This window comes from Panthera onca, chromosome F2 (genome assembly GCF_046562875.1).
Source record: "Panthera onca isolate mPanOnc1 chromosome F2, mPanOnc1 haplotype 2, whole genome shotgun sequence".
NCBI lineage: Eukaryota > Metazoa > Chordata > Mammalia > Carnivora > Felidae > Panthera > Panthera onca.
In genome coordinates, this window is record NC_138356.1 from 73,054,175 (window position 1) to 73,198,353 (window position 144,179).

The 144,179-nt window shown below is 43.8% G+C and overlaps 1 protein-coding gene across 1 annotated transcript; it reads right to left on the reverse strand.

Annotated features, from left to right (window-relative positions):
* Window positions 1-35,315: 35,315 nt before the first annotated feature.
* Window positions 35,316-74,956, reverse strand: LOC132664682 (uncharacterized). The gene is given in 7 exon segments (XM_060611542.3): window positions 35,316-35,683; window positions 35,686-36,004; window positions 67,595-67,659; window positions 69,369-69,472; window positions 69,664-69,766; window positions 69,810-69,878; window positions 74,908-74,956. Coding segments are annotated over 7 exon segments (990 nt in total). The 3' UTR covers window positions 35,316-35,402.
* Between the last annotated feature and the right edge of the window lie 69,223 nt (window positions 74,957-144,179).

Below are 144,179 nucleotides of genomic sequence, written 5' to 3' on the forward strand. Positions count from 1 at the left end.
GATCTTGGAGTCTAACAGGGGACACGCGTGTACAGGGACTCTCGCGATGCACCACCGGGATACATGCACTTGGTGTACAAATGCACTCATTGAGATCACGCACTCATTGCGATACACGTGGTTAAATCCACCTGTCGTAAGGTGGTAGTGGTGAGTCTGATGGGGTGAGGGCTATCCCATCGACACGTTTAGTGTCCCTGCCTGTCCCTTCCCTACTCTGTCATTCTTTCGTTTCTGCCTTGAGTTTTCATCTCTTAGTGCCTCCAGCTCCTCTTTTCCTAAGTCCTCATTTTGGGTTCAATACTTTCAAGGGTCTCCTGATGGTTGTCTGTCCTGCCCAGGTTGTTAGGAGGGAGGCAGGACCTACACAGCCCTTTCTAGGTCCACCCCTCTACGATTCTATATTGAATTTAACATAAATGGAGTCACAGGGGTAAAACCAAAAGAAACAAAGGGAGCAGAAAAAGGGAACTGATTTCTCTTGAATGCTAAGCTCGCAAAGATCACGGGCTTTGGAGAGGCAGCCACGAAATCAAATGTCCATTTAATTTCTCCTTACTTGTGTGATCTTGGCTAAATCACGACCACTTTGGAACGAAGCAGAGGGAATACAACCTACCTTGAAGGGTTGTGAGGAGGAATGAATGAAGCCAGCAAGCAAAGAAAATTTATGGTTCTGTCCCAGAAACTTCCCTCAAACCCTAAGCTTAGAGAAACAACGGACTACTTGAGATCTCTACTTGAACATCTAAGATTAATCTCAAAACGTGTCTAAAATCGATCTTCCGATCTCCCCCAAGCCATCCCACACACATTCTTTTCTTTTTTTTTTTTTAATGTTTATTTATTTTTGAGAGAGACAGAGACAGAATGCGAGTGGGTTAGGAGCAGAGAGAGAGGGAGACACAGAATCCGAAGCAGGCTCCAGGCTCCGAGCTGTCAGCACAGAGCCTGATGTGGGGCTCGAACTCACGAGCTGTGAGATCATGACCTGAGCCGAAGTCGGACGCTCAACCTACTGAGCCACCCAGGCGCCCCTATCCCACGCACATTCTTACCTACATTATTTGTTGACCACTCCATCCCTTCTACTGTTCAGGCCGAGTCCTTGGGGCCTTCTTTGGCTCCTTTCTTTCACACATCACATTTTATATATGAGCAAACCTCACGTCCACCTTCCATGTACAACCAGAGTTCCACCATTCTTTCTGACTCCACTGCTGTCACCATGGCCCAAGCCACCACACTCTCTGACCTCGGCTGTTGCAATAACCTCTGTGCAAGTCTCCCCACTTCTGTGTGTGTGTGTGTGTGTGTGTGTGTGTGTGGCCCCACAAAGCAGAGAAAACAGTGTGGTCCTTCAAAACCTTCAGTTAGATCACATCGTTTCTCAAAACTCTGCAATGGCTCTCCATTGTCACTCAGAGTAAAAGCCGAAGCCTTTGCAATGGCCGAGAAGGCCCTGCCTGAAAAGGCCTCTCCCGGGGACGCCTGGGTGGCTCAGTCAGTCAAACGTCTGACTTTGGATTTCAGCTCAGGCCATGATCTCATGGTTTATGAGTTTGAGCCCCACGTTGGGCTCCACTTTGAGAGTGTGGAGCCTGCCTGGAATTCTCTCTCTCCCTCACTTTCTGCCCCTCCCCTGCTCTCTCTGTCTCTCAAAAATAAATAAACTTAAAAAAAATTTTAATTAAAAAAATAAATAAATAAAAGAAAAGGCCCCTCGTTTCTCCTCTGACCCTCCTGCCCCCTCTCCCCCGTGCCCCTGCTCTCTCTGATCTGACTTCACCGGCCTCCTCACTGTTGCTTGAATATCTCCGACATGTGGCAGCCACGGGGCCCTTGCACGAGATGTTCCCTCTGCCTGGCATCCTCTTTTCCACGTAGTCTTTTGGCTCATTTTTCCACCTTTTAAAGCCTTTGCTCAGATGTCACCTTCTCAATGAAACCTAACGTGACCACCAAATCTGATGCCACACTTCCCTGCCCGAGTACTCCCTCTCCTCCTCGCCTGCTTTAGTTGTTCTTTTTGGGCAGATATCACCTGCTTCTTTCTAATAAGTTGGAGGCTGTACTGGTCTATTGTAGGTCATGGTTAATTGTATATTTCCCCTCTTCTAACTGAAGCTCCTCTTAGGGCAGAGATCTTTCTCTGTTTTGCGAATGGACCTGCCTGCATCTGTGTCTAGAAACACGGTGGGAAGTCCACAAATATTTGCGAAGCGACGGGATCACCTGCCCGAACGCAAATGTTCCAGTTGTAACACGTTTTCTCTTCCTTGACATCAGCTGAAACGCTGCGCCCAGTCGGAAGGTAAATAGGACTAGGGATGTAAAGTACAACACGGGAAAGCTGATTCACATGGTTCACGCTGCTGGGTGGCAAACTGGGAAGTTGTTAACAGAGTAGATGCTGAGAGCTGTCACCGCAAGAGGAATATTTCTTGTTGATGTTGTGTCCACGAGGTGGTGGTTGCTTGTTTTGTTTTTTAAAACCGTATTTTTTTTAATTTTAGAGAGAGAGAGAGAGAGAGCACAAGCAGGGGAGAGGGTAGGGGGGAGAGAGAGAGAGAGAGAGAGAGAGAGAAGGAATCTAGAGCTGGGCGTGGAGGGTGCGACACGGGGATCGATCCCAAAGCCCTGGGATCATGACCTGAGCCGAAATCAAGAGTCGGACGCTCACCCAAGTGAGCCGCCCTGGGGCTCCGAGGTGACGGGTGCTAACTAAACTCACTGTGGCCATCATCTCGCAATATACGTGCGTCAAACCATCACGCTCCCGCCTTAAACCTATACGGCGATGGGTGTCCGTTACTTCTCCGTAAAACTGGACAAAAATGAAAAGCGACAGAGTGTTTGTTAGGGTCAGAGAAAGAAATGGCCCCCAGCCACCCTCCCTCTCTGCCCTTGCTGTGACAGGGCCCCGTTCTGTCTGGATTATCACTGCTCCTCAGGGGACACTTTCCAGCAGGGGAGGGCTTGTGTTTGGCCTGGGTTCATCTCTCCGTGGGTCAAGTGCCACGTGTCTGCCTCTTCTTCCTACAGGTTCCACGCCCCACTGCGCCTTATGAATGCAGGGCCTGTGCTCCCGCCAGGAAGCACTGAGCCTCTGCTCTGTCCCCTCTGCTCCGTGGCAGACACTGTCCTTCAGCCTCAGTCTCAGCTCTTCTTTGCTGAAGGGATGGTGCTCTGCCTGCGTGTAAGAAAGTGTCTTCCTTCCCGGTCACGCCTGTTGTGGCTTCTCAGCCTATGCCGGGCTATCTCTTCTACGACTTATTCCCCCAACCCCCGGGCTGGGGAAGGAGGACAGGACCGGGGGGGGGCAGATTATGGACCGGAGCACGTTGCCCGAGCGACGCACGCCGCCTCGCAGATCACAGAGCGCCTTCTTGCTCGTTGACGTCTTCATCCCTGCCAAGGGTCGGGCCCGCTTGTGACGGTTCCACGACGATGGCACTTAGAATACGACAGCCCTGCATTCACTCACAGCTGGTCCACTTAGCGGCTGGGTGACCTGGGAAGGCCCACGTGGTGTCCCAAGCCTTGGATCCGGGCTGATGACATCGTGATCCTAAAGGCTGCCATCCAAACCCAGATACCTTTGAGCTTAAGAGTGAGTCCTTTTTCCGTATTTCAGCTATTGAAAATGGGGCCGGAATAAACGTCGGCGTGCGAACATGTGGAACCTAAAAAACCGAATGAATGAACCCCGATCGGAATCAGACCTACAGATACAGAGAACGAACGGTTGCCAGAGGCGAGGGGGTGCGGGTTGGGCCAAATGGGTTAAGAGGAGAGGGAGGGGCAGGCTTTTAGTTACAGAATAAGTAAGTCGAGGGAATAGAAGGCACAGGGTAAGGAATGTGGTCAGTGATCTCCTAGTCGTGTTTGCAGGGTGGCAAATGGTAGTCACACTTGTGAGCACCGCGTAAGGTACAAACCTGTCTCACCCCTGCGCTCTGCACCCGAAGCTAATGCGACACTGGGTGTCAGCTCTCCTCAAAATAAAAGTCCTTTTCAAAAAAAATTTTCCAAGAAGCACTTTGAATTTTTTATTTGTTTTTGAGCTGAGTTTTATTTATTTTGAGAGAGAGATCGCACATGTGGGAGGGGCAGAGAGAGAGGGAGAGACAGAATCCCAAGCAGAATCTGTCAGCGGGGCTCGAACTCACAAACCGTTGAGATTGTGACCTGAGCCGAAACCAAGAGGCAGATGCCTAACTGAATTACCCAGGTGCCCCTCAGATAAATACTTTTTTTTTTTTTAATGTTTTTATTTATTTTTGAGACAGAGAGAGACAGAGCATGAATGGGGGAGGGTCAGAGAGAGGGAGACACAGACTCTGAAACAGGCTCCAGGCTCTGAGCTGTCAGCACAGAGCCCGACGCGGGGCTCGAACTCACAGACCGCGAGATCATGACCTGAGCCGAAGTCGGCCGCTTAACCGACTGAGCCACCCAGGTGCCCCGATAAATACTTTTAATAGCTGTATGAGGCTGCAAGCTTTGTTGGCTTTATGGCAGGGTTGTTAGGTACATGATCGCCCCTGCTAATGATGACCCTCCTCACTTACAATCCTAATGCTAACACCAAACACTCAGGTGACAATAATAATACTTAGAAGTATTGATATCTAATAATACTGGTGATAGCACTTATTAAGTGATTGGGAAGATTAAAAATATGTATTAGGGGCACCAGATTGGCTCAGCTGGTTAAGGTGACTTCGGCTCAGGTCATGATCTCGTGGTCTGTGAGTTCGAGCCCCGCGTCGGGCTCTGTGCTGATGGCTCGGAGCCTGGAGCCTGCTTCGGATTCTGTGTCTCCCTCTCTCTCTGCCCCTCCCCTGCCCGTGCTCTGTCTCTCTCTCTCTCTCTTTCAAAAATAAATAAACATTAAAAAAATATATATATATGTTAAAAGCCCTTACATACTGTTACATGTTATATAAATGTCCATTGTTTAATTAAAAACTGGCAAGACAGACCAGGTGGGTCATTCCTAAATAGGTAGTGACTGAGTTACAGAGGGTCTAGTGGGATTCTTCATAGTTCCCCAGGTGGGAAATGGCCAAGCAGGGTTTCTAACTTTCAGTTTAAGATGAATGCCTGCTTGTTTGTTTTTTCAACAGCCAGAGGCATGTTCGTGTCATCCACCTGGAGGTGAGCCAGGCCTCTCTGCTCAGCGGTGAAGGCCTTGAAGGCAGGGCCTGTGTCTTGCTAATCTAATCCGTGTGTTCTCGGTACCTGTTAGAGAACCCGGCAGCGTGCACAGCCCTGATGGACGTGATGATGATGGGATGCACACGTTGTTACAGAAGAAAGTTCTGAAGGAACGGTGTGCATGACGGGTACTGTCTTTTGCCCAGAAGTCAGGTGCAAGGAAAACCTCAGGAGGTGGGCTGGAATCAGTGAGAGATGCTGGGTAAGCTGCAAGTGTCAGAAGCCCAGAACGGGGCCCTTAACGTCCATCTGTCTAGGCTGGTGATATTTACACGGCAAGTAAAATGCTTGCACTTTGCAGGGTCTTAACAAGTGTTGTGGAATCAATCAACATCCACAGGGGCGGTCTCTTTGACATGAGGAGGGACACGGGATTCTTCTAGAAAACAATCATTATGAACTTTTGGCCAAGAGAACCAAGCACTTGGAAAAGGCATGGGCAGATGGCAGCGGGCAGGAGCAGCAGCTTGGATGTGTTCTCCTACGTGCTGCAGGGCTGAAGTTTCATGGCTGGTCTCATGCACCGCGGCTCTTCCCCAGCGGGAGATAGCAGATGGTTGTCCTTTTGCGCTGGGTTGACCTGAGCCTTCTCCCAGGTGTGACACCAGCTCTCTCTGAGCCACACATCTAATGGCTGTGTAGCTAGGACTCTAATCCTTGTGCATTCCACTAAGCGATCTTGTCTTCTGCTATTTACCTCTTCTTTCTGCAAAATTTCCATGAAAGTAATCTCTAGAAAATTCTGTACACCAGGCACATGCAACTGTTTGCACATCAAAGTGTCTTGCTTGTGTAAAGTAAGACTAGCCAAGTATTTCCCAAATTAGTATACCACAGAACACGAGTCCAGCAAGGGGTCCCATGACAAATGGTCCCATGGATAACGTCAGATCTTACATCCAATTTTTCCCCGTGTAGAGTCCCAGTGGACCTTAGAGACCCTAGAAGACCTTCCCTAAGAAACTTGTCTAACTTCGTGAGACGTAGCATTCTCTGCGTTTAAAAAAATGTCCCTAGCCCCCCTTTCTTTCCTAGAACATCTCAAGGTTCCAGTGCTTAGTAAAACACACGTTGGGAGATGCCGGGTTGGAGATTTCTGATCTACTGATCTCTTTTAAGAGAGCAGCCAGTGGCCTCTCGGGAGGAGCCTAAGTAAACACTGTGGGTTCCTAACCCATATCTGGGGGATTTGTATTACTTTTGACATCTGTGCTTAGGGTGCTGGCATAGATTACTTAGAAAAGGTGAAGCAAAGTGTCTCTAAGAAGCTGAGTCCTGTGTCTGCCCACCCTGAGGAAAATGAGGAAAATGAGGAAAATAAGGGCAATTATATATCACGGCGGTCTTGAGATGCAGGAACGTTCCTACTTACAACATTTCAGTGGCGGGTTTCAGGCTGCGGAAAAGGTTACGTTTGTGGTCTTGCCTTGCAGAGATCCTTGGAGAGTAAGAATCGGTACCTTTTAGGAAAGAGACTTTGGGTAACTCAGAGCAGGCAGTCTGTGTGTCTTCTCTCTTTATTTTTTCACTTTGTTAGGTCATCCGGATCGGCCTTCTTCTTAGTTTTTTAAGACCTCTCTCGGCTTCTCCAGGCCATTGCAGTGGGGGTGGCAGCGGTGACACAGGCCAGGTCTGAGGAGGAAAAAGGCAAGTCCAGCTGTGGCTCTTCCCCGAGGCAGTACGCTCACGGTCGCCAAACCCGCTGTTCATCCCACGGGGTGTCAGGGACAAAGATCCCTTTTGGGCATGTGTAGTAGCCTCTGGTCTTCCCCCAAACCGGGCCTCTGTTGAGATGACCCTCTGAGATTGGATTCGAAACTGTTTTGTGGCAAGAAGATGGGAGGGAGAAGCGCACAGTGAAGGCACAGGGCACAGAAGATCTGCTTCCGAGAGGGGCCCCGGAAACTACCAACTCGGACTTTGAGGCGAGCTCTGGGCCTCCGGAGGTTCCCATAAGACCTTGCCTTCGTGGAACTTCTATTGTGGTGGTGAGGAGGCGGTCAATGGACACACAAAAAGCAAATCGATGAGTAAGAGAATTTCCAGTGGTTACAAGTGTTGGTAACACGGTACTTCACAACGCTGTGAAGAAGCAAAATACAAAGAAAAGCAAGAAAAGGAAAGGAGGAGTGGGAGGGGGGTGGCTGATAGGTGATGGCAGACAGTCCCCTGAAGCTGAATGACAAGGTGGGGCTCCCATGGAAAGATCCAGGGGCAGCGCCCTCCATGCAGAAGGCGCATTAACAGCTGCCCTAACTTGGAGATGAGCGCAGCTGGTTCAAGAACAAAAAGATGTCCAGCGTGGACATTCATGGAATTTTTGGAATGGCTGAGCGGTAGGACATTTCCCCCCCCTAAATGGAGTCTGAAGCCATTGAGAATTTTAGACAAGGTTATCATGCAATGTTATTTATGGCTTGCAAGGCTGGTTCTGGCTGTTTGGAGACAGGAAACGGGGGGAGGGCAGGCCGCGGGGTGGGGATGGGGTGTGTGGAAAGCAGGAGCAGTGAGACCAGGTTGATAAAGTGGCCCAGGCTGGAGAAGGGGTGTCCTAGATTATGGCATCTTGGTGTCATAATCCCAAATAGGTGATGTAGTATTTGTCACGCAAGTCGTCAATAAACGTTAGCTAGCTATCATCGTAATTATTATCTGATGTCTCTTAAGCTCTATGTCCCACGGAGTTCCAAGTTGCTTTCCTAGCCCTTGGGTCAAAAAGGATAAGGTGCTGCCCAGTTTCTGGACGGTGGCTCTTTTCTAGGTCCATGGGACTGGCAGTGTCCAGCCGAAAGGGTCAGGGACGCTACGAGGGAGGAAAGGGTGGGTCAGAAAAGGCCTGGAGACCTTAGTGTCCACCTGTCCACTCATCGTGCACACAGACCTAACCTAGAAGAAGAGCAGGGAACACACGGGAACCAGCGGACCCGTGTGGGACATGTTCTCTCACAGGCTATTATTGGCTCTGCTGTGGATGTGGATGTGTATAATTGTCTATAAATAAACACCTTCCAGGGCTGCTGCTGTACGAGAAATCACTTTAATCTCCACTAAATCTTGAATCCTTTTGCATTTTAAATGAAAGCCTGTATTTTTAAAACACCTCTTTTATATAGCTCGAAATCACATGGGCAAAATCAGCTGTGTTCCCCCTTGATTTTTCTGCAATTGGTGGGGTCCAAGACTTCCTTTAATCATAGATGTTATTCTCCCACTGGGAGAATCACTGTCATCCCTGATGACCATGGACCTTCGCTCTTGTGCCCCCTTTCACGTCCCTCTCCCTGTTTATCTTCCTATAGAGAAAGATGAGGAAAAAAATAGATTCCTCTAACCAACGGGGCATTGGTCCCGTTCTTCTAACCAATGGTCCTTTCCTCCAAGAACATTTTAGCCCTATTTCCACCCCAAAATATATCTCTTCCTTTGGCATAGTATTGTTTTCAGCCTGGTTACTTTTAGGAAGCAGCAGACACGGGAAAAACTGAATACTGAGTGGAAGTCGCCTCTTTCGTAAGACATTTACATTTGTAAGAGAAATCTCTTTCCTCAGGGTGTCTCCCTCTGTGTATCAGAAAGTGAGGCATGACTAAATCTCTAGAAACTTTTTAAAACCTTGTTCTCCTTTATTTATTTATTAACTTATTTATTTAGAGTGCTCGAGTGGGGGAGGGGCAGAGAGAAAGAGAGAGAGAGAGAGAGAGAGAGAGAGAGAGAATCCCAAGCGGGCTGCACTATCCGCATAGAGCCCGACTCAGGGGTCAATCTCACGAACCGTAAGATTATGAACTGAGCCAAAATGAAGAGTTGGGCACTTAATCAATTGAGCCACCCAAGCACCACTAAATCTCTGGAAACTCTTATCAGTGGGGATGGCAATGACCTAAATCTGCACAAAAACTTTCCCTGATAGCCTCTCATCCCTGACTTCCCAAACCACCCCCCCCTGCCCCCACAAAACATCTTCTTTTGCCTTTAGCTGAAAATGGTATTTAAGGTGGTAGCTTGGGCCATCTGGGGAGTTACTCAGTTTTCCTGGGACCCTCCCATGTATACAGGAAGTATACATGTCTTTGGGGAGCAAGAATTCCTGTCCCCTCAAAGGTCTTTCTACCTGGACTCAGAATCAAATTGACAGGTGGCAGACTAACCGGAGACAATCAAATTTAATAGACGTACATCCAGGGAATCCACACAGACGTGGAAATTCCAAAGACAGTCAGGCAACATGGGGTCTATATGTCATTCTGAACTAAGGAGAAGGGGGCAGGGACCTGGCACTAAAAGGGAAATTGTGGTGTCTAAATGTCGTGTCTTTCCTGATTGGATGGGGGTCCCCAAATGTGGGGCGACGGTGGGGTGAAAGCTGGTGACAGGAGCCAGTGAAAGGAGCTACCAGAGGCAGGATAAAGGAGACAGAAGTGTATTGAATTCACCGCAAGGGAGAGGCGGGCAGGACTACAGAGGAAAGGCTATCTGCAATGAGGCAGTGGTTGGGGGCTGTTTTTAAAGGGGGAAGACGAGAAGGTATGGCGATGAGTAGAATTTTCCCCTATTTTGGCAACTGTGCCTGGTTGGAAGAAGCCCATGGGTTGGTTAGGGCCTCTGGATATTTTGGGGTGGTTCGCCCAATGGGGCTGTCTGTTTTCAGCCAGGGGGCGGCTAGGGGACCCCTTTGGCCTTGACCAAGTTTCCATTGCTCAAGTCTGTTGTCTAAAAGTGGTCTCTTCACAGTGATCAGAAGAGCAGGTGTTTGGTAATCAGAGGCCTGTCCTACCATACAGATGGGTCGCTCAGACAGAATTGATCTCTGTTAGTAATTCTTATGCGGACAAAGACCCCCCAGTTTAGATTCTTCTGTGTGGTTAAGGGAGGAACCAAAAGTCTCTCTGGAGCCCACAGGGTCTCAAGTGCCTTCACCTCGAAATAATCCACATGCGAAAGTGGCACATTCAGGGGCCAGGCGGGTGGCGCGGTCAGGAACCCCTTCATCTTTAGACGTCGGTTTTTTTTTTCCAGTGAGGTGTAGCAGACGGAAGGAAGGATCGGGAGGCAGAAGACGCCACCGTCAGCTCTGGATCTGACGCACCGCGGGGCCTCGGGCAGGTGAGATTAACTCCCTGATTTCACCCTTTTTTATTTGAGACGACTGAAGTGTGATGTCTAAGTCTCCGTCTGATGCTGAGGCTGCAGGACTCTGGGCTTGCGCAGTTGGCTTATTAGAGGGCTGGTCATAAAGGGCCTCAACTTCTGTGGTCCATTAAGACGTGTGCCTCTGGAATTTGGCCTTTCGTTTCGTAAGAACACTCAGAGCATTTTGAAGAGGAACAAGAAGGTCACTTTAACCCTTCTCCAAACCGAGTAGGTCAGGTGACTGGATTAGGATAATTCGGGCAAGGCCAGGGAGAAAATAATGGGCATTTATGAATTACATCAGAGAAAGGGGTCCCAAAGGGGCTGCTGGGCACTCTTTGGAGAGTGGGATGGCTAGGACAGGAGTTAGTAAGCGTCTGCCTCTCTCGGGAGATGTGTTTTCCCAGCCCCACCCAGCGGAGGTAGAAGCCATGGGGCAGGAAAGGGGGGCGGTGGCAGGGGTGGGTGGGCAGAAGCTGGTATTCCTGAGGCTTTCTTAAAGACGAGCTAATGTAGCCTCCTACTGGCTCTGGAATCCCCAGTTCCCTCCCTGTGGTGCCGAGCCGACCATCAGGGACGCTCTGTGAGGCCCCCTGACTGCAGGCACGGGGAGATAGATCACGGTAATCAAACCACACACGTAACCGTTTGACTTGCTGATGGGGCATGTCTGGCGACCTGGCCGTTGCCAGCTGCCCGTCAGGTCTGTCACCACCTGTAACCTCTCCATGACTCTGTGAAAACCTATCTCTAGACTGATTTTACAGATGACAGGGAGAGTGAGTGGCTTGGTACTTGGCCCAGCCTCACCCATCGGGGACCATGGTCTGAACCCGCGTCTGCCTAAACCCAAGCCCACGTTCTGTCCACTGAGCGGCCCGGCTTCTGGAGTCAGTGCTTCTGCCCAGAGGTGCCTCCCCTTACAACCTGTCTATGTGCCTTTCCCCTGGAAATAGTTTCCCTTCTTTATCAGCGTCCCAAGGACCCTTCTGGGAGCTCTCGATGAGCACCGTAGTGTCTTCATTAAGAGTAGAAAGATCTACAGGATTCTATTGTAGCAGAATGTGGGGGAGACCCTTGGACTGAGAATCAGGAGCGGGTGCCTGTGGATCAACGATTTTGAAGGACAGTGTGATGTCTGATTCCAGAGTGTCTTGTTGGACTTTGCTGAACTAGAATTGAAGAAGCAGAGGGAAGCTTAATCTAAGCAACATGTCCGTGCGGTTGGGGAAAGCTTATGGGTCAGCCTCCATGTGGCTAAGGAATGTCACTGACTCTAGGAAGAAGCCTAGAATTCATGGAATACACCCATTTTTATTTTTTATGGGGAGGGAAGCGGAGGCTAGCGTTGAGCCAAACCGCAGCCTGGGCTGACATGCGCGGAAAGCGCAACCTGCGCTCCAGGTTTCAAATACCTAGTGAGAGAACAAATGCAAAATTTCTCATTGATAATTATTAACCGATCGCCGAATCATCGTACCGCGGATGTATCGGGTTAAATGACATATATTTAAAATGAATTTCACCTGTTTCTTTTTACTTTTGCCACGTGGCTGCTAGAAAGTTTTAAATTACGGACGTGGCTTGCATGATATTTTGGACTGGATTGCTTCAGAAGAAGAGAACAAGTTGCCTTGAGGCACAGAACCAACGAAAGTTGGGGCCAGAAACCAGGGGTCCTGACGTGGGCTCTCAGTAAGAGGTGGTTTTCTTTCCCTTATTTCCACTCTTGAACACTATTTCATGGGTGGGAGTGGAGCAAATGTAATTTTCTCCAATTCTATAGGTTCTGGGTGAAAATTTGAGCTAACTGGCATCTGTGTGGATTTATTTCAGTCCTGTTTTCGTGCCCTTGGGGATTAACGTGCCAGTGACAGCCTCCTTTCCCAGCTCGGTTTGTGCTTAGCTGTTCCCATCGACTTGACTATCCTCCTGAACTTTAGACTCCTGCAGTAGCCAATTTCTTATGATTTCCCAACACTGTTCTTTCGTGCCACAGGGCAATGGCAGTCATTAAGGAGCTTTAATCAACAGGGCGACGCAGTCACATTTGCATTTTTGAGAGGTGCCTCTAGCCACCTATGGCGGATCCTTTGGAAGGGCAGCAAAGCAGCTCCACACGGGGAGAACAGTTCAGCGGACCAGTGAGTTACTCCGCGGGACAGGAGATGGTGGTCTGAGCAAAGACAGTAGCAGTAAATGGAGAGCTGACATTTTTTTAAGCTTTATCTTTGAGACACAGAGAGGGGGCGGGGGATAGAAGATCTGAAGCGGGCTCCACGCTGACAGCAGCAAGCGGGATGCGGGGTGATTGAGTACATGTAAGGGACTCAAAGATCAACCTGGCATCCAGGTTGATGGCATCTTCCTTCACTAAGATGGGATATACAGGGGAGAAACGTGTTAGGGTAGAAAATAGTACATTCATTTAGCCCGAGTTTCATGTGCACGAACAACATCGAAGAGGTGCTTCTAAGAGGCACAGAGCTGGCAGATGTATACATAAGCCATAACCCAGCAGCAAGGTTTTGGTCACATGTAAGTTTGTCAGTATCCAGGGTGTTTATGGTGGCAATCAGCATATTTGTGATTCACACACGTGGGAGACGTATCGGGGACTGAGGTTTGAGAGAAGAGCAGAATAACAGGAAATCGTGAAAAAGGCGGAGAAGGGTTAGCCAGAAAGCTTGGAGAAACCACTGGAGGGATGTGGTGGCAGGGAAGCCAATGGAAAAAGTTGTTTCAAGCGGGAGGCCCAGGTCCATGTAAAGGAAGGCAAAGAATGAAAGCGGTCATTGGATTCATGGCAAGGAGGTCAGTGGGGACCTTGGTTAGGACAGTGTAAACAGAGGGTGGTCTAGATGCTCGATTTCAATGGACTGGGGAATTTCAGCGAGGTGAGCAAGTGGTGAGATAGTAAATATAGGTTAGTTGGCTATACCCTCAGCAGTTGGAGGATTATATGGAGTAAAATGAAATTATTTGTGAGTTGGGAGAAAATGCCCACAGCATCCTATATTGGCCTCTGTCATTGAACTTGCCTCATTGTATTTGTGTCCATTTCTGCAGCGTTTATCTGTGAACTTCTTAAGAACAGGACACTGTTTTGTCCTTCTGAGCATCCCCAGGCCCTGACATACCACTGACGTATTCTGTAACAACAAGATTGTTAACAGTTTAACAAGATTTTGTTAAAGGCTGCTTAATAACGGAACGAACAGGAGGGAAATAGCTAGGGTGTTCTTATGCCAGGATATGCCTTTTAGTTTAAAAGAAGTAGCTATGAAAAAGCAAAGGAGGTCGCCCAAGATTTTCTTTGCTGGAATCTGATGTCTTTATAGCAAGAGCAATGAGTTTTCATTTCTGGATGTTCAGGGCCTAGCACAATGCCCAGGGCATAGCAGGTGCTGCCTAAAGGCTTCTCACTGTAAATAGCAGTCAAATGACAGAACAGACGATGGGGGGAGAGTATATGTGTAGCCTGAATCAGACCTGGGGAAGAGAAGATTCAGAGGCTCACAGTCGCTTTGTGCAAACATTGGAGGGCCAGTCAGGGATGGTGAAGCATAGGTATCTTTTCCATGGCCCCAAGGAATGGGTCTAGAACAAAGAGAGGAAGTCAGCAAAGTATCAGCCAGCAACTGAATTCGATTATGACTGCTCTTGTCTAGGTAGCCTGCTGATTGATCACCAATGTTCGGATTCCTAATGTATAAGTAAGTGTATGTTTAGTCCATAAAATTTATTTTCTTTGACTTCATTTCTTTATGTTTCTATAATAAAACTTTTCATGTCATTTGTGTTCTGTTGAAAAAAATGCTTTATAAGATTAAAGTGTAAAATAGAGTTCTATTCAAAGTATACAAAATTAGAGTATATTTCCATGAAACGTAGGCTAAATGCAAGCTAAAATGTAAATTACATTTCCTTAAGATGAAAACATTTGAGAAGTTAAAATTATTTTGCATATGTTTCTGAAATGTGGTTTTTTTAACAAAAATATTCCTTATTGCTTTTAATAATTAAAATGGAGGGGAGCCTGGGTGGCTCAGTCGGTTCGGCGTCTGACCCTTGATCTCGGCTGAGGTCATGACCCCAGGGCCGTGGGACTGAGTCTTGCGTTGGGCTCTGCACTGAGTGTGGAGCCTGCTTGGGGCTGTCTCTCCTTCTGCCCCTCTCTCCACTCAGGCTCTCTCTCTCTCTCTCAAAGAAAAATTAAAACATTAAAAAAAAATTAGGTTAAAATGGAAAAGATAATTAAAATTAGTATCGAAACTTTTTGGCAAAATTATTCAAGTAAAATTATTGACTTTGATTTTTAAAGTGATTTTTAATGAAAACATTTTTGATGTGATTACCTTCTTTTATATATGGGTATGAAAATAGAATATTCACATTTCTTGCTTTCAGTGCCCGTCGAGTTGCCAACGTAAAGTATTAGGCTAACACTGCACTCTGTTACATCTAAGCTTAAGAGTATACAATTTTAAGCAGAGAGGTGCACTGTTTAATATCGCAAGGTGTTTCTCGGCTGATGTGTGCCATGATTCTGAATCCTCGGCCAATTCTGAGTACCTCTAAAACCATAAATTGGAGGACAAAGAGATTCCCTCAAAATGGAGGTTGGCTTTCCTGGGAAACTGATGCCGGCTGATAACCAAGGACTATTGCATTTGTGAGGGCAACATTGAGTTGCTTATTTTTTCTTTTGCCTTCCTGAACGCTTTCGCCGCTCGGGTCCTTCTTGCAAAGTTGCATCCGCCTCCATTCACACATCTTCCTAACATTTGCACTTGGCCATCGTTCATTTCAAGAATATATGGTAAGAGAAACGTTCCCTTGAGGCCTGAGCCGTGTTAGACACGGGAGCTGATGTGTAGGTTTATGGGTTGTGCTGTGTAATCGCCGAGTATCAGATCCCAAGAGACAAGGGTGTGTGTATGCGCTTTAATACATTTCCTTTTTGGGGTGCCTGGGTGGCTCAGTCGGTTGGGCATCTGACTTCGGCTCAGGTCATGATCTCACCACTTGTGAGTTCGAGCCCTGCGTCGGGCTCTGTGCTGTCAGCACAGAGCCTGGAACCTGCTGCGGATTCTGTATCTCCCTCTCGCTCTGCCCCTCCCTTGCTCGTGCTCTGTCTCTCTCTGTCTCTCAAAAATGAATTAGGAAAAAAAACGTTAAAAAATTGTTTATTGATGTTTTTTTTTTTTTTTTTGCTTCTTGTGAAGTGGTACTCATGAAATTTATTTGAAATAATTTGGACAGTGCATGCAAGCATGAGAAAGAGCGTAACAGTCTGACTCCCGCTTCCCCCGACGACCTCTGTGTCCACTTAGCTGTGCGTCCGTCCTTCCAGGCTTCTATTTTCTCTGTGTAAATGAACGTATGCCATCATGGTTATGCAGCTCACGCTCCTTAATAACCTACTCATTTTGCTGAACAAGGGCCCGTAACGATTTCTTGCATCATTAGTTTTTCCTAGATCATCCATCTAATAGCTACCTGGCTTTCCATCGCATTGATATGCCTTCGTTTATTTCGCTGGTCTTGCGTTTCTGACCATTTCTTTTCCCACCGGTTTTTGGCAGTCACATCCAAGGCCATTTTGATCATACACGCTGATATGTCTTCACATGCTTAATTATTTATTTAGAAATAGGATTTAGGGAGGGCCATAAATATTATGACTATATATATTTTATATATTGCCTTATTACCTTCCAAACGGATGTAACTTTTCAACAATTCTCTGTTAGAGCGGCCACCCTGCATCTCTCCATTGCTGTGATTATTGCCTTTAATGATAAAATTACTTAGCATCTTAAAAAGGAAATTACCGCTAATTAAGTTGAAGCCATGTTAATATTGAGTAGCGTGTGGCTCAGGGGAAACACTAATTTTTCTCATCACTTTATCTGATCCCCATGGAACTGGGAAAAGAAATCACCACTCTCATTTTTGTTCCCCGTCAAAATTTCATGTCCAGACTCGTCCTCTCCTTACACCCCGAGCGAGGTTTATCTCCACCAAAATGTGATAACATGCTGTCTGGCATGCCTCTGTCCGGGCTTCCTGGCACTTAGACCTGTTTGGACAGTGCCATAAATGTGCAATCGGTTTAAATAAGAGGCATGATCATCCCTAAATTATATGAAATATACCAGCAAATTCTCGGAACTGCCTTTAGCATACATATTTTTAAAAAGTCAGTTTTTGTACCTAGAACCTTGATGTTCTTTTCCAAATTCCGTTTGCTATGATCAAAATCAGTGTTGACCGAGGTGCCGGGCTGAGCTCTAAGATGCTTCCAGGAGGACTTTGCCTGGTAACGTACATACGGCAAAGGGAGAGAAAAGTTTACTTCGGCTCTGAAGGTTGGCAGGGAAACAGAATGCCACCTGCTCCAATTTCCCTTCTGACAAACAGTTCGGCAACAAGAGCGGGGTTTTTGCTATGCGTTCCAAGCACCTTCCGGGCTGTATCTCACGTGTTCTCACATAATGACCTGAAAAAGCGGGTCTGTTATTATTTCCATTTTACAAATGAGGAGAAGGAGACACAGCGAGATTCATTATCTTGCCTGCATCACGGAGCTCCCAGGGGCAGAGCCAGGTGTGAACTCAAGAAGCTCGATTCCAGAGCCCATAGCCCCGACCACTTTGCTCTTTGCCCTGGTGGTGGAAAGTGAACTGTGTTTTGAGGCAGCCAGGAAGACTCAAGTTTGATCCCAGCTCATGGTCTGTCTCCTTTATCTGCCCTCCAAGCTGTGCTGTGTTCTAGAACGTATAGATTGGTAGTGTGGAAAGAGAAAAGAAGGAGGACGTAGAAAATGGTCCAAGAAACAGATGATTAGCAAGTTTTATTTTATTTTGTTTTATTTTATTTTATTTTTGTCATAAGGGACAGTACCTCAAATATCCCTCAACTCAGTCTCATTTTGCTTTTGCGAAACATTCTTTGCCCCGTTACCTTTTTAAAATAACGCCCATTTATTTATTTTGAGGGGGAGAGAGACAGAGAGAGCAGGCATGAGCAGAGGAGGGGCAGAGAGGGAGAGAGAGAGGGAGAGAGAAAATCCTAAGCGAGTTCTGTGCTGTCGGCACCGAGCTGTGAGATCTTGACCTGAGCTGAGACCGAGAGTTGGACACTTAACGGACTGAGCCACCGAGGTGCCCCTCGATTATCTTTTAGTAAAAGAAAATAATAGCTACGTGCATCAGCTTTACGTAAATCATCCTGGTCCATTATCACATATAGTCTCACTGCAATTCTATGACAAGGACAGCAATGTTCTTGTCATCTCCAGTTTATGGAGAAGAGAACGGAAGAGGTCAGGAGGACCAGGGGACCTGTCTAGCATGAGAGCCACCGCACGTGACTGAATCTGTGTCTTGAAAACAGGTCATCTGACACCAGCGGGAGAATGTTTCCACCACAGCTTCCTTCCACTTCTCACATGACGTATTTTCCACCCTTTCCCTCACTCCTCTGACTTCTCTCTTCTGGGTCACAGTGGTTGTCAATAACCCTGTGGAGGTGGCCGCCACTGGATGTACTCCTGCAGATGCGACTTCCTGGTACCACATGTCCTGGACTGTTCCTTTCATGGTGCTTGGGAGAATGGGTTTGAGTCTACGTTCCACCCCGGATGTGTTGGGTGACATCAAATTGCTTTATTTCTCCAGTCCTGCATTTTCTCGTTTGAAAAAGAGAGGGCTGTACCAGGCCTTCTATATTCTGCTTTTCCTGAGGCCCATAGCCCAGTGTCGGTCTGTAAGTGGCCACGTTAAACTGCAAAGGCAGTTAGTTATATTCTACGTAGCTTATAGACTCGAATGCGTAAAACTTCCACTTGAAAATGCTATTGCCAGGCCTAAGCAGCCGTGCTAAGCTTGCTGCCCTAAATTCTCTTTGCTCTGTGGAGGCCAAAAGGAGGAACCCAGAGTCCTCTGATCTCTTGTAAACATGAACTTGTGGGCAGGTTCTTGAGGGTTGCTCTCTACCGTGTGGTCTCAGGTTTGTTCCTTTCGAGGTTCTGACCGTGGCTTGAGTTTCTCAAGATCAAAACCTTGGCTTTATGCACAGACCGGTCATAGGCTTTATTAGCAAATGGGTGGAGCGAAAGGAGACCCTTTTTATAAAGAGAAATTAGTTCCTCCATTAGAGAGAATTGTTAAAAATCCAGAGCTTAGGAAGGCAATTGAAAACACTGCCTGTGCCTGGAATATGTGGGGTCTAGAAATAATCTTATTGAGGAAACCGAGAAGGAAGTTGAGTATTTTAACTAGTATTCTTTCGTCTCGCCATCTCAAAAGGAGCAACGGAGGAACGGAACTCAAGCACAGGAAGACCGTGTTAAAGCAGAAAGACCGCTCCTCAGGAAAAATGTTAACATCTTGGAGGAACATTCAGGCAGATGTGAAAGGGAAATGAGTTATGAAGGGCTGTGATAAGCAGATGTAAAAGGCAAAAGTGGCTTCATCAAGGTGTAATGGCTGTAAAAGAGGGCATTAGGAAAGAAGCCATTTTAGTTGTATTAGATCCAGAAAATGTGACGGGTGTACAAAGAAATAGAACACAGGGAAAGAGGCAAGATCTAGGAAGGCAGCCTGGCATGAATGTGGCAGCCTGCTGGGAATTAGTGAGGGCGACCATGTAAAGAATTCACACCAGGAAACATTCCCTGAAGACTGGGAGAGACACGGAAGCGAGGCAAAAAACGCGGACAGATGAGAAAAATCAACAGAATACGCTAAAATGAACTTTTGGATCAATGTCACGGCGACACGGCTATTACAGGTGGGCTGGTAGCTATCGTCTAAACCGGTAGAAAACACACTCGGTGTATTTCTGGATTTAGGACTCTACGGCCACCAACCAGAGCTAACTCCCTGCCGTTAAGCTATTAGGCTAATCACATGATAGTATGGATCATCTTTATTTTGATTAACTCATTGTCAACTGATGAGTCACATTAATTATATCTTCAGAAAGCCTTTGCCGTGTAGTGCAACATTTATCACCAGTGTGATATCACGTCCATAGTCCCCGGGATTAGGTGGGATATGTGAGGACTGTTTTTGAATCCTACATACCACAGCACATACTGAAGGGAATCTAAGCAGAACAGTGATAGATTAAATCTAGCCTGGGCTAGATATAGACTGATAGGTTACCCCCTCCCAGGTGGATTGATTTAATTTAGGAAATGATCATGGACAAGATTTGTTGTGTTAGAGGCGTCCCGCAGACCCGGAAATTATTTATTTCCTATCTCTCAGAGTGGGAAACCCTAGGAGATAACATTTAAAGGGTGGTGTTGGACGAATGCATATTTTGGCCAGAAAGCAGAGGGAAAAAATTCAAAGGAAAGAAGAAAGGAATTCAATTCTTGTAAGTAGCAGGACTCCACTGTTGGAGAAGGAAAGGGGGCCAAGCCATGAAGCACGAAGTAGTTAGAATGCTCAGTGGAGCATTCGTGTGCGCCTGGTCAGAAAGAGAGAGGAAGGAAATGCCAGAGGCACAATTTGCTGCTGTAAAAGAGGACACGGCGGAGAGAAATGCTACTCAAGACCAGGATCGTTCAGGCTGAGCAAAGGGTGATGTGAGGGGGGCCATGGCAGAGGTAGTGGTCCTCATGAGGTCCCTGGAAAAAACATTTTTGAAGCATCAACAGCAGCCTCGGTTCTGAAGTGGGCAGAAGGTGGTTTTTAAATGGAAACAGATATTTGGATGAGGAGAAATGTAGGACGCCGATTTCTTAAGACCTAAGTCCATAGCACGTAGTGAGAACTGTCACCTCAGGATTTAAAACGCTTGCTCACCAAGATGATGTAGAGGCTGCGATACATGCTATCAGTTCCATGGGGGGTGTCCAAACATCAAAATATCAACGTGGTCAAGGGATTCAAGGGCGTCTGAAGAGGTTCTGAATTAAGAGGAACTTCTGGAGCGCCTGGGTGGCTCAGGTGGTTAAGTGACTTCAGCTCAGGTCATGATCTCGCAGTCTGTGAGTTTGAGCCCCTAGTCGGGCTCTGTGCTGACAGCTGGGAGCCTGGAGCCTGCTTTGGATTCTGGGTCTCCCCCTCTTTCTGCCCCTCCCCCACTTATGCGCGCGCGCTCTCTCTCTCTCTCTCTCTAAGAAACAAATAAACATTAAAAAAAAGGAAGAACTTCCACCAGTGGATATTACTATATTTTGGTAGAAGGCATGAGTTTTATAAGTGCAGTCCTTTAAGAAGGTGGGTTATATAGATTGGTGGGATTTTAAATCCTCCCCCCCCTCGTTATGGAATATAGGCCATTAACACTTGATGGAATATTTCTCCTAAATGAGTCTGAGTTCAAGATCATAGACTCTGGGCAGCTTAAATAGACTGGTTAGCCTCACAGGGAACCCGACACTCATGTTTTTCAGAGTCTCTGAAATTAAGTAACCCGAATAAAATTAAGTGATACAGAGGCTAGAGATTTATGCTTTGTCCATTTTGTGGGTGTACTGTAGGTGCCGAAATAATATTTTCATCTTTGTTAAGTCTTTGGATTCCTTATGAAGGAGTGCTCATCAGAGATTTAGGGTTGGACTTCATACCAGTTTTGAGACCCTGACAGAAATACACTCGTTACAATAAGAGAGCCCACGTTGTAGACGCTAAGGGAATCCCCCCCCTCACCAGGCATCAAGAATCCTAAGAGAGATTGTGAGGAATAAGAAGTTAGAAAGTATTTCGATTTATTTAGATTTTGCTCAGAATTTTTTGGACTTTGAATTTTCTCTGAGCATGACAATATTTTGTTTTAGGAATTAATTCCTTTGCATTGTGACATGCGAGGACACTTGGCCTTTGAACATTGGTTTCTTCCTGTAGAGCTGGAGAATCACTCAGGTGGCCATTTGATCTTTATTGCAGAACCTCTGATGAGCTCTCATGGAGAAGGAGACTGGACTTAATTTGGTAGAATAGGGGATGAATTTTTCAGTTTTAGGTACAACACGGCCTTGGAGTTCATTTAAGTAATATCTGTCGGACACATGTTAGGGCTGCCTGCCCTATCGCGGAGGCAGAATGGTTACAGCTAACCCATAGGACACCCCGAGGTGTGATGGTTGATATTGAAGGAGTGGCTTGATGAAGAAGGAAGCAAGAATTACTTGATAGATTTCCGATCTTCTCTCGCAAGGGGTTGACTGTACCTTGGGGATCCTGGGTTAATGGTTAAGCACTACGAGTTAAGATTTTTTAAAAAAAGCATTTTGAAATGTTGGAGGGAGACCTCCTTTACCCTGGCCTTTTGCTTTCTCTGAAAGGATCCCCATTACAGTCATGTTCCCGGCCTCTCGCTCCACCTGTCATCGCTCCCTATCTCCACCCAAATCAGAAGAGGGCTAAGCTATCTGATGGATGAATTTGGGAGAAAGAATTTGGAATGCATGGCTTATCTCTTCTGGGATCTGTATGCCTTTCCCTTAGGGAAGCCTTCTGACCTTCTCTCTCTACGAATAGTTACCTTAGTGGAACAGATCCCACCCTCCCGCTGCAAGGAGAGTCTGCAGGTTTAGGAACTAAGTTCATTTCAGAGGGGTGTAACTAAGCACATTTGACTACTCGTCTTCAAATGTAGCTGGAATCCACGATGAGGCCAACATGGTTATCCTTAGGTATTGCCTGCTTTGAAGTTGCTTTCGATGCATTGACTGAAACCCAACGAGTACAAAAGCACTAACCAAGGAGCAGAGGTCTGGGTGCTAAATCTAGCCTTGCCTCTGGCATGCCGCAGGTTGCTGGGGAGATCGCGTCTTTTCCGGGGCCTGATTTGTCTTAGATGTACAATGAAGACGTGGGACAAGATGGTCCCCAGGGATCTTCTAGCTTTCATATACTACGGCGTTAATGGGAGAACGCCAGCACGGGGCATGCCGGAGAATGCCAGCACTGCCCCCGCAAGGTGGGGTGGGGGGCAGTTCCTATTTGCTGTCTGAGTTGCCTTATCAGTCGACTTTGAACCTCGTAGTTGTTGTCCGTGCATTGTTGATAGCTTGCTTTGGGGAACTGGCTTCCCAAACCGTGGTGCCATTTAATCACCAAATATGTAGCCAAATGATCACTGCTATTAGGGTCAGCCTAGCTGGAGTTAGTGAAATGCAAAATAGAACAGAGCCTTTTTTGGTCTCCCTAACCATCTCATGTTTAGATATTTCTGATAATTAAGAGTTTGATAAAGGAGACTTTTTTTTCCCCCAGAGAAAGAATAAAAACGCTGCCAAAACCTCCAAGTGGGTTTTCGAATTTGGCTGGATTTAAGAAGGATGTCTACAAGTTTAAATTATCTCTTTTCCCTTACAAATTATTTTAGGGCTGATATTCCTGCCTCCAGTCCTCATGATTTTGTGTTTTTCTCTTTGGCTCTCTCTTCTGCCATCCTCTCTCTAGAGTCACTGTCTGTCACTTAATCCCCTTTATATTTCCAATCACCATAGCACTTGGTACCTTGGCAATCTGCTTTTTATTCCAGCATGATGCAGAGTGAGCGGATTTGGGAAGTTGGAAGCTGGAGGTAGAAAAGCCAGGATTTTGAAGCTTTTTTTTTTTTTGCATGTGATTTTTCTATGGAATGCAGTCGGCCAAGTCCACATAGACATAGAACCTCAGGTGCTTTGCATATTCTGTTCCCTGGCTTTGGAACTCCCACCTCCACTTTCCCTTTTCTCCCCCCTCTTGTGTCTCCAGTAAATACTCTTCCTGTTTTCATCACCTATCTAAAACCCATCGTTCATCAAGTCCCAGCCAAGATGTCACTTCTGCAGGAGGCTTTCCTGGACCTCGGTCTGTCTGCTTCTACAACTCCTTCGTGATGGTCACGTTTGCTGTCGCCTCTCACGGCTCTCGACACTGAGGCCCCTGGAGGCTGGGATTATGCCTGCCCGGCTCACCACTGTATCGCACGTTCTAACAAGGTACTCGGGACAAAGTAGATGACGCATAGTTATTTACTCTGCAATTTATTGAACAAACTAACGAAGGGAGGTGTATGCTGAAGGCACACTCACCTCTCCCGACGTTTCCTTCCACGTGAAGAGATTTTTCGTGATGGTGACAAGGCAAGTCGTGACCCTTCTGTCACTCCTCTTTATGGGAAGAAGAGTGGCTTCTTGAATGTGGGACAAGGAAGAGCATGTATACACAGCTCAGCCTCCCTCCTAGGAGCCCCGTGTCCACATCACACAGAATTACTGCTCTGTTCCTCCCCCGCTCTGCATTTCAAAAGGGTATGTGGTTGGCCTGCCTTTCGAATTAGGAAGCCCTTTCTTGCCAGCCTAAATTCAGTTTTCATCGGTTACAAGGCTGCCGGAAATCCCTACCTGTCTTCTTGTCTAATGTTTTAACTGGCTCGGATCATGAGTGGAGCAGAGAAGGGATTATTTACCGGATCCCTCCAATCACAACAGAAGGCATGAGATTTTTAGCTCGCAAAGGGAACGTGGATTTTTAGAAAGTTAGAAGCGGTGCTGTAGTTAAGGCGAGGCCTTTGAAAAATATTGTGCCAGGAGCTAACGTGATTGGTTGCAGCAACCTGGCGAACAGTTGTTGGGGATCTGTTCAGTGCAAAGGGTGGCACTTGACGGGGGGAGGGGGGGATATGGGGACGGATGAGAGCTATTCCAGGCCTGCTGAAAGCTCACAGTCTATCAGTGAAGACAGACACATACATAAATAACGTTAATTCAAAAGCAAACTGTGATAAGTGCTGTCATGGGGGAATAAACAACACCCGCGGAGTTTGAGAGAGAGAGAGAGAGAGAGAGAGAGAGAGAGAGAGAGAGAGACTAACTTAAAATAAGCCTGGCTGGCTCAGTCCATGAAGCGTCCGACTATACGGCCGGCTCGGGTCATGATCTTGCGGTTTGTGAGCTCGAGCCCCGCGTCGGGCTCTGTGCTGACAGCTCGGAGCCTGGAGCCTGCTTCGGATTCTGTGTCTCCCTGTCTCTCCCTTCCTCCACTGCTCACTCTGTGTCTCCCTCTCTCTCTCTCAAAAATGAATGAACATTAAAAAAATAATAAAATCAAAATAAGGGTAGTGGGAACGTTTGTGAGAGAGAATGGAATTTGAGCTGAGCCTTGAAGAAACATGTTGGAATGTGTTGGAACATGTTTAACCTGGGGCCTAGATCAGGGACGGGGGATCCCTGGATTCCCTGGCACGGAGCAGGGAAAGGCTTTGAACTGTGGTTAGTGAGGGGTCACACCTAGACGGAAGGTGCCACAGTGAAAAATACTCCCTAAAGATCCTCTGTGTGTTGAAAGGTAAGCAAATTGCATGGGGTAAATTGGTGGGCACGTTGTAACAATCTGGGTTGGAGAGATTTTGCCTTGTAAAGTTCTCTGAAATGTTCCCTCATAACCATATCTCACTCTCCTATCCTTCCACCTGGACTAAAATAGAGTGTCCTATGGGGGGCCCCAGACAGGTGGCCTTTGCACAGGTGCATGGATTTTCCTCCGAATAATCCATCTAAATAGGATGTAGCTCCGCTTAGAAGCAGATGTGTGTGTATGTGTGTGTGCATGTGTACCTGCTCCATCTATCCGGATGGGGAAGGTGTATTTCTCTGGTTCACCATCACCCGTGACCCTTGTCACAGGTACCAAAGTATAAGAGAGAGACCAAGCATGGGATCTCTAAGAGATCAGAACTACCCCCAATCCCCAAGATTCAGGCCTCCGATGCACCTGTTGTCCTGAGCCATCCAACTGCTCTTATCTATCATGCTGGGCATTGGTTTTACTATCCAGCATCTAGCGTTTTCCCCTTCGAACAGTGTCCTGACTTTCCCAGTGATGTTTCTTCTCTCCAGGGGCAGCGGTTCATTCAGGGACGGGGCTGGGGCCTCAGCCATCTCATTGGGAAACCATCCCGAAACTTGATGCGACTGCTATGAAAGTACTCTTCTCTAGGGTCGCTGAGCTGGTAGGATAGGAACTTAGAGCCTGCTCACGCAAGGAGGAAGCCCGGCTGGGAGAGCGCAACGGAAAGCAGAGCGTAACTACGGAGAGAGAAAGAGGTCGAAGGACAGTATATGCACGCTTGTATTCAACCAAACACGGAGCCAAATACATTCCTGGAATTTTAAGTGACATGACCTAACTCTTTCCTTTTTATGGCTCAAGCTGCTTTGAGTTAGAGCTCTATCAACTGTGACTGAAAGAGTGCCCATTCATTCACCCTAATGGAACAACACATCTGAGAACTCTCTTTCATGTCTTTTCATCTTACGATGTGCTTCTCTCTTTTCATTTTATGATCCCACTTTCATCTTTAGATGCCAGGCTGCCCCGGCTTGTTTCTGGACTTCCTATCCAGGCAAACAGTGACCCCGGGCCATGCGCCTTGCTCCGGGTCCTGGGAATCCGCTGAGGGCTGAAAGTGGACTTAGGTTGGCCTGCGAGCTTCTGCGTGTAGAGTCAAGGCAAACACAAACGACCAGTATCCGGGGTCCAAGTGGAATCAGACCAGATGGACAAACTTGCAGAGGCATCAGGTTCGAGTCCTTCAGTAACCCAGGCGCCGGGACAAGAACTAGACACATAAAGACAATTTAATCCAGGATGGCAAGGCTGAGGCTAGTGTCTGAGGGTTGGGGTCTGTTTTGGGAGCAGAAAATGGTGACTCAGTAGAATATTCCTGGGGGACTTCTCAACCAATTTCCTGGAGTGGTAATTAAGAGTCAATTTTGCAGAGATTTGAAGGCCAGACTGAGTAGTGAGAATTTATAGTAAAAGAAATGGATCTTCATGACTATAATTCTGGAGGCGATGTGCAAGGGACGAGTGACAAGGAAATCCATTAGAAAGCTCCCTCTGAGGGACGCCTGGGGGGCTCAGTTGGTTAGGCGACCGACTTCGGCTCAGGTCATGATCTCGCAGTTTGTGGGTTCGAGCCCCGTGTCGGGATCTGTGCTGATGGCTCAGAGCCTGGAGCCTGCTTCGGATTCTGTGCCTCCCTGTCTCTCTACCCCTCCCCCGCTCACGCTCTCTGTCTCTCTGTCTCTCTGTCTCTCGATAATAAATAAATGTTAAAAAAAAAAAAAAAGAAAGAAAGAAAGCTCACTCTGATAGGAGATGACTCTGGCTTTGAGCCTGGGTGACTGGAGACAGCTGGCATCATACCTGAGGATAAGGGGGTCCACACAGGAAGCTGGTTTTGCAGGGTAAAGGGAGGAGATTTTGTTAGATTTTAGGTGTGGAATTGAATGTGCCAGTGAGGAACCCAAAGACTTGAGGATCCAGGCAGAGTTAGGGGTCATCCCCTGGAAAACAAAAAGCGAGGCCATGAGTGTGACTGATTGTTCTTAGGGAAAAGTGCCAAGAAAAACCTGCCCCTTGATTCACTTGCTTTATGGAAGAGGGGTGGTAATCCATCTAATCGACGGCACATAAACTTCAAAAAATATACAGTGACTTAGGAGGAAACAGCGAAGCCTAGAACGGGCTCTAATTGGCTGTGGGGAAGGATCCCCTTTGGGGAAGGTATTCAGAGCTTTGTTCCAGTTCATCACGACAGCAAAGCCGGTCTCCTCCAGAAGACCACACACAAACTTGGGCTTTGGAAACAATTGGGGAAAATTAGAAAAAAGGCCACTGCCACATAGAAAGCATCATTCACATTTTTATCTTTTATTTGCAACTTCGTGGCAGAGAGCCTTCCTGCAGGAATGGCGGCTGACAGATTGTATCGGGCTTGGAAGGAATGCATGGACCACTTACTGATGTCAAGAAAAGAAATGTTGTGTTGCAGGCAGAAGAAACGACTGTCGGGGATTATTTATCATTGACCTTTCCCTCTCTCGTGTCCCTGGATTCTGTCTGTTATTAAGCCCTGACAGGGTTTTTTTTTTCTCTAATGTCCCTTGGAGCAGTTTGTCAACCCAAATGTATTATGAACCTACTGTGTGCCAAACTATACCAGACAATCTAGAGAGAGAGAGAGAGAGAATAAGAAATGGTTTCTAACTTCAGCTTACTCAGAGCCAGGCAAGAGAACCGAGAAAACACAACCCTCTTGCTGGTGCCTCCAGGAAACCAATGCTGTGTTAAAGGTAATGATGGACAGATGCTTCCCATTTTGGTTGACAGAAAGGATATTTCTCCCAGGAAGTGATATTTCCTATGTGATTTGTGATATGGCCAAAAATATGAGGAAGAATATTCTAGAAACATGGGAGAAGCACATCCGGGTGGGGGAATAACATCGGATGATATTACTTTATTAACCCATTCAGTCATAACCAAAACTTATTAACGTCCCAGACATGGTACCAGGCACTGGGGATCGAGAGATAGATGAAAGGCATACGGAGCAGTGAGTGTTATTTTTAGAATCCGTTCTCTATGCCCGAGACATTAGTCTTAAACATTTCTCTTTGTCTTTCTTGGATCCCAGTTTCTGTTGACACTTAAAAAACATATAGACCATTCTAGTATCTCTGATGGCTGACCTGAGCCCCTTTATAACATGAGCAAACCGTCTCACAACGAGAGCATTGTTTGGTAGGGCGTTTCATTCACTTTTTGCAACCTCAGTGTTTTCCGTCTAGGGAACTAATGATCTCTCTTTCCCAGGCAGGGGACGAGCTGGGATGGTCCTTGTAACTTCGGATACCCAGAGCAATTAGAAGGCTTCTAGCTACGCTGCCTGGAGAAATGTTCTGATTTCAGTGCTGTCACATATAATCCTGCCTTGGTCAAGACGAAGCGGTGTTTGAAATGACAACATAAGCCCTCTGCCCCATGTGGCGGATGTAAAAATAGACCCATTGCTGCCGGGAGTGCAATGGATATTACCTTTCAGGTTCTTGGATTTTCCGCTTTTCTTTTCCTAACTTCCTTCCCCACCCCAGCCTGAGAGCCTTCAATACACATAAGTAAAGTCCAGTCCAGATGCTAAGAAACAGACATGCTCTGGGCTGCCCTGGGGCCATGTGCCGTCACGGTCGTGACTCAGTTTATCATTTTCCAGTAGCCAGGCCAAGTAAGTCTGGGCCAGGAGACACCGTGAGGAAGTGCAGCTCATTCTGTCAGCCTCTTCCTTCCACAGGGGGTGAAACCGAGCATCGGACTGAATTTTGGAGCAGACTGACCAGATGTTGTGACATCGCATGGACACAGTCCCATGTGACCCCTCGGCCCCCCCAGGCAGACGGAAGCACCTCCCGTCCATCAGTTGTCAGCCTTACAGCACCTTCCTGGTGTAGTGACAGGAACAGATGTGTCTTCTGACCTTCATCTTCCTTGTGCTCTGGTTCCATTTTTCTTCTAGTTGGAGAGGATTCATTTCTTTAAACTCAACCTGGAATCGGTTTTCAGGTTCTACTGATTCCTTCTGTGTCCTCTCTCTCCTATCCAGCCCTGCTTTCCCTCCTCACTCTCTCTACCAAACTCAATCATTTGCTGCCTCATATCAAGACGTGTTGCCCAACTGCTTCTAGATACTATCCCCTAATCCGTACTTCCCATGGCCTCTACTGGGTTTGTATCTCCCTTATTAAAAATGGCTGATGGCTCCCATAAATGCCACATATTCAGGATGATTCAGAATCCGCTGCTCTGCCTTTCTCCACTGACCCAGTGCTTCTGATTCCACGTTCTGCGCTTGTTATATCCATACTAGGGAAGACTGCCCTCTCTGTCCAAAGCCATTTGTCTGGTTGCCTCTGTCCTGTCTTTACGGTGCCCTTGAAACCAGCCTTGAGGGACGGCCAGACCAAATGCCCTCAGTGTTACGAAGAGGCTTCCCCTTCATCAATCTGGCGGAGTCTGCTTGACTCCATATGTCATATATCATTGTCTTAAGCCTCCTAATATGACAGTGATGCCACAGGCATTTCCCTGGATCCAGAGCAGTTTCCTACAACCTGGAGGAACAAAGTAGCTTGAGTTTGGGGAGGGCAACAGGAATTCCAGTGACAACTATTTCAAGAGGCAAGAGAAAGTTAACTTTATTGAGTATCAGGACTCTCTGTGCCAGGAGCAAATCACACCCACAACCCATTTTCCACCTCCCCAGGACTCCGGTTCAAATGGTTATTTGGGGGCGAAATCTGGCCGTAAGAAAAAGCAAGAGCGATCTTTAACAGGAAAATAAATGTGGAAAGATCTCGTGAAAAGATATCATAAAATCTAAAAATCTCTGCCTGATTTTGGGCAATGCTTATTTGCAAGATGCCTCACATATATTATCTCATTAAATCTTCATGATGACCCTACTGAGTACATGTTGTGTCCTTGTCAAAGACAAGGACACTGACGCTCAGCCCTTAACCAAATCCATTCAGGTTATGAATAAAGAAGCCGGGATTAAAGCAAGATTTAGGTAATTTCCATATTAGTATAACCTCCAGTGCCACCTTCGTGGCCACCAGGGACAGCCCCAGCCCATCATTCATTAAACTAATATAACAAATAGCTATTGAGCACCTCTGATGTCACCATGTCATGTGTAAGGGGTCAGGCATTCAGTGGTGAAGAAGACATTTTTTAGGCATCAAGAATGTTAATGTTCTCACTAGGTAATTGTAGGTAAGAAGCGATATACAGGCAATTAGAATACAGAATGACAATTACTGTGATGAGGTAAACAGCATGTCACGTACAAGTGATGCTTTCTGGAAGAAATGGTGTCACAGTGGACACTTGAAGGATGAGTAAAAGGGAATAAAACAAAGGCCGAGTAAAGAAGATCTCAAATGAGCACAGACACATGAGAATTACTGGAATGCAAATATACAGACAGGAGCTAACAGACACCTGAGACTCAAAGAAGTGACCGAAGCAGGCAGTTTTTATACCTTTTAGAGAAACGATACATTTGTGAAGAATTGAAAGGACAGAGAAGTTTGGGCTTGGAGTAGCAAATTAGTGAAGAAGTAACAAGGTTTGTTTTCACAGTCTTCTTGGCCCTAAATCCCCTGTCTCTGGTGATAAGGGCGTCTGTCTCTCTCCTGATACCCAGAGGGCATCTTTCACATGGGAGACTCGTTTCCTGGTTTCAGGGGGACAAAGGAGGGACAGTTGTCCTTCTTACACTGGCTGTTTCTTAAGTTACTGTAACTCAAGATAATCAATATGCTAAAGTGGCATATTTGGGGGCAGCCTGCCCTGAACCCCCATTCACAGACAAGTGCTGATATGAGTAGAGTAGTTGTCCTGGAGAGAAGTAGAGATATTTGGAAGTTGTGGGAGGCAGATTTGATGACAATTGCCCCAGAGAGTTGCCTGAGAGCGTAGCCAGGTAGGATGCTTCCTTGCTCCTCTTGAGAAGCTTCTAGATGAGATCTCTAGGCCTGGGAGCTGGGGGAGGGCTGGACACTGTCCTCCATGAGATGCTCAGAGCTCATTCTCCTGCCTACTTCTGCCCTTCTAGAAGTCCAAGCCTATCTTCTCCGCCATCCTCTGAACTCCTATCCCCTTGCTGATTGGTGTGATATTTTACCCTCCTCTACCACTTCCCAACTCAATTCTTCGAAGCATTCCATTGTGTCCCCTGAGGTCCCCAATCCATGAGCAGTGCATTCCTTATCTTTAACCTCATTTTGGAATATCCATGAATACTTTCCTCACCACTTCTCATGGCGTTTAGCAAGGTTCCCGAAACACAACGTGTGCTTAACAGATATTTGTTGAAGGTGACATTGGAAGCATCTAGACCTTTCTGACTTCTAGTGTCTTACTCAGACTGTAAGTTTGTAACTGAGGCAAGCAGGGGAGTGAATGTATCATCTATCAGGTGGGACGGTGGGGAGACAGAGTTCAACTCAATGTGGTGGGCAAGGGGGGGATGGCCGCATTTTGGGCATGATCCAGGTGAAGGACCTGGGGGTTCTCACATGTAAATGTCAAGGAGGTAGTTGGTATTTACTAGAATGTGGAATGGAGGTCTGGACTGAAGCAAGGATTTGGGAGTCGGCCATCCAGATGGTAACTGAAACTCATTAATCCCACCCGGGATTTTTCCTTTTGGTGCCAAATAATGGTACCGCCCCCCTTCATGGACACAAACTTTCTGACCACAGCCAAATGGTCCGAACTGGGAGAGCAGCCCTCCGGGTTGAGAATACCAGTTATCTGTGTTATTGAAGGATGGTTTGGAATGTGTCAAATGGCTTCCGGAGAACATTTGGTGAAAATCATAGTGTTAAAACAAGATTTGGTCTCAATGGCTATAAAAGAGAGTGGCTGCTTCTGTGGATGTTGTATGTATGGAGCTCCTTTTACGGACCAGGCACTTTACTACCTTATTTCACTTAGTCTTGGCAGATGCGAGGTTTTTACACGTGCTTATGGATTGGAATGTCCTTCTTCAGTCCAGGAAGAGCATCCAGATCTTTTTTAAAGTTTTAACGCAACAACGTAGAACCAAGTACCTAACACTTGAGATGTGCTCAAGAAATACCAGTTCACTCCCTTCTATTTCAGCCATCAGGGGTTTTTGACTTTAGAGTTACCCACGGGCCTTATACCATAGCAACTTCCAGGCAGATGAACTTGACTTTCTTCTAGAAAGTCACGTAGGCACGTACGTCTGTGTCTTTCTAATGCTCAGGCATGTGGCTTGCACCTCATGTTACCTAGCGAGATAGGTAAGCTCTGCTATTAAGAGGTAAGCACGCATGGGCGGAGTCTAATTGGCATCAAAGCGATCATGTTGATTCGATAGGTCACAGTATGTGTAATAATAGAAGCGTCTGCAGGAACAATTAGTCTTTTTAACAGCTAAGCTGGACACTAAGGAAATCAGCACAAATATGGGAAAACTTGGGGTAGCACAATTCACATGCAAACACACACATTCTATATACAGACTTTCCTTGACTTACTATGGGGCTGTGTTCCAACAAGCCCATCATAAGTTGAAAATATCCTAGGTCCCAAATGCATGTGATACGCCCAACCTACCAAATATCAGAGCCTAACTTAGACTAACTTAAACACGCTCAGAACACTTAGATTAGCCTACAGGTGGGCAAAATCATTCAACACAAAGCTTATTTGGTAATAAGGTGTTGACTGTCTCATGTAATTTATCGAGCACTGTGCTGAAAGTGACAAACAAAACGGTTCTAAGTGTATCAGTTGTTTATAGTCATAATAGCTGGCTGATTGGGGGCTGTGGCTCCCTGTGGCTGGCCAGCATCACGAGAGAGGACTTTACTGCCCGTTGCTAGCCCGGAAAGGATCCAAATTCACATTTTGATGCATGGCTTCTGCTGAATGGCTATCTCTTTTGCACTATCATAAAGTTAAAAATCCTAAATAGAAACATCGTAAGTCAGAAACCGTCTGTAGAGACATGTACCCATCTGTCAATCTACCTGTCTCATACCAGCCGTCAGAGCATATCATTATTTGTTCTTCCACATCCTGCTGGAGACAGGGATTTTTTAAAAAAAATTTTAACGTTTCTTTATTTTTGAGAGAGAGAGACACACACACAGAGTGAGTGGGGGAGGGCCAGAGAGAGAGGGAGACACAGAATCTGAAGCAGCCTCCAGGCTCTGAGCTGTCAGCACAGAGCCCGACGCGGGGCTCGCACCCACGAACCGGGAGATCGTGACCTGAGCCGCAGCCGGACTCTTAACCGACTGAGCCACCCAGGCGCCCCACGATCCTCATATCTTGATCCATCCCCCACCCCGTGCCAAGATTAGGTATATAATCTGAAGCCACGGTGACCCAGTCTTCAGCCACTCTCACCGGTGCACTAGCACACCAGGAAAACTTTTCTCCAAGCCTTTACTGCTGCTCTTGCTTCTCCCTAGACTCCCCCCTCTCTCTGGAATATTCAGGGTTTGCTCCCTCAACACCTTGAGGTCTCTGTCCAGATGTCAGCCTGTCACTGAGTCCTTCCCCGATTAGCTTATTCAAAATAGCCACCCTCTGAAATAAGGGGTGAGGATTAAGGAGAGCATTTGTCATGATGAGCCCTGGATGGTGTATGGACTTTGAATTGAATCTCTATATTGTACACCTGAAACTCATACAGCACCGTCTGTTAACTATACTTGGACTAAAATTAAATGATGACAACAAAACAAAACAAAACAAAACGGCCACTGTGTCCCCAGAACTCCTCATTTGTAATTCTCTGCTTATTATGATATTGCAGCATATTATACTTGTTTTGGTATATTGTCTGTCTTCTCCTGAAAGGTTGTGGATCTCATGAGGGCAGGGTTTTTTGTCTGTCTTTATCTTTGTTACCTGCGTAGTTCCTGCAAAAGTGCCTGGCACATACAGAACTCAGTAAATATTTATTCAATGTGTGAATGAATGAATGAATGAATGGATGAACGAGTGACATGTTTCTTATCAGACTCTACTGTATTTCAGTGTCCTCAGTGGCCCTAGCACGCCCGACACTATGGCCATAAGGAAAGTAGGTGGGAGGGGCGCCCGGGTGGCTCAGTCGGTTAAGCGTCCGACAAAAACTTGTCCCTGGTAAGCATCGGTAGTAAATGTTGGAAACAGAACCTGTACTCTGTTATGTCTCTTGCCAGAAGTTATGTCATCGGATGTGCTTCCTTCTCTCCAACGTACAGCCCACCAGTAGGAACAGTTAAATGAATCCCAAATTACAACATCTTCCAGACTGTGGCCCCTGTCACACAGGCCGCAATGGGGGACAAAAGCCCTGTCCTCTCACATTGAGGCGGGCAGGGTTTTAAAGACTTCCCAGCAGAGCGACGAGCAAGTGGAATTTTGCAGGTGGGGCCCGAATCAGGCAATTCAGCATTCCCTTACAATTTGCTATCTCTTTGCTATTAAGCAAGTTATGTTGCCCCTTTGAGTCTTGGCTCTCTCATCTATAAAATATAGTAATTTCAGCCCCACACGTTTGTAGGGCGCATGGAATTACATGACACTTGTACAATTCCCAGCACACTCCTTGGCCCAAGGCACACGTTCCCAGGTATTCGTGTTGTCTCCACAAGGACAAATAGAGTAAAGAGAGCTTGCACCAAGAAATTAGTTTTCCCTGGAAAGATGTGATTTGGTCGGATACATCCTTCACTTTAGGCCATGGGCTGCTTTGAGAGTAGTTTTCACAGGTGACTTCCAGAAATTCAAACTCGGAATAACTTCATTGTGGGCCCATGCTACTGCCCTAAGGCCTGAAATAAAAACATCTAACGTCTTCTTTATCGGATGCTCACAAACCCTTTAAAGGGTAGACAGAGCCCAGATGTTCAGCAACTTTTATTGCTTACGCTGCCGTTTATACCACTCTGATGAGACTATTACAATCCAAACGTCCCCGTGCTTACCCCAGGAAAACAGAAGGTAATTATCATTTCTGTGAGTGTTCCGAGGGCTTTGAAACATTTTTCATCACCAAAGTATAAAAGGGAGGTAATTTTCATTTTATTTGTTTAGTTCTTGATTGTTTCTTCCTCTCTTTTGGGGGGGGGGGTAGGAAATCACAAAAGAGAGTGTTGCATATCGAATTTGGCTTGGTATTAAAACACAGCTCTGTCCTCAGCTTGTTTTCGAAAGTCCACCATGGAATTGTTTCCTGGACTGGGTGGTACAGTGGCCGGGTCTTAACTAAGGTTAAAGTAAACATTGGCTAATGAGATCTGGTTTTGTTGTTTAGTTTTTGTTTTATAGCCATAAACCCAACTCTGCAATCCAGCTAGACTTGGAGAGGAGCAAGGAAAACACGGAACCCATAGGACTGCAGTGAGGCACAAAGATGACAAGATATTCCTAGCAGATGGGGGGTGAAGGGGTGCTCCCCCGCGCTACAGAAGGAATGATCTGGTAGTTAAGATAAAACACAAGTCAAACTTATTAGATTTGTCCACAGTCAGCAATGGTGATCTTCTTTTTTTTTTTTTAATTTTTTTTAATGTTTATTTATTTTTGAGACAGAGAGAGACAGAGCATGAATGGGGGAGGGCCAGAGAGAGGGAGACACAGAATCCGAAACGGGCTCCAGGCTCTGAGCTGTCAGCACAGAGCCCGACGTGGGGCTCGAACTCATGGGCCGCGAGATCATGACCTGAGCCGAAGTCGGCCGCCCAACCGACTGAGCCACCCAGGCGCCCCAGCAATGGTGATCTTCTTACTGGTCTTGCCATTCCTGGATCCAGGGCACTCCATGGCTGTCACAATATTAATGCCCTCTGTCACCTGGCCAAAGACCACCTGCTTGCCATCCAACCGGTCCGTCTTGGCAGTGCAGATGACAAACTGGGAACCATTTGTGTGAGACCCAGCGTTTACCATGGACAAGGTGCCAGGACCCCTATGCTTCAGGATGAAATTCTCATCTCAGATTTCTCCCCAGAGATGGGTTTACCACCAGTGCCATTATGGCGTGTGAAGTTACCACTTGGGTATGTGAATCCTGGAATAATCCTGTGAAAGCAAGAAACTTTATAACCAGATTCTTTCTCCCCAGTGCTCAGAGCATGAATTTTTTTCTGCTGTCTTTGGAACGCTGCAAACAGCTCAAAGGAGACGTGGCCCAAGGGCTTGCCATCCTCGGTGATGTCGAAGAACAGGGCGGGGTTGACCACGGCTGGGCAGCATGTGGATGGCTCTGGGGCAGCAGGGTGTGCAAGGCCAAGGTCTGGTTTTTTAAACTCTTGCTTCTGAGCAGAAGAAAATGCAAAGACTAAAATAAAGCAATCTGGAAAAGTCCAATGTGGATTCCAAATCTCCCACTCTGTCCATATCCCCAAGCTGCTGTTCTTGGAGGGGAGTCTGAGCAATGTTGGAGCTGCTTTGAGTGCAAAATACTGTGCTCTCAGCTTTGGCATGGACCCGATCTTCGATCTTTCCTTGGTGAGAATGAACTGCCTACATCTGGAGCACCTGCTTGTGTGTTAAAGTGAAGAACCGTGGTCCAACTCCAGGTAAGCTCTGCATCAGTGGCCCTGGGGATGTAGCCTAGGAATCCATTTTTTTTCTCTCCTTAAATAAGTTCCTCAAGGTATTCTTATTCATCCTGAAGTGCACAGATCGGTTAGATGTGTGTGCACACATCTGCCAGTTTCCCAACTGGATAGAAACTAGTTTGGTTCGGTTAGGAAAAGAACCCCCCTCCCCACCCCACCAATCACCAAAATTAAAAAAGAAAGATGTTTTGTAAAAAGCCTGCTCATCTCAAAACCTCCCTCGTCTCCTGCTTTTCATCTGTGTGGTGTTCTCTCTCGTGATTACAAAGCGTTCCAAATGGTTGCAGTCATTTTGAGCATGTTCCCTGAGATCGTATCTCTTCCAAGCTCCGGGGAGAAGAGGAGGTCAGAAATAAGTTCCTGAGGTGGGAGCTCGCCTTGCAAGGACGCAGCTCTCTGTAACTCTGGCCTTGGCCTCCTTTCCTTTAAGCAACTCCTTCCCAGCTTGTTTGACTCTTTACCCACAACCCTTCAATGCTCCCAGCTGGAATTAGTCACTACGCCCTCTCCTAGCCAGTGAAGCTCCTTATCTAGTTTGCTTCACTTATTCCCGTCTCCCTTGCAATGAGTTAAATCAAAGGAAAAGTCATTTGCGTCGTGCTCTCCGAAGCATTTGCACATACGTGACCTCAGCACTCTTCACAATATACTCTAGTTGGGCATTGGGATGCTTGCTCCTTGGTTTACGAAAAGATGCCATGGCTTCAAAGATTAAGTGACTTTCCCAAGATTAGGAAACTAGTTAGAGGTAGAAACAGAACATCTTCTTATAACATTGTTGTGTGTGTGTGTGTGTGTGTGTGTGTGTGTGTGTGGAAATTATGGAGTCTTCTGCCTATTTCGTTAAACCACAAAATTGTTTAAATTAAGCAGCTATATGTACCAGAAGCATATTAGATACTTTGGAATATAAGAATATCAGCAGAGTATCTTCCATTAAGAAATTTACAGTCTTATTAGATCGTAAATCATAAAAAAAAAAACAACTTTCACCCTGGCTATGGTCTGAATGTTTATGAGCCCCCTCCCCACCTTAAATTCATAAGTTGAAATGCTAACGCCCAATGTGGTGGTATTATGAGGTGGAAACTTCAGGAAATGATGAAATCATGAGGGCAGGGGCCTCACGAACAAGATTAGTTCCCGTATAAAAGAGTCCCCAGAGAGCTCCCTTTCCCCTTCTGCCACACAAGGGCACAATGAGAAGTCTCCAATCAGAAAAGAGCCTTCACCCAACCACGCTGGCACTGATCTTGGACTTCAACCTCCATGATATTGTTTATAAGGCATATGGTGTATGGTATTTTGTTATAGTGGCCCAAACAGACTAAGACGACCCTGTAGTATAGGTATTTATCCTTTTCCCCCTCAAATTAAAAAAAAAGTTTACTTATTTATTTTGAGAGAGACAAAAACAGCACAAGCTGGGGAGGGGTAGGGAGAGAGGGAGACTCCCAAGCAGATTCCATGGTGCCAGCCCAGAGCCTGATGCGGGGCTCACACCCATGAAACCGTGAGGTCATGACCTGAGCCCAAACCAATAGTTGGATGCTTAACCGACTGAGCCACCCAGGTGCTTCCCTTCCCTCCAATTTTTTAAGCATCCGTATATTTGACACCACACCAAGAGCACGTAATTGAAAAACAAAATAACAGTACAGCACAACAAAGTAACTGCCACTAAGAATCTAAATGCAGAGGAAGAGAGACCGACCCACTAGATGAGCCGCAGGGTGTGTTACATTGTGGCTAAGACCTTGTTCTTTGGACACATACTTCTTGGATATGTTTCTTGTCTTTACCACTTAATACCTCTGCGATCTTGGGTGAGAACTTCTATGTGTTACTCCTTGATGACTAAATAAGTATGTAAAGAACTTAAAACAGATCCCTGGAACAAAGTGCTCAATAGGTGTCCATAACAAGAGCAACAACGATAAAAAATAATGCAATGTTACAATTATTACTTAACTTTAAGTCTTTGGCCGCATTTGGGAAGATATTAGCCGTTATCTCTTTAAAATATTTTTCTTCCTCGTATTTTTTCTCTTTTCCATCTGGAGCTTAGCCTTTTTGATCTTAACAGTCCTAAGGCTCCTTTTCTTTTTCAATCACTTTCCTTCTCTGTTGTTCAAACTCGATAATTTTTATTGATTTTACTGATGGTAGCATGAAGTTTACTGACTTTTTCTCTATCATCTCTAATTTGCTACTGAGCCCATTCAGTGAAAAGTATTATTTTTCAGCTGATCCTTTGTTATAACTTCTATTTATCTAATTACATGTTGTTTCTTTTATTTCAAAAGTGGTTACCCTTACTTTGTGGAGCATGGTTAAATTAACAGCTCGGAAGTCTTCTGTCTATAAGAATTCCAACATCTCCATCACCTCAGGGTTAATATCTACAGTTGACTTTTTTTTCCTTGCAAGATATTATAGTTTCTTCATTCTTCATGTTTATAATTTTGGATTATATCTTGGACATTTTGAATATTGCAAGGGCCTAAATCTCATTTAAATCCTATAGGGAATATTTTTTATTTGTTTCAGCAAGGAATTGCCCTAGTTCAAGGTCACAAATTCCTACTGTCCTTTTCTCTGGGCTGCGGTTCCAAATGTAGGCTTAATTTTCAAAGCCTTTGAAGGACCACTTAGATTTGTCCCACGTGTGTATCATGGAGTGGCCAGTCTGGGAGCTGGGTGAGGATTTACCCCGTTGTTCAATTCTCAAAGTCTTTTGTATGCAGTTTAAGACCAAGCTCCATGAATGCACAGCTCGAAGGCGAGCCCAAGAGTTCAAGGGCTCATACCTTTTATGGCACCCCTTTATTTCCCTTTGGTTATTTTCCAGACACATTCTGGCTCCCCAAATCCATCCCATTCATCCCCAGTCCCACCTTTGTTTTCTGTCTAGGAAAGGACACTGTAGGTTCCCAGCTTTGCCATGTTCTTTCTCATACTGAGACATCAGGGGCCAAAGAACCAGGGTATATGGAATGGTAAGAAGGAACACCTCCCACTCCCTTAGTGCAATGGTTTCCTGGTCAGTAAGGCTTCCTCTGCCAGTCCCCCCACTACTAATGTCATGGGATTGCCTGGAGACTGGGTTGGGAGAGAAGGAAAAACAAAACCAAAACAAAACCAAGGGACTCTACTCTTCTCTCTGACCCATAGGAACCCTCTTTCCTATCTATTCCTTGGACCAGAAAGAGAAGGTTATCATTATTATCATTTTTAATCTTTGTACACGTCGAATTGTACCCCCACCCTCAATTCATATGTTGACATCCTAACACTTGCACGTCAGAACACGACTTTATTTGGAAATGGGATCATTGCAGATGTAAGTAGCTCAGCCACACTGGACTAGGACGATCCCCTAATCCGGTATGGCTGATGCTCTTATAAACAAGGAAGCTTGGATGTCAATACATATAAAGGGAAGCTGATGGAAGGAGACAGCCATCTGCAAGCTAAAGAGAGGCTTGAAGTAAATCCTTCCCTCACGACCCTCAGGAGGAACTGGCAGTGCTTACACCTTGATTTTGAACTTCTATCCTCCGGAACTGTGAGATAATACATTTCTGTCTTTTTTTTTTAAGGCACCCAGGGTGTGGTACTGTGCTCTGATAGTTCTAGCAAACTAATACAGAGCTCACATCTGGTGCACACTTACGGGTTTCAGACTGTCTTTGACTCCAGGCTCAGAAATACTGGAGGAGGAAAAAGAGGAAAGTCATCACTGGTTTGGTGTTATTTCGAGTTCTGCTTTCCTTCCCCAATCTGCCTGCTACCGCTTTTATTTTATTTTTATAAATATTCTTCAGATCGCTACTCCATGCATTCTGTCCGGGGTTGTTCACTGCGTGGAGCAGGAGGGACAGGACGGAGTGTGCTTACTCAGCCTTGGCCAGAACCGAAACTAACAGTTTTGGGTTTGCTGCTTCCCTCTCCTTGTTTTGATTTTACAGGGTTGATTTGAGGAAAAGGATCTTATGTTATTCCGTCATCTTGCCAAGATGTTGAAACAAGGAGCTCTCAATCTTCTTTCCTTCTAAGACCGATTTCCTCCAGGCTCAGTTTAGAGACGTTGACATCTTTTTGGTTGCAATTTAAATGTCTGAGTTCACTCTGTTCATTATTTTTCAGGGCTGAGGGCGTTTTGGACTCCGTGGCAAAAAAAAAAAAAAAAAAGTGAATTATTTCTCTTCACCTTTAATGATGAAGAAATGGGTACCCAGTGGCAAGGCATTCTTAGGAAACCTATTTCTGATTCATCTGAGTTTTATCCAATTCGATTCCATAGACCTTTATTGTTCTTTTTCTTCTCCCCCCCCCCCTTTTTAACTTTACAAACAACACTAAAAGAATGAGTTAGACAGGATTATTTTCCTCAAGGAATTTAGGCAAACTGCCCGTCAGAACCCTGATATACTCAATTTATAGAATAGGAATAATTATACCCACCATACAGATGTTGTGTGCAGATTTTGAAATATATGAAAGAAAAAAACATCTTGGAAACATAGTGTTATGCCAATGAAGGGTTATGATATTTTATTTGTCCTAAATGTGCCCTCTTTCTAGCTTTAAAGGAGCCTGAGGATAGGATGTTGGGTTTAGCTGAATAAAACTATGTTTCCTTTCTCCACACTGCTTCAGATTTTGTTTCCACCTCTTCTCAACTTAATATTTCAAGGCAGAGCACTCCCCATACTTTGAGTCTGGAATGGTACAACAGTCTCTGCTGGCCTTTGCCCTTTGGGGGAGCATCCCAACCATCATTAAGTCTTTTTGAAAGAACAAGTACCAGCCATTATACACAATCTTCCACCAACAGCATGTTATAGTCCACGAACAGACTCCCTGGATCTCATAAAACAGGAGACTATGTCATATTCAGACTTAAGAGAAAAAGGTGAGGTATGAAAGTGCATAACCCCTTAGGCTGACATATAACTTGCCTTGGCTCTTGAAGCTACCCTCAGTCTCTAGTATCTTTATTTTCCCCATTTCTCAACCTGTCAAAATAGGACGCATTTATTCGACAAGTAATTTCTGAGCCATATTGTTTTGATTTGGCAGTGGAGAGAGTAGGGAAGCTTCATGTTTTCAAGGGGCTGGCATGCTGATGGGAGAGAGTGGAAAGAAGAAGGAAGGGAGGGAGGGAGGGAGGGAGGGAAGAAGTAGGGAGAGAGAGAGAGAGGGAGAGAAAGAGAGAGAAAGATATCAGATAATGATAAATGTTGGGAAGGGAATTATAACGGAGAATAGAGAACAGTGAAGTGTCAGGACAAGAGTCTCAGAGACCCATGAAAGTCTAGAGCAGGAGCACTCCAGGCAAAGGAAATAGCTATTTCAAAGGCCCTAAGGTACTCTTGGCACAAAGGAGGAATAGACAGTGGGTTAGGATGGTGATGACTTGGGGCATGTGGGACACAATGAGGTCATAGGGATGGTCACTAACCAGATACAGACTTTGCAAGTCAATGCAAGGAGGAGTTTGGATTGTAGTCCAAGTGTGATGGAGGCATTAGTGGTTTTTTAAGCTGGGAGTAACAAGTTCTGATTTACTCTTTAAAATTTTCACCCTGTCAGTTATGGGCTTCTCTTTGAGGACCACTTTGAAATGTCTCTTCTGTCAAACATTCTTCCCTCAAATAACCGGGCAAAATCAGTTCCTCCTTCATCTTGGGCTTGAGTGCAGATCACCATCACATATAGTCATTTGGAGCTTGGTGATGAGTCCAGCTTAATTGAACCTGAGTATTTCTCTTCTGTAAATAGAAGGATGGTACCTAAAAGAAAATAAGTACACAGAAAAGGCTGTGGCACTTAGTAGGCTCTTGGTAATTTCTGGTGCACTACAAGCCATTAGCACTTTGAACCTAAAACTTAGCATTTATTTTATCTTAAGTTCTAGCTGGTTATTTGTATGTCTGGTTCATCCCAATGACTGACTTTCTTTAAGAAAGATATTTCTTACATTGGTACCCCCTTCATCCAGTAGAGTTATAGGAACGTCAAGAAATCACAAATTGCGGTGTGTTCACCAAAGTCCGTTTCTTTCTCATCCTGTATAAACAGCTAAACAAGATTTCCCAACCCTCCAGTTAAGTATGACCACGTGACTGAGTTCTAGCCAACTGGATGTACTTGGAAGTGATATACACGATTGGCAATCCTCGCCCTTAAAAGCTTCCCGGGGGTGATTCTTCCAGTCCTTTTTCTTATTTGCTGGCAGAGCGAAGAATTATGAGGCACTGGGGAAGGGGTAGAAAGAAGCCAGGGACCCTGAACCACTGTGAATCCTACCTGCTGGAGGGAAAAAAGAAATCTTACTTTGATAAGCTATGAAGACACCAGAGCTTCTCTTACACTCTGCCGGTGTTACCCTAACTAGTGCGATGTACCATCACGTGTGTAGAACTTGTGTTTGCCTTCACATATTTTGTCTCCTTTACTCTTTTCTATCATGGAGGATGCAAGGCAAGGCAATCTAATTTTTCCCATTTTATACAGGAACTCTGTGGGGAAGGTTGTGATTTCCCCCGATGGTTAAGGCGAGAACCAAGCCTTGACCTCTTTATTCTGCTTTAGGAGAAACAAATGCACAAATCTCATAGGTGAGGAGGAATGGATTAGAAAGGAGTAAACCAAGATTATGAGAGACCAGTAAGGAGGCACTCATAGTTAGGGGTGGCAAGAGATGAGATTCTGGGAAGTGAAAGGGAAGGGAGGGGAGGGGTGGGGTGAGAAGTAGATGGAAGTCCCAGGGCCCTTAGTGGTGCACCTTGCTTGGCTGTCACCTCCCTTCCTTATTAAAGCCCCCATTTTATCATGTTGGGAAACTAACCAGCTTCTTCCAAATTAATAAAGCACATCAGAATTCGAGGCGAATGGGATTCTATGGGAGCAAGAGTTGTGGTTAAGGAAAAATGGGTGATGCGAGAGACCCTTGGAAGGTATAGGAGAAATACAGTCGTTGTTGTTATTTTCAAGAGTGTTAAGTCATGCCACCCAGAGCAAAATTTTATTCACTTGGGTTATCTTTTGACCTATTTCAAGACTCAACATGTGAAGGGAATACATGCTTTGGGGTCTTCCACACTTGACTTTCGGCCTTCAGATGGCAACTGGCTGCGACATGACTTTCAAGTTCTTGTTTCTAGCCCAGGCTTCCTCCTAGGGCTCACATTCACCTATTTGTTTGCCGAAAACCGAGTCTTGTGAAACGGCTCCCTCTCTCAATTTAATCTATCACCAGTCCCTGTGGAATGTGCCTCTTAAACATCTCTTGAAATGACTTCTCACTTTAATTTTAAAATGGGTTCTAGCTCACACTCCTTGCTGAAGTTATTTCCAATTTTTCACTAAAAATATCTATGAAAATGCATTTTAAAAAGATAAAATGTGTCAACAGCATCAAATTTTAAAGCCACTAAAAATTACGGGAATCCAAATCACTTTTAACAGATTACCAGAGATTAATATAATAGAAAAACATTTTTTAACAAGTGCCTCTGTCGTCCACAGAACCAAATCAAATTTACCATTCATTCTGGAAAAAAATCATAGAAAATTCTTTAGTTTCTGGTCTCTGTGTCCCTGAAATAAAAAGTCTAAACCAACACAAAAAGGAGCTCTGTCTTATGTGGAATATTCTGTCAAAAGCAGTCACCATGAAGCTTCTATTCCCAGTGTTTCTATTTTGTTCTTCTTTGTCTACAGTTAGCTCTCTCTAGGACATGTGGAACATGCCATACTTGTACGTAATAACTGGATCTTGGGTAAATTATGGACTCCAGGAGGGCAGAGGTTATGTCTGTTGTGTTCTTCATGGTGTTTTCAATACCTCAAGAGAGCCTAGGAGACAGTAATGTGCTTTGTTCTTACACTACACCCATCCCCATGCAAACAAACAAATACTAAAAAACAACTATGGCTGAAAAACAAAAAGACAATTGTCCATAATACACAGTATTTGGATATGCAGTATTTGGAAGGCGAAACGCTTCATGGAAAGACTCATGAATGGGAACAGAAAAAGAGATCTGTCAGCAGGTTATTTTGTGATTTTTGCCCCCATGGTAGTCCATCGGTTCAAAGGACAATGAACCACATAGTGAACATAGGAAAAACTGAAATCTCTGTTGAGCAGACCTACTGGTGGTTTTTGAGTTGCGATATCTCCATTCCTTCTTTGAGAATGGCATTTAACCGTCACCCAAGTGAACAGTGCCTGGAAGCCAGGGCTGGCAAACGCTTAGTGTATAGATACATAGTACGGCAACACAGTATAGACAAAGCTCATCGCACTTGAAAGTGAATAAAGTGGAAAGTAAACATGAAATCTACTGTAGAACTGGTGAAAAAAAATCCTGAACACCCAGGAGATCTTTGCACCTACCAATGTATATATCTATATTTTACAACAATTAGAGTAAAGTGTTGGGGAACTAAATGCTTTGAAAGAATGCAGGAAGTGATGACGTCTGTAAAACTGGAGCAGGAAGGCTTAAGCAGACAGCTAGGTGACATGCAAAGACAGCAGGCTGGGAAGACAAGAGAGCTAAGAGAGACCGGGAAGGGCTGAAAGACAGACAATTCACCAGCAGAGCTAAAACCCCTATTGGAGGTAGGAAAGGGGCTAAAGTGACAATGGTACACAAAATGTGCCCGGCAAACTTGAGCGGTTCTACCAAAATGCAAGGGAAAGATGATTATTATTAAAGAAAAAAGTAAATAAAAGCTACGGAGGGGAAAATGTACGGACAATACTATGTGGCTCTCTAACATTACTTTTAATAGTAAGCCTTTCAGATTTTAACCTCATAGTTCTATAAAATTTGATTTTGTTAATATGGTTTTGTTAATATGATGAAAATTAATTTAGTGTAGGGACATATCTTAAAATAACTTATATGAGTTAAAGGAACATTTCAACATGAGTATCAATAACATATAGAACGTTGCGGAAGTGTGAATAGTTAATAAAACTTAGTAACTGTTAATAAAAATTAAAGAAAACCTAACATCAAAGCCTGCCTTTACAGAAACACTTGCAGAAAACCCAAGAAATCACAAATTCAGTGGAGTTTGAACGTGACCATTAAAACAATTCTACAACCTTGAGTCGAATGACTTGAATAGGTGTTTATGATGAATTTACAGACATGTACACATTGGTAAAAAAAAATAATTTACTCTTTTTGAATTCGATTTTACTCTGATCCAGAAAAAATACTCAACGGGAGTGCTTTTGTTTAATTATTTACTGTACAAAAGTTTGTGGAGAACCTACTATTTGGTGACAATATTCTGCGTTCTGGGGACTGTGCTGGTGAACAAAACAGCCTTTACCCTGTCACCGCCGTCTTTAGTCCAATGTGGCATGCCAGTAATCAATCGGACAATCACAAACAGCTGTAAAGGTTGTGATGGTTGTGATGGTTGTGTATAAGGGCCCGTTGGGCCTGAGGAGAGGAGCCTCGTCCAGTCCTGGGATCCCAGGGAATTATGGGGCTATGCTACAACAGGTCATCACCAACATGAAGGCCAAGGGGAGAAAGGTCCTTGTGAGTTGGAAAAACCGGGAGTTTCTTGTGCTCAACTTTTAGAATTAAGGAATGAAACTGAGAAGAATCACAGAGAGGAGGAAGCTTGTAGAGACAGACCATTTGAAGACGTTGGGTAGAATCCTAAGAATATCTTGGTTCTTTAGACATAGTGTTCCGACGAAATCTTGAGTGTATTTGTACTTGGATCTTTGTGCTTTTGTGTGTTTTGTACTTGAAAGGACAGGTGTTCTTGTAACCCCCTTCTATGTGTCGGGTACTTTACACTTATGATGTCACTGAATTTCTCTACGAATTTCACGAGGTAGACACGATTAGCTTTATTTTCGTAAGACGGAAATAGTGGCACAGAGAAGTAGATCAAGCTGCTTACATTCAAGCTGCAAGTGGCAACAGGGGAAATAAAATATAACTCCCCACATCTACCAGACTGGATGGTGAGGATGAGGAGGAAGATGTTGATGATGGAGATGAAAAGAGGACCCCCATCATCACCGTAAGAGCAACAAATACTCGCTGAGTGCCAGGCACTAGTCTTAGAAGGTTACATTAGTTTATTTTCACAATAGTCCTAGCATTTTCTTTGTTTCGTAGATGAGGATGTAGAAGTTTAGGGAGTTTTGGCAAATTCTGGGCATGAGTAAGAATCGTCAAACTGTGCTTGTTCCTTTGAGCACAACCTCCAGTGGTACTCAGGTTCTCTGTGTGGGCTGCCCTCCCTTCCCCATCCCCTTGTTGTCTGATTAACCTTCACACCTATCTTCTTTCTTTCTTTCTTTCTTTCTTTCTTTCTTTCTTTCTTTCTTTCTTTCTCCATCCATCCATCCATCCATCCTACATCTATTTTTGAATGCATCTCAGGCATTGCCTGTGCCAGGGTTTTCCTTCAACCTTCTCATTCCCAGCCTCCATCTGATTAGACACCAGTACTCTGGGTTCCATTTGCAACCTGGGCATATCTTCCTGCTTTCCACCCTTGGTTTTATCTTTGTCTACGTTTCTACCTCTCCCAGTCTTCAGAGAACCCACTAAAGAGGAAGATGCGTCCTGTTTGGCTGTGCGTATCGACTACTTTTGTACACTCTTTTCACACTCTTTGACACATCCTGGGTTCTCCAAGCTCTAACAATTCACTGAGAGGGGAGCCGAGTGACTGGAAACGATGCGTGATTAAAGGAGGGCTGAAGACTGCGTCAAACTTAGAAAAGTTCGCTTCTGGTAGAGGTGCCTTCTGAGTCCAAATTAACCTGTGCTCCTCTGTAGAGACACTGTTTTGTGTTGTTCTTTCCACCCCCCCCCCCCAGGGGGTTGAAGGACATTTTTCTTATGTATAGCTGGACATTAAAAAGACATACCAAGACAAATTGTGTTATGGGATTGGTATTATTTCACTAACATTGCCTGGTATGTAGTTTTCATTTGCAAGCTTCATATTTTTCTCTGAGCTGGGGAAGTTCTTTATCATTATTGTTATTTTCTCATTAAAGTTATAAACTTTCTTCTGCCTTTTGTGTAATCTGTGTCCTATGTTGGCTTCAATTGGCCACAATTGAATTTGGCCACAATTTGTGACTTGTTCTCTCTTTTAGTCCCAACGAATGTGTACTGATCCCACTGTCCTTTTACTATGATAAATGTGCCTTTCACCTCCTGTAGTCTTTCCTGAAATGAAATTATTTTCTTTTCATGACTGCAAGCTCTCTTTCTATTTTTAATTTATTTTTCATTTTAAAAAATGTTTTATTTATTTTTGAGAGAGGAAGAGAGAGAGCGAGTGGGGGAGGGGCAGAGAGAGGGGGAGACATAGAATCTGAAGCAGGCTCTGAGCTGTCAGCACAGAGCCTGATATAGGGCTCGAACTCACAGACCACGAGATCATGACCTGAGCCAAAGATGGACGCTTAACCAACTGAGACAACCAGGTGCCCCTAAGATCTCTTCTTAAAGATTCAAAGTCCTCTTGACTCTTGAAAAAAAATAATTTAAGCATGTGAAAGTTTCCTCCTTTTTCTCCTAGTTATCCATTTTCAGAATCTTTTGGACTGTGGTATTTTCCCTCAAGTCCCTGATTTTTCTTCATCTCCCACTCTGCCACTTGGGGCTGTCATATTTTCCATGAAGGGAATGATACAGAGCTTCTCTCAGGATTGTGTGGGTCCCTGTTCGTAATTCCTAAGCATCTTGTTCTTTGAGATGTGGCAAATTATTGGCCATGTTGACACTGTCTTTAATCCAATCTAGTTTTTTCTTTATCTTGCAGCAAGTGCTCAATATTTTTGGCATGTGGACGTTACTATTTGTGAAATTCTACTGAAAATAAAGGTTTTTTTACTTTAAGTTTTACTGGTCATTGTACCATAATTCTGGAAGTCTCCTGTATCCTGTTTACATAGAAGAATTTCGTGTTAATTTTAAAAGTGAATTTAAAAATGCCAGCCAACTTATTTATACTTTTCTTTATTCTTACAATTTCATAAAGCGCGTATGTCGTTCACATAATCAGGAAAAATTTAATTTAAAAGTTACAGTATTCATTTACATTATTGACAAGGTCTCTGTTTTCATGTAATCTCCTGAGACGCGTAAAGAGATGATCAGTACACAGGTAACACTGCGTGAGTCTAAGATGTATAATATATCATTTTGATACATTTATGTGCTGCAAAATGATCACCACAATTATATCTCAGTAAAGCCGAAAGACTAGTAGAAATCATATACTTGCGTTACCAGGGACATGGCGAGGGGTACAGAGAAAACCCACTTCTGCTGAGCGCACCCTTTCTCTAGAAACTGGTGACTGTGCCCCTGTTATTTGTTCTTCTGGTGGTCCATGTTGGTTGCTTTATTTAATCGCAATTCTTTTTTTATAAAACCAGGAGTCCGTTCATGACAGCAAGGATGTCAGACATTTAAAAATATTTCCTGAGCTGGCTTCGGAGTCACCACGATCCCTTGTCCCTGTCCTGTTGCCTTGGAGCAGACGCACATGTTCTGTCTCTCTTTTCCCTCCAGACAGATTATATTCCATGATGCCTCTTGGTCCTTCGGCAAATAGCTCCCTCCCAGGGCTCCTTTAGTCCTCGAGCTGTCTTCGAGCATGTCTGAATATGCAAGTCTTTAGAGGAGCCTGCCATTTTCCATGTATGCCCTTCATCCACTAAATTCATTGAGACTCAAATAAGCTCAGTGTTGAGGCAGTCTTAGATATATGAGCCTTTTATAAAAAGGAAAAGTCAACACTGAAAGCTTTGGGATTATATACAGCTTTGATTTATCTGTGAAAGGTTAATCTCTATACTATCATTATTAGCAATAATTCTAATGCTGATCCCAACATCAGTTTTCAGATATTGAATATCTATTGCCCTTTGTTAGGAGATTTACCTACAGTATCACATTTAATATTTACTGCATTTTCGTGAATTAGTACTAATGACCCTTACGTAACAAAAGAGGGATCTGAATAATTGGAGAGGTCAAGTGGCTTGCCACAGGTAACATAAAAACGAATGAATGGGGAAATTAATTCAGGGGATGAGAAATTCTCCATTCCAGATACCAGAATGAGGAGATGTCCAGAACTCGACTCAGAGAACAGGAACACTGGAGAGACTGGTCGATAAGGCCAAGTCTACAATCAAAGGTGCTGCCTTGGTTAGCATAGCTCAGGAAATGGTCACCAGATGGGCCAGCAGAAGTTCCTACCCTTGGATGCATCTCCTCTCTCCTTGGCCCATAAAACAGCCCAATGAAGAACTTAGCAGTCTAGATGGCCTGCTCACCTCTCAAAGGTCCGTAGAGTCAGTTTATACTCACTAATTGTCTTTACTGGCTCTTCATTTCTGATCCAGAGGAAGCTGCCTTCCTTCATTTCACCAGGACAGATTTAGTTCTGAAGATTCTCACATCTCTTGGCTTCAACAGTGAAGGAAACACTTTCTGGAATGTTTTAATTTTCCTTTCACGGCGGAAACCAGACCAAGCGGAATAAAGTGAAAACAGGCCCAGCAAAGCAAACTTTTCTCATCCTCTCGGGAGAACGGGGCTGACTCAAAACATTTCTAGTTGTAATCTGAATTGAGAATTCTTTCAGTTAGGTGAAATGGAGATGAACGAGTCCGCCTCTCTGGGGCAAGCATAAGGGGAAGACTAAATCCAGGGATAGAAATCTTATGGTACCAACCTTGTTCAACATAAAGGAAAGCCTTGCAGCAGCCAGAACTGCCCAGAGACAGAATGATCTATGGCAGGAGAGGGTCCATACATCAAAAAAGACAGGTTTCTAGTCACGATCTAACAATGTCCGGATAAGCATTTGGCAGGTATGTTGGAGACGGGGTTCCAACATCATGTGGGAGATTGGATTACGGTTTCTAAGTTCCTGTATCAGTTAGTAGTTGCTATGTAACAAACCATCTCAAAACTCAATGGCTTAAAACAGTAAGTCTGTATTATTTTTCACATTGTCTAGAGGGCAGCCGAATCGTTCCTTCAGTCTTGGTTGGGCTCCCTCATGTGTCTGCAGTCAGCTGATCTGGGTGCAAGTGGCTTTGCCAACCTGGGCTGAAAACTATCATACGTTTGGGAGTGATTGGCTGTAGTCTGGTTGATGATGGTCCTGGCTAAGACAAACGTGTGCCTTCGATGAGGTCTTTAATACTCTAGCAGGCTGGCTAGGATTTGTTTATATAGTAGTAGGAGGGATCCAGTAGACCAAGAAACTCATGGCCTCTTGGGCCCTATTCTTAAAATTGGAATCTTCACTGCATCTCATCGAACAAAATAAGACACAAAGCCAGTCAAGAGTGAAGGGGTAGGGAAATGACTCTGCATCTTCAATAGGAGGAATTGCAAACTCTTACTGCAAGGGATGTGGATAACTGAAGAGTGAAAAATGCTGAAAAATTACACTGTTTGTAATGAACCACACTCCTCCTTCCATCCCACGGAGCCTGTGATTCCAGTAGGCTTGCAGGCCTACCTTATTCACTTACAAACACATATTGTGACTTTCATTTATCTTTTCTTCTATTAATATATACATAATCTGTTTTGTATCGAAAGGACTTATGGCTCCTAATTGTGATAGCCCATAGAGATCAGCTGTGGCTTCTTGAATAATTTATAAACAATGCTAGAATGTTGTCTGTCTTATGTTTCTAGAATTCTTAATGCAATGGCCAAAATAACAGTATCCACCACCATGGCCGTCATCACCATAACAACAACAACCCAATAACATCAGGATTTTCGACAGTATCCTGAGAGCTTATAAACACATGATTACATTGGGGTGCCCGGGTGGTTCAGTCAGTTGAATGTCTGACTCTCGATTTCGGTTCAGGTCATGATCTCACCGTTCATTGGATTGAGCCCCGCATTGGGCTCTGTGCTGACAGTGAAGAGCTTGCCTGGGATTCTCTGTCACCCTCTCTCTGTCCCTCTCCTGCTCCCTCTCTGTCTCTCTCTCTCAAAATGAATAAATAAACCTAAAAAAAATAAACGCATTATTATATGTGACCTGCGCAACTAACTTTGGAGGCAGGCAGGGCATCTATTTAACAGGAAGGAAAGTGGGCTTCAAAAGCTTAAAGAACTGGCCCAGAGTCACCTGTTCATTGTTCCCCAAGATTGACATCTTGGACTTTTTCACATTTCTTGGTCTTTTTTTTTTTTCTGGGAAGATGTTACTGTTAAGCAGGGACACTTCCTGCCTCACAGGAAGTGAGGACATTTTTAAGTATTAAGAAATCAAGTCCTTCTTTACATTCTCAAGTTCATGTCCGTGTCCATGATAAGTAATCTACTCCTGAGGGTAGGAGACTGAGGTTGTTACAAATGGGACCATAGTATTAGTTTTCTGTTCTGCCTTCCTTGCCTTAAGTATTCTATTTAATGCATTTCAATAATACCTAATCTTCAGTGAGTATCTACTCTGAGCCTCACACAATTAACTCTAGGCCATCTAAGTAACATCAAACATTGTAACAGCTCCATGAAATGGGTGTTGGAATATTGTGAAAAATAAGGCTGAGAGACATCGAAGAACTTACAAGCTAACAGTTTCTTAGGGCTGAACCCAGAATTTGGGCCTAAGTTTGACTCCAAATCTACTGCATACAAACCTTTCTTATTGTCTAAATTCCTGAAATAGCTAATAAAATCGTGCCTCCTGGTGGTATTTTGATATCCTGCTATATTTATAACTTCATTAGTTCCTTAAAAGTTTGACAATAGCTAATAGGCAGTGTAAGAATCCCTCTTCCTCTAGTTAGCGATCCTGGAGAGCAGAATGGACAATTGACTTGCTCAAAGTGACAAAGATTTTGGTGCTGCAGATGGGCCTGAAAATCAGGTCTGTCTTGAATTTTGAGATGGTTTTTCCTTCGGATATCTTTCAAGGTTGTCTGATAGTAAGACTTCTGCCTTCTTTCTATCTGTTCATTTAAAGTTTTTAGACCCAATTGATTTTTTAAAAAAATTTTTAACATTTATTCATTATTGAAAGAGAGAGACAGAGCATGAGCAGGGTGGGGGGGGGGGGGGCGATGCAGAGAAAGAGGGAGACACAGAATCCAAAGCAGGCTCCAGGCTCCAAGCTGTTAGCACAGAGCCCGACGCAGGGCTCGAACTCACAAACCTTGAGATCATAACCTAAGCCGAAGTCAGACACCCAACCGACTGAGCCACCCAGGCGCCCCTACTCCCAATTGACTTTTAAATCAATTTTTTAATTAGAAAAATTGGGGGGGGGGCAAAAAACCCCCACCATTGTGTTGTACTTTCTAGTTTGATGATATATATCTCTTCTTTATACTTGACTGCAGGTGAGATCTTTCTTATAGGTCCGGAGGGCATTTTCAGTGGAATAATATGTGTGTTTCTCCATCCTTCTGGAAGACCAGAAAGAGTATTTAAAGGTGTGCCTCTGGGAATCATTGTCAGGAGGAAGGGAAGAATGGGAAATACTAGTGAATGAATTTGTGTTATATATTCACCCTTCTCCTCAGTCTTATTGATTGATGTAACATAAAGCCCAATACGGTCGGTAAATAGAAGCAAAGTATCAATTGTCATGAATCTGGGCAAGTATATGATAACTATGACATTATATAAGAGAATTTCTCCAACTATAAATCAAGATCTTGTACACATTGGCATGTCTGGAGAGGGGTGGGGACACAGGACCCACAGAACCTTCTCAATCCATATGTCAAAGTAGGTACATGGATGAGGGCTCTACAGCTACTGCCTCGTCCCATTCACAGGTAGAAAAATGAAGGTATCTAGGAAGATGCTCAGAATTCCCTTTATCACAATGGTCCTCAAACTTTAGCACCTGTAGGGTTCTTGGTACTCAGATTGCTGGTCCTACCCCAGAATGTCTCATTCGAGAGATCCGGGATGGAGCTAAAAATTTGCCTTATTTTTTATTTTTTTAAACTTTCTAACCAGTACCCAGGTGATGTTGGTGCCGCTGATGCAGATAACTGCATGCTGGGAACTGTTGCTCTAGAAGGAAGGTCAGCCATGGCACTGGGAATAAGATAACAATGGCAATGGCTGATATTTATGAAGTCCTTGCCACGTGCCCAGTGCTGTTCTACAGCTTTATATGAAATACTTCATTTTGACTTCCCAGCAGTCCAGGAATAGAGAGCCTAGCTTTATCTCCAGTTCGCAGATGAATTTAAATTTATGTGCCCAAGGTCATACACTGATAGGTGTAGGAGCTGGGAATTGAACCCAAGGACAGTGACTCACACACCAGAGGCTGAGACACAGTGCTTATCCTCTTTGAGCTTCAAATGCCCCTGTCTGTAAAATGGAACTCCGAATTCTTAGGTGAGCTCACAGGAATTGCTAATGCATTGACTCACATGTTTAATATCACTGATTTTCACACACGTTCCGAAAGGTACCTGAAGACCCACTGTTACTTATAAAGTAGGACTCACTGGTTATAACAATCATTGTGGCTTTTTGGGAATCTTGATCCAGAATGTGAACCAGAGTTCTGATGCAGAAATAGAAGAACCTTGCTATTTGATGGGTGGTGGATGAATGATTATTACTATTTGTTGGCTCTCTACTAAGAGCATGTGATCTAATATAAACTTCCCCACAGCTCTGTGAGATTGGATGTTCCTTTTGCCCTCACTTTTCAAATGAGTAAATTGAGGTTTTGAGAAGCTAAATAACTAGTCAAGAGCAGTTAATCTGTGGTCGAGTCAGAAATGCACCAGGCTGGACCCCAAGCTTGATTTTGTAAGCAACACTCTCTGAGTTAGTTTCTCTCAACTGGCATATGTCAAAGTCAAATAAAATGTCTCCTTTTCCATTTCTTCCCCCCACTGAAAATGTTCTTATATTTTTGTTCTTTCTACCCTTTGTGTCTACTGGGGCTGTGTGTGGCAAATCCAGGGAGGAATTGTTTTATTCTTTAATAATCAGGGAACTTCTTAACTGATTTGTCATTCTGAACACTGTAATCAAGTCTGCAATAAGGTCACATTTTTATCCAGTTCATATATCTACCTACAAGGCCTCAAGGGTTTCTCCAACCTCAGGTTTTATTAAGAGTGACTAAGACTTTGCCATCCACGTTCTGGGATGAAGGCTTAATATATCTTCCTAGTTGGTTCCTATCGGCAACTATATATGCCCCCTATGCTAAGGTTTCATTGAATGATGTGATGTAAATATAAGAGTTGCTTGTCCTTAAGGGATTAGCAGAGGATTGATCTCTCAAGATAGTCACTTTGACATCTTCCAGGCACACGGTGTCGGTTCTTTGTGTTTCAATATCACTCTGCCCTTGCTGGTCTATTCTGGAAAATCATTTCTTCAGGAGATGCGTGGCCTTGTCTCCACTTGCCCTCTTGGACGATGCTCAGCTTTAATTGGCTCTGTGACTGGAGGGTCACTTCTTCCAATAACTCAAGGGAATGCCTGACTCTGGCTTGCGCTTTGATGCAGACTGGCTGGGTTTGAGGACTCAGAGGGGCAGGACCAGCCAAGAGGGTCTGTCGGGCTTTTGGGGGGTTCCCACTCCTTGAGCTGTGTCCCTGATGCTGTTCCTAGGCAGCGGGCCAGAATAACCACAGGACTTAACTTGTTTGTTGGTTTCTTTCTCCAAGAGTTTACTATCCTGAGCTGCTATTGTCCAGTATATAGCTATTACTGCTTCAGATAGTTTGCTCAGTTTTTCTGCCATTGGAGGTGATGAGCCCATCTGGTGCCTGTTATTCCATTATAGCTATAAGCAGAAGTTTACCCCGAATCAAGGACGTTGCAATTTTTTTAAAAAAATCAAACTGCTAGTTAGGGCTAATGCGTTCACCAGTCTTAAAGAAAGCAGGGGACTGATTACTATTTAACTTAACTGAAGGGAATTTGATTCCTTTGATGATTCAGAAAACGCTGCAGTATTTTTCCTCGATGTTGCCTGATGAACGTTAATTATCATCGTATTGTAGCTATGAGGAAAACTGGCTAGGAATATTGTGTTTATGATAGTGTTGGGTAAGAAATGGAACTTCATATAGTCTAGCTGGTGCCCATCATTGATAAGAAATTAGTGCATTTGTGTTCTTATTATTATACCCTTAATCCAATTATACACTTGGCACTCAAAAGAATAAAACCACAGGGACGTTAGGATCTGCTGGCTCAATTTCTACAGGAATATCATCTATAGAAAAAGAGAAAATCCAGGAGGAAATGAATTTTTGTGCATTCCTGAACAAAATGAATTTTGTTCATTCCAATTTTTGTTTGTGCCAGCTCCACACTACACATCCTTCTATGTATAACTTCTTTGCGGAAGACTAGGACCAGTTCAAAATACAGAAACGTGCTCAGGCAGAACTACATAGTAATAGGTGAAAGGTATACATTTTAATCCGTAATAATTACGTAGATCTTTGCAACATATGGAAATAGAATGAAATAATGAATTATTATTTGGTTACCATAACAAACACAAAAGGTATCAATTATTATTGACATTGGTGACACTCATTCTTAATTATATTTCTATGGGAAGAAAATTCCATGATTGTCACACTCAACCAACTTTGTTTTTAAATTGACAATCTGATTCTAAAATCCACATGGAAATGCAAAGGACGTAGGGAAGCCAAAATATCTCTGAAAAGAAAAACCAAGTTGGAGGACACACTCTACCTGGTTTCAGGGGGAACTACAATCATCAAGAGAATGTGGTTCTAACATCAAGACAGATGAATACATCCATAGAAGGAAGTAGAATGTCTAGAAAGGACCCCCCCCTCCACGCGACTGATTTTCAACAAAGATGCAAACACAATGCAATGGAGAAAGGATAGTCTTCTTCATGAATGGTACTCAAACAAGTAGATACCCACATGCAAGAATATGAACTTTGACCTATATTTTGTACCATTTATGAAAGATAACTCAGTATACATCACAGACCCCAATGTGAAACCGAACACTATGAACTTGCTAGAGGAAAACACAAGAGAAAATCTGTTATTTTGGAAAACTGTGGCAGATAAGTTTTTAAAATTGGTCTTTATAAAATTAAAAACTTCTATTTTTACCACTCATTAGCCAGAACTCGGTCACATGGCTACACAAAATTGCAGGAGATATTAGGAAATAGAGTTTCAATTCTGGGATGTAATGTGCCAGATAAAAATGCTATCACAATCTAAGAAGAAATGAATGGATAGAGGCAAAACTGTCAGACTTGGTCAGAAATACTAAATATGAATCAAGAGTAAGGAAGATAAAGATATGACGTTTTTTCTGTTTGAATTCTCAAACGCTCTGGTTGAAATATTAACATTCTTTCTGTTATTTAAAAATTCATTGTATACCTATGGGGCGCCTGGGTGGCTCAGTCGGTTGAGCGTCCGACTTCAGCTCAGGTCACGATCTCGCGGTCCGTGAGTTCGAGCCCCGCACCGGGCTCTGGGCTGATGGCTCAGAGCCTAGAGCCTGCTTCTGATTCTGTGTCTCCCTCTCTCTCTGCTCCTCCCCCGTTCATGCTCTGTCTCTCTCTCTATCTCAAAAATAAATAAACGTTAAAAAAAAAAAAAAAATTCATTGTATATCTAGCTTAAAGTTTAAAAAACAAAACAAAAAAAACCCTTATGTTAATAACCACCATGACAGCATTTGCTTCTTTTGTCATGTAACTTGAATACTGATCATCTTTACTTTTGAACTTTGAGTGCCATTCCTGCCTAAATAGCTTTGCACAGAACCTGGCACAGAGTTTTTGCTCAATAGATATTTTTTTTTCTAATAAAAGCATGAGCAAATCTGACTGCTAAGAGTAAAGCATTGGTTCAAAGAGAATGTTTTAGGCATCTAGTCCGTGGCAGGCATTGCCTGATACATATTACCTACGGAAGCTCATTTAACCACACACAGCAACTCTTTAAGGTAGGTGCTATGGTCCCATTTTATAGATGAGAAAAGTGAGTTTGAGAGGGCTTTGCTTACTTGTCCCAGTTTGCCATGCTAATAAAAAGTGGTGGCCAGATATTACTGAAAGAACATTGACCCTGAAGAACCTAAGTACTAAGTAGGTGAACTTGGACAAGTCCTTTTTTTTAATCTCAACTTTATTTTCCTTGTCTGTAACATGAAAGGTAAGGATGTGCCGTGTATTAACTCTATCACCATGTGCCGGTCAAAAAAGTCTAAGGCTTTTAGCCTTTTCCATTCCATGTGACTTAGCCTAGAGCTGTCATGAAAATTCTACATAAGGATCCTGATTTTATCCATCTGAGAAACCCCAATCCTCTGGTCTCCATCACCCACAGGTTTTACTGCATCATGTTTCTATGGCTACGTATTGCTTACCTTCTCTTTTGCAAAATTTGGGACCTTGTGCAAACAGTGCCCCTACCATCTGAGAAACCAAAGCCTTGAACAGAGACATGTTTCAAACATATACAGAGTAAAAATACATTTCCCCATTTTAAGAACTGACTGCAAGAAACACCTTGGAAACAATGCAATGGCAACAACCGGTCTGATTATATGTAAAGAAACACATACGCAGGCTCTTACCCTGTTGTTGGATATGCCAACAGGACCCTCTACCTCACGCCAGAAAAAAGGAAACAATAAATAAGGCAATGTATTGTGAAGCTGATGGCCTTGATAAAAAGCAGCATTGTGACAGTTATAAAAGGTTCTTTTATTTTTTTATTACCTTGGAAGGAGAGGAGGAAATATCCCTGGTTCCTCTTCTTTTTTGAAAGGCATTTGTACAATGCACTTGTGAGGTGTGGAGAACAGGGTTGGAGCAAGCCAGGACTCTACCTTTGACTCGGCCTGTTGTGGTTCTTGGAACTGTTACAATCAGATCTTTTTTTAAGGAGCCTCTGTGTTGGAGCATACATATAATGTCTTTCAGTTGGACAGGAATCAGAGTATCAGAAGAATAAGCACAAGACGTTTGGGAAGGCCAAGTGAGCCAGGATTTTCCTCTAAGAATATAGGAGGGAAAAAACCTGAAATGAAAGGAGAGAATTGCACAGAGAGAGGCTCTGGAGATCTCAAAGGATCCTCCTGACTTTAGCAGAGAACCAGTAAGTTCATCCTTGCAAAAACAAAACAAAACAAAACAAAACAAAAACCACAAAACAAAACAAAAGAAAACAAAACAAAAAACAAAACAAAACAAAACAAAATAAAACACCACGAGGCCTGAGAATCACTGGAAAAGAACAAGCTGAAAGCTCAAACCCAAAACTCGCACAGAAATAATAGCTTATGTCCCTATCAGCCAGACTAAAAAAACATAACATATGGGATATCAGTGGACTGCTCAGAAGGATATCGATTCAGTGAGACCTCAGAAGTCAAACAAAATTACCCAGAGATTAAAGGATTAATGCAACTAACAACCTTACATCAAGATTGAAATAGTCAAATTGTTTCTAAGTAGTTTAATAAAGCACAAAGAAAATACCCCATCCCAGCCAAGGTAAAATTAATGATGTCTGTCATCCAGTCAAATATTTCCAGGCATGTAAAGCAGGAAACATAACCTATAATGAGAGTTATAAAGTCCAGCAGTGGAAACAAGCACAGAAGTAACACAGATGATATAACTCACTGACAAGGACATTGAGACATTTTCATAAAAATTTGACATGTTTAAAAAAATAGAGGAAAGCCTGAGGCAAGAGAAGTAATAGCAAAAATAAATTATTGGAACTACATCAGTGTAAAAGGTTTCTATACGATGAAGGAAATAATCAACAAGACAACCTACTGAATGGGAGAAGATATTTGGAAATTACATATCCAATGAAGCATTCGTATCCAAAATATATAAAGAACTGATACGACTCAATACCCACAAGACAAATAACCTAACTAAAAAATGGACAGAAGTTGGGGCGCCTGGGTGGCTCGGTCGGTTAAGCGTCTGACTTCGGCTCAGGTCATGATCTCACGGTCCGTGGGTTCGAGCCCCGCGTCGGGCTCTGTGCTGACGGCTCGGAGCCTGGAGCCTGTTTCCGATTCTGTGTCTCCCTCTCTCTCTGCCCCTCCCCTGTTCATGCTCTGTCTCTCTCTGTCTCAAAAATAAATAAACGTTAAAAAAAAAAATGGACAGAAGTCACGAACTGACATTTCTCCAGAGAAGACATCCAGATGGCCAACAGACACATGAAAAGATGCTTAACGCCACTCATCGTCAGGGAAACGGACTCGAAACTACAGTGAGATATCACCTCACACCTGTCAGAACGGCTAAAATGAAAAACGTAAGAAACAACAAGTGTTGGCGAAGATGTGTAGAAAAAGAAACCCTTTTGCACTATTGATGGGAAAGCAAACTGCTGGAGTTATTGTGGAAAACAGTCTGGAAGTTCCTCAAAAAGTTAAAAATAGACCTACCCTACAATCCAGGAATTGGACTACTAAATTATTCAGCCATAAAAAAACCAATGCTATCTTGCCATTTACAACAACATGGATGGAGCTGGCGAGTGTTATGCTAAGTGAAATAAGTCAGAGAAGGAGAAATAACGTATGACCTCACTCATATGTGATATTTAAGAAACAGATGAGAAAAGGGAAAAAAAAAGATAAGGAGAGAGACAAACCAAGAAAGAGACTCTTAACTCTAGAGAACAACTGATGGTTACCAGAGAAGAGGTGGGTGGAGGGTGGGGGAAATAGGGGATGGGGATTAAAGAGTAAAAAAAAAAAAAAAGAGGTTAGAGAGGGAGGGAGCCAAAACATAAGAGACTCTTAAAAACCTAGAACAAACTGAGGGTTGATGGGGGGGGTGGTGATGGGTATTGAGGAGAGCACCAGTTGGGCTGAGCACTGGGTGTTGTATGGAAACCAATTTGACAATAAATCTCATATTTAAAAAAAAATAATAAAATTAAAAAAATAAACATAAAAAATATGTACATACCTCTACTCTGAAACATGGCTCACTTAACCGCATTGGCAATTTTATTATGTGCAGTTAAGTTGTGAGAGTATTTTTTTGTGCGTTGAAGTGGAAATCCCCTTGGAAATTCTCCAGACTGGACTTGAGTTTGGAAAGGATAGATGAAGATCAGAAGTTTCTGTGTGTAAATAAATGTACGTGTGTGTATAAAAATGAGATATACATACACATATATAAACACATATGCATATGTATGTGTATATAAATAAATACAATTGGATTGAGTCAGAAAAGTATAAATATGTCAAACGTAAAATGTATTAGAGAAGGAGTTTGTTTTTATGACTCAGAGGGGAGGTATAATACAGAGGTATTTTTAAGACCAAAAAAAAAAAAAAAAAAAAAAGAATACAAAGATATAAAACACATGTAAATCAGACATCTAGGCATGAAAAATACACTGGATGGGATTAACAACATATGTGACATTGAGAAATAAAAGACTTCTGAACTTCAATACATAGCAATAAAAACTATCTACAGTGAAAAACACAGGGGAAAAGGGCCTAACAATATTAAAGGTGCAAAAGTAAACCACGGGATAAATTCAGGCAGTCTATGCACATGCAATTGATGTACAGAAGAAGAGAGAGGTAGGGCAGAAAAAAGTATTTATACTAAAATTGAAAAGATACATTTCAACAAAAAATTACAGATTGATATCCCTTAGGAACATAAATGTACATACTTTTAGCAATTTTTTTTTAGCAAATCCAATTTAAGAATATTTGAAATGGGTAATGTACCATGGCTGAGTAGGAGTTGGTCTTAGCAATGCAAGGCTGGTTTAAAATTTGCAAATCTATGTAATTCACCATACTAAGAGACAAAAAAAAAAAAAAAAAAAAGATCATAGGTCATCTCAACAGATGCATAAAAGCCTTTAACAAAATAAATAGCATATGTGAAAACAAATGATCGAATCTTACTTCTCCCCATACACAAAAGAATAACCCCACATAGGTCATATACCTCAATGAAAGGGCTAAGATTATAAAAAATTTGGAAGACAATAGGGTAATATTTTAGTAACTTGAGAGTAGGAAAACTACCTTATAAAGGACACAAAATAATGAGCTAATAACAATCTGTACATTGAACATCTCATCAAAATTAAAAATCATTCTTTAAAGGCACTGCTAGGACAGCCAGAATGTACTGGATTTGGAAGAATGGATGGGTTACAAAGGGGAAGGGGGGGTGGGCTTTGAGTGTGGTGAATATAATCATTTCCTTAACTATGGTCTTCTGGGTGTATAGATGTGACCAAACTCATTCAATTACGCATTCAAAAATACATTCACTTTAGAGTACATCAGGTATGATCCAATCAAGTGCCAGTGAAATGGAAGAAAAATCAGGAGAACTTGCTCAATCTCAAAAGAAAGGGACAAATTATTGAGGGGGGGGAGGAATGAATGAATCAGCAAGGAACTGAGGGGAATACCAAATCGTTTGCCCTACAAAAAACAGGAGTTGCAGAAGAAGAGAGTAGAACTGTATGAAGGCATTATGATGGACAATTTTCCATACCTGGAGAAAAATGTTCGCTTAGAAATGCAAAAGCTCTGTGAACCCCAGGCAGGAAACATTACAAAGATAACTGTACCTACATACTTCACAGTCAAACTGCTGAACTCCCAAGGTCAAGAACAGGAATATAAAGCAATCAGGAAAAAACGAAATGAGCACACTACATACGGGAATAGTCACAGGATAATCTCCTGCCTTCTCCTCAGGGGGAAAAAAAAATCGAAGCCTGTAGAAGATGAGCCCCCATCTTTAAAATGATGGAAAAAAAGAGTTAGAAACCCAGAATTCTATATCCAGTAAAAATATCTTTCGAAAAAACTGAAAGTGAAATACATTCTTGTAAAATTAAAGTTGAAAGAACCCATTGGCATTTGACCTGCCCTATAAGTGATAAGAAAGTGTTGTTCAGACAGAGGTCAATTGATGCTGGGTGCAGAGTCAGATCACGGGAAAGAACGTTAAGGTCACCAGAAATAACACACGACTGGGGAAATACGAAGCACTATTTTTCACTCTTATGTTTTCCCTGAGGGATAACTAACCTTGAAAGCAAAAATAGTTGCCTTGCCAGGTGAGGCTTATAACATATATAAAAGATAGAACAACAACAACACAAGGGTGGGAGAAGCAGGAAAAATAGAGTGTTTTAGGTTATTGCATTTATAGAACAAGAACCGTGGGTGCCGTGTGTGAAGTAGGATTTGTGAAGGGTCTGCTATGTAGTATGTGGTGGTACAATATTGACTCAATAGATTTTTTGAGATATAATTGACATATTACATTAGTTTCCAGTGTGCAACATGAGTCAATATCTGTGTATATTGCAAAATGATCCCCCAAATAAGTTTCCTTAACATCCATCACCACATTTCTCAAGGGTTGTTTAGAAAAATAAGAATATGTTACAGAGACCATATATGTCTCTCAAAACCTGAAAGGTTTACTAACTGAGCTTTGCAGAAAAGCTTGCCAGCCCTTGATCTAGCCGTGTCAACTCTAGAAATGTGTTCCACTGGAAATGTGTTTCTAGCCGTGTTCCACTCTAGAAATGTGACTTGCTATAGTCCATCCCACCACTAGTGAAAAATAAAAATGCTGGACAAAATTCAAGAGTGGTTACTTTATGATTCTTAAAAGAAAACAGAAGTGGGCAAATTATGGTAGAAAGTCAAAACGTACAGAAGTGACCCACTTTGGGAAACGCTTTCCAGTGTATTTTGTTTATGTCTGGTTTTGCCTCAAGAGGAACAGCCTCTTGTGAGATTTGGAAGTGGCAGGTAAGACTTTCGGAAGACTTATCTGATGGTGTCCAGAGTTTCTCTCTGCCTGGGGGAGCCAGGGAGAGGAGAGGTGAGGTGGGTTACAAGAAGAAAACAAGAAAGGTAAGTCACTATTTTTATCTAGGGTGAGTGGTTTTTTTTTTATAGTAGTTTTGTCTTGCATAAATACTTCTCAATTTGACGGATGCCTTTGATCAATTTCCAGAGTCCTGATATAGTTGTTTTGGTCAGTGTGATCTGGTTTTAATGCTGATTTTTGCAGATAGGATTTGCTAAGCACTTTACTCAGTGATTCCAGAAGTAATATCAACATTTAACAGTAAAAACAAAACAAAACAAAACGAAATGACTTTGGGGGAGGAATTAAAATAAAGATATCCTGACTTGCCACCAAAAAAGAAGAGAAGGGACTAAAGATAGCATTAGCATGGAACTGTGATGAATTGTTCTGGAAAGAGAAACAGCGTGAGATAATTTTTAAACAGGAACACAGGGAAAATGAGCGCCTGAGAAAAATGTCATTACCCAACCTGAAGAAAGGAAAAGGCCCAGCAAACCAAACGCTTAATGACTGACTTTCGGGTCTGAGAAATGAAAGTAATTAACATACAGGAAACGCATCGTTGGATGCCGGCACATTGATCTTTGTGATCCCCCTGAGTTCTCTCAGATCTGTTGATTGCTTTTGTGCATCACCAATTCCTGATTAAAAAGGGACCCATGGTTCAAGAGAAAATTGCCCAGCTAAAAAGTATGCACATTACTTTTGTCCGTTTTTCTCATGCTCGTTCCTCTTTAGCAATTTTGTCACAAATGGTGGAAATGTAAAGACAGAAGCTGGGGATACAGCAGAAGAAAGCAGGGCAGAACTCCCTGCCTTTGTGGATTTGGGATCCTAGTGCCGTGAGGTGGAACATAACTGTGATCAGTAGGTAAATGGCAAAATGTGACAGGGTATCAGCTCTATGGCCACACATTAAACAGGATATGGAAGAGGGACAATGGAGAAGAATGTTACAAATTTAAATGGGGTGACTATGGCAGTCCCCACCGAGGGATAATGTCTGAGCGAAGGCTTGAAGAAGCGTGCCCGGGAAGGAAAGATCTGCACGCAAAAGGAAAGATCGGTGCACAGGAGGAAGATTCTTGGCCATGTTCAGCACTGGTACAGTGAGCGAGGCGGGGGTAGAGTGAGAAAGGGGAAGAGGAGGGAATGACAGAAGGGCTAGATCACGTGGGGCTTTGCACGCTGTTGCAAGGCCTTTGGTTTTTGCAAGGTGTGCGATGGCGGGCCCCTGGGCAGAGAAGTCACCGGGTCTGTTGTGATTCAGAACGCAGAGGAAGACCGCTGTGTGCCTCTGGTATTCCTATTTTCTTCTGGTTAGCACAACACGTGACATTTCGGCACAAGTATTTTGTATTCTCCTATCTCTCCCCACTAGCGCCAATGGTCAGTCCACAGGAGGCACTCTTGAATGAGTCCGTTCTATTGGATACGACAGGCACAATCTAACCAGCTGATTTGTGTTAAGGAGATATTTACATTTATGCTAGGACTAATTTCAGAAACATACGGCAGTTCACAGCCAAAAATCTGTGTTTCAAGGGATTCAGAGTCATGATAAACTTTGAGAAACTTTATTGAGAGGTCAGGGAGGTACTAGGGGAGAAACGGATACTGCAAAATCCCAGGCTAAGCACTTCTTTTCTTCTCTAAGCTTGTTATTACTTGATAGTATATATGCATTTGTTTGTCATTTTTTATCCCCCATCAGGATGAACTCGGCGCGAAAGCAGAGACTTTAGTCTTTGACATTGCCATGTTCACATTTCCTAAACTCATATTTAGATGTTCGATAAATATTTGTTCAATGAGTGAATGGCCACTTTAAGTGAACACTAAGCTTGACTATGAACATCATTTTCAGGATGCAGACTTTTTTTCTTTCTGATAAAAGGAACTCTAATGAATTTTTCAAAAAAAAAAAAAAAAAAGAAAGAAAGAGAAGACTTCTTCCACTTGTCATTAATCCAGTCGAGAAATTTACCCCACTTAATCTCAACAAAGTCAGACCTTGAGACCATTGGTGAAATTAACAGCCACTGTCTTCAGGAACTGATGCTCAAAATTTCAAACGTGGCCTTCAGGCAATTATTACTTACATCGATTCAACATTAAAAGCCAGTAGAATGGCCATTGTTAGTATAAATTGTATTAATTTTTAATTCTATAGAATATTAACTTTTAATACATATTAACTTTGAATTCTACAGAAAAAAATAAGGAAACAAATTGAATCTAGAGCTATGTAATAATGGGCAAGACCTTAAACCTTTAGCTTTCATTATCTGGAAGGATAAATATTGACCTTTTAGTCACTGGTGTCCTTTCCTCATTTGACAATCTTCGATTATCATTTTTAGATTACATATTTTTAAACTATAGGCAATGGATGATTGTTTTCTGGTGGACAGTTAGTCTTCTGGCCCCATATACCCAGTTTATTTGCACTTTTGCCACTGACCTTTGAGGTTTTAATCCAAAGGAATTGGTGATATAAGAATTCTGGGCAATGTTGCAGCCCAGTGGAAGTCCTGTGGGAGCCACCTTATCATGCTTTATATACGTGTATACATATGTCCTGATAAACATGCATAAATGTGTGTATATGTATATACAATCCATTCTGTTGGCCGGGATATATGTCTCCATTCATGATAAGGGAGTTCTCTCAATTCGACCACTGGAGTAGAATTTTATTATTTTTTCCCATCAGAGTATTGTTATTTTGAGAACAGTATTCTAACTTTACTATAAGAGAACAAGCACTCCTTTTTTCGGTCCACAAGCATAAGGTAAACAAAGCTGACTCTTCCTCCCCAACCCCCCCCCCCCGCCCCCCACCGTGTCCTCCCGCCCACATTCCAAGTGCGTGGCCTTGACTGGGCTATGCTGTGAATACATTCGACTCCTCCAACCACAGACTTAGTTTCCAGGCGTAGAGAAATGATCTAGGTTAGACCGTTCACTGTCATCGGGACCCAGTTCTCTGCCTTTTGTGGGCGTGCTCAGGGAAGTGGATGGTTGCTTGTGCTGGATGGACGCCGCCATGATGATAAACCTCAACTCACTGGAGTCACCAGGTGGGACCCAGGAATGAGTTCCACCTGGAGGACCCAGAGCAAAGAAGCAGAGCCTCGTGATATCATCCTGACCCAGGATCCCGACTCAGCTGAAGCTACATCTATTCCTAGACATCTTAGCTTACATAAGCATCTACTCCCCTTCTTACTTCTCACGGTCCGTGAGTTCGAGCCCCGCGTCGGGCTCTGTGCTGACGGCTCAGAGCCTGGAGCCCGTTTCAGATTCTGTGTCTCCCTCTCTCTCTCTGACCCTCCCCTGTTCATGCTCTGTCTCTCTCTGTCTCAAAAATAAATAAACGTTAAAAAAAATTAAAACAAAAAAAATAAAGGTGATGTCTATCATTTCTGGCCAACAGGCATTCTTTTGAATATGTAATTTTGCTGATGGTTTGTTTGGTGTTCTTGTATGTCTGCAATATACATCTTAAGAACCTATCATGTGTTTGCCTTCATTATATGTCATCAACTTCCAGGGCTAGGAATGTGCAAATATGAGACATGGTCACCTTCAACAGCCTCCTCCCTCCTGTGGACAATATGAGGAGAAGGAGAAGAAATTACCATTATGTCAGGTAGACAGTGTTGAGTATCCCATGATACATGCAGATAACTTTTGGAGAAATAAATAGGAAGAAACAATTGTTTCTGGCTTAGTCAGGGGATGGCTTTAAAAGTAAAAAAAAAAAATCATTAGGGGAGAACACTTACCTTCTTGGGAAAAGGTTTGTATGTCATGTACTCATAATTTCTTGTCTCAGTTGGAATGCCTGGGTGGCTCCGTTGGTTAAGCATCTGACTCTTGATTTTGGCTCAGGTTCTGATCTCACAATTTGTGAGTTCAAGCCCCGTTTGGGCTTGACAACATGGGCTGTCTGTTGACAGCATGGAGTCTGCTTGGGATTCTCTCTGTCCTTCTCTCCCTCTCTCCCTCTCTCCCTGTCCCTCCCCTCCTCTGCTTGCTCACTCTCTCCTTCTCTCTGTCAAAATAAATAAACACTAAAAAATTTTAAAAAAATTCTTGTCTCAGTTATTTACATCTCATTTAATTATAAAGAGGGTCTGAGATCCCAATTTTATAGATGAGGAAACAGAAGCCATGAGTGTTTGAATGATATTTCATGGGTAATTCATGTCGGAATCAGGATTCAAACCCACGTCTAAGCCGAGAAGAGATGCTCTTTATGATTTTTTCTTGAACATTAAGGAGGAGGTGGGAATTCAGAGGGGAAAAGGCAGTCTAGAGAAAATGATCTTGAAATTTCCTTACACTCGAGGGGTCCTTAATCAGCACCCGTGCAATCTGGGCAGCCTCTGCACCACCAATACCCAGCTCTGGGGTTAAGGTAGGTGAATTACAGGAGGTGACAGTGGGCTCTGAATGACTGTCTTACTCACTGAAGTCCTGAGACTCTTCACAGTATAAGCATGTTGGTAATTTGCAGAGTACTTCCAGCCCCAGCAAAGTGTGTGAGCAATGCAGATGCTTTCTTGAGTGGAAAGATGCACAGCCCTTCCATTTTATCTTGAGATTACCTTCTGGATTGCCATTTCAACTCATGCATGACCTAAAATACAGACAGTTTATACCTGAAGACCTCTGATCTGATTTTGATATCTGAAGCTTACTTTTCCCATTGCAAATGTACAAAAAAGAATCATACGGGTTTTAGAAAGGCAATGGTCATATAAAAGCCAACTTTAGAGTTGCATCTCCCTCGGTTGTCATCTATTTCCTCGATACGATCAATGTATAAAGGGCCTTCTATGTCCTTTACACCTTACTGAGGGCTATGGTTTTAGGAACAAGAATCATAAGACTGTACAGTTAGGGTTAACACACATGAAGAAAAGTGAGCTAGCATTAAAATCCATCATCTGTCAAGCACTGGGCTGAGTTTGCAAACATTCCATCAGTAGACTCTCTGAACAATCCTCTGAGATAATGCTTTTAGCCCATCTTACAGGCAAGACTCAGAGGGATAAGCAATCCATGTAAAATTACAATTTATAAAGAAAGGCTAGCATAGTCTGAGGGCTTAACATGTGCCAGGTGCTCTGCTAAGCACTTCTAGGGCTTGACATAACCCTCCTTACGCTCACAGAATCCCCTCCTTGCAGATGGGAAGGTAGGCTCTGAAGTTAAGGGCTGCCCCAACCGCACAGGGAAAAAAGTGGTTTATCCCCAAGTTTCCACTTTCTATCAAATATTTTGCAAGTCCCCCTTGCACAATCATGAGATGAATAGAACATGAATAATCATGAATTCATAGATAATGTAATCTAGCTACTCAAATGATTTTAAGAAAAGCCAATAGAGGTGCACCTGGGTGGCTTAGTCGATTAAGCATCTGACGTTAGCTGAAGTCATGATCTCCCAGTTTGTGAGTTCGAACCTCTCTGCTGTCAGCATGGAACCCGCTTTGGATCCTTGGATCCCCCTCTCTCTCTGCCCCTCCCCTGCTTGCTCTCTCTCTCTCAAAAATAAAAATAAAAAAAAAAGTCAACAGAAACATCTGAATGTAATATATAAAAGAAATAAAATTAATTTAAGATAAAATAAAATCTATAATTCAATAAATAATATCATATGATTTCACTAACATGTGGAATTTGAGAAACTCACCAGATGAACATTGGGGAAGGGAAGGAAAATTAAGATAAAAAGAGAGAGGGAGGCAAACCATAAGAGACTCTTAAATACAGAGAACAAACTGAGGGTTGCTGGAGGGGGTGGTGGGTGATGGGGTGGGTCGAATAGGTGACGGGCATTAGGGAGGGTGCTTGTTGGGATGAGCACTGGGTTTCCTATGTAGGAGATGAATCACTGGGTTCTACTCCTGAAGCCAAGACTACACTGTCTGTTATGTAACTTGAACTAAAAACAAACAAACAAATAAACCTATTACTGCATTATAAATGTTTTATTATGTACATAACTATTCATTATTATTTATTATATATATTTTATTACATAGACTTACTGACACATGAATGCTTTGGAAGACAGCACTTGTCAAATGTTGCAAGTATTATAGACTCACCAAGAATGTGACATCGGCAACTATCGGCGATCTCAGCGTGTGCTATCGGCAACTCAAACCTCACAAAGTTATTACTCTTGGCGATTTTCTTAAAGGGCAGCAACCTTTGGTAACAAGAGCTTAAAAATAACAAATTATGATCTTTTCTCACTCTACATGGTAGTTGCATTCTCGGGCAATTATCTTATTTGAAAACCATGAAAAGCACACTCTGACTGTGTGTAATCATTGTAAGCAATTTCTTCATGCCTGCACCGCAGTCATTACATACATACGTTTATCCCATAAATCATACGGGATATAAAACACTAAAACCATTCTTTGAGTCAGGGACCGTCCCCGATGACACAGAACATCCAGCATCCTCAGCTCCCAGGACTGATCACCATGCCCAATTCCTGGGACAAACGAAAATGCGTCCTATACATTTTCAGGATGCACTTTGAGGAGTTGTATTGATGCCCTTGAGAACCACGGCCATCCAGTTGTCAAGCATGGCATAGGACTGTCCTATGAATGCAGAACCATAGCAGCTGAGAGCTAGAAGAACAGGCAGAATGCTTCTCAATCGAGCCCGTATTTCCCAAGCATCAGGCATCCCTGGGTCCCCTTCGGGGTGTTGGCTATATACACGTAATACTATTATTCAGTGTTTTTATTTTTACTAGGCTCCCTTTTTACTATAAACACCAATTGCCGTCTTAAATGGAAAATAAGAATCGCTTGCCATACATAAAATGGCAACTTAAAAATAACGTGATGAATGAAAAAAAAACACGAAATGACAAATGGGAGACAATGTTAGGAAATTCCAGCTAGATTCTGTTTCCGGCCAAAGAGTCTCAGCTGAACAGTCTTCTCTCTTGGCTAACTACCACAGTCAGCCTAAATCTGTCTCCTCACAATTTCTGCACTCCTGTCCTTGATCTGATTTCCAGAAGAACAGAGGAAGACATCTATTCCCTCTACTTTACGGTGACTCAGCTGCCATTATTCTCCTCTCTCCTTATTTAAGGACTTACTCTTTTTATAAAGAGGAGAGTATCGTGCGGTACCTGTTACTCAGTACTAATGTCAACATCTAATAAATACTTTTTCCTAATCTTTTATACAATACTCCAAGGTGCACCTCAATGCTCCCATTTTACAGATGAGGAAATTGAGCTCCGGTGCAGTTGCACTGAACTAATTTGCCCAAAGTCTCACCGCTGGTTAGTGGCCAAGCGAGGATTCCAACTCAGAGCTCATTACAAAGCTGAGAGAACTGTTGCAATTTCCTGTGTTGATGGGCCATGGAATTAAAAGCCATAGTAAGACAGTTTCCTGATCAGGCAGAGATAAGGATTTAAGGTGATTTAAACTCCTCTAACTACCTAGATGTAAGTTAGCCTTGACCGAGTGGTATATTAATCTAAAGAGCTTTCTTTAGGCCTTGTCCCATTACTTAAGAGGGTAACCGAGAAGACCCACACTAACCCAACCTGACTGCTCGGTTGTTTCCCACTTCTTAAAAACCTGACTAGAGCTCTCAGGTTATCACCACTGGCTCTCCTGGGGCTGCAGCCTGCAGAAAGCAGATCACGAGCCATCTCCGTGTCCATAATTGTGTGCGTCAATAGCTTATAATAAATAAATCTCTGTCTCCATCTACGTATCTCTCTCTGCATTCATATCTCTCCTCCTGTGGATTCTGTTTCTTGGAGAACTCTAATACAAGCCAGACTTTACATCATGGAATAGAGAAGGTGGAGGTGATGGAACACGCTGAATTCTCTCGCGATGCCCTCTACGGCACGCACCAATTCCCCCCCGAAATGGAAACGGCCTCTCTTCCCTCACTCTTCCCAAGTACTGCTCCCTGCCTTTGGACACTTTCATTTCAGTCTTGGTACATCACCGGGCTTCCCCTCTTCCTGAGAAGATACAAGTCACAAACCGTATATCTTATCTCTGTCTGCATCTGTATTTTTCCTCCCGCTCGTTTGCCACAGCAGACGGTTGGCTCTTCACCATGGAAAACTCATCAGCTCTGTGCATTGTGAATTTCATCCCCCTCTCAGGGGCCCTGCTTCAATGCGTTGACTCCACTCTCCTTCCCTGTCCTCACATCCCCCGCCTCTGCTGGCCCCTTCCCGCCCCCTTTCCGCAGCCATTTGCACAGGCCGGTCTCCTCTCCTCTCCACATCCTCTGCCCTCTCCCTGGGCTACTCCATCCAACACATGGCTTTCATCATCAACTATTTCATAATTACACCGAGGCCTTTATTTCCAAGCCAGACCCTTCTCAACTTCTGGCCCATATAAATAATCGCCCGGGGGACATCTGTAATTGGGTACCCCACAGGCATCTCCGCCATCATGCTCCTCTCGGTGTCGCTCATCCTGACACGCAAAGCAATGCCTAGAAGGCAACCTCAACTGTTCCCCTACCCCTGCTCCACCACCTGAATCGATCCATCATCACGCTGCAGTGACTCCTAGTGTCTCTCAAACAGCCCTGTCCTGCATTCTCCACTGCCACTACCTTAGCACCTCTCCTTGGCCTGGAGCACCACGGCAGTGTTCTCATGAGCTCCCAGTGCAGCCTCTGTGCTGGAACAAGCATGACCAGTAGAGAAAAACCAGGATATTATTGTCTGCGTGTAAGCTCCGGGATAAAATCCTAATTAGTAAACAAGACAAAGGAAGTCTTTTCTTTCCTTCCCTGGGATGTCTCTATCCTCTAAAGCTTCTCTTTGTGACAACTGAATTCCCATCCCTCCTCCCAGTGCCTTCCCTCCTCTCAAAAACCTTGCAGTCTCCATCAACCCTTCTCTTCTCTTGCCTATCTAGTGTGCACTTCTCTGCCAGATAAACAGGCTTTCAAAAAGGCATAACTCTTTCCTACCACAAGAAATCAATACGTCGTTGAAGAAGGAGCACCAATTGCCCTCTGTCCTCCGTGCCGCAGGAATACTGATCTGATGTTTGTATCTCAAGTGTGTCATCACCGGCTTGCTATTTGTCACTTTGCTTAGTGATTTGTGCCTTGTTTACTCCTCATGACAGCCAATGAGACGGACTAATATTCTTATTCACGTCCCGTGACTTGTCTAAGGTCACATGGCTCATCAGTAGAAAGAGAAGGATTCAAACAAATGTATTTGTGCTCCAAAAACTGCATTCATAATAAGTATATTGTGCTGCAGCCTCTAAAAGATGAGATGGGAACGAGAGGAAAAACATATAGTTATATATATTACATATTATATGTTATATACACTATGGTGCATAATGTATAATGCATATGATGTAACATTTTAGAGTCTTGGAATTATACATTTGTATATAATATAGATCTATATCAGATGATAATATGTTTATTAAGCATTTACCATGAAATAGGTACTATACTAAGCATTTAACATGTTATCTCATTTAATTTTAACACGTTAGGTGTCATTGTAGTATTATTACACATGATGAAATGAAAGCTGAGTAAACTGAATAGATTTTTCACCTCAAAAAAAATTTTTTTAATGTTTATTTATTTTTGAGACACAGAGAGCCAGAGCATGAATGGGGGAGGGTCAGAGAGAGGGAGGCACAGAATCCGAAGAGGGCTCCAGGCTCTGAGCTGTCAGCACAGAGCCCGCTGCGGGGCTCGAACTCACGGACTGCGAGATCATGACGCGAGCTGAAGTCGGATGCTCAACTGACTGAGCCACCCAGGCACCCCAATTTTTTACTTTTTTGAAAATGTTTATTTATTTTGAGAGAGAGAGAGAGCATGAGCTGGGGAGGCCAGAGGGGGAGAGAGAGAGAGAGAGAGAGAGACAGACAGACAGAATCCCAAGCCTTCTCTGTGCTGTCAGTGCAAAGCCCGATGCAGGGCTCAGTCTCAGGAGGCATGAAGTCATGACCTGAGCCGAAGTCAAGAGTCAGAGACTCAATTGACTGAGCCACCCAGGTGTCCCTGATAGATTTTTAAAAATTTGTTTCTGTCCAAGATTTTGGGGTCATGGCAGGAAATGTATTTGAACCCTGGAGTGTCTAGTAACAATGACAATGATTAATCACCATGCAATATAGAGACTATGTCACCCATTAGTCTGCTAGGAATCAAAATCCCAGAGAAGAGGTTTTATGTACAAAGTAGAGTGATCACGGTGCCCCCTAAGGTTGAGCCGAATTTTTAGGTAGAGCTGCATGGTATGGGTTTGCTTTGATGTGAAGGTGGAGGGTCCCCCACAGTGCCCAAGGCTGGTCCCTGAAGCACTTAGGCAAGAAGGACCACGTGGATGGTGGTATCGTTTGGCAGCTAAGAAGCTGGGCTCTGGAACCAGAACCAGAGCTGAATGTCAGTGGAGTCTCAACTCTATGACTTGGGGCAAGTCCTTTTATGTCTTTACCAGTTTTGTCAGTCTTCAAATAGAGACAATAATAATCCTTATGTGCCAAGATTGTTTCGTAGATTGATTCTTATCATGCAGGAAAAATACTCACTAATTTCTGGAACATGTGAAGTGCCCAGTAAGTGTTAGGATTGCTTCACAATGTAGTGTGGGATTAGGCTTTATAGCACTGATCTATGGATTAGACTTCTTTGTCTTGCTATCATGAACTCCTTTATGCCAAAAAAAAAAAAAAAAAAAAAAGAACATATTCTCCTTTTCCTAAAATATCACCATGTATCTCTCCATTCATTCATTTCAACATTCCAGGAATTCCTCAAGGGTCTAAAAATGAATAATGCATATGATTTATCCCCTCCGATGACTTTCAGAATGACAGAGGTAGGAAGTCACATATACAAGTAAGCATATGACACTATAAAAATTGTTACAATCAGGTGCCCCATATGGCAATTTCCTACTCATCTTGCAAAACAGGTAAGTGTGGCTATCACCTCCCATCTAAAGCCTTCTTTGATTTGCCCATAAAAAAACCACATTTTTTTCCCATCTTCCACTGTTACCATTACCTCACGTACTCACTAGAACTATATTTTGAAATGTTCTATCTTACATAAAGGGACATTTGAAGACTGTGACCTAGCATTTGCTTGTTTTTTACCCTTTATTTAAGGACCTTAAGGTTTCGTATGGCACCTAGAATACAGAAGACACTCAGATGTGGAATGATGGATGGATGGAGAGAGGGGAGGGAAGGTGGGATGGAGTGAGGGATAGAAAAAGGGAGGGAAGGAGGGGGAAGGGGAGGTGGATAGATGGATGCATAAATGACTTCAAGAGAAACAAACAGAAGGAAGACATAAATTTTGGTTGAGAGTAAGACAGAGAAGGGGGACTTCATAGTCCTGTTAGAGTTCTATTTAAAGGCTGAGTAATATTTCAGCACACACACAGAGTCTATATGTCATGGTGGGAAGCTGGTGGGGGTAAAGCATTCTAGGCAGAGGGAAGGTGTACCATAAAAACATAGAGCTTTGGAATTTAATGATGTGTTGATTGAATAGTAAGCAGATCGTAGGAGACAGAGTTGGGACCAGAAGCTGGAGGAGGAGAGCAGAGAGATAGAGATAGAACAAGGCTCATACCTTGAAGGGCCTTGGAAACCATGCTAATGAACGTGGACCTTCCAACCATAGCGCGCTTGGCTCGCTAAATAGGCAAGCTTGCCTCTCTTGCTAAAAGGCTTAACCACGATGCGGGACATTATTTCCTCACTCTCAGCTAAGTACCAGTACTTGATTAAAACTGAGAGCAGGCAGACGCCTCCAATGGTGTGTTCTGGGAGCCTAAATCACAGGGTTTCGGCATCTCTGAATTTAAAGGGAAATTGAATCGCTTCAAAACTCACTCAGGCTAAAACTACTTTTAGAATTTCCAAGAGGAACAATTGAAAACACACATCTGTCTCCTGACAATGCTTAGGCTTTCAGATTCTTCCTGCCTTTATTCTGCTGAATGAGACAGAATGGAATGAATAATAATATCTGACGTGCCCTTACGCTGCATTTGTAGAACACTCTCACAAAATTCACTTGATCTTCATCAAAGCCCTGTGAACTAAGCACTATGATCTCCATTCAGCAGCGAGCAAACAGGCACAGAAATAGTAAGGTAGGCAAGTTCGATTCTCTCGCCTCTCTTTTTCTCTGACCTTCCCAGCTGGGGCAGGTTCTGGGGATCGTCACAGCTGATCTTCCGGTGCCGCGTGTGTCACAAAAGAGGCAGAAGGTAAACGGGGGATGGGATACATATTGGAAATCTGCTCTGTCTGACTCCTGTTGTGATTACCCTCGTGGTCCCCATCACCACTTCCGGAGGTAAGTGTAGTTGTGTCTACCTTGTGACGAAGGACACTGATGCTCTGAGAGGTTGATAAGCGTGTTCACGTCGGCCCAGCTGCAAAATGGTGGGGTCATATTTGAACTCAATCTATGGCCTCCAACATACACACACACACACACACACACACACACACACACACACACACTCCTTTCGACCTCTTCACACTGCCATCTTGCTAAGAGTAGGGACTCACAGCTCAGACTGCTACGTTTGAATACTGGTTGGCCTTGTGACCTTGGGACTGGCTTTAGGACTATGAGAATCTGTGCTTCAGGTTCTCATCTCTAAAACGGAGATCATATTAGCATTTGTCTCTAGGAGTTGCTCTGCAAATGAACCGTGACGATACCTGCCAAGTGCTTCAACGGTTCCAAATGCAAAAGCAGCACAGGCAGCAGTAGCCTATGGTTGTCAAACCTCTTATGGGTCTTGGAGTTAATTCCCTTCTCCAGACCCATACTAGATGCCTCGACCCCATAGAAATTAGTTCCTTTGGTGCTAGGGCATTTCTGTCCACTAGACTTGACATGATGCTCTCTGGAACGAGTTGGCCTGGAAGCCTGCCTGGTTCCCAAGCAGGTTTCCCTACGAGTCTCACTGTGTCAGCCCAATCTAAAGGCTGGAATTTGCCATCTGGACCTTACTTGCTTGTCCTCCTGTGCCCCCTGAACCCCAAGTATTTGTATTAGAGCTCTAGAAACACAATTAGCTTTTGCTCGATCGCTGTCAGAGGATGACACCCTGATGCCATGTCCCTAGCATGCTGGCAAATATTCCTCTATCTGTATCCGTCTCCTTGGGACAGTAAGTCCTGCCCTGTATAGCACATATATTACTGAAGATTGGCTCTGTTTCCTCCTGGCTCGCTTCTGCTTCCTGTTGGAATTTTTGCGTTGAGCATTTACTTGACGTCAGGAGCTACGCGAGGTCAAAGAGAAACAACTCCAACCAACCCAGCAGAGTTTCTGCCCTCAGAGACAGTAACAGATTTTAAGCAATCAGTCACACAACTAATTACTAATTGTGGCTGAGCAAATTTCTTGACACAGCGATAGAGAATTCTTTGAACAAACCTAACTGGAAGACTCCCACCTACTTCTGAGAATTCGGGGGAGGCTTCTTGAAGGGGTGAAAGAGCGAGTGGTCTACAATCCCCAGGACACAGCCTTTTTATTATTCCCACTTTATTTATTCAAGTGCTTCTAGGTGATTTGGAAGGAATAAAGAAAAAAAAAGTAGTCGTCTCTAACAGTTTCACAGAGCTGCGATAGACTTTTCAGTTTGCACGAGTGATAATTATAACCTGATCAAAAAAAACACCCCTTTTTATTAAGCACACGTCAGGTACTTTGCTACAGACATTGCATCAATCTTGTTTTCTCGGTCTGATAAAAATCATGTGTCAGACACTTTTCGAGGCTCTGGAGAAACAAGGGCTTTGAGGAAGAACAATTCATTTCTGCTTTCAAAAATGCTAGAGTGGGATGGTCCTCACCACAAACCTGAATTGTGTCAGTCTGGCCGAGCCAGGTGATGGTGCTGTCATGTATTTGTTTTCCACTGGTGCATGACGAGTGGCCACAAACTGAGCAGCTTGAAACTCACGCGTTTATTAGGTCACAGTTCTGTACGGCAGAAATCTGGGCAAATCTCAGTTCTCTGTGTCGGGTCTTATGGGCTGAAACCAACGCCCCCACCAGGTGGGGCTCCTGTCTGGGGACCCTGAGGAAGACTTCACTTCCAGGTTCATTCAAATCGAAGGCAAAATCCAATCCCTTGAGAACAACAAGAGGCTTTTCTTACTTCCTCTCCCGTGGCCCCTCCATCTCAGCAGCAGAGAACCTCTTCCTCACCACATCTCACTCATGCTTCACATCTCTCTGACCTCTTCTGCCACTAGGACAGAGAAAACTCTGCTTTTCAAGGACTCCGGGCAGTTGGATTAGACCTGCCCAGATAACCTCCCTATGAATCACTTGCTAATGTTAATTGCACCTGCAAAATCCCTTTTGCTCTGTAAGGTACCATGATCATGGGAGTAATATCGGAGCACAAAGTTCACGGGGGCCATCTAGAATTCCAGTGGCTGGAAACGATAAAGGCATATTTCTCACTGGTGAACAAGTCCATCGGGCATTGGCTTTGGCCTTGTTCTGCAATGCCCTCAGTCTAGAAAACAGACTGATGGCTGATGGGGCATCTGCCACCACCTGTGGCATCACCAGTCGCTCAGCAGTGGGAAGGAGAATGGTCTCGTGGATTGCACACGAGTGCTTAACACTTCTACCCAGAAGGCACGCACAGCACTTCTGGCCACATTCCATTGACCAAAGCAAATGACAGGGCCAGACTAGCTCCAAGGGGCCAAGGAAGCACAATCGTACCACTGGCCCAGAGAAAAAGGAGACCCAGAAATATTTGGAAGGGCTGAACTCATAATAAGTGACACAGTTCTTCTTTTGATCACCAAATATTTGGTTCACTTTCTTTCTAGCATACAAAATACCGTCACTCTCCTCCCTTCCAAGAGGGACACCAAAGTCCCACGTATTTGCACATCACATCAAGCTTCAGAGTTTGGGGCTATGTGGGGATCCGCACCTGAAAGATTAAGCATGATGCTCTTTGTAGTGGATCTAACGGCCCCCTTGATGTTGTTGCCTCACTTGATAGAGAGGGAAACAGCCTTCAAAAAGTGACGGTCAAGCAACCCATCACGTGGTAGAGTCAGAAGAGAAATCTAGGTCTCTCTCCTCACCACAGCCTTGGTACTTCATTCCCAGTTGACAGAGTAGGAGGAAGGATGTTGCCTGCCATCTAAGACCATTCGTCCCGGTGGGGAGTAGAGCACAAAAAAGAAAGCCACTCCCCGCTCTGGTCAGGCTACAGAAGACGTCAGCAGACCACAGTGAGAACGAGGGGGGCCTCGTTCCTGTCCTGCAGGTGGGGGATAGGAGAGTTGTGGTTGAGGACACTCGTGAATAATGAGCAGTTTTCTTGGTGGGCAGGAGAAGAGAGGGAGTTTCAGAAATGACGAGGGCAAGCGGCATGTGTGAAAGACAGAGGAGGACGGAGAGGGTCACAAACAGTGGGGTGCCTGGCTCCGTGTGCAAAGAGGATGCAATCGAGACCACTCTGACTCCTAATAGGTCTTACAGGTCTGGGTAGGCTCTACTGGAATTTGGACTTCGTCCTGTAGCAGCCGCCGAAGGATTTATGAAAGAGAAGAAGAGAATCCAGGTCTTCCGAGAAGTAGATGCCAAAACGCAGTTCCTCAGGCAAGAATGTAATTAGGAGAAATGTCTGTGAAGGCAAATGGGAGGGCGGCCAGGGAAAGCAGGGGAGCTCGACCCCCAGAGAAGGAAAGAGGGAGAGAAGGTCGTAGAAGCATCCCAGATCGCCAAAGTCAAGGGAGCGTACCTCAAAATGATAACAGTGCAGGCATATTTAAAGACAATGAGCTATGAGTAAAAAAATACAGAGAAGGCTGAAGTAATTAGAAGTGCTTGTCTATGTGGAGCTGGATGGGGATGAGAACGTGTTACTGACAGTTCCCAATTGTGCGTGTGTCTCTTTAAACCTCATACCTGTGTTACTTTGATAAAAAATGACACGCGTGTGTCTATATACGTGTGTGTATATTGAAACCTCGTGCCTTACTTTAAAGAAAATAAAATGTGGGGGCGCCTGAGTGGCTCAGTCGATTAAGCGTCTGACTCTCGGTTTCGGTTCAGGTCATGATCTCACGGTTCGTGCGGGAGATTGAGTCCCACGTCGGTCTCTGTGCTGACAGTGCGAAGCCTGCTTGGGATTCTCTGTCTCTCAGCCCCTTCTCTGCTCATGCTCTCTCTCTCTCTCTCTCTCAAAATAAATAAATACACTGAAAAACTAAAAAAATAATGGGAATCCTGGGTGGTTCAGTCAGTTAAGCGTCCAACTTCGGCTTAGGTCATGATCTCACAGTCCGTGAGTTCGAGCCCCGCATCGGGCTCTGTGCTGACGGCTCAGAGCCTGGAGCCTGCTTTGGATTCTGTGTCTCCCTCTCTCTCTGCCCCTCCCCTGCTCATGCTCTGTCTCTCTCTGTCTCAAAAATAAATAAAAACATTAAAAAAAACCCCTAAAAACTAAAAAATAAAATAGGTATGTGTGCATCTGCGTGTGTAATAAAATACTGTGTTTTAGGTCCAACCCGTCGAGAAGAGGCTATCGTTTTGAATGTGGTTTGGGGGTGTCTTCCACATGAGGCAGGCTCTGTGGGAGATACCTGGCCATTTTTTTTCTGGGGCCATTTTTCATTTTCCTGAATCTGCCTGGGGCTTTGTATAAAAGACTGTGTTTAATGTCACCTGTCCAGCTGTGCCTATTAACCACTGACCTTTCTCTCGATGAATCTTCACCCATTTCAGCGTTTGTGTGCAGTTTGGGGAAGAAAAGAACGTGCCTTCAAGGGCTTTCAAAGGGAGGGATAAGAAAGCTCTAGTAAAATTGGCCCTGGCTGAGAGAACGTGGATCTGGGGAACACAGGTGGAAGCAAATAAGGTCAAGGGCACGGATTCCTAAGTAACGGTTCTCCGGGAGAAGGGTCGTGGAAACCACTTTCAAGGAGCAAAGAGTGGCCAGAGGAATAGACTGTCCGAGAAAACAAATGACTGGAGCGGGGAAGGAAGTGAGAGCCCAGAGCAGCAGGGGTCTCCCAATAGAAAATGATTACCCGATAGGCCACGCGCGCCGGGCTTTGCTCTCACATTCACACGTGCATATGTGTGAATGTGCAGCACACACACGCACCGCCCCCTCTGCACACACGTGGCCTGTTTGCACACGCTGCTGCAGCCGTTGCTGACATCGAGTTCCTTCTGTAGCTCCCCGTGACCCTGAAACAAGGATCCAGAGCTATGCCCAGCCATGCAGACATTCACCTGGTTCCCAGGCCAAAGGCTTAACCGTCTTCCATTTTCAACGTGAGAAAATACACCTTCTATCAGCTGGTGTATCATGGTGCCTGGGGGCCCCTCACACATGGGCTTGTGCAGGTGTCTTCTCTCTACGAGAGCCCTCGTTCGCACCTGCACTAACGTGAAACCTTGTTTTTGCTCGTATCGTCATCTCCACCTTTAGGACCTTAAGGGCCAGGCGGGGGCAGCGTCTGAGTTCCCACCAAGCACAGGGCCTGGCGCCTGGTAGGTTCCCAGGCCACTATTTCTTCAGTGATCACGCACACTTAGCGTGAGTCGAGCGGGCCTCTCAGCTGGGGGCGAAGTCTCATAATCTGGTTCCCGGGCTTCTTCCTCCCGGCTCAAGTCGCGCTGTCATTCCTGCATTTACTTCCCTTCCTTCTGCTCCACGGAGAAAGCAGAAGCGAATCCAGGGGAAGGAGGTCTGGTTGGGTTTGATGTGCCAAGGGGGTACATCACGTTATATAATTCGCCCCCAAGGGTTTGCCTCCTCTCTCCCGCCCTCTTTGCTCTTACAATCTTCCGCAAGCACGACCTGCGCTGGCCGTGGTTCCCGGGAGATTCGCTGCTCAGTGTCTACATATTTTTACATTAAGTTCACAGCAATTCACGGATGAGGCATTTTCTTTCCCTGTTTTAAAGTTGAGGAAATGAAGGCAAAGATGAACTGTCTCTCTGGGCCAGGGCCACACAGCTAGAAAGCGACAGAGCCGAGGCAGGGCTCGTTTATAGGTGACCGAAAATTGGTGCCCACTTTCTTCCGCCCGGGTGCCTCTCAACAGCATTTCCTTGAGGAAGGCTCTCGTAATTTCTTGTGAAACACCTCCCCCCCGCCATTTTATACATGAGGGAGTTGAGGTCCAGTGGAGGGAAGTGACTTGTTTAATGCAGACAGTTGGTAGCCTTTTCTTAGTTCTTTTCCTGTCTCACTCAAGAGTATACTCTTGACAGGGGCGGGAGGCACCTGGGTGGCTTAGATGGTTGAGCATCCAACTCTTGCTTTTGGCTCAGGTCATGAACTCACGGTTCCTGGGATTGAGCCCCACATTGGGCTCCATGCCGTCAGCATAGAGTCTGCTTGGGATCCTCTCTCTGGCTCTCTTTCTGCTCCTCCTCTGCTCGTGCCCTCTCTCTCTCTCAAAATAAATAAACAACAATAACAAAAAGAATATACTGTTTATACTAAGCTAAGCAAATAGATCGGAGGGCTACGGAAAACAAATATCTGTGAATAATCCTTAGGGGACAGGTTGAATCGGGCAGACGCCTTTGGAATGCAGAGCTTTGATGTCAGGCCGGTTCACCTTCAAAGCCCAGCGCTCTCACTTATTAGCTGTGGGAGGAAGGAGTTAACTGTGTTGAGAATCAGTTTCCTCCTAGGGGTGTCACCTAGTGCGGGCATCGCATAGTTCACCTTGCCAAGTAGAGAAGTGTGTTAAGCATGTCACTGAGAGTAAATACTGTGGAGGACAGTTCTTGCCCACCATGTAAGGATGCGTACATCCATTAGAAGTTTTCCAAATTCCTATCTAACATTCTGGGGTGCGTTAGGCCTTATAATTCTTATTTTCTTGCTATTTCTAAATGCCACTTTTTTTTTTTTCAAAATTACACTGTGAAAAAAGAGGTTGCTCTGTTCTTATATGCCACGGCTTCTTTCTAAGTGGCTTGAATCTTTTTTTTTTTCCACCCATAAGATCTAGAACTTAAGTGTGGTTACGGAGAAAATGACGATATCGTTAATAAAGGAAATGCTTTGAGGTCACGCACACGGCAGGGACGTTGACGTTAAGACGTCGGGGTTACTTAGAAGTACCTGCAGTTTCAGAAAGGACAGGTATGGTCTTAAAAGACAATTCGCCTGTTGAAATAGATTCTGTGCGAGCGAGGGAGGAAGCCCATAAGCTTTGGAGTGAGGGATACCACTTCTCAAATCCTGGGAGCTTCACGTATAATTGCGACAGTGACAAAGCATGGCAAGCCCACTGTGTCTCACATATTGCTTGCCATTAAAGAGGGATTTCAGTTCTTCCTTTGTTATATCGTACTGGGCCTTAAAGGTGAGCTAAATATCCAGTCTGTCACACTGAGAGTGCTCACAAATAATAACTGTTTCTTTGGTCGTGTGGAGCTAGAGTGCCCTGCCTTTGAATCCAACTCTATCACTTGGTAGCGAGGTGATCAAGTTACGCTTTGAACCTGAGTATCTGTAAGTAAAATGGAGATAATATCTGCATTATGGGTGTACCATGACTATCAAATGAACTAACTTAATAGTATCTGGCATGCCATTATGATTCAGTGACTGTCTTCCTCTCTCTTGGCTTCCCTCTCTCTCCTTCTGGTCCCATTTCTCCTTGCCCGGTGATAACTATTAACATGTCCAGACATCATCCTCTTGCACAGGATGCTTAGTTTGCAGAATCAAGACCACGGGGAGACGGTCTTGTCTTTTTCATTTCCATGAGCAGAGGTCACACGGTCAATAAAGGATACTGATGACAAGCCACCGAACCTCTCCATGTCATGCTTTTCTCTCTGGGGGGAAACCTCATGGTTTATACCCAGCGACCTCTCATGGGGGTTTAGGGGCTGGCTGCACCCTGATGGATACCCTTCTTTTGCCCACACATGCACAATAGCCAAATGTGTCAGGTCTCTTGTCTCTCAAGGGATTCACCAACCCCTGATCCAGTCCAATACTGTAGCCAGTAACATCAGAAAGATGCTGCTGAATATGATGATCTAACTTGATTATATTCTTGTGGTCCATACAGTTTTTTTAAATAATAAATTCTGTTTTGTTGTTGTTGTTGTTTTTTTTAAAGTGTATTCATTTATTTTGAGAGAGGAGAGAGTGCAAGCAGGAAAGGGGCAGAGAGAGAGGGAGAGAGAGAGAATTCCAAGCAGGATCCAGGCTGTCAGTGCAGAGCCCTATGCAGGGCTCGATCTCCTGAATCGTGAGATCATAACCTGAGCTGAAATCAAGAATTAGTCACTTAACCCACTAAGGCACCCAGGACCCCATGATCCATACATTTATTCAAACATTATGTGTTGTGTGTGCACAATGACCCAGGCATTGTTTTGTACATTGGGATTACACCAATAAGTAACGTGAGTGTGGTTCCTGACTTACACTGGGGTGGGAAGAGGGAAAGACAATTCACAAGTAAATACATAAAGCAAAATCATCATGAAATGCATTGTCCCTATTTGGATTTATGTCTTTTTAAATAGCATGGGATTAGACAGATCTGGTTCTAAACATTAAATCCTCTAAATATTTGCTGTGTGATTCAGGGCAAGTTACTTAACCTTTCTGAACCTCAAAGACCTTGTCTCTAAAATGGTAAAGACAATAAATAAGTAAAATAAAATAGTGTTAATAAGTATAACCTACCAACAAGAGTTGCTGTAAGGTTTAAACAAAATATAGCATGCAAATGCCTAATACGTGTCTGATATAGTTGGGTAATAGGTAAGGAATGAAGAAAACAAATTAAAAAAATTTTTTAATGTTCATTTATTTTTAAGAGAGTGTGAGCAGGGGTGGGGCAGAGAGAGAATCCCAAGCAGACTCTGTGCTGTCAGCATAGAACCCATGAACAGAGAGATAAAGACCCGAGCTGAAGTTGGACACTCAACCAACTGAGCCATACCAGCACCCCAAGAAGACAAATTTTGAACACACACACACACACACACACACACACGAACTTTTGCCCCATTATAGCATGAATTCATTCACTCTGTATTCCCCATTCCTATTCTCCCATGCTTCTTTGCCCTTATCTTTCCTTATTCCACTTACTAACGGCATAACTTTGCGTGAATTACTCAACTTTTCTGGACTTCAGTTACGATGGTAGTAATACTCTGTAGGGCTGTAACAAGGATTAAGTAACTAATACGTGTAAAACACCTGCCTAATACTGGCAGGTATTAGGTTTTTCTCATTCTTTCAGCCTATAAAAAAAAGCATGCTGCAGCATTTATAAAAACAAATCATCAGGGATCATCCAACAGTATAAAAGAACAAGCAGGGGGTGCTTGGGTGGCTCAGTCAGTTGAGCATCTGACTCTTGATTTCGGCTCAGATCACGATCTCCTGGTTTGTGAGTTCGAGCCCCCCCTTCTGGCTCCTGCTGGGGATTCTCAATCATTCTCTCTCTCTCTGCTCTTCTCTCTAAGTAAATAAATAATAAATAAACATCTTTTGTTTAAAAAAAGAAAAGAATATGCAGACTGTTTCAGTCAGTCTCCAAATCTTTCTGTGCAATTGTCGTCCAAATCTGAGGTCAAGTACCTTCCTCCCAGGCCCGAATGCTACCTAACTTATCACTTGAATATTTCATGACAGCATCTGAAATAGTTGTGTTAGTGGAATGCCTGTATGTTTATTAGATGCATACCGAGGGCAGGGAACTCCCAGCAGAGAGACCGAGCTCTCCAAAGTCCGGTACGGAAATATTATGGTGGACTTTTACGGTGAGGGAACCATTATCCATATCTGAGTAAGTGCAGAGTACTAATTTAGCTAACAAAAATTAGGCAAACAAGCCTTAAGAGTTGTAGTACAACCTTGAAATGACTGCTCTTTACAAATTAATAATTTTAATACTAATTATGTCTATAGATTGCATTTTTCACCACTGATGTAAAGTTGACCATTCTCATTTAGTCCAAAAATAATACAATCTTTCTCAGACTCTATCAATTCTGTGGAATTTTCTATAATTGACAATATGGTTTAGATTTAATCTTGGATGGTGTGTTCTAAGGAGAGGAAATGTTTACTGGACAGGATGGATATTCATCACCATTGAATTATTGAGTGATTTCCACTGGTTTGCTGATAAATGTTTAACAGCCAGATCTTTTATTTTGGTAGGGTGAACCCAAATTTGTAGTGTTTAGCAACTTCCGTAGTGAAAATACTCCCACCATGCCCAATTTCAAGCAAACCGTTTGTGACAACCAACCTGCGAAATTTCTGAGTGGGTTCCAGCACACCACTGGCTTCATGTGAAGTTACACTGACGGCCACCGAGGATGTAGATAGAGCATCAGCACTAAATTCACATGAACTTTAACAACCATCGCTGGCCTGTCCAGAAGATCGCAAAAAGCGCTCAACTTGCAAGAGGAAAACCTGGCTTTGTTTTCTAGTATTTTCCCTAAATAGCAGATTTATGGAGAAATGCGTAATCAAAGTGTCAAGATTTTCGTGTATGGCAAAAATAATGTTGAGATGATGAAATGAGGATATATTGTGTGAAACCGTAGCCCAAGCAATAGTGTATATAATAATCCAATAGTAATATCCCTAATGTACTACAGCAGTAAGATATTTAATGTTGGGACACAGGAGATAATATTTCATCAAAACATGAGGGAAGCCACAAACAGGAACAGCCCTTCCTACCAAAAGAAGAAATCCAAACACGAGTCTCTACAACCGCAGATTTAACGAGAAAGAGCCCCAGAGAGGCCACCTATTCAGAATGAAGCGTTTGGATTAAAGGCCATAATAACAGCGGTATAATTACGACCCGTTAACAGTTATCTGGTGTTTACTACATAGGTACAAACTTTTACTTTAATTACCTGGGGTAATCCTCAGACAATCCATCTAAATGGCAATAAAAAGGTACGTTAAAAAGTTGTTTGCTATTTTGATCCACTTTTTGGATTCAGTGAATTTTCAAAAAGGAGCCGAAATTCGATTTCAACATTGATTTTCAAAAGCCAAAGCCTCTAAGTGGCGTAGAGGGGAAGAGTAGCCCCACTCCTAACTTTGGAATTCAACCTTGGTCCACGTAAGCGGAATGCATTAACACCGTAGAAACAATTGCTCACGGTGTTTTCCACTTCATTTCTAAAACATCAGATATTTGGAATGAAATTTGCATGTTCCTAATTCCTTCCACTTGGCTCAGTGCTGAGTGCCAAGTCTCTAATGAGAGGAAATGGATGCCCAAAATACCTGACGAAACCAAGCTGTGTTAGCAAAGGAAACAACAAACTAAAAGGCAGCCTATGGAATGGGAGAAGATAGTTGCAAATGACATATCTCATAAAAGATTGGTATCCAAAATCTATAAAGAACTTACGAAACTTAACACCCTCACAAAAAGCCCCCAAATAATCCAGTTAAGAAATGGGCAGAAGACATGAACAGACACTTTTCCAAAGAAGACACCCAGCTAGCTAACAGACACATGAAAAGATGTCCAACATCGCGCGTCATCAGGGGTATGCAAATCAAAACCACGATTAGATATCACCTCACACTTGTCAGAATGGCTAAAATTAATACCCTGGGAAACAACAGGTGTTGGTAAGGATGCCGTCCTGGTGGGAATGCAAACTGGTGGGTGGAGCCACTCTGGAAAACAATACGGAGATTCCTCAAAAAATTAAAAAATAGAATCACCCGGGGCGCCTGGGTGGCTCAGTCGGTTGGGCGTCCGACTTCGGCTCAGGTCACGATCTCACGGTATGTGAGTTCGGGCCCCGCGTCGGGCTCTGTGCTGACTGCTCAGAGCCTGGAGCCTGTTTCAGATTCGGTGTCTCCCTCTCTCTCTGCCCCTCCCCCGTTCATGCTCTGTCTCTCTCTGTCTCAAAAATAAATAAACGTTTAAAAAAAAAATTTATAAAAATAGAATCACCCTACAATCTAGCAATGTTACTAACAGATATTTACCCAAAGAATACAGAATACAAATTCAAAGGGGTACCTGCACCCCAATATTTATAGCATTATCAACAGTAGCCAAGCTGTGGAAAGAGCTCAAATGTCCGTCGACGGATGAATGGATAAAGAAGATGTGGTATGTATATGCAATGGAATATAACTCAGCCATCCAAAAAAATGAAATCTTGCCATTTGCAATGATATGGATGGAGCTAGAATGTATTATGCTAAGTGAAATAAGTCAATCAAAGGAAGACAAATCCCATGTGATTTCACTCCTATGTGGAATGTAAGAAACAAAACAGGTGACTATATGGGCAGGGGAGGGGGAAGAGAGAGGGAAATCTTGGGGGCATCGCAGGAAGGGGAAAGAGATGAACAAAATGCATGAAGAGCCAGAGGTACAGAGACTAATTGGGAAATATTTGTAGGACCTACTTGCACAAAGTGACAGAGGCTTGGTTTTAATAAGCTAATGACAATGATGATTTCCTAATCCTGTAACTACTCCATTTACTAAGTTACAACTAACCCGAGTAAGTGAGCTGCCTGTCACTAAACACAGTTCCCTTGGGGCCTGGGTCTCCAACCCCTTCGATAATTACCTACCTTTTCCCAAGAGTTAGGGCCGGCATTTAGTTAGTGTTGAAAGGTGCAGGTTGCTAAGCACTTTGTACAAATCATTAGAACGAGAATAAGCATTACAAGTCTTATTAGATCTTTTCTCTGTCTGAGCAGTACTGGCCTATGTTCTCTCATTGAATTCTTGCAAAAATTCTAAGATAAATATAAATAACACCCACTGGGCATCTTCATTTTCCAAATAAAGCACCCAATTATCTCAGGACTTAAGCAATTTGTTCCAAATCACATAAGCTATAAATGTCGGAGCTGAGACTCAACCTCTTGTCTCCTTGACCCCACCAGATAGCTACCTGTTCCGTTGCTTTCCCCTATAATAAAGGAATTTATGATTAAATGACAACATTTTGAAAATCGAGACCACCTTATTTTATATAGTTTCATTTCTTAATGTTTACTTATTTTTGAGAGAGAGAGTATGCGTGCATGCATGCACATGACCTGGGGAGGGGCAGAGAGAGAGGGGGACAGAGGATCTGAGACGGGTTCTGCGCTGAAAGCAGAGAGACGGATGTGGGGCTCGAACTCATGAACCCTGAGATCGTGACCTGAACTGAAGTCGGCCACTTAACCGACTGAGCCCCCCAGGCACCCCTATAATTTTACCAACATGTGTTCTGTGGCTGAATGAGTGGATTCCTATCATCGAAGATAGCTGGGTAGAGGTGAAGTCAGGGGTAATCTTGATCCCTGGCTCAAAGGCTCTAGAATCACACCCTTATCGACTGGAATATCAGCTAAGTCATTTGCTACCTGTGTCCCTTCAGTCAGTCACTTAAATGCACTGAGTCTCAACTGCCTTGTACATATACTGCAGGGTATGACATTTCCCCCCTGGTAGCAGGAAGGGTTAAATAAAACCAACAATAGACCCAAAGTGCCTGGCGTGGTAGCTTGGTGCGTGGGTTTTCGTGTTTCTGTGCCCTGTTGCTCCACGAAAGTATTCTAACATGCTCTTAGATTTTAGCTCCAAAGAAGTTCTTAGAAATGAAGGACCGGGAAAAGGCGATGACAATTGCTTGGGACACGTGGCAGAAGTCAAAGGGGACAGATTTTTAGCTTAAGAAGTTAAAAGGAAGTATAAACCTACACTCATAAGAAAATAATTCATGCTGGGTTTCCTAGGAAATAAGCGTCGCATTGTTTTAATGGTCTATTCATTAAGCGCTCTGATTGCTGGACCCTCACTGCGGGGCCTGGCCTTTTAACCACCAACCTGAGTTATAAAACAACATAATATGGTTAGGAAAAGTGAGATGAATAGTGACCTTGGAGAAGCAAAGTTTTCTAAAACGTATGTTTTTTTCCTCCAATAACGTATGTTTTCTTTCACTCCGTTTCAATTTTGTCCTTTTTATAGTCCCTTAATAAGTGCGGTAGTACTTAGGATAAGCTAGGTTATGCTGTGGCTACAAATAAACCTTAAAATTGCAGCGGTATAAGCAGGCACATGTTTGTTTCCTGGATACATTCATATTCAGGGCAGACTGGTGTGGGGGACTCTACGCACAGAGCCACTCAAAAACCGCGGCTGTTGAAAATTCTACCATCTCAACGTTCAACTTGATAACCCCTTATGGCAAAAGAGAAAGACTGGAGTGTTTCTGAGTGTTTATACTGGTTCAGTCTGGAGGAAATAAGTGTCACTTCTGTCCACATTCCGTGGGTAAGAAATAGCCACATGGCCTCTTCTGACTATGAGGACCTGGGAGTCTCCTGTTCCATTGGTCAAGGAAGGAGGAATATGAAACGGGACTTGGGGAACACACAGCATTCTCCCTGCACCAGTTAACAACTGAGTGTGTGTGTGTGAATCATTGAAATGATGATTACATCTTCTCCTTCCTAGGCTCTAGGTTTTGTGTCTCATGAGACCCACTGATTCATTGGTGCTTAATACGGTGTCCATCACTGAGGTATCATGGTGATCAGGACAGAGCTGTAGGTTTCTAGTGCTGAAAAAAACATGTGTGGTTGATCAGTTCCATCAACAAACAGATACAGACTGACAATGGTGAGCCTGGTAAGGGAGCTAAGCACTGAGGAAAGAGCGAGGAGAGAAAGTTTATGAGGTAGCGAAATGGACTTCCCCATGGGCTTAGTCTGATAACCAACAAGTTAAGCTCATTGAAAGTGCCAGAGGGACATTCAGGTGGAGGTCCGCTTTATATAGGTGAGCCTATTAGGGAAGACATTTGGAAAAAAATCAGGGCCAAGTTTATAAACTTAGAAGTAACTTCTAAAGGGGCGCCTGGGTGGCTCAGTTCGTTAAGCATCTGGCTCTTGGTTTGGGCTCAGGTCACGATCACACAGTTTGTGAGTTCGAGCCCCACGTCGGGCTCTGTGCTGACAGTGCAGAGCCTGCTTGGGATTCTCTCTCTCCCTCTCTCTGCTCCTTCCCTCCACCTTGTACACATGTACTCTCTCTCTCTCTCTCTCAGAATAAATACAAAACTTAGAAAAAAGAAGTAACCTCTGAAGAGGTGCTATTGTAAACACTCAAATTGCATGATATTCCTCGAGACTACGTGATATTAAAGACTGACTGTATTGGAAGAAAGAGAAAGAAAAGAACTCGCCCTGGGTGAACAAGAACTAAGCATCAGGCAATGTTGTCAGGCATGGTCCAGACATTCTATCACCGAATCATCCCATCAGCTCTGATTTAGTATTTCCATTTCACAGGCAGATAAACTAAGGATCTGAGAGATAAGATATCGGGCCCAAATCACAGTTTACCAGATAAGAACCCCATATTTAAATTCAGGCCTTAACATCTTGGAGTCTAGCCCTCATTTCCGTGCCCTCCACCACCTAATGGGGATGGGATTTGACACCGGAGAAATTCAGAAGCCGAAGGATCTGTTAGGGGTCATCTGAGCTGAGGCAGCATTGGATTGGAATTTGCATTAGATAATCCTCAAGTGGCTTCAATATTCAGGGCTTTGTGGGACTGAGCCTCAGAGATACCCACCCTCTGAGGGAGGGAGGAACAAGAAAATCTGTGATAAAAAAGACTTCGCCAGCGAGGCCTGTCTCCAACCCCACCGCTGCTCTGCCTGCTCCCGGCTGCCACAGCTCTCGAGCCTGGTAAGAACCCAGTGGAAGGAGCCCCCGGTGAGGTATAATGGCTGACCTTCTGGGAGTCGCATCCCTATACGCCCATCTCCCCTCCAGTGTTTTGTTCAATCTCTTCAAGCAGAAATCTCTTGACAGGTGTAATTGAGGTCATTTCAAGGGCAAACACACTTGTTTATCTCAGTCACTTGCTCCTCTGTAGTTTCGTTAGACATTTGCCAAGCTGGATCCCTCCTCCAGACCCAGAAGCTGCACCCAGCGGTCAGCAGATTGGAGGAGAAAGCCAGTTGCGCTGGGGGCCATAATCTGTCACCCGGGATCAATGCATCTTGTGAAGTTAGGTTGGGATTGTTCAGAGATAAGGACAGAAATGTCCTTCCCGTGCAGGGTCCCTAATCCACTGATGGTAGTGGTTTAGGGAGGAATAAAATACTGGAAGAAAGGTCAGGAGACTCCAACTGAGACTCTAGCTGGCCAAGAGACCGTAGCCAAGTCTTTTCCCCTATCTAGGCCTCCGTTTCCTCATTTGTGATTCACCAGATAGGTTCTTAAACTGGGTGCTTGCTGATCCTTGCTGAGTCCTGGTGTCTGAAGGGCTGAGGCAATGGTCGAAGACTCCACTTTCTCGCATGCGGGAAGGACAAAACTATGTTGAAGGCAGCATGGGGCGGTGAGTTCAGGACGCGGGAGACAAAGATGTGGCTTCCAGCTCTGTCACGTCCTAGCTGTGTTGCCTTGGGCAAGTTCTCTCGGAGAATCTGGTCCATGATAGTAAGCAGGAATAGTGTTGTCTATGTCCTTGTGCTATGGTGAGAAGGAAAGGGTAAATACAGCCTCCAGCCCAGTGTTTGGCCAACCACAGGACATGTATTAATAGGCCCCCTTTTCCTCCTCCTTGAAACACCAGGAAACATGAGGACCCCAGAACATTCCCAGCAGCGGAACTCTTGGGTCAAAAAATCACTCTGAAAACAGGGGGGTTCTCCAGGCACCCAGGCTGCTTAAGGCAGTGGATGAAAGGGAGAAGCCATTTTGAACGCAGCTCAGTGAACATCCTTAAGTTTTCCTCCATCCAGAGCAATTCTCATCCCCACACTCTCCTCACAGGACCTGTGGAAAGACAACTCTAATAGAGATAAGAAAAAAAGAAAAAAAAAAAAAAAAGCTCCAGTGCCAAAGTCTTGGTACCTGGGGTTTTTGGAAAAGCTTCCTAAATGATCTAGATTTGACATGACTTTAAAGTATAGGAAAATGAAAATAAATGAACCCAGGGTTAAGAGGGCACCAATCAGCCATGCAACCCTGTAACAGGTGAAGAATTTCCAAGGAATCACCCAAGCAGGTGAGGAATTTTCCCCATCTCGATCTAATGCATTGCTTTCTGGGGACCCAGCCAGAAGGCCCATGTCAGGAACGCAGGAAATGCCTCTGCAAGAACCTGTTAGGCACTTGTCTCAAGTTGGGGGCACCAGAGGGAAAAGATGACGAATGCATATGCCTTTGTGAACATGTGTGAGATACTCCCAGTGGATGTGACCTCTGAATTTGTTCGTTTAAGATTTGGAGAGTGGGGTCGCCTGGGTGGCTCAGTCAGTTAAGGGTCCAACTTTGGCTCAGGTCATGACCTCATGGTTTGTGAGTTCGAGCCCTGTGTTGGGCTCTATGCTGACAGCCCAGGGCCTGGAACCTGCTTGGGATTCTGTGTCTCCTTCTCTTTCTGCCGCTCTCCCGCTGTACTCTCTCTCTCTCTTTCTCAAAAATAAACATTGAAAAAATTAAAAAAAAAAAGATTTAGAGAGAGGCTGGGGCAACCAATTTAGTGGGAAATTAATTTATCCTTCTGTTGCTATCATTATTTTGTCGCAACCTCATTATACGCCCCCTTCCCTCCATCCCCAAGGCCAATAAGCCACCATAGTCTCAGAAATACTAAGTGTTTATGAGGTGTCAGACATTCTCCCAATACATCAGCTCCAATAACTCATTTACCAATGGGGGGTTAGAAATAGACATTTGAGAGAAGACTTGATGAAAATGCAGAAGATGAGCCATGTGAGTATGAAGAAAAGAAAGTACCACACAGATGGACTAGTCAGTGCCAAGTCCCTGGGGTCAGGTAGACCTAGGACTATTTGAGGAGTCAACAACCTGAACAACATGTAAAATAGCAAGATCTGGGCCTGGACTGTACTAGGTTTCAAACAACAGTAAGAGCAAAGAATCACGTTGTGATCTATTCCACACAAGTGACGCATTTTCTGTCAGATAGAAACAGAGTTTTGTTTTCTGTTTTGTTTTGTTTTTCTGTTTCTAGTTCTGTTAACATGTCTCATAGTGAGATCTTTAATTGACCTCCGTCTTCTCTATCCCAACATAACACCTTCAGTATCCAAAGAACAAAAGGCTATTTATAAAAATACAGAGATAGAAAGGAAGAAATTTTAATGTAAACATTGATCACACCATTGGCTCTGGTTATCATTGTAGTGATTCCCACCATCATGTTTATCATAGTATTAGTAAACACCCTTGGGATTTCCATGACAGAAGACCAAGTCAAACAGGCTTAAATAAAAGAACGATTTATTTGTAAATGGTTTTGGGATTCCATGAGATAGGAATGTGCCTGCACCTCAGGAGAAATCACAACCAGAGACTTGAACAGTACCAAGATCTTTGACCAATAATCTTTGTTCCTCTTTCCCCCTCTGTTTTGTCTATTTTTTCTCTCTTTCTAAGTGGGGTGCCCTCCATTCCCATCCCTGCTACATTGCCCAGCTTTACCATGTGTAATAGATGCCAAGTGGCAGGCCCTAAACTTTTCATTTATTTTCCAAGGTCAGTGTTTCTGGCCCGAGTCCCTCCTCTCCAAATCCAACAGTTTCAGGGAAGGGACTCATTGGCCCAACTCTTGGCCCAACCATAGGTGTCCAGAGGCTGAGCTCATGCAACTCCCGTCGCAGGCAAGTGAAGGAAATGGGAGGGGAGCTGATCTCAAGAGAACCAGCAGGGGTAGAGATGTCCTCACAAGAAGGCAGGTCGCTGGGTAGAAAATAATAGTTGTCCACATCAATCTTCATTTATGTTTATTTACCTTCATTATTACATTTCTTTTTTTAATTTTTTTAATGTTTTTATTTATTTTGGAGACAGAGAGAGCCAGAGCATGAACAGGGGAGGGGCAGAATCCGAAGCAGGCTCCAGGCTCTGGGCTTCCAGCACAGAACCCGACGCAGGGCTCGAACTCACGGACTGTGAGATCATGACCTGAGCCAAAGTCGGACGCTTAACCGACTGAGCCACCTGGGCACCCCTAATTATTACATTTCTGACAAATTTTTTAATATCTATAAATTTCTAGGTTCTTGGACCTCAGAGACTAGAGGGGACATTATCACATCGCTCACTCTATACAACCTGACACAGAATTAGTTCTTTCCAGGAGGCTGATGAATGTGCTTCTCCAAGTAAGACTTTGTCACCTCCCCATGGTCTGTCCATCTTCTTTGCAAAGCCTTTTCTCTTTTTCTGAAATTTAATGCGGATTTCTCGGGTGGTGTTCTTAAAGATGACAAGCAATAACTGGTCACCATCTTCAGCATAACACCTGGAATATCTGAAAACCACTATCAGGTCAACCCCTTTGTCTTCTTCAGACTAAATAAGTCCAGTTGCTTCCGCCTTGCCGCCGAGCCTCAACTTTGTGGCCACTATCCGCCTGACTGTTCTAGCTTCTCCTCTTCAGAATGTGGGGGTCTACTGATGCCACTGACCATTGGCCTTTCAGTGTTTGTCAAGAAGGGTTCATCCCTGGTATATTGTAAGGAGGAGAGTCAGTTGCTGCACCAGGGGTCCCTTCTGATGTGAGTGGGCTGTGTGGCCAAGTTCCTGTGTGAGTGTCCTGGTTGTTATTAGTGGGATGCCACTGTGTACTACACAGAGGTATATGAAAATTCTGATCATTCAAATCCTGGCTCTACCAGTTATTGCTAGAACAACTGATTCGACTCTCTGGCTCATCTTCTCCATCTGTACTGCAGAGATGAGGATACTAATTTTTCGAGGATTAAATGGGATGATTCCTGTAAGGTGTTCAGTGAGTGCCAAATACATAAGAGTTGCCCTATAACTTTTACTTCCTTTCCTTTTCTCCTTGCCTGAATGGAGAGGCCGGCAGGCAACCGCAGCCAGATTAACGAGCAAGAAGAAAGTACAGGCTCTGATCCAAGTTCTGCAAATAAGTATGGGACCTTCGTCAAGTCTCTTTCCTATCTGACGTTCATCGCTGCAATATGGGGCTGGGAATAGAGATGACGTTGACGGCTACAATTGTAGAAAACTCTTAAAATACAAAATCTTAAGACTACTAGCTTTTTAATATAGTTTGACAATTTTCAAAGAGGCAGGAGTCATTCACCACACATATTTGCCGTAAAAACAATACTGAACCGAATAGAATAGGTTTAGCTCCCAGAGTACTAGTTTCTGGATCTTTAATTGTGTTCCACTGAAGCAATCCTGGGCTTTTAAGAGTTTGATTGCTTCTTGTTCCCTATGGAGGGGCAGAACCAGAGAGTGAGTCGGAAGTCCAAGAAGAGGGGGGAAGTTCAGAAGTCCATGGTGGTTATGATCAGTTCTAGAGAAGAGAGGTCAGTCTGATCCCCACAGTGACCATCACTAATGAGGGAAGTTCTTACAGCCAAGATCCAGAAGTGCTGGCAGGGCCAACATTAAAGAGAAAGCTTAGGGGTTACAGGAATGAGTTTGGCAGCCAAACACACCTGGCCTGGAATCCTGTCTGCGCCACTCATTGTAAAATGAAGGTAAGAACACTCAGCTAGAAGGCCTGCTGACAGCATTGAGATGACGCGTGCCAAGTATTTCACCTATGGTAAGTGTGGGGAAACTGTGGCTTCTATTATCAACAGAATCTGCAGCAGGAGTTTGGGGGGACTGTACTGACTGAGCACCCCCTCCTCTTCCATTCGATGTGTGTTCATCCTGAAACACAGTCCTTCCTTCCGTGGGAGTTCTGGATCCCAATCAACCAAGAGAACACCAACATTATTTTGAGTATAGATTAAAAAAAACTTTACTCCACTTGCCTTTTATAAGGAATTTTATTAGATGGTTATTTTGGCAGGCACATCTGGTTCTTGACTGACTATATATATATATATATATATGCACTCTAAATTAACAATATTATTCAATGAGCCTGTTTTCCTCAAACCTATGCCAACGAGTGGAAGGGGAAGACAGTCTTAAAGTCTGGGGTTGAGATTTTATCACAGGCAATCTGTGAAGGAAAAAAGGCACATGAAGATAATTAAGCAGTCATGAGATCAGCGTTTGTAATTACATCAGAATTAAAAGTTTCCATAAGTGACATGCAAAAAAGCTAACACTTAACTCAGATGGTAAGATAAATGACAGGCTCAGGAAACTATATTCAATAAAAAGTTGGGGTCCTTCCCACCAACAATTTAAATAAACAAAACAAAACGCCAAGGGCTTAATAGATACAGAAGCCCAGAACATACGCAGATGCGTCCCAGCTAGGAAACAAACAGAAAAAAAATACTATTGCAAATAATCCCTGGATACATGAACTAAAACACCGCAGTGCTTGATTCACCTTTTAATCATCACCTCCCCCAGATAATTAGGCTCAGTGGTGATGACAGGACGGTGAATAAAATAACCTCATGCATTGCAAATGACATTTTAAGTCAGTAAGGGCCTTTGGGAAAGCCTTTTGGCAATTTGCCAATCTGGGACATGGACCTAAAGAAATAGTCCAAAATATGGAAAAGACCTGTGCACAAAAATACCCATTTCTAATAGCAAAACGTTAAAGGCAACAGAAATGCTCAAAGAATATACAAACGATGGCAGATTCCTTCGGTGGGACATTATGGGTCATTACAAATTCTCTGCATATAGAATCTACAGTAACTTGGTGAGCAGGTGCCAATGTAATGTCAAGGGAAAAGATACAGAGCAGTTCGTAAAACTTGGGCATATCTGGAAATGAACGTACCCAAATCTGATCATTATCGGTGTGGTGGAATCTTCTAGCTGAAGGCGGTTTCCCTGTTGCCTTCTTCCCTGAGCAATTCTTGGACCATTTCTTGGGATCTTCTTCCTGAACAACTTCCACATCCCACGGTTGCCTTCCTCACGGTGTTCTCAAGGCCTCCACGGCAGTTCATTCTTTGGCAACTTTTCTCCTGTTACTTGACTTCTCATCAGGCTTTGACAGAGTTGACCATCAACTCCTTTTTGAACTCTATTCCTTGGGCTCCCCTCATGCCACATCCCCTGATATTCCTCCTGCCCTCCTAACTATCCTTCCTCAAATTCCTTGCTACATCTTTCTTTTTTCCTTGACCTCTAAATATCGGAGTGCTCCAGACATTGGTTTCTGGACACTATTGTCTTCTCTTTCTGCCCTTTCTCCTAAAAGCAGTTCATCTAGTATCATAGCTTGAGGTATCACCCATATGGTGATGATTCCCAAATTTGCCTTTCCTGTCCGGTCCTGACCTCTCACTGAGCTCTCGGTTCAGACATCTAACTATTTGCCATTTCAATGTGCATAGTTGGCATGCATCTCAAACACAACAGGACTCAACCAAAGTCGTGATTCTCACTTGCCCCTGCCCCAAGAGGTATCCATCCCGATCGTGCCATCAGAGAATAGTGTCACCATCAAATCGGGTTGCTCAAGTTAAAGACCTAAGAGTATCCTTCCATTCTTCAAGTCTGATCTGTCAGAATTGGGTTAGAAGCTTTACCTTCCGAACCAGTATAATTCTTTGCACGTCTATGTGCATCACCTTAATCCTTACCATTGGAATTTCTCTCCAGAACCACTGCTGTAGCGTCTGAATGTACTTCTACTTGTCCCCATACCTCCCCCCTGTTTATTCTTCCCAAGCTGCCTGCATGACCTCTTAAGGTATAAAACCGATCATGTCTCTCCCATTTAAGATTCTCCAATGTCCTTCCATTGGCTTTGGGATAGAATCCAAAGTCCAAGACAAGGATGTCTTTGTCTCTGTCTGAACTCCTCTCTCGGCCATCTTCCCCTTGAAATCACATGGCTTCCGACTCCCTAACTTCTTTCAGACGGAGCTCATTCAAACCTTAGAGTCTCTGCGTTGTTGTTCTTCTACTTAGGACACTTTACTCCTAAATACAAATGATACCAAAGTGTCTGTCATCTAGCTTTCAGCTTAAATATCACTTCTCCAATACACCTTTCCTGACCTGCCCCATCCATTGTTTTTCCCATCAGAGTAGCCTGCTCATTGTCATTCCAATGACATCTCATTCTGTGCAATCCTAGGTTTATTTGTTGAGTTGCTTATTGTGTTTCTATGTCTCTCAAGACTGTGAGCTGCATGGACCAGAAGCTTTCTGTTTTGGTCAACACTGTTCTCAACATCTGGACCAGGGCCTAACACATAGTAGAGCAGGTGCTCAATGAATATATGCTGCATAATTATGGGATTTCCCCTCAAGATTTTCAGTATTTTTTGGTCAATTTTAGAGTTAAACATAAACTTCTATTAATAATAAGAAAAAAAAACGTGTATAAGAGCATGCCAGTATATTTTAAAATTTTAGTAAGGAAGGTATTGCCATTCGAGTATACAGCTGCTCCCCACTTCTCTGTGTCTAAATTATTTAATTTTGGGGAAACTCAGTTGACCAATCTGTAAAATAGAGGTAATAATTATACTGGACTTGCCTTCCTTGTTGATTTGTTATTAGGAGTAAATGACACAATGAGCAGGAAGGTGCTTATTGCGTGGTTAAATGCTTCAGAAACATCTAGTGCCGTTTTCTTTTATTCTCCTGTTTGCATGCCTCCAGATGGGGCATAAATTAGGGAAATTCTCCAGGGTCCTCAGACTGAGTTGAGGCAGGTGGGGGGGGGGGGGGGGGGGAAGGTGGAGAGCTTGGTTACAATAACAAAATCAAATGTGATTCCATCTTCAAATGGCTAACTCCTTCATCTCCAAGTGTCTTCTCTTTGATTTGGGTGAAAATCCCATTCATATGAAAAAGAGTATCTGATCTGAGCCCTAGATGGATCATCTACATTGTCTTCTATTCCTTTGTTCCTGGATTTATTTCACTACGTATGTATTCAAAAAATAGCAACTTCTACCGGCAGTGTTGATAACCCCCCATTGACATGTCAATTGCCTCTGGCACTTGCGGGAACTGACTCCTTATGCTTTTGAAATCCGTGATTCGAGAGAGCGGGTTTTGGACCAGGCTGTTTGTGGGTTGAACTTGTTTTGAATGATTTGTTTTGATAACATTGTTTTGAAGCTGAATACTAGGACTTTGTTATCAAACTCTCACACCTGGGTCACACCTGGACCCTCGTGTCATTAAAAAATTCAGAAGTAAGAGCAGTGGTGATTGGTGTTCGTCACGTGATAGACTTTTGAACCCTTAAAACCAAGAGATTTGACCAGAAACTTGAGAGTATTTGGCTGGGGCAAGGCTCCTCTTTGCTGACCTAAGGAACTCTCTGGAAATCTTGAGACACTTGCTCCTGCCTTGGCCGGGCCATTCCCAGTTGGCAGTGACATTAACCCAGCAGCCGTCTCAGGAGAAGGGACATCTGTTTCTGCCTTGTTGAGGCTTCTCCTCGTGGGCAGGGGTGCGAGCCACGGAGCTGTCCCTGGGCCACTACGGAGCAGCCCCTGGACCAGCTGTCCCTGGACCTTCGGAGGAGCCCACCTCGCCTGCCAACACCCGTGTCCTCACCGCGAGCTACGTGCCTCAGAAGCAAGAGACCTAAGCCGGCAACTGATCCCCAGCTTTTTCTTGGAAGGACTGACTCTCCAGAAAACCATCTCATGGAAAGGTGCACCTCAACTAAATTTGGATTTTGTTCCTTTCATCTCCCCTTTGCCTGGAACAGCCGTGTAATTAATCCGTTGTTGGTTTGTAGGATGCTATTTCTTTATTGGCTTCTTAAGAGACATTATCCTGAATGCTACTGGCTCATGAAATATTATTATTACAAATTATAGTTCCCTCAGTGAACCTGTGTTGAGTTAATTATTGGCAAAGACAATCTCAGTCTCTGAGGACAATTTGCCTCCAACAAGACACCACCAGCATAGACATTTGACGAGAACAATGAATCAAAATGGCTATAGAAAAAAATCACTGCTGCACAGTTCCCATAGTTCCTTACAGGTGGTTCTGTGCAGGCCCCCAAAGAAAAGACGATCATAGGGGAAGGGAAAGAAAAATAAGATAAAAACAGAGAGGGAGGCAAACCACAAGAGACTCTTAAAATTTTTTTAAATGTTTATTTATTTGTGAGAGAGAGAGAAAGAGCAAGCATGAGTGGAGGAGGGGCAGAGAGAGAAGGAGACAGAATCCAAGCAGCCTCCAGGGCCCGAGCTGTCAGCACAGAGCCCGATGCAGGGCTTGAACTCATGAACTGTGAGATTGTGCCGTGAGCGGAAGTCAGACACTGAACTGACTGAGCCACCCAGGCGCCCCAAGACACTACTAAATACAGAGAACAAACTGAGGGTTGATGGGGGTGGGGTATATGGGGGATGGGCATTAAAGAGGGCGCTTGTGAGGATGAGCACAGGGTGTTATATGTAAATGATGAATCACTGGGCTCTACTCTGAAGCCAAGACTACATTGTATGTTAACTAACTTGAGAATTAAAAAAAAAAAAAAAAAAAAAAAAAAAAAGCAAAGAAACCAAGAGTGCAGTCTACCGTGGAGGGCAGAGCTTGGAGTCCTGACTGGCGTTTGAGTTGTCTCCTACCAGCTGTGTGACCTTGGGGAATGAGAGGACGATCACAGAGTGATCACAAAGTGTAATTGGAGCAAATCCTACGAAAATGCTTTCTAAACTCTAGTCTGCTCGGTAAATGTAACGTACGATGAGGAACAATTGCTCTGTGGTTTCACTGAATTCGTTGGCATGTTGGCAGTGAAAGGAAATACATTCAGGGTGGCGGCACAAATATTCCTCAGCAGTCCCGGGCTGAACTTGGAAGTTTGGGAAATTCACATCCGTCGGAGCCAAACTCGGTAACTTCATCTATAAAATAGGAAGAATGGGACGCATTCATCCCTAAGTTTCCCTCCAATTCTTCTCTTTTTCTCAAGTCACAGAGGCAGAAAAACCCGCTCGGCGCGTCTTTGTCCAGTAGGTGGGGCTATGGAGCACCAAATTTTCTCAGAAATGACATTTTGGTTTTTGTTTTTGTTTTTTTAATGAGAAGAGAGGTTCATCAATGTTGATTTTTTATTAACTGTGGAGCATCTCCCAGACTAGATACACTAGGTTTGAAACCAGCAGAAATACTGAAACATAGAGATGCTTTGCCTTATAAATCATGAAAAGAATACGAGTCTGCTAATCAGATTTTCTTAGTTTTAGAAAGCTTTGTAAATTTGTGTGGGCCCAAGGGCATATACTGAAACTCGACTGTAAAGTCTGCTAGGGAAAGAAAAGGGGAGTTCCTTTTTCCTCTATTGGTAAAGTTTTATGTTTATTTAAAAAAAAAATCATAAATTCCACTAGGATTTTCTCAAAGGTCTCATACAGGGATGATAAATAGGGGAAAAGGGACGTTGACATTTAAGAAACTCCTACTATGTATTATTGTGCATGTTTTATCTACAGCCACTATAGCAATTATTAGTTAAATAATTTCACCTATATTTTACTAAAGGAAAACATAAAGCTGAAAGGGTTAAGGGATTTGCCACTAAGAAAAAGTAAGTGAAAGCTTCAATTTAAATCCACTCTGGTGGGGCGCCTGGGTGACTCAGTTTGTTAAACAACCAACTCTTGGTTTTGGCTCAGGTCATGATCTCATGGTTCCTGAGTTCGAGCCCCCACCCCACCCCCTCGGGCTCTGCACAGATAGTGTGGAGTCTGCTTGAGATTTCTCTCTCTCGCTCTCTGCCCCTTCCCCGCTTGCTCTCTAGCTCTCTCTCAAAATAAATAAAAATAAATTTAAAAAAAACCCCAAAAATAGATCCACTCTGGCTAGCTTCATTGAGCATTTGGAGACTTCAGAGCTGTCTCCCTGAGGCGCATGTGTGTGTGTGTGGGGGTGATATGGATTTGGGACAAAGGGGTATTATTCTCAAGCTCTTCCCAAAGGTACATACATATTGAAGTTTCTCTGTTTTCCAGAAGACGAGAAGGGTTTGGAGAGGGCATAGATTGAACTAAATCAAGGTTTACTGTCCACTCTTACAAGGAAATTCACCAGAAGACAGACAGTCACAGGTAAAGTCCACCTTCTGCGATATCACATATTACCTGTATCATCCCAGGTAACAGGCGTCTAACGAGAACCCCAAACCAGTGGGGATCGATCGATAGAGTGTGGTCTGATCCATCCTATTGCCAGCTGGGAAGGACGGGACTGACACTCTTTCTTACTTCGTATTCTCTGACATCTCTCCGCTCCACCTTGCCCCTCATTCACTCTTCGTGAGACCCTTCAAGGAAGCATTTCCCCCTCCCCCCAACTTATGAGTCTACAATTCTCCCAGAAGTCTACAGTTCTCAAAGAAGGTTGAGGATTTCCTTCTCAGTCTCTAGAATTCTGCCTGCATCCTTCCAGCTTTATAATCTGTACACGGGGCAGTGCATTTCTCCACAGGAAATTATTATCGTGCCTGTCACCTTTTCCTTCACTGTACTTTTCTTTGAGTTCACTCTGTTCATCAGAACCCATCCACAGCCTTCCCAGATGTTGAGGAGTTTATATAGAGTCTTTTTTCTATAGAGCGTGGAGGGGAGGAAAAATAATTTTCCCTCTTCCCTTCTAGGTTCTTGGCTGAGACCCTCCAGTAATATAACAGATTAATAGGTGAAAAACAAACAGAAGTTCGATAACATGTATACTTCCTGCATACAAGGTACTGAGCACCTTGAAATAGCCTGTACCCAACCTTGACTCACTTCATAGAATCTCACTTCAAGCAAGAGCCCCAGGCCTCTCACTTGTTTAAGAATAATTCGACTGAGTAAGTCTGAAGATCTAATGGGCTTTATTAAGTGATTCACGAACCCAACGGCATCCCATCTAGCAAGGGGTGGGGAGCTCCAAGGAGTTCTAGAAAAGAGAAGGCTTTTATAGGAAGGAGGGTGGAACAAGGAAGTGATTAGCAAAAGAAAAGAAAGGATTGTCCCAGGCAAGGTCACCTCCCCTTAGAGGGAAGCACAGGGGGTCTTAATAGCTGGATTACCACATCTTCCTTTGGGGGACAGAGAGGGCCCATGTGACGGGTTGCCTCCTTGGTGCTGTTCAGCAAATTCCTGACTGACTGGTTAAGACCTACATTTCTAGGGGAGGGTGAAACTGCAATTAGGTTGGGCATTAAGGTCTGCTTTTGTGACTTAGCCTAAGTGACCCCATTTCGAGCCTGTGTGTGTGTGTTTTGTTTTGTTTCAATCGAGGATTTTACAGACGTTGTGTGGTATGGAACGCCAGTGGGAGTCTTTTATTTATTGTTTTTAAGTCTACTTATTTGTTTTGAGAGAGAGAGAGAGAGAGAGCAAGTGGGGGAGGAGCAGGGAGAGAGGAAGAGAGAATCCCAAGCTAGGTTCTACACTGTCAGCAAAGAGCCTAATGCAGGTCTCACTCAGGAACCTGAGCGGAAGTGACGCTTAACCAACAGAGCCACCCAGGTGCCACCCAGTGGGAGTCTTATTGGAGGCAAGCTTGTGTGGGTCTGAAGAGTGGGGGATCTGACACCTCCTCGTGGAAACCTCAGCCACTGGGGGCTGGGTTCCTGGGAAGAAATTATTCTTGTTGCTCAGGGAGGTTTTGAGATGCTTTTTATAAAGCTTCAGGATGACCTTCAGGGACAGATCCTGAGCTGACTTTGGCAGGGACCCATCCCGTAAAGCATCTTTTTATTTGCTATTCCTCCTCCTCTGTCTCATTCTCCTTGACCCTCCTCCTCACTCCCGGTGATCACCTCCCAAATAGAGTTCCCGAACGCAAGTCCTTGTTTCAGACTCTGTTTGGGGGAGAACCTAGCTGAAGACAAAGGCAACGCAGCGAACTTGGCTGTGGCAAAAAAGACGTCGCTCAGGTTCCCCATCTGCACAATGGGCATAGCCCATACAATTGTTGTCAGGATTAAAGGAAACCATGACTGTGCAAATAGCTGGGGCAAACCAGGGACCAATCGCTATTCATGCCCTCACTGCTCACTCTGTGTTTTCATATGCTAACGTGCAGGAGTTAGTTAGTCCTTAACTAGCTCCTTCGGTTAAGGTCCTTTCAGTACCACTGTGTGAGATGGGGTCTGGTATGCAGGGACACCACTGCTCCCGCCGTGAGTTCCAAAGGCGTTTCCAGGGATTGGGAGGGTGATGCCTATACTTTCCAATGGAAGGGGAGCGAAACTTGCCACCCCAAAATATATCTCTTTGGCATCAGGATTATCTTGAGCTGATTGGTTTTAAGAAACAGCAGAACGAGCTCTGAAAAAGGATTGGAAGTAAATCTTTCGCAAGGGACTTTTACTTTTCTAAGAGAAATCTTCATTTGTAAGGGTGTCTCCCTCTCCAAACCAGGAAGAGGAGGATGACTCTGCATCTCTGGGGAGTTTTGTCAGTGGAGAAGGTAAATGACTTAAGTCGGCCTGGCAACCTTACTCTTGTTTGGTGTGCTTCTCCAGGTGACTTTCCATATAATTCCCATAACTGTCCTCTCTGCCCATCCAACCTCTTTCTTTTGTCTTTAGCTGAAGACAGTATTTAAAGTGAAAGCTTGGACTTTTTCAAGAAGGTACTCAGTTTTCCTGGGTATGTCTCATGTATGCAGGTGGTATACCTGTTACTAAGCTTCTTTTTATTTTTCCCCTGTTCATCTGTTATTACGGGGCGGGGGGGGGGGGGGGGGGGGGCGGGTCTCAGCCGAGAATCTACAGGTGAATGTTCTAAGGCTTTACTATTGCCATTTAAGATTGTTCATAGCAATACTGTTAAAGGGGGCCAGGGACCCCCAGTGGTCTTTTGGCTATTTTTGCCTAAAATGGAAACTGTAGACAGCCGTAGCATGGGCACCTTATGGTCTTAGTTGGAGATGTGAGGAGTTGGGAGTGGGTGAATGAAAAATGACGATGCAGACAAAGATGAACAAAATCATCCTCCGGATTCCATTTTCTGTCAGTCGACCTGCATTCCAGTAGTCCTTTCCTCCGAGGTCAGTGAAGATCTGACAGACGGGGTTCTCTGCTACCAGCTGTTGTAGCTCGGGTGCAAGAAAAGGAGCCCCCTTTCCTCTGCTAAGATTATTCACCCCCTGATTTAGGCAATATAATTGGGAAACTTCAGAGGAAGCACTGTCTCTATCTCCATTGTATTTTTGAACATGCAGGGTGATGCCAAAGCAAGTAATTGCAAACTATAAATTAGCAGCAGGTCAATGCCTGGCCAAGAAAATCGATTGCACTTAAGCCATTATTATTTTTGAAGGGTCTTGCTTTTGAAACAGAGAACTGACTCACTCTACAGTGTTAATACTGTTGAGGACACTCTTTTGTCTGGTTAGACTCCTTTGGGGATATCAAATTCCCACAAAGTTGCCCAGGCACTGTCTCCTCAGTTTATTTAAGTAAAAGAAAAGGTCTTGAAAAAAATGCCACGTGGCACCTTCCTGTTGGCCATCGGGGCCAGGATGGCGAGCTCTCCTAGGAGTGGGCATTCAGCAGGTTGTATGGTGGTGATGACAGAGGGTGGGAGTGGACATAAATAGAATTTGGCCCTTTGGGATTAAGAAATAACACCTCAGGTTTAAGACTGAATTACAGAAGAACATCTAGTCTTCCACTGTGTTGGGCTGTGTTCCACCGTGTATCCTTTACTTCAGGATAATTGCCTCTGAATGCCTTAACAGGTGTCCCCATTACTGTCATGGCTGAGGTATTGTCACCGACTTAAATGGGGGCTCACTGCCTGAAAAGGATGCCGTTGGCCAACAACCTCTTTTACTCTTTGATAATATAAAGAATTTGGCAAGAAGTGAGGCCAAAGGAAATCGTTTCAATACCTGCTGATATTTGGGCAGTTGAGGAGCTGTGGCTCTACTGGAGAGCAGAGAAGGCCTGTTAGCATACGAAATTATTCTTTGCCCTGTATTACTAGGATGGGTTAATGCAGGAGAGAGAAGCCCCAAGTGTCGGGAGCTGTTGTGGACCGAAAGTTTGTGTCCCTGGCTACCCCAAATACATGGATTGTAACCTGATTCCCAATGTGATGGTATTTGGAGGTGAGGCCTTTGGGGGCTGATAGGTCTTACGTGGGAAGCTCTCCTGGATGGGTTATAAGAGACCCCAGAGGGATGCATTCCACACTTTGCCATGTGACGAGACAGGGAGAGGACGGCCATCTATGAACCAGAAAGAAGCCTTCACCGGACGTCATATCTGCCAGCACCTTGATTTGGACTTCCCAGTCTCCGGAACTCTGACCAATACGTGCTTGTTATTTATAAGCCGCTCAGTCTATAGTATTTGTCTTTTTAATGTTTATTTTTATTTATTTATTTTGAGAGAGGGAGAGAGAGAGAGAGAGAGAGAGGGAGAAGAGAGAGAGAGGCAGAGAGAGAAACACAAGTAGGCTCCGCACTGTTAGCGCAGAGGGGATCGATTCCACGAACCGTGAGATCGTGACCTGAGCCAGAATGAAGAGTTAGACGCTCAACCAACTGAGCCACCCCGGCACCCTGCCACTCTATAATATTCTGTTTTAGGAATTCGAATGGACTGAGACGGGGGCATAAAAGAGTAAACTTTTTCCCCCCTCTATTGTGAGCTGGGGCCCTCTGTTATCTTCTAACTCCACCATCGATTACTTTAGGCATCAAGGACAACGTGGCATCTGATGGGGGATGGAGACTCTTCACCAAAGTTTTGGACAGAACGTGACGGTTCTAGTCCATTGACCAGAACTAGTCACATGGCTCCAACTTTAGTGCAGGGGTCTGGGAATTGGAGGGGAGTGCATCTCGTCTATTACTAGTTGGTGATTATGGCTTGTGTTCCACCAGCTCACCCTTTCTTTATATGCATGCATGTTCCCACACGGATATGTTCCATCGTCGTGGAAAATGATTGAGATTCCTCACTCAATTGCAAAGCGTGCACTTTTCTTTTCTCTGTTGGTTTGCAAACCGGCCCCTGTACATGGAGGGCGAGGAGAAATCGAAGAACGAGGAGGGCCACTCCAGATCAGAAGGCAGCAGGTTTAAAAAGCAAGGGAACTTCCCTAGAAAGCTGGCCTCAGGCAGCCAGAAAACAAAGAGATCTCCGTGTCTCCCTGCCAGAATTGTGAGTTTATGTAGAGGCCCTAATGGTGCTCAGTCAGTATACCATTCAGAGAGCCTCAACAGTACATTGCTGTCTCAAGGCTGGGTCTTTGAAAATGATTCCCACCGTGGGAATGGAGGGCAGAACATACATTCCAAGCACAGGGGAAGGGGTGACGAGCCTCTCATTGCCTGGGCCCAGTTCTTGGGTCAATTGGAGGTCACCTACTCTCAATGGCCTCCTCCAACATCCCCCCACACCAACCAGCAACTTTCAGACACTAGCAGGTGTTCAGTCATTTGACTCAGTTCTGACCCTATCTATTCTGAGTGGTGTCAGATGCCCTAGGTTAAGGGTTTGGTCCTAGGACTTCATAGGGCAATCACGAATCCACCTTTGTCACTTGTTTCTTGTGCTTCTGACCAAGAGGCTAAAGATCCGAGGTTCCAATAACCCCCTCTTTGGGTTGTATCAATTTGCTAGAGCGGCTCCCAGAACTCAGACATTTTACTTAGTAGATCACCAACTTATTATAAAAGGATTATAAAAGGATGATTTCGGAACAGCCTGTCCAAAGGCATAAGGCAAGGTCTGTGGGCAGGGCATGGAACTTTCATCCCCTCTCGGAGTGAATCAGTCTCTCAGCACCTCCATGTGCTCACCAACCTGGAAGCTCTCCAAACCTGCCTTTTTGGGTTCTTATGGAGGCCTTGTTACAGAGGCATAATTCATTACATCTTTGGCCACTGGTGATTCAGCTCCATCCCTAGCCCCTCTCCCCTCCCCCCAGACGTCAGGAGGGGAGAAATTAAACTTCCAGCCCTCTAATCACAGGCTGGTTCCACTGGCAATCAGCCCCCCCCATCCTCAGGTGCTTTTTAAAATTCACCTCATTGACATGGCAAAAGACCCCCTCGTTGTTCTCATCAGGGGAAGTCCCAAGGGTTTTAAGGGCTCTGTGCCAGAAATGGATTAAAGATCAAATATGTATTGCTTATTATAAGTCATCATATCACAATGACGTTCCTGTGTTCCGTAATCACCACTCCCTTCAACAACCTTAGTTCCTTTGTTTCTAAGAAACAAGGACAATAGCATCTACCTTACAAGGACTGGGTGAGGTTACATTTGAAAAACACTTAACCCAGAGTCCGGCACTAGGTAGGTGTTCAGTACACATAATTCCCAGTGCTCTATCCTTGATAGGGAAGTCAGTTGAGACATTCCCGTTGCACACGGTTAAATATACAGTATAGATTTGAGAAGACTGTATAGTCATTTATTTTGTGTTTGAGTCATATTTCCAAACTAAACTTGGTGAGAATTCCAGTGTGGCCATTTGATCTCTGATTCATCACCTTATTCCAAAAGGACACTGCAGTCATTGTCCAAGATCTGTGATTCTTAAACTTTGGTTGAACCCAATGGGAAGCTGGGATTGGGAGTCATAACTCTTTGATTCCCAGTCCCCCCCACCCCCATCCTGCCCTGTTCGTCTGATTCTGGATACTGCCTGAATATCATACAAGTACATGTTAATTATACCCACTTTTATGCTAGCCGGTCCCTATCATCACCTTAAACATCACGGTGTGATCATCACCACCACCATCATCATCGTCACCAATAATAATGTTTTTCACAGAGCACTGTTTTTTAAAATGGCGGATCTCTGTTTTTATTAATACCACTCTAGGTTCCCATTTATAAATCAATGAAACATTTCATAAACAAGAATTTTTATTCCTCCTTTACAAGGAAGAGACCAAGGCTCAGAAAGGTCCTGTGACTGATTCAGAGTCATACAGCTGGGAAGGGGAAGAGGAGGGGCTTGGCTTCAGATTTTCTGACCCCAAGTCCTGTGCCTTTTAAGTTATATCATAAGTTCTCTAAGTTTGGAGATCTTTAGCTTGAAAAAATTAGCAGTGGATTGTAAAAGTTGATTAGCATCAGAACAACTAAGGCATTTTCCACAGGCACATTGAGGTAAACTCATAAGCACTGAATCTGTGTTTTCAATTGCCTTAATAGTGAGCTTACAATTAGATTTTTAAATGGTTGTTGATAGGGGCATTGAATGAAAAAAGTAATTGGGCTGGCCATTTGTATACAATTATTTTGGTCATTAAGGGTGGCCTACGTGAAATGAATTTGCTTATCTGCAAATAACTTCATACCCAACCTCCTCCCAGATCCAGCCAATCTCTAGAGCTGAGCAAAGCACAATTTCCATAGCTACACGGATCACATGTATTTCCCAAGGCATCCCGGATACCCAGACAAAAGATTCAAAATAGATACTCAGATGGATCCCAGTCTGATTTGCTTCCTCTCCCAAGAGAGGGTTAGTCTAGCAGAATTCTAAATTGATGAAATTTCTCTAGAGGTCAGCACAAATGAGAAATTCCAGCTTCCACCCTAACTGCTGATAGTCTACTTAACCCTGAGTACCTTAAATTGTACTATCATGTAGCTTAGATTGGAGAGAATTAAAAATCAAGAGGCAGTGTTTTAGTAGAGTAACCCAAATATCTGAATCCCATGGCGGACAACAATATTGATAAATTACGTCAAAACTCTACTCTAAAGACAGGGAAGCCTAACTTCCCATTCCTCGAGTGTAGCGTAGTGAATTCCTTCCAAAGAGTACATTATGGAAAGTGGAAAAAGATGACTTGACTGTAGAGAAGGTTGACAGACACTATTTCAACCGGGTGATCAAGGTGAACATCAACAGTCATACATCATATTGTTAATATGGGCCTTTGACATTACGCGATGAAAACGGCACTTTACTTGTGTGATCTGCCTTCTCAAACCTTTAACGCTAGTTTAGTCATAAGAAAAACACCAGGAAAATTCCAATAGAGAGGCCTTCGCAAAATACCTGCCCAGAATTCCTCAAAACTGTCAAGGTCACCAAGAATAAGGAAAGTGTGAGAAAATGTCACAGCCAAGAGGAGCCCCGGGAGATGTCACATCTAAGCGGGACATAGAACTAGGATGGAGATTCTAGAGAGAAAAATGGCGCGTGGTAAAAACTGAGGCAAGCTGAATAAACTGCTGGCCTTATTCTTGATGATGATGGTGATGATAATGGCAGTGATGGTGGTGGTGTTGATGGAAGTATAATTAAGGTAGCGATGTGGGGCGGTGGCAAATAGAAAAGTGGGAGTAATCACCATGAATGTACTTGCGTGGCATTCGGCTGATCTCCGGAAGCAGAGCTCACAGCTCCAGCCTTGTCCGTCTCTGTACCCTTACACATCTGGACGACTGATTATTTGTATCTTACAAATACAGCTAGAAAGTTCAGGCTTCCGTGCCTTTTCTTCTGCTCTTCTCTCTGGGGAAAACTAATCACACCCCTTTCGTCATCTGATAACAACACTCACTTTTCATAAGGGTCGCTGCTTCCTTCCAGTAGTCTTCCTGACAATTATTTTCCTTCCTGCGGAAAATTGGTTTCTACCCACCAAATACCCCCACTATAGTCTACACGGTACCTAGAGCCTTTTATCACACGCATCTGCCTCTTCATCTAGACTGAAATTCTTGCAGGCTGGAAGTGTGTCTTGTTTGTATTGTGCTCCTGTTCCAATCACAATGTCTGCCATGTAGCCGGGCCACCAGGCCTTTGTTAAATGAAGGGTAAGAATGATTGAACAATTACGACTTCGTGCATGGTAACCTAGATGGGTTCTGGGTAATGTCCTCCGGCCTTCTCATCTGCCCTTGAGTCACTGAAGAAATTCACGCCATCTTTCTGAGTTACATTCAGTTATTTCTATCCGCTCCTCAGAACTCAGGGCGCCTGGGTGGCTCAGTCGGTTAAGGGTCCGACTTCGGCTCAGGTCACCATCTCATGGTTCATGGGTTCAAGCCCTGCCTTGGGCCCTGGGCTGACAGCTCAGAGCCTGGAACTGCTTCATATTCTGTCTTCCTCTCTCTCTGCCCCTGCCCCACTTACACTCTGTTTGCCTGTCTCTCTGTCTCTCTCTCAGAAATAAAGAAACATTAAAAAAAAAAAAAAAAAAGCCACTTAGGCAGGGTCCATGTATAAGTGATCCTCAAAGTGGATCTTGGTAGAAATGCAACCTGGAACTTGGTAGAAATGCAAATACACAGGCCCCACCTGGGCCACCTGCATCACAAACTGAATGTGAGGGTCCGTCAGTGTTTTTTTTTTTTAATACGAAATTTATTGTCAAATTGCTTTCCATACCACACCCAGTTGTCATTCCAACATTGAGAAACAGAAAGCAGAAACAATTGTTCATCTTATTGAAGACTTCTCATCCCCATTGTTGGTTCCCATCAGCACTCTGCAGAGAATGCCCTGAACATTGCCACCTTCTTCAAATACTGAGCTACTCGTCATACTCCTTCCTTCTTAGAAGAAGGCCTGATCATTTACCGAACTGAGAAGATAGAGGCTGTCCAAACGAACACCTTCTGGGTCTTTCTTGTCCATTGCAGTAGTTCTCAATTTCAGCACCAGATAGAATGTACTTCCCTAGGCACTGCTGACTAGACGTTCCGTGATATACTCAAGTGTCTCCCTCCTCATTGCTTACCACTTATCCACTTATATGTATATCCCGGCCGTGCACAAGGACAAGTAGTTTCCTGGTTTAAAGACAAAAAAGTATCCGGGCACCTGGGTGGCTCAGCTGGTTAAGTGTCCGACTTCAGCTCAGGTCATGATCTCAGGGTTCATAAGTTCAAGCCCCACAATGGGCTCTGTGCTGACAACTCGGAGCCTAGAGCCTGCTTCGGATTCTGTGTCTCCCTCTCCCTGCCCCTCCCCAGCTTGCACTCTGTCTCTCTTTCTCTCTCAAAAATAAGTAAAACCATTAGAAAAACCCTTTTTTAAAAAAAAGACAAAAAGTATCATCTCATGGAAAAAATATCTTTCTTAGCTGCACTTCAATGTATACCCCCCCACACACACACACACACAAACACGTGTACGTGCACACACAGAGCTTCTTGGCTCATGGCTGAAACTCAAAATATGTTTGTTGAATCAAGTAATAGGAAAGGTGCAAGTTAGAGTTCCCGGAAAAGAATTCAACTTTACCTCACTTAAGGTAAGAAGGGATATTTTTTGGGGAAACAAAATCTATTTGATATCACATGTTTGATGGAAATGTTGGATCATCAAGTCTTGGAAAAGATGGCTATCTAGACCAATCTGTAGGTTTTAGAGGCAGCAACCACAAGGCAGTATCTGAAGGGAAATGTTGTTAGCCAACCAGTTCAAACCATTCCCCATCATCTTGTCATTGCTTCAGATTTAAATTTGTGAGAGAGGGTCTAAACTGGCTGAATTTGGTTCATATATAACATCCAAGCCATATGAGTTGTCTCGGTATGGGTTTCTCCAATAGCAGATGCAGAGTCAAAGACTTGGGTGCTTTTAATGTATTCGGAAGCTGGTGCCAGTAACTAAACACAGGGGGGAAAGTAGCCATAGTGAGACAGGGAAAGGAGAAAGACCCCATGAAGAACCACATAGAACAACTTCTGAATTATCCCTTTGGAGGTTTGGAAGCAGAAACATTTATTCCCAGACTCCCAGTCTCCATTATTTCAGAACTTGCCCAGTGCATTTATATCCCATGCTTCTGGTTTGCTCTGGTTTGCAAACAAGTGAGCTCCCATGGTTGGAAACTAGAAAGAGCCATAGGGATGTGGGGCAGGGGGCCATCAATAGAATCTTCTACAAGAGGGCAGCCCACCTCCTTTTAAGAATCCCATTGAGACTAAAGGAATTAACCAGGATTAGTTCTTCACAAGAAAATCAAGATGCTGTTGCTGGGTGAAGGGGAGTGGATTGTGGGCAGACAAGATTATTACATACACGCCTCAGAGAAGGTAATCAATAGATAAAAGAGGTTCAGGAAAATGTGCTTAGAGAAGCCAACAGGGTGGAAGATTTTATCAATTAAGGGAAAATCGTAGAAAAGTTTATGCAAGAAGGTGGTTTCTTTTCACCAAATGCATTGTCTTGACCCAAGAAAGCAGCCTGTCTTCCTGGTCTCTCTTCGTCAAGAATCCAATGTGAATAGACGCTATACTGGATTGCCATGACCATTGCATAATCCGAAGATAATTTATGTGAATTTAACAAACAATTATCGCCATGTGTTTGCTTAGATCTCCTTGGTGTTGTTTTCAGGTGAATAATTGCTAATTTAATTCTTGTCTAGAGAATGACATTACACTCAAATTCCTGTGTGAGAGAAAAAAGGTGCTAATGACTAGACAGACTTGAGTTTCCATGGCAACATATTGCTCTCAAGGATCAAGTGGAATATTAAAATAGTGTTTCATTGGGTGGCCCAGTTTTATTTTTAATATATTGCGTATGTAATATATAACACATCAGTAACGTGGTGCATGAATTAATGTTTCTGATACACACTCCAGAGCAGTGAGAACATCTTTTAAGTCATTTCACTTTGTGAAGAACTTCTCCCAAAGCTGTAGCTATATTGTTTAGTATCTATTTGTATTCCTTCACCTCTGTGTAGCTGAATATATATACATCAGTTATGGATATCTTCCCTGCACCTTGAAAACCAGAAAAGGCCTGAGAAACGAGTAACAGTGCTCTCTGAGCATATGAATATCTGCCATTGAAATATTCTCTGGGCCTAACATTCAAACTCTGGGGTCTGACATCTCACTATTCTCTCCCTTATATCCAAAAAGAGTTATTCAAATATCTTTAAGAATGTTCTTTTCTTTTCCTCCTCTAAGCCTTTGATTAAGCTGTACCCTCTTTCTGGAAGATTCTTCCATTCTGACTTTGCTTATTGAGTCTACTCCTTCTTCAAAGGCCAGTTGAAACGTTCCATTCTCTGTTCTTCTTCAAAGACCTGATGAGGAACCACTGACCCTCTTGTTGCATTATCCAAAACTTCATTTCTACACCTTTGATGGCCTTCTTAGGTTGATCTATTGTTCCCAATGTTAGACAATGTTAGAGATGCTTCCCAAACATTTGATCTCATAGTCTGAGTCTTTCCTTTCACCTTTAACGAATAACATTGAAGTCAGACAGACCTACTGTGAATCCTATTCTCTCTTCTGATTAGTACCTACGTGTCCTGGAGAAAGAGATATAACCTTCCTAAGCCTCCATTTTCTCACCTATAAAATGGGGTTAATAAAACTTCCTGCTTTATAGAGTTGTAAAGATAAAATGAAATTCTATCTGATGACGACGACGATGACGATGATGATGATGGTGAAGACAATGAAGGAGATGACATAACTACACTTGTTGAGATGTACTTGAATATCCAAACAAAATTTAGAGTGTATAAGTGGTCAATACAGTAAAGGTCCACAAGACTTGAAAGAGCAGTGAGCAGTACATCAATGCCCTGACAGAGTGAATGCATCTCCTGAAATCCATTGAATATTTTTTAATCGTTTGCATTTGCTGGCCTCTAGGGAAAAAGGTGACTACAGTGGGTGCTTAAAGTCCTGTAGTGATGCCCCAATCTACCAAAATTATTTCCTAGCTTAGAACATAGGCATGACCTGACTCCTGCTAGTATCTCAAGAATGTCCTTTCTGTCGTTTTCCCAGATAGTGCAGATTTCTCTCCCCTCTATATTTCTATGCTTACAATGTTCTTTTCCTGGATTCCTTTTCTTTACCTTCTTCACCATTTATCGACTAATGTTTCTCAAGATTTAGCTCAAGGGTTGCGATTCTCTTCCTTTGGCAAAGTTTCTTGGACCTATCCTCCTCCAAGACTTGGTAAAAAGTCAGTCCCATTCTATTCCTATAGCTCCCTGGGTATATCTGTCATTACACGGTTTTTTTTCCCTCGGGCTTTAATTGATATAAGTTACTTAACCTCCCATGCAAGCAAATCAGAATTACTTCTTTATCTCTGTGGCGTCAACATTTAGCATCCTAGCTCGCATTTAATATGAACTCAATAACAAACAAGTACAGAAATGGATGTAGTAGTCATTAGTGTTATCTGACAGATTTTATTCAGGAAATATTCACTTCCATTCCCTCACCTTAAAGGGAGAAATGTATTTCTTTCCTCAGTTATTGTAGGTTTGGCGATAGAACTTACCTAGGGTATTAGCGATGATGGCACAATATGGGGAAGGAACTTGTGTGATCTGGCTCTTACCTTGCATTCCTGCCTTCTGCCTGAAAAAAGAAAGTTTGGTAATCATTAGTTCCAAAGAGAAGGAAAAACATAGAGCAGATCTATACCCAACCAGTAACTTAAAGCCAACCCCCATCATACCCTGCCTAGATCAATCAAGCCCCACCTGACCTATGGACACATCGATGTGAAATAAATTCTTATTATTGAATGTCACTGAATTTTGGGTTAGTTGATTAAGCAGCATTATTGTGGATATTATGAACCAAGAAGAAAGTCAGTAGCTAAACGTGTAGCACTGCCAGAATGAAAACCCAAACTATGTGAAGTTGGCTTTGGAACTAACAGGGAAGAAGCCTGGGAAAATGTCGACTTACGTTATGTAGGGAAACCAGCAGGTAAAACTATCACTTGTGGTAACTGGAAGAAAGGAAAACGTATCTGATTTACGTTAGTACTAGGCAAATAAATTCCAGACAAAAATGTTGATTCTGTGAACTGACTTGCTAGCTACATTTTAATAGGTGTTACAAGAAAGATAATTTCTGCAAAGCATAAGCTAGATTGCTAACAAAATTTAAAGAGAAAGTAGATGGGAAGTGAATGGTTAGAAATTATTTTTTATTTTTTATTTTTTATTTTTTTGCCAAATACAGCCATAGAACAAAGGACTGGACATTGTGTCACAGTCTACAAAGACCAACTCAAGGTGTGGCTGCCTGTTTTTGTTAAATCCTCTTGAGGAATTAGTGTGGAGATCAGTAGATCTTTTTAGCTGGGTAAAGAGAGAGGGAGAGAGGGAGAGAGAGAGGGAGAAAGAGAGAGAGACAGAGAGAAAAAAGAGAAAGGAAGGAGAAGGGGTAGGAGGAGAGGAAAAAAGTCTCAGAATTGTACAAGAAGGTTTTAGCACATGGACTTCTGTGAGGTCAAACATATAGAAAATCCACAAAGGTTTTGAGAAAGTTATACCAGAAAACACACACACACACACACACACACACACACACACACACACACTGGACTAAAAGAGACAGAGACTGTCGTGGCGCCTGGGTGGCTCAGTCGGTTGAGCGTCTGACTTCAGCTCAGGTCATGATCTCGCAGTTCATGGGTTCAAGCCCCATGTTGGGCTCTGAGCTGACAGCTCAGAGCCTGGAGCCTGCTTCAGATTCTGTGTCTCCTTCTCTCTCTGCCCCTCTCCCACTCCCACTCTGTCCCTCAAAAATAAACAAACATTAAAAACTACAAAAAAAAAAAAAAAGAGAGAGACAGATACTGTTAAAGATGTAAAAATACCTCTTCTCCTTCAGTTTCTACAGGGAGGAAGCAAGCTGAGAAATCTGCTCAGAAACCAAAGCATGCATCCTTCAATAGATTCTTCAGAAGTGGCCGAGAAGGACAATCTCCCACAAAGCAGAACTGTGAGCAGTGTAGGACAAGGGACTGAGGAGCCACTTTGAGAAAGCAGAACAAAGACCTAACCAAAGAATATTTTTTTTACAAGCTACTGTTTTCTCAGCAAGATTTCAGAATTGCCAAAAGCCATATAATACCACATACCTCTTATATTTCCCCCTTCAAAAGTGTTTACTGTGATTATCCTGTACATGTTTCAATACTATATGTTGGGTGTGAGAAGGCAAATAACTTGTCTTTTTTTTTTGCATTAGTCACTGTATAAAGAGAAGCTAAAATTGGACTGAATGTAGATATACATTTCTGAACTTGACTACTGATGTCTTGATTGGAGACTTTTGAGATCTTAGGGTGAGGTCAGTGCATTTTGTCGGTGAGAGAGGTGTGGATATTTATGATTTTGGTAGCTGTCCTTCTACCCTTCTACCTTTATGCAGGGTATGCCTTGTCCTTATGCAGGACCAAAGTACTCACTCCCCTGCTGTTGGGACTGTTGCCTGCCGATGGCTAAAGCTGAGGCTTTTCTAAGGAATTACCATTGGCCTCAGGAAGCTGCCTCACCACGCACACATTCACCCTCCATTGAGATACCCTTTGTTGATTCAGTTGGAGACAACCCTGAAGGACTATCTAGGCGAAGTCTCTGTTGAACTGCATCACAATGTATCCTGCTTCCTTCATTCCCACAGGTGTCGTTCTGGAAGGAAATGCCAATAAATATCTTGTAATGACATATCTTTCTTATAGCCAGTTTCCAGGAAACGTAACCCAGAGAGTTGGAGCCAGAAGTGGTCTAAGAAAGTAGAATCTAAAATGAGATCTGGGATCTAGATCGCTATCAGCTGCCTGACAATGAGGGCCCAGTCGGTGGTGATCGATGAAGTGTGGGTCACCTAGCATGTTGTGGCAGTGCAACTTTAAAAGCTTTTACAAATGTTGTGTGGGATAGGATAGCAGTGGGAAGGAATGCACACTATCTCAGGCACCTGGAAAGTTCAGTGAGAGTAATACCACTTAAGTGGAAAGAGGAGTGGGCTAAAGTATACGCACACACATACACACACACACTCATGGGCAGTGGTGAATTGCTTGTCTGTTCACCAAGTTTTTGGATGGAGAAAGGTTGAATGATTAGGGATAAGAAGGCCTGAGGAAGCAACATGTAGATGGACCTATGTGAGCGGGCACAAATCGAGAAAAATCTTTGTCTTACCTATGGATGCATATCAGAGAGTATCCATCACATGAGAAATTCTAAACAAACAAGTAGAGAGATAACTTGGTGAGTTGACATCAATCAACACAATGGGCATGGGGGCAGGAATGGAGGCCATGCTATGGCCCAACAGCAAAGCTACCTTTTCCTTTTGCCATGGCTCATTTAGCTACTAGTGCTGCCCATTGTCCAACCTGCCAGGAAGATACCAATACTGAGACACCACACACAACACCATGGCTCCAGGCGACCAGTCAACTACTTGGTCGCCAATCTGTTACATTGGCACCTTTTTCCCTGAAAAGGGAAGTGTGTAATTTTGACTTCAGCTTACACATAATCTGAGCTTGACTTTTCTTTTTCTCCCTCAAGTGTCTCAGTCAGCACCGCTCTCTGAAGACTTACACAACATTTGATCCACTGCTGTGGGAGACCTCATAATATATCACACCGGCCCAAAGAGCCACCTTTAAAAGAAAGAAGGTGCAACGTAGGCACATGCCTCCTTGGTCTTCTCACACATTGCACTGCACCCAAGAGCTGCGTCACTGACAAGCTATTCTGGAGATAACCCCACACTGTGATGAAAGGGGCCGTTCTTTAGGAAGCAAACCCTAAACCAATAACCATTACGTAGTACTATGTCCTCTGAAGGTAGATTTTATGTATATTCATAGACCAAACAGTGAAATACGAGTGCCCAGTGCTTTGGTCAAAGCACTTTGGGAATTTGTCCTTCTAGTTCCGGCAACTCTGGGCTCCATAAGACCCGCGACCCTCATTCTCATTGCATGAGCCAGGGGCACAGTAGGAGTCCCATTAGACCTTCAGCAATGGCTGCTGCTCAAAAACGACAGGCTCCTCTGCCAAGATACCACCAGGTAAAGAGTCGCCATCCTGGCAGAAGAAACTAATGCTGAAAACCAGGATGAAGCAGTGGTATTCTAGAAAAGGGGGTTTGGAGAAACACATTTGTCTCCAAATTGATTCATCGATCTTTTTTCTACCCGACTTTGACTGTAAATGAAGAAGGCCAGCAGCCGTAGCTTGAGAAGGATATTATGATCATGAGCTCAGACCCTTCGTGGATAAAGCTCTGGGTCACAGCAGGTAAGTCACTTAGACCAGCAGAAGTACTAGCTGAGGTACCAGAAGCACAAGTAGAGTATTAGTACAGAATCCAGAAGGGGTAGTGAAGGAAAAGAATAAAATATGGCCGTCGCATCTTCTAGACCAGCTGTGGCGGTGAGAGCTGTAGGTCATCCTGTTAAATTTCTTCTGGAAGTTTCCCCAGGAAGGAATAAAGATAAACCAAAAATTTCAAGGACCTCTTCCCAGTTGAGTGAACTTACTGGGAGCAAATGGTTGTGAACGGTGAGAGGGGTGGGGAGCGGTTGCTGTTCTGCACTGCCCGGAGTTCCCAGGCAGGACTGAGGCACGCATTCCTGCCAGTTCTTGCAATTTCCTCTGCTTATAACTGACAGCCATGTACCTCTCTGGAAATTTCCTTCAGCCGAAAGAAATGACCTCACCCACGTATCCATCACCTGCCCATGGGACAGCTGTAATCTAAATGGTTGGTCAATTCTGGGGTTCAAAGGCCAAGCTTCCATGTTTCAACTGGGAGCATTCCAGCCTGTAGAGCTCTTCATCGATGGGTTGAGGAATTTCTGGAACTTCATCACTGCTCTTCTCTTGCTGTCCAATCCTGCCTCTCACCTCTTTCATAGGAACTGTCCCCACAACACTGAGAGCACTCCCAACCAACTATTCACATGCATATCCATGTATCAGACATTTTGTTAATAGAAAGGAGGGCAACAGTTGTAGATTATGCTTTTCAGCAAAAACGCACACCTTCCCCGTTACTTGGAAGGAGTAGACAGACACCTTTGTCTACTGGACGTGGCCATGTGTCTTGCTTTGGACAACAACATGTTCATGAGCATCACAAAAGCAAAGGATTAAAATGTGCTTGTATATTTGTGCTCTCCCTCTTTTCTATGGCTTGCAAATCCAAGAAGCATTCGAGATACATGCAATAGGCAGAGACCCAACCAGGAACTTGGAACAAAGCCTAGGTAAGACTCGCTTAGAGTAGCCAAACCCCAGGTGATCTACAGGTACAAAAGCAAAATGTAATAACCAAGAAAATAATTATCGTGTCCCTTCAAGTGCTGCAGTGATTTGCTAAACAACGTTATCTTGTATAGAGCTGACTAATACACTCAATACTTCCCATTTTCTTCCATACTGTGCACATATCGAGATAGATGTTGGTGCCATCAGGGTGAGTGGAATAATGAGAGGATTTTAGGCCATTTTACAGTGGTTCACGTAACGGTTCATGTAATGTTCTCGATTTTTTAAGAGAGACTATTGTACATATTTCAATTGCTTTTCAAGTCTTTGGATGCCAAACTTGCACTTTGTCATCATGGAATACCATTCAGAATTGAGAAAAATGAACGACAAACAGACAATTGTAATATCTATAATGACGGCAGGAAGCACAGGAGACCGTAGGAGCAGAGAGCATGGGTGCACAATGGAGACCGTGTGTGGGTGGGGTGAGTGTGGGTGTTGTTCAGAAGTGCCTATCATGGTGTTTAGTCAAACCAGTGAACATCTAAATGTCATTTAGGGGGTGCCTGGGTGGCCCAAGTCGGTAAAGGGTCCAACTTCAGCTCAGGTCATGATCTCACAGCTCGTGAGTTCGAGCCCCGCTTCGGGCTCTGTGCTGATGGCTCAGAGCCTGGAGCCTGCTTTGGATTCAGACCCTGTGTCTCCCTCTCCCTCTCTCTCTGCCCCTCCCCCAGCTTGCACTCTGACTCTTTCTCAAAAATAAACATTAAAAAAATTAAAACAAAAATAAATGTCATTGAGGATATGGAAAGGGAGACATCACTTATATGGCTCATCTGGGGGAGGTCAGAGGGAGGTTGTGGAGTTAACTTGCTCTCAGAGAAACCTTAGACATAAAGGAAGGTTTAGTTCATTCTATGCTTGTTCCAGCCAAGGAAATTAGGACACGTCTCTCATCCAAAGGGATTCCGCAATCCAGTGACAGAGAGAAGCCAGCTGGGCAGGTGCATGAGGTTATACAGTACAGCCTGTATTACTAAGTCAGAATCTGGAAAACATCCAACGAAAGTGTGATTTTCCACTATGGGCTGAGGGGCAGTTGGTGCGCTGTGGCTAAGTATGCGTGTGAATGGATTTGCTCTCCGGGATACTTTCTGGGGAAACTCTTCAAAATAACTCTACCGCACTTTTAAACTCTGTGTAAAGTGAAACCAGACTCTTTTTTACCATCTGGGGCTCACATTTCTGTGGCTGATCATATGCTTCTTGAAGAAGAGCGAAAGTTTTAGCACCTTGAGCTGCCAGAATTTCATGAGGACACTGCCTACAGGGGAGGGAATAGAGACACTGCTGATCTGTGAAGGGAGTATTTTCTTCACCTCTCTTCTCATTATATAACAGATGAATAAAGGTTCGGAGAGGTCAGGCCCCTCCCCTACAGTGTTAAGTGTTGGTGTTTGGGTTCGAATCCTGGGGTCCCACGTTCTAAAGCCCATGTAGGTTCCAGGATGTCACTTTATCTCAATAACCTCCTTGAATTTAAGCCAAATAAATGTTCAGCCTTCGAATATTTTCTTTTTTAATCGGTAGAGCTGCTGGTCTACTTCTTAGCTGTCTGGTACAAAAGACTAACTTACGTACTCAGGGATGATGTGGGCTCTCTCTCTATGACATGGAATAACTCCATTACCCACTAAGTTTACAAAATCGTGGACACATCTGCAGGCATGTGAAGCGTGTTGCATTTTGGTAAAACCCATTGAATGTGTGCACGCCTGTCTGTGTGTCTGTTTGCCTGAATTCCCAAAGCTGTATACGTGAATGTTGACAATGTTTACCTTGGCAGGCAGGCGATGTTTACCTCTGTTTTTATTTTTTCTGTTATGAACGGTCCTTTCTTTCTGGAACAACGCCTATGTTTCCCTTTTCCAGACAGACAAGACGATAAGCTAATTTCCATTTTGGAGAGAGCAATCTCTTGAACACCTTTGGTCCTTTGTGAGTCGGGATTTCAGTATTATAGGAAAAGCCTGGGATTAGGTGAAGACTAGCAAAGTTGCTTGAAATGAAACAAAGGCTGAGTGAGGTTCCCACAAACCCCCTCTCTGATAAATCTGTCGCGTCCACCTATGGCCAGGCGTGATTTATGATTGACCCTGGTCTCTGCTACCACGGTCAGTTGCACGTGGATAGCCTCTTATAGCCTACAAGGTCCTTTTCTCCGATCTTTTCTTTCAACCCAAGCACCGTCTGAATAAAGAACAAGTCCACGCAGGCACACTGGGTAACTCAGTGGGTTAGGCGTCCGACTTCGGCTCAGGTCATGATCTCACGGTTCGTGAGTTCCAGCCCCGCATCGGGCTCTGTGCTAATATCTCAGAGCCTGGAGCCCGCTTGGGATTCTGCGTCTCCCTCTCTCTCTGCCCCTCCTCCACTCACTCCGTGTCTCTCTCTCTCTCAAAAATAAATAAACATTAAAAAAAAAAAAAAAGGTTTTAAGAACAAGTCCAGGCATTGTTTTTTCCATATTCCTGTAAAGGAAGTGAGATTCAGAGACATTAAGTGACTTGCCAAGTCACACGTTGGGTTGAGCGACGGGGTGGTGGGAAGCGTTGAGACAGGATCAGTAAACGTTGCGTATCTTCCTAACTGCTGTCTTTGCAATTTGTTTTCTTTCCTCCCGCTTCCCTTAGGAGAATTAGATAGTCTCTCCTCTAAGAAATATGGCCTCTTACCCTAATAAAGTGCTTGTTTACTTGCGTCTTCTGGAGGGAAGACGGCATTTTAATTCCGTGGTACTTATCTCAGTCCCCGACATGTCGCAAGTGCTCAACAAATGCTTGTTGAGTGACTATGTGTCTTGTATCCTGGAGGCCCGAGGTGCAGTTTGAAAGAGATCTAAAGAGAGAACAGGGCCCTTCCACTGACATTGTGGAGCTCCAGGAGGTGGGGCGCGAAGGTGGGGCTCTGACCCCCTACATAATTTCTAGAAACAGCCACTCCAGCCTCTGCCTTGATGTGCTCCAACCGGCTCATGTCAGCTCACGAGAACCGATCGCCAAAATTATGGAGAAGTTTGTGAGCCAATTAAGCTCGTGTTAGCAGCTTGCAATTGGCCGCGGTGTTACAGCATGGAAATTGGCAAAAGATACGCGTCAGGATTTTTTTTTTTTAAGTTTATTTATTTTTGAGAGAGACAAAGACAGCATGAGTGGGGGAGGGGCAGGAATGAGAGAGACAGAGAATCCCAAGCAGGCTCCCCACTGTCAGCGCAGAGCCTGATGTGGGGCTCGAACCCACAAAACCCTGAGATCACGACCTGAGCTGAAACCAAGAGTCGGGCGCTCGACCGACCGAGCCAGCCAGGTGTCCCTAAATGTTTTAAAGTTTGTTTATTTTGAGAGAGAGAGAGACAGAGAGACAGAGAGAGGCAGAGAGAATGAATGAGTAGGGAAGGGGCAAAGAGAGGGACAAAGGCAATTCCAAGCAGGCTTCACGCAGTCAGCGTGGAGCCCGACAGTGGGCTCGAACTCACCAGTCAGGATTTTAAAAATTTCCTGACCTGAGGACTTGTGTATTCTGCTTGTCTGCTGCTGCTGGCCACACCTCTCTCCACCCCCCTCAACCCACATAGCAGACTGAGCTCCTTACGTCTTTACACAGGATGGGAGACACACACGGCGGGGGGGGGGGGGGGGGGGGCATTGCGATGGGAGGTGGGGGGGGTAAGTGACTTGCTCCGCTTTTACTCAGCGACTGAAGGCAGAGAGAGGATTTGAACCCTGCCTTTCAATTGTGCCAATGCCTTTTCTTCAACGCAGCCATATCAGGAGGCCTTAGATATTTCTCAGGTAAAGGTCAATGCAGTCACCTGCTTAAGTGGATGTCACCGTCTGGAACGCAGAGAGGCCCGTTTCCATCTTCGGCAAATAATCACAGCACATTACGGTCCATACAGCCTATACCTCAGGGGCAACAACAGCGGCCACGAAGGTAATGATAAGCGGTAACTCATTGCTTATTCTCTGCCAGACCCTGTTCTAAGGATGTGATGTGATTATCTCATTTAATCCTCCCCCGCGGGTGAGCTATCGTTATCATCCCCATTTTAGAGACAAGGAAACTGAGGTTCAAGGAAGACAAAGGCTAAAGAAAGAAAGGCTGAGGCTGCATCTTCTACCGCCATACCACACTGCCAAATAAAACAGAAATTCCTGTTTGGTAAATAAAGGAATTGACATAGAAATAGACAAAGCGAGCGCTTGAACTCCCAGAGCTGTAAGTGACAGAGATGGGGTTTAACCCAGGACTACCTGACTTCAGAGGAGGGGTTTTCTTAATACTATCGACCATGGAGTTGGTGATGGCGGTGATGCGGAAAACCACGTCACTGCTCTGGTAATAAGGCCCCTGAGGCGGACACGTTCATTCAGAGAGAACGAACTGGAGATTATTAATTTCCTCCCGCGGACAGAAAGTCAGGTTATACAGTCAAGCGCCATAAAACCAGTTGAATCAGAGACCATAGTAGAACTGGGGGTCTCTCCGTACAACCTTGGACCCTCTTCCACTACTTTTCCATAGGCTGTTCTCTCAGGAGGATACGGGGCGCAACCACTGGGATTACTGTTCTGCTCAATATCATTTCCTGGCCGTCAACTGGGGAAGACTTAGGAGCCCTGAATCTGGGGCTATGATTTCTAGGCGTTTACTGTTTGAACTTAACTTGCTTCTGCCTTCCTCCCTCCAGGTAAACGTGGTGGGCACTGGGGAATAGACTGATCCCTCGGTGCCTTTCAGAGCTAATATTATATTCTAAGTTTAGCTGGGTAAACAGTTTGCTGAGAAAGACTCACACTCCATAGCTCTGGATAGGAAACGAGCTTTATGACAGGAGATTTGGGGGAATTAAGAAACCAGCTGAGCATCACTGAGCAGGCCGTGAATGGAAGACTACTGGCGGAACCTCAGGGACACAGCAATTAAGGCAGAAGCAGATTTAGAAATTAACGATCTCTAAAAGAGATGTCAGCAAAAAGCAGCGGACGTGCCTGCAGCCTCTGAGCAACCCGCTCAAAGGTTTATAGGTAAGGGAAACAGGGCCAGAGCCTACGGGATGGAGAACTGTTAGGGAGCAATCTGTGTGAAAGAAAAATAGTGAATTAGAGCCAGATCAATACAATGAAGCTATGCTGGAGAACACGAAAATCAGGTGAACTTCTGCTAGGAGTTATTGAATAGGAGGAACAAATAGGACTGGGGGAAAACCTCATGATCTTTGCTGTATCCCCACCCCAGGGGCAGTAATAAAACTTCAGGGCTCAGAGGTGTTGTATATTTCAGTTTATAATAGGCTGGAACTTACCGCTTCACATTTTGCCATCACTTGTTGGAGGTGGGGTGGTCATTCTGGAAACTGAATACAAGGCAGAGGAAAGGTAGCACTGAGAAATCAAGTAAGATCTAAGGCATCACTGGAGGGCCTAGACGTAGCTCTTCCTGAAGCCATACTTTTTCTTACAAGAGCTCGTCAATACCCTTAACTTCTTTTATGCCTTAAACCCTATGGGGGAGTTGTGTTTCATTCGCAATCGGAAGAATCCTGGTGCCTAATAGAAACTCATGATTTTCACATAAATACGGACCCATACGTGTATAAATTGAAAAAGCCTAGGAATAGAAAGCACCTCACAGTATTGAGCATTGCATGGCCTGGATCTCAATTTCCCATTGCTGTTAGCCCATAAGGAGCCAGAGGCTTTTGGAAAAATGGCTTATTCCTGGTCTGGGACAAGGAAAGAACAAGGTAAGCCTGTGACGTGTTGTGCCAGGAAGCAAGAAGAACTCAAAGACCAGTGGACCATGTCCAAAGAACAGAGAAGCAGAAGGAAGGGGCTCCCGTAGGCCAATTTTTGGAAGTTTAAGCATCAAAAAGAATATTGACAGGGGCACCTGGCTGACTCAGTCAGAAGAGCATATGACTCTTGATCTTAGGGTCGTGAGTTTGAGCCTCATGTTGGGTATAGAGATGACTTAAAAAAATTAAAAGAAACTTAAAAAAGCTGAAAAAAAAGAACGATGATAATAACTGATTGTAGCCATTGCATTTTTAAAAATCCATAAATCAATGATGAGAAAGAAAGAGAGAGGGAAACAAAAGGAAAGACACTCTTCTATGCAGAAGAATAATAACATGTAGAAAGAATTGCAAAATTAGGAAAGAAACCCAGACATTTTTATTGAGTTTGGCACTGATCCCCAATAGAAGCAAAAGCTACTAAGTAAAAAGTTTGGGGGAAACCAGATACCCCATGATGCCCAAAGACTCCCACCCCCGACAACCCCCCAGATTAACTTCCTAACAGCAAAGGGAAACATGCATCATCTTAAATGTTGGCCCACCATCTTAACCAAATAATCCAACTTTGTCTCACTAACATCAGGGAAACCCAACATTGTTTTTCTCCATTTGTGATATAATGTGGTCTGGTCAAAAATGTTCAGCTTGAATCTAATCAAGACTTTTATAGCCACTGCTCAATTTATAGAAAATGTAGGAGGCAGGGGGAAAAAAATCCCAAAATCTTTAGAGATGCCGGGAGGAAACAATGAGATAAATACGGAGGAGGGATATTCTATAAGATCACTGGTTTGGACTCTCCCAGAAGTCAATGTTGTTAGTTGGGGGAGAAAAAAGGAAAAAAAAAAAAAAATAAGGCGAGTAGGTTTGTTTTGGATCATAGGGATTGAAGAAATATAATAACCAAAGACAAGGCATACAACTTTGATGGGATGCTGATTAAAATAAAAAATCTTGAGAAAGATTCTGAGGACAATTGAGGAACTGTGAATAGAGGCTATTAGATGACATTATGAAATAATAGTGTACTTGTGTGGCAAAGGCATTGTGACTTTATACAACAATGTTTTTTTATTCTTAGCACAGGCATGCTGAAGTGTTTGAAGAAGAAAGGTCATGATATCTGCATCTTATTTCCATATGGATCAGAAAAAAATATATAAACATATGTGTTTGTGTACATGAATATATAGATAGAAATGATGATGAAATATTAACTTGTTGAAAATCGATAGAAGGTATACAAGTGTTCATTGCACTAGCTCAGGGGCCAGCGAATTCTTTCTCTAAAAGGTACATGCTACCTTTCCAGGTGGTGCTATTTACATAAAAGGGTGACTATAGTAAGTAATAGATATTTTCTGCTCTGTGGGCCATAAGGTCTCTGCCTCAGTTCCTCAGCACTGCTCTTATGGTGTCAAAGCCACCACAGAGGATGCATCCAGGGACGGGCATGGCTGTCAGGCCTGGTTGGCCAATCCCTGTACTACTCTTCTTTCACGTAATTGTAGATTCTCATCAAATAAAGTTAAGAGAGAAAAAAGGGGGGGGGGATTCCTGAGATGCAAGGTCGAAGCATGGGATACGCACGATGAAACAGTGATGAACAAAGCTTGGAGGGAGGGTGCCCTGTGGTCCCTGCTTAGGACCTTGAGTTTTGTGCGTGGGAAATGGGCAGTCAGTGAAAACATTGCTTACTCGCCTTTCAACTCACTGCTTCTTCTCAGAGCTTGAGCTCCAAATCACAATGCGTTTTCACACTTGACCCTTTCTGATTTTCCTCACTTCCACGTAGGTTATTATTGTTTCCTCTTTACCTCCAAATGCTTCTTATATATATTTAATACGATTCAAAAATATCTAGACGTACTCAGGTCTGCCTGTATTGATTTCCGAAGAAAAGGTTTTGACTATTTGTGAACCAGTTGCGGGAGACTATTTCATTCCTAAAGACCTCACCTCAATGCTGCCTCCTTTAGCAAGACTTATCGACTTTGACAGCCAGGGGACTCTGGGACTTCCTCCCTCCTGACATGAACCACAAATAGGCATGGAACTAGGAAGGGAGTTCATTGGTTTGGAAAAGAGAGCACCCAGAGGTCTCAGGTAAATGGACAGGAAATGCTAAAATGCTGTCCCTTCGGCATCAATCAGCTCTTAGCTTGCATTTTATCTAAGTAGGCACTAGAACGAGAGACGGGAGTTTTCTGTTTAGTAAAGCTGCTGTTTTCCAAGATCTCCATGGACCCCTGCTTTCACAGTGCCTCCACCTGTGCTCTCTCTGGATGGGGGACAGTCTTATCAGACAAACGGTCCGTTGGAAAGAGTCCGTTGGCCCCATCTGGCAATCAGGCTAAAGATAAGCTATTCATCTCTTTAGCATTTGCAGATAGAGTCATGCTTCTGTTTCAAGGGGTTCACTCCGGGGATAGATGGTGTTTCCGACCACACGGTTTTGACCGATAGTCTTGGCACTGGACTGGGAATCGAGAGGCCAGAGCTCCACTCAAGTCCAACCATCTTACTATTCATTGATCTTGGTAAGTCATTCTCCTTCCTGAGCTGAGCTGAGATTATTTCAAGAAGAGCAGGTGGGAAACTCTGATGAATTTCAGTTCATACCTTTATGTCTATTTTGGGGGGTTTATTTTGTTTTCTAGTCAAGAAACTAATTTATATATCTTTAAAAAAACTTTTTTTTAGTGTTCATTTATTTTCGAGAGACAGAGAGAGAAAGAGCGCATGTGCTGGGGAGGGGCAGAGAGAGAGAGGGAGACACAGAATCGGAAGCAGGCTCCGGGCTCTGAGCTGTCGGCACAGAGCCCCACGTGGAGCTTGAACTCACGAACTTCGAGATCATGACCTGAGCTGAAGTCGGATGCTTAACCGACGAAGCCACCCAGGCGCCCCATATCTTAAATAAGAATTCCACGGGGTACCTGGGTGGCTCAGTCGGTTAAGCATCCGACACTGACTCGGGTCATGATCTCGCAGTTCATGGGTTCGAGCCCCACGTTGGTCTCTGTGCCGACAGCTCAGAGCCTGGAACCTGTTTCAGATGCTGCGTCTCCCTGTCTCCCTGCCCCTCCCTGCTCATGCCCTGTCTCTCTCTGTCTCCCCAAAATAAATAAAACGTTAAACATAATTTAAAAAAGAATTCCAGAGGAAGAGGGGTGCCTGGGTGCCTCAGTCAGTTAAGCGTCTGACTCTTGATTTCTGCTCGGGTCAAGATCTCGCGGTTTGTGAGGTTCGAGTTCTTCCTCTCTCTGCCCTTTGCCCCCACTCACATGCATATGCGTGCTCTCCCCCACCCCCCACCTCTCTCAATAAATAAATAAAAGGATGAATGAATGAATAAATAAATAAATAAACAAACAAACTTAAAAAAATTCCAGAGGTCGAATCTGTTAATTCGACTGTGGAGTTTAACAGATGAGGGAAATAGTAACTAAAACACACACACACACACACACACACACACACACACAGCTCCCTTGATGGTTTTGGTGATAGTACCTTCTGAGAACAAATATGTCAAGACTCAAGGAGAAATTCTATTAAATTGCTATGCCATTGCCATGCTTAACAATAAAAAGAAAGAAGGAAAACTAACATAATTTTTTTTTACTAACATGATTTCTTATTAAACCGTGGCACATGCATCAAAATTCTTAGCCTGATGTATAACGCACACGGTCCATCGTGACGACCCCTGGGAGCTGCTTTCGCTGTTTGTAGCTCCTGCCGAACTTGGAGCTGAACGAAGGCGGAGAGAATCTCTCAAACCCTGTTCTATCGCCCCTGCCCTGCCAGTTCACGCTGCTCAACAAGTACCTGTGTAGTCAAATGAAATTGAATGAAATCAAATTCTTCAGCGATTCCTGGAGTTTGCCGTTTGCAAATCAAGAAAGTGAGGATCAATGGAATCAGGTCTCTTACCTAGAAGGGCAAAAGCTACAGCCGGCATTTGAAGCTAAATGTGCCTGATTCCCAGTCAATTTGCATTCCGCCGAACCATTCTCCCTTGTGAGGTTATTATTCAGCGCAGCCAAGGTAGTGAACCCAAGAGGCTTTGGGCTGCACACAGAAAAGCCCGAACTGACCCCCACCATCCCCTCCGGGAAACCCATTTCAAGTGGTTATGGATACCGACAGTTCTGCGGCAGTGTAATAATTTCATCCTGTGAGTTTAAGACTTTGATTGCCTTGGTGCTAACAACCTTGGGGGATCTCACAAGTCAATTACCAGACGTTTATCCTTTTATTTAAATGAAATGCCTTATTCCACCAGCACATGTTTCCTTGCTTTTAAGAGTTTAAATACCAGTCACTATGGAGAAACAGATGGGGGAATGAACATCAGGAATAGGGGGAAAGGAAGAAATGGCAAACAATCTGACTCTGTTGTCACAGTGATGGCACTTGCGTTTTTCCCCTCAGCACCCTTCTCCCGGTGTCACGGGCATCCAAGTGATTAGCTGGTAAAGCTTAGCACCTCGTGAAGAGTGTGCATTATTTCACTCTTCATGACAGAGAACTTGTTAAGACCGAGAGAAAACAAATCTCTGATGGGAAAGGAGGATTGCTATTTCGGGATTTGGGGCTCTGCCCAGCGACCACCAACTCCCCTTTTTTCTTTGACCATGGATGTGAGATCGTTGGAGATACATATACAAATGCTTATGTGAGATTTAGGCACGGAGAGCAAAGGAAATGTGTTTTTCAGGGGAAAACATTTATATGAAGATATGCATCTCATTAGGCTCATTTGATGCTTTGACATTGTTCCTTTTAAGTGAAGGGGAATGAAAAATCCTCTAGAATTCTATAACCATAAAATTCAACGACTCAATGATTCAGTTTTATATAGGATATATTGGTAGTCAAAATATGAAAAAAAAATTCTTTTGGAAGAGTTGTTCCCAAATGAAATGGATTCACCATGTAAACTAGAGAGTTTAGCATCCCTTGAGGTGTCCAGTCATAAAGCAGATCGTTATTTGGCAAATATATTATAGAAATCAATCCTGAAAAACATTCAGTCCACAGTTCATATACTTGAGGATCACCTTGGGTATTGGTTAAAAAGTAATCATTAAAATGTCTGGTGATACAGTTCAGGAATGTACATTTAAAATAATTTAGCAGGAAATTCTGATAAAGCCTAAAATCTGAGAAGTCTTTGTAAAAACATTTGGACTTGATGATAATTGAGTCCCATTTCAGACCATATCCCTTCTTCCTTTACATTTTTCTTCTTAAAAGCATTCTGTCTGTTTGAAAGAACTAAGAGTGGGGTATTACATCAACTGAGGTTCCTGAGTTAGGAGCAAACAGAAACAAATTCTGTTAAAAAATTATCACAGAACCAAAGAGAAAACAGTGCAAAATCCAGCCCTCAGAAGCACAGGACCGGCAGTCATTCTTGTGAACCTGCATGGCAGGAGTTATCTCTTGAAAGCCTTGTTTCTAAAATAACTCAGTTCCAGTTAGTTTCAGATTCCCAGATTAAGATTCAAAATTTTAGGAAAAAACCACCCTAATTAGAAACGAAGGCTTAAAATGGTCTGTTAACAGATGACATGATCTTATGTATAGAAAATCCCCCCAAATCCATAAGAAAGTTACCAGAACTAATAAATAGTTCTGGCAGTGTTGCAGGGTACAAGATCAATGCACAAAAGTTAGCTGTGTTTCTATACACCATTAAGGAACAACCAACTGCCAAACCATTTTATTTGCAATAACATCTAAAAGAATCAATTAGGAATATGTACAACCAAAGAAGCGAAAGTCTTGTATGTGGAAAACTACAAGATGTTGCTGAAAGGAATTAGGGAGGACCTAAATAAAAGGAAAGATACCCTGTGTTCATGGACAGGATGACTGAACATTGTTAAGACGTCAATACTATTCAAAGCAATCTACAGATTCAACACAATTCCTACCAAAGTTCTAGCAGTTTTTTTGTTTTTGGTTTTTTGGTTTTTTTGCTGATATGGAAAAGCTAATTCTCAAATTCACATGGAATTGAAAGGGGCTCTAAATATCCAAAACAATCTTGAAGAAGAAGAATGAAGTTGGAGGGGTCACACTTGCCAACTTTGAAACTTAATATAGGGGGGCACCTGGGTGGCTCAGTCGGTTAAGTGTCCGACTTTGGCTCAGGTCATGATCTCTCGGTTAGTGGGTTCGAGCCGGGTGTCGGGCTCTGTGCTGACAGCTCAGAGCCTGGAGCCTGCTTCAGATTCTGTGTCTCTCCCTCTCTCTGCCACTCCCACGTTCATGCTCTGTCTCTCTCTCTGTTTCTCAATAATAAATAAACGTTAAAAAAAAAAAAAGAAACTTACTATAAAACAATAGTAATTACAACAGTATGGACGTGGCTTAAGGACAGACATACAGACCAATGGAATCGAAAAGAGGGCCCAGAAATAAACTCTAACATCTAAGGCCAATTTGTTTTCAAAAAATGTGCCAAGACCACAATATTGCTTGAAAAACTGGATATCCACATGCAAAAGAAGGAAGTTGGACCCTTACCTAACACCAAATACAAAACTAAACTCAAAAGGGATCAAGGACCTAAACTTAGGAGTTAAAACTACAAAACTCTTGGAAGAAAACATTGGAAAAAGTTTTCAAGACATTGGATTTGGCAATGATTTCACAAATATGACATCAAAAGCACAGGCAACAAAAGAAAAAAACAGATGAATTGGAATTCATCAAATTTTAGGACCTTTATGCATCAAAGAACACTATCGGCACAGTGAAAAGACAATCACAGAATGGGAAAAGATATTTGTAAGTTATATATCTGACATGAGATTAGTATCCATGATATATAAAGAAGTTCTACAACTGAACAACAATAAAACTCCAAAAATTCCATTCGAAAATGGGCAAACAACTTGAACAGACATTTTTCCAGAGAAGATATCCAAATGGCCAGTATGAACATGAAAAGATGCTTACTCTCTTTAGTGATTAGGGAAATGAAAATCAAAATACCAATGAGATAACACTTTACTTCACACCGACTTGGATGGCTAATGTGAAAAAAACAAAAACAAAAACAAAACAAAATAAGGCAAGGGTGTGAAAAATTTAACTCCTGCTGTGTTGCGGGCAAGAATGTAAAATGATACAGTCACTGTGGAAAATGATTTGGTTCCTTAAACGAAAAAAGACCTACCATAAGACCCAGTTATATATGTGTATACATGTGTATATATATATATATATATATATATATATCCCAAAAGAATTGAGATGTATATTTAAAAAAAAAAAAAGAAATGTGATATATATTAAATGTATAAATTATATACACTATGTATACATTATATACATAATATATGAAAGATGTATATATCTTAGGGATATGTATACACACACACACACACGCATACACACACACACACACACACACACACACACATGAATAACACTAAAGTGTCCACTCACAAATGGTTACAGTGATAAATACTATGCTATGTACATTTCATCACAATGTAAAAAAAATAGAGGAAAATTACCTCCAGAGAAAGAATGCCATTATTAGCCTAGCCTTGGGTCCTATACCCACTCCTTGGCTGGAAGCAGGGGTTGCAAGGTGGGGGTTAGGGTTTGGGAAGCAACGTACAATTTGGCAGTTGACCCCAGCCAGACTGCCACATGGGGACCGATTGTTCCCCAAAGGAAAATCAGGAGGGGACAGAGAGAGCTGAGGCAAATGATGTTCATGGCAGAGGTAACAGAAGGGAGACTAATTCTCTGTATCCACAAACTATTAATCTGTCAAATTCTCATCTGCATAACAGCAGGATGATTCAGCCCGGTTCTGGAAAACGTCATTTGCATCCGCTGCTCTAAAGATCCCATTCGTTCTCGGCTATTCAATGCACACCTCAATACGCTTCTGTCCCTCCCAAAGAGTGATTTGTGAATAACTGTACTTAAATTTCTTTATTTGAAATGGAGAGTATCCAGTATACTTCAGGCCCCACAACACCTCTATGATCTTCCACTTACCCAACTCGCTTGTCTGTGTCACTACCCGGTCCTTGTAGACATTTACATGGAATCCTGGGCTCAGGGTGAGTTGGAAAGCATGTGAGAGACAGGTTGTTTTAATCAACTTTCATTCCAAGAGAAGATTCAGGTGACCACTCTAGCTCCAGATACCTGTTGGGGCTGATGATACGGGGAGGGGAGGTGACACTTTCAAAGCACTGAAGGCAGGAGTGAGGCAGGCAGAGGTCCACCAGGGAGCCATGCCAGATATCGCCTCTGTCGACACTTCTAGATCGTCTCTTCGCTCTTTGTCTCACTCATTTTTCTTCATAGCACTTGTTACTACCGATGCATTATTCATTTATTAGTCTGCTTGCTGTTTCTTCACTTAGGATGTGTCTAGAATGAAGGAAGGATCTTTGGTTTCTTCACTGCTTGGCTCAGAGCACCTAGTACAGCGTGGGCTCATTTCACTAGCACAAAGCAGGAAGACTGTAAGTATTTGCTGAAAGAACAAATGCACATTCTAATTCTTAAAGGTCAACTTTTAAACACTTCCTTCAGCATCTCCTTCTCCCACAAAACTGGAATTATATCTGAGTCACAGGGCTTCCCCTGCTCCTGTCTACCGACTTCTCTCACAGCAAATAAGCAGATGCCACCACAAAAACGCAACTGTTCATTTGCTTCTCTCTCTGCTAGATTCTTAACTCTTCAAATATAGGCATGGTGCGAGCCGCTCAGGGAACGTTTATGAAAGGAATAAAGTAAGGCGTGATTTGGGACGTGAACTTTCACCAAGAGCGAAACCTAACAAATGAGCTTTTAAGGTAGAGTGTAATCTTTTTCTCTTCTCCCTATCGGTCAAATTCAAGACAGTTTATTGGTTCTGGTTTGTTGTCCTAGTTATTTAAGCTTCTTGCTTCGAGCTGAGAATATCTAGATTAAAAGATAAAGGTTGAGACAAAGGTGGATTGTAGAATGCTAAAAATATCTGTGATTGTCTTTGGAACAGTGCTAGTATGGTAGGATCTAAATTAATCCTGGATTACTAATTTTTTATGATCAATCATATGAGAGATCAAAGAAAGGCCATATTACAATTTTTGATCTTTATAAACTAGCTCCCAAGGTTTAAGTGAGTTCAAGACTACATGAATTAAAAAGAAATCCAGGGGCACCTGGGTGGCTCAGTCGGTTAAGCGTCCGACTTCGGCTCAGGTCGTGGTCTCGCTGTTCATGAGTTCAAGCCCCAGGTCGGTCTCTGTGCTGACAGCTCAGAGCCTGGAGCCTGCTAAGTGTCTCCCTCTCTCTCTGCCCCTTCACCATTCATGTTCTCTCTGTCTCTCTCTCTCTGAAAAAATAAACATTAAAATAAATGAAATTAAAATAAAATTGCGATAGCTATTTTTTCAATATTTGGATCTTTCATTTACTCAATCCTTCATGGTGGGGCATTGGTAGATTCAGAGACTCACCATGAATCTCCAGGCTTCTCTGTATGCCTGCAACGCAACTTAGAAACTTCTGCATTAGGGGCACGCGGGTCACTCAGTTGAGCGTCTGAGTCTTGATTTTGACTCAGGTCGTGATCTCACAGTTCATGAGTTCGAGTCTGTCATTGTGGGCTCTGGGCTGACGGCGCGGAGCCTGCTTGGAATTCTCCCTCGTCTCTCTGCCCCTCTCTGACTCTCAGATGTGTGTGCACTGTCTCCCTCAAAATAAATAAATAACCTTAAAAAAAAGAGAAAAGAAACTTCTGCTACAAAAAGGTGAAGTCTGTTTCCACACAGGTCTCTATGACATGCTCTGACTAATGGAATGTGGTAGAACTGACTACCCAGGCTCTGAGCCTGCACATCGGGAGGCCTTGTCACCTTCTGCTCCCCTCCTCGGAAACCGGACAAGTCCGAGCTTACCTTCTGGTGACGGTTACGAGGGAAACACGTGAGAAACAGGGGCCCAGTCCCCCAGTTGCTCAGCTGACAGTCAACTAACATCCAGCAGCAGAACTGCCCAGAGAATGGCAGGTGACCACAGATGATGGGGCCAGCCCAGCCAAACAGAGGAGAACCGAGAAGCTGAACCACGAACAGTGTCTGGCCATCATCATCTATCTACGGGACTTCCATTTGTTTCATTCTGCTTTTTCTTATTGCGGAAAAGTAGACATAGCGGAAAAGTAGACATAATGTAACATTTTTACCACCTGAGCTACAAAATTCCCTTAGGTGTATTCGCAATGTTGCGCGACGTTCACAATTATTTCCAGAATTGTCACCTTCCCAAACGGAAACTCTATACCCACTAAGCAGTAACTCCTGATTCTCTCCTCCCCGTAGCGTTGGCAGTCTCTTTTATACTTTCAGTTTCCATGAATTTCCCCATGCAAGACACCTCATGCAAGTATAATCATACAATACTTGGCTTTTTGTGTCTGGCTTATTTCACTTCGCATAATCTTTTCAAGATTCGTCCGTGTGGTATTGGCACTTCATTCCCTTTTTTGGCTGAACAGTATTGGATGGCACGTTTACGCCACATTTGGTCTACCCATTCGCGTGTTGATGGACTCTTGGGTTGTTTCCACCTCTTGGATGTTGTGAATAGCACTGCTGGGAACACTGGCATACTAGTACCTGGGTGAGTGCCTGCGTTCAGTTCTTTTGGGCAGCTTCCGAATGGGGAAATTGCTGAGTCAAGTGGCAATTCCGTATTTACTATTTTGAGGGTCTACCAAACCGTGTTCAATGGGGGCTACGTCATTTGACATTCTTCCAGCCATTCACGAAGGTTCTAGTTTCCCTCCATCCTTGATATTTTTATTTTCAGCTTTTTTTTTTTTTTTTTTTTATTTGAGAGAGAGAGAGCGAGCGAGCAGGGGACAGGACAGGCAGAGAGATGGTTCCTCTTAAGAATCTTAGGCAGGTTCCATGCTCAGCGCAAAGCCTGACACGGGCCTTGATCTCACAACCCTGAGATGACAACCTGAGCTGAGATCAAGAGTCGGATGCTTGAACAACCCAGGTGCCCCTTCAGTTTTTTTTTTTTTTTTATAATAGCCATCCTACGCGTGTGAACAGGTATCTCATTACACTTTTGATTTGCATTTTCCTAATGACCAGCGAGGTGGAGCATCTTTTTATGGATGTATTGGCCATTTGTATATTTTCTTTGGGGGAAGTGTCCGTTTAAGTCCATTGCCCACTTTTTAATTTGGTTGCATATCTTTTTGTTATCGACTTGTAGGAGTTCTTAATTTTCTTTTTTTATGTTTATCCATCTTTGAGAGAGCGAGAAACAGAGTGCGAACGGGTAACAGACAGAGAGAGAAGGAGACACAGAATCCCAAGCAGGCTCCAGGCTCCAGGCTGTCAGCACGGCTTGCCCGATGCGGGGCTCAAACCCCCAAACCGCAGGATCATGACCTGAGCCGAAGTTGGACACTTAACCGACTGAGCTACCCGGGCGCCCCTGCGGGAGTTCTTTATGTGTAAACTCTTCCCACTGCATAATGAACCCAGAGAGTGCCAACCATTCACTACCAGTAGAATTTTGCACACAGCAGGCTCTCAATATATTAGGTAAATTAAATTGTTACCAAATCACCAGCACAGCGCCTGGATACCAGATAGGTTGACATTTCCTTTTAAACTGTAGTTCATTTGTCTGCCTGACAGAGGCTACTATGTGCTTCTAAACTTTCTAAACACTGCATAGCCCTGGGCCATGAAATAAATATTTATCAATCCATTTGGGGGGAGCTTAGAATGATCCATAATTTAAATTCGTATTCCGATTAAAAGAAGAAAAGAAAAGGGGCACCTGGCTGGCTCAGTCGCTTCAGCAGCCAACTTCTGCTCAAGTCATGATCTCGTGGTCTGTGGGTTCGAGCCTGGTCTCTGGCTCCATGTTGACAGCTCAGAGCCTGGAGACTGCTTTGGGTTTTGTGTCTCCGCCCCCCCCCCCCAACTCTCTCTCTCTCTCTCTCTGCCCCTCCCCCACTTGCATTCTATCTATCTCTCTCAAAAATAAATAGACATCAATATTAAAAAAAAAGAAAAGAAAAAAATGAAAAATTGAGGAAAAGGAAAACTAGAAGAAAGCAATTACAAAAAATGAAGACTTGCTCCATCTAGCAAATATCTAGCATTTGTAGATTTTTTTTTTTCTTTTGGCAGCAAAGAGAGAAAGCCACAGTGTGGTCGGCTTTGAGAAACGGCTTACGACAACAACAAGAAACCCCGCATTGGCATGCTGGGATTGCACAGGAACAGAGAAAGTGATGGAGAGAAGCCACTGAAATAACCCACCGGTCCTCTCACACTGCTCCTTAGCTGATTAGCTGAGGGAAAGGGTGCCGGGGACAACGAAGGGAATTAGGTCTTCCATCGCTCTCATTAAAGGCTCTAGGAGGCTCTGGAAGGCTCTGGAAGTCTGAGTGCTGCTGACCTGAGCATGTCAAAGTCTTGGGAAAGGGAAGTGCGGTCCCTTTTTTTCGGCCACCTTCGTTGTGCTGGAGGAAATAAGGAACAGTTCGGAGACTAATAATAGTGGAAATGCCATCCAGGGCTGCAGCGCCCGGTGGCACTTCCTAAAGGCAGTATAAATAATGAAGCATCACTACAGGCAAGCCAGTAGGAAGAAAGGGAAGAGAGCTGCAAAGCACAGACACCATTTCAACTTCCTTCTGTCCATATTCCTTAAGGGGAAAGGGGCCGGTGGGGGCAATTATAAAACGGTGGCATTAGAAAGAACACTGATTTGTTCACTGATTTATTTTGTGATTTATCACTGATTTATCGGTGATTTTGTTCACTGATTTATTCATTTATTCAGTGGCTAGTTTGCATTTATCATCAGAGACCTAGCTCCTGGCTAGGAACTTGGATATTAGCTACTCCTACTTCTTTATTCTTTCAATGAAGAACCATCCAAACCATGAACCTTCAAGGGGAGGGCTGTGCACAAAATGACACCTGTTTTATCCAAACCAGGAACCGCAACCGTTTCCCGACTTGCCCGTGAATATGCTTTTCAGGACACTCCGCTCTAACTTTCAAAAATGTGCTTTTTCTGGGGGGACACCTCGGTGTCGGTTAAGTGTCTGACTCTTGATTTCCGCTCCGGTCGTGATCTCAGGGTTTGTGGGATTGAGCCCCGTGTCAGGCTCTGTGTTGACAGCAAGGAGCCTGCTTGGGATTCTCTCTCTTCCTCTCTCTCTCCCCCCTTCCCTGCTGTCTCATCTCTCTCAAAATAAATTAAAAATAACATGAAACAGGGGCGCCTGGGTGGCTCAGTCGGTTAAGCGGCCAACTTTGGTTCAGGTCATGATCTCTCGGTCCGTGAGTTTGAGCCCCGTGTCAGGCTCTGTGCTGACAGCTCAGAGCCTGGAGCCTGTTTCGGATTCTGTGTCTCCCTCTTTCTGACCCTCCCCTGTTCATGCTCTGTCTCTCCCTGTCTCAAAAATAAATAAAAACATTAAAAAAATCTTTTAAAAAAATAACATGAAACAAATAAGATAAAAATGTGCTTTTACAACTACTTGATGAGTGCTTGTACTTCCTTGACCACAGGAAACACCAAAAAAAAAAATAATAATAATAATTGTAAAGGAAAGAAACACATTTCGATACTAAATAATTGTGAGAAGGGTCATCTCCAACTTCTGAGGACACCTCAGCATCCGTCGAAACACTTACTTTCTTTGGTCTCCATGCCTCACTGTCTTTGGACTCACCTCTTGGCTGACGACTGCTTCTTTTCTGTTACCTTCGCCTGATCTTCTCCACTTTTCTGGCCTGTAAATTTTGAATTGTGAGGGACTCAACTCTGTGACTTCTGTCATCTCTCTACGTACCCTAAGTTAACCCACCCAAAGCCTCGGCTAATCCGTCTAAAGCTCTAATTTTAAAGAGACCATTTTCTCCCGGCACCTTCTATGAAAAAACAGAAAACCAAAAAAGTTGTGGGGCGCCCGGGTGGCTCGGTTGGTTGAACATCTGACTTCAGCTCAGGTCATGATCTCACAGCTCGTGGGTTCAAGCCCCGTGTCAGACTCTGTGCTGACAATATTCCCATGATTCCCACATTTGCTTATTGTATTAGGGTTCTTGAGAGAAACAGAACTAATAGGAGATGTTAGAAAGAGAGAGAGAGAGAGATAGACAGGTAGATGATAAAGAGGTTTATTGTGAAGAAGTGGCCCACAGAATTATAGACTGGGAGGTTGTACGATCTGATGTCCGTAAGCTGGAGAGTCAGGAAAGCCAGTGACATATGGTGTAAGTCCTAGTCTGGGGGGCAGGAGAAGACCAAGATTGATGTCCCTGCTCTGATCACCGGGTACAGAGAGAATTGCCCCTTCTCCACCTTTTGGTGCTGTTCAGGCTATAACGTATTGACGGATTCTCACTCGTGTTAGGGATAGTGATACTCGTGACGCAGACCACAGATTCAGGGGTTAACCTCATCAGATACATCCTTTCAGTCACACTCGGGAGTGGACACCCCCCCCCCACCCCGAGCTGGTCTGGCTGACACAGAAAGTGAACTGCCACAAACACTTTGCTCTTCCCTCTTCCTTTCATTTCACACAAGCATCTTAACCTCATGTTTCAGATAAACTCTTGCCCACCCCCAAATCTGCTCTTCCTATGACTCCCCGTCTCCGGAAACACAAGCCCTTGACTTCCCCTTGCTCATGTGAAACACTCTGAGTCATAGATTCCTCTCATCCCCGCGTTCTCCGCACGCAATCCATCGGCAGATTTTCTTGGCACTAACTTCAAAATGCACACCGAAATCAACGATTTTCCTCCACGTCACTGCGGCCACTCTGACCCGAGGCACCTTGTGTTTTGCCTGGACTCTTGCAATCGTCTTGCATCTTGCATTTCCTTACATCTCAGTCCAGTCCAACACAGCAGCCTAACTCACTCTGCTTGAAATGCCCCAACGGCTACCCACCTCGCTCAGACTGATAACCAAAACCTTAACTGCCTCCACCCCCAAACCCCCCCACCACTGTTCTTTCTGAGGCAGCCATCATGCCCCTTGCTTTTTCTCCCATGTACCAAGCGTGCCTGTCTCAGGGCGTTTGCGTTTGCTGCTCCCACGGTCCTTGATGCATTTCTGCTAGACTTCTACCTGGTTCATTTCCACTTTGCAGAGATCTTTGCGAACACCACCACCTCATCTCTCTGGCCCCTTCCTCTGCTTTATTTTTCATTTTGGTACTTATCGCCATCTGACACATGCTTTCTTTGTCATCCTCTCCTTCTAGAACATAAGCACCATGAAAGCAGGGACTTTGCTTTATTTATTTCTGTTTCCTGGGGCCCCTGGGTGGCTCAGGTGGTTAAGCGTCCAACTTCAGCTCAGGTCATGATCTCACAGCTCGTGGGTTCAAGCCCCGTGTCGGGTTCTGGGCTGATAGCTCAGAGCCTGGAGTCTGCTTCAAGATTCTGTGTCTCCCTCTCTCTCTGGCCCTTCCCTGCTCTTTCTCTCTCTAAAAAATAAATCAGCATTAAAAAAAAAAATTAGAAAAAAAGATGCATTTCAAAACTGTAATACTTCCTGAATAAATAAAAAAGATAAAGGGTTATGGGGCAAGGTGATGGCAGAAGGTAAAAAGGAAAGACACCAGATTCATCGGGAGAAAATGTTGGCCTTGAATGGAGGAAATCTCGATTCTAGATTCTAGGGTAAGAGGTTAGTATTCAATATTCAGGGGAATATAATTTTCCCATGAGGCAGCAGATTAAATAAGCCAGCAAAACAGCTCAGAATGGAGGCAGTCATGCTTTCTTGGAGCAGATCTGGGAATGGAAAAATGGAAACAGAGGGCAAGGTTGAGAGGACATCTGCTTTGGTTGGGTAGCGAGAGGAGGAAGTTTTTGTACACTAGAAGGAAACCACAATCCATACCCAAGATGTGGTTTGGCTCCAATCAGCTAATTCTAAGGGGCTTTAAATTAGTGTTTCAAATACATCAGCAGGACAGGTTGTTGGATTATTTGATACAAATTATTCTGTATTCCGTACACAAAACACAAATATGATGATCTTAACTGATGTTGAGAAAGCATTTGGGAAAATCCAACAAGTACTCCTAGTGAGACAAACCATTATTTAAGAGGAAAAGGATAGTTTTGTCATTTGACAAAATATTGTCATCTTAACATTCTTATCAAAAATAAGAAAAAAAGACAAAGAGAACTGGATTACCACTTTTGGTTAATATATTCCTGGGGGTTTCATGCCACACACGTAATTGATACAGGGTTAGATCTATTTGAAAACATGATACAGAGTTATTATTCTCATTTATAGACAATGAGATGAGAAAACTCAAGAGCCATATGAAAACTATTAAAACTAATAAAAGATATTCAAGGCAGTGGTTTGTAAAAAAGGGGCACCTGGGTGGCTCAGTCGGTTAAGCATCTGACCCTTGATCTCAGCTCAGGTCTTGATCTCAGGGTCATGAGTTCAAGCCTCTCACTGGGCTCTGCCCTGGGCATGAAGCCTACTTAAGAAAGAAGAAAGAAAGACCTAGCTGTTTTCCTATACTAAAGCTATAACTAGATAAAAAATTGTATGAGTAAAACCAAATTCTTGTAACACTTACATTGTTTTGAAGAAGTACATAGACATCTATTTAACAAAAACTGTTCTGGACTTAAATGTGGTAATTTTCAAAAAGGAAATAAAACTTGAGCAAATGCCATAAAACTATTTGCTGGGGGGAAGAGACTGAATGTATACCATCAGATCTTTCTTAAAAATTTTTTTTACATTTAATTGATTTTTGAGAGAGAGAGAGACAGACAGAGCACAAGCAGAAGAGGGGCAGAGAGAGGGAGACAACAGAATCCGAAGCAGGCTCCAGGCTCCGAGCTGTCAGCACAGAGCCCGATGAGGGGCTCCAACCCACAGACCGTGAGATCATGACCCGAGCTGAAGTCAGTTGCTTCACCGACTGAGCCATCCAGGAGCCCCTAGCATCAGATCTTTCTAAATTAACATACCAATTGATACTCTTTCTGTAAGGAGTCTATGAATTCCCTATCATACACTTATACACTTCTATAAGAAAAAAACATTCAAATATGATTAAAGGTACCCTAAAGGTTAGTCATCACTTAATTGTATATCTTATGAATTGATAGGATGGACAGCTTACAGAAGAATGATATAGGAAATAATTGTGATACAGAAATATCAGGGATAGGGGTGCCTAGGTGGCTGAGTTGGTTGAATGTCTGACTCTTGATTTGGGCTCACGTCATGATCCCAAGGTCATGGAATCCAGCCCTGTGTTGGGCTCTTTGAGCATGTAGCCTGTTAACTTTCTCTCTCTCTTTCTCTTTCTCTCTTTCTCTCTCTCTCTCTCTCTCTCTCTCTCTCTTTCTCTCTGCTACTCTACCCTGCTTATGCTTTCTCACTCTCTCAAAAAAAAAAAAGAAAGAAAGCAAAGAAAAAAGAAATATCAAGGATAAATAAGGACTGAATTTTAATAACTGTATTTCACACAAAAAAGTCTTCCTTAGATAACACATTTCACTTTGGAAACAGATGATCTGTGGCCATTGATGAGTTAAACGGTTTAAATTTCATATGCAGGGGCGCCTGGGTGGCTCGGTCGGTTAAGCGGCCAACTTCGGCTCAGGTCACGATCTTGCGGTCCGTGAGTTCGAGCCCCGCGTCGGGCTCTGTGCTGACAGCTCAGAGCCTGGAGCCTGTTTCAGATTCTGTGTCTCCCTCTCTCTCTGCCCCTCCCCTGTTCATGCTCTGTCTCTCTCTGTCTCAAAAATAAACGTTAAAAAAAATAAAAATAAAAATAAAAATAAATAAATTTCGTATGCGTATCGGTCATCTTTGCCACGGTAATAAACAGGCCATAATCTCAATGGTGTAGAACAAGGAGCCTGCATTTCTCACTCAGATTATATGTTGGCAGCTGCAGGTGGCTGCTATTGGCCTTCTTTACTATTTTCTCATTTTGGGTCCCGGGCTGCATGAGCAGTCCCTCTTTGAAGAATG